Source organism: Oryx dammah, unplaced genomic scaffold (assembly GCF_014754425.2).
Source record: "Oryx dammah isolate SB20612 unplaced genomic scaffold, SCBI_Odam_1.1 HiC_scaffold_3, whole genome shotgun sequence".
Classification (NCBI taxonomy): Eukaryota; Metazoa; Chordata; class Mammalia; order Artiodactyla; family Bovidae; genus Oryx; species Oryx dammah.
Genome location: NW_024070187.1, coordinates 90478323 through 90622501, shown reverse-complemented (window position 1 = coordinate 90622501; position 144179 = coordinate 90478323). Strand labels below are relative to the sequence as shown.

General features: G+C 44.3%; 2 protein-coding genes across 2 annotated transcripts; one reads left to right on the top strand and one right to left on the bottom strand.

Annotated features, from left to right (window-relative positions):
• Positions 1-30564: 30564 nt before the first annotated feature.
• SHROOM3 (shroom family member 3) lies at positions 30565-107326 on the bottom strand. The gene is made up of 12 exons (XM_040237328.1): positions 107310-107326; positions 105567-105951; positions 88511-88563; positions 88043-88174; positions 71342-71473; positions 61739-64934; positions 54156-54229; positions 49710-50525; positions 48004-48510; positions 45858-46008; positions 35530-35802; positions 30565-31559 (listed from the first exon to the last, which is right to left on the bottom strand). Exons 1-12 carry the CDS (start codon positions 107324-107326, stop codon positions 31191-31193), a joined length of 6105 nt encoding a protein of 2034 aa, XP_040093262.1. The 3' UTR covers positions 30565-31190.
• A 24330-nt stretch (positions 107327-131656) lies between these two features.
• Positions 131657-131986, top strand: LOC120861470 (60S ribosomal protein L37-like). Its single transcript, XM_040237143.1, is given in 1 exon segment — positions 131657-131986. A coding segment is annotated over 1 exon segment (294 nt). The 3' UTR covers positions 131951-131986.
• The last annotated feature ends 12193 nt before the right edge of the window (positions 131987-144179 follow it).

Genomic DNA, 144179 nt, shown 5'->3' with positions numbered 1-144179 from the left:
AAACAAATCCCTGGGTGGGCAGGACTCCAGTCAGCAAGGCAGTGTGGTGAGCAAACATGTGGGTATTTAGGGATGGGAGGACAATAAAGGTACTGATCCTGATAGAAGGCAAAGTCTAAACCTTCAGTCTTCTCTGCAAGACTCTGGTCTCCAGAGGAGCCCAGCAGAGGGTAGAAGCTGGTGCGTAAGGGAAAGAACCATGGAAGGAGTTTGACGGAATGAATTTGGGGTGAGAAAAATCCTCTGGAGGATCTTAAAGTCATTCCAAGCTTGTTTAAAATTTAGAGAAAATTAGGTCATCCTGGAATCATCCTTGGTCTGTGCATGAGGTCAGGAGAAACTATTTTTGAAAATAGATTATGTCATGTCACTTCCCTGCTTGAAGCCACTGGAGCTTCCATCAGAATAAAAGTAAATCCCAAAGTTCCTGCTGTGGCCTGCAGACTTCATGACAGGTTCCTGCTGATCTTTAACACCTCATTTCCCACCCAACCGGCTCCAACCCTGCTGGCCTTCCTAGGTTCTGAGAACTCCAAACATAGGACCTTTGCATCGCTATTCCCTTTACCTAGAAGTGTTCCTGGCCTCTGCTTATGATAGTACTTTTTAAACTACAGGTCATGACCCATTAGTGGGCAGTGAAATTAATTTAGTAGGTCATAACCAACTTAAAAAATATTGTAGAAAATGGAAAATTCTTAAAGAGATGGGAATACCAGATCACCTTACCTACCTCCTGAGAAACCTGTATGCAGGTCAAGAAGCAAGAGTTAGAACTGGATATGGAACAACAGACTGGTTCCAAATTGGGAAAGGAGTACATTAAGGCTGTATATTGTCACCCTGCTTATTTAACTTATATACAGAGTACATCATGAGAAATGCCAGGCTGGAAGAAGCACAAGCTGAAATCAAGACTGCCGGGAGAAATATCAATAACCTCAGATATGCAGATGACACCACCCTTATGGTAGAAAGTGAAGAGGAACTAAAAAGCCTCTTGATGAAAGTGAAAGAGGAAAGAGAAAAAGTTGGCTTGAAACTCAACATTCAAAAATGAAGATCATGGCATCTGGTCCCATCACTTCATGGGAAATAGATGGGGAAACAATGGCAGCAGTGACAGACTTGATTTTCTTGGTCTCCAAAATCACTGCAGATGGTGACTGCTGCCATGAAATTAAAAGATGCTTGCTCCTTGGAATAAAAGCTATGACCAACCTAACAGTGAAAGTGAAAGTCACTCTTTGCAACCCCATGGACTATACAGTCCACGGAATTCTCTAGGCCAGAATACTGGAGTGGGAAGTCTTTCTCTTCTCCAGGGGATCTCCCCAACCCAGGAATCAAATCAAGGTCTCCTGCACTGTAGGCAGATTCTTTACCAACTGAGCTATCAGGGAAGCCCCATGACCAACCTAGACAGCATATTAAAAAGCAGAGACATTACTTTGTCAACAAAGATCCATCTAGTCAAAGCTATGGTTTTTCCAGTAGTCATATATGGATGTGAAAGTTGGACTATAAAGAAGGGTGAATCCTGATGAATTGATTCTTTTGAACTGTGGTGTTAGAGAAGACTCTTGAGAGTCCCTTGGACTGCACAAGGGATCAGACTAGTCCATCCTAAAGGAAATCAATCCTGAATATTCATTGGAAGAGTTGATGCTGAAGCTGAAGCTCCAATATTTTGGCCACCTGATTCGAAGAGCTGACTACTTAGAAAAGACCCTGATGCTGGGAGAGATTGAAGGCAAGAGGGGAAGGGGATGACAGAGGATGAGATGGTTGGATGGCATCACTGATTCAATGGACATGAGTTTGAGCAAATTCTGGGAGATGGTGAGGGACAGGGAGGCCTGGTGTGCTGCAGTCCATGGGGTCACAAAGAATCAGACACAACTGAGTGACTAAACAACAAGAAATATAATAGAAAATATATAATAAGGACTTGTCTTATGAAATCTATGTGGATATATATATTCTGGATTATGATATGAAGTAAAATTCATACTAATGAGTCTGAGTCCATAAACTTTGACAGTCACTAGCTCAGGAGTTGATTGTACATAACTCAGGCTTTTATTTTCCTAACAGGGGTAACTTTGATTTATAAGAACCTTTCTCATCTCTTTGGAGAGGCACTACTATGAATATTTGATAGAAATAAATTGATCCTGGCCTCAAAAATGAATAACCAACTTTAAAATTTTTCATGTATACTTGGAAATTGATTAGTGTCATGTCTCCATGTTGCATGTCTCCATAGTATTAATAGGAAAATAGGATCTATGATAAAGTTCTATAGCAGGCTTTGCTGTTTAGGCAACCCAGCAACCTCTCCCAGACTCCTGTCTGCTTGCCCTATGTTACTACAGAGCCTGGAAAAGCTAAGTATTTCACTCTCCAGACTCCCTTGCAGCTAAGGATGGCCACATGACGGAGACATGGTCAATAAGCTACAAATGAAAGCCTGCTCAGACGTTGTTGGAAAAGTTTTTTTTTTTCTTTTCTAATAAAAGAAGCTCTAGTTGACATTATCTATACCGCTCCTTCCTGCTTTGAATGAAGATGTGATTCCTATAGCTGTTATGGATCTGCAGCCATATTTTGATGATGAGGAAAAGTCCTAGGGACTTCCCTCATGATCGGGTGGCTAAGACTTCATGCTCCCAATGCATGGGGACCAGGTTCCAGCCCTAGTCAGGGAACTAAATCCCATGTGTCACAACCAAGAGTTTGAATATGGCAACTAAAGATCCTGTGTGCTACAATGAAGAGCGAAGATTGCACATGCTGCAATCAAATAAATACATAGATTTTTTTTTTTAATAGAGAAAGTCCTGGAAAATCAGAGATGTTGGCTGTAATAATTGGGAGTTCTGCAAGCTTTTTTCATGTCACATTTGTTGATATCCCAGTGGCTAAAGCCAAGCTCAGAGAAGTACACAAGACTGAGGATACTGGGAAACATGATTCATTGGAGCTGTTACTGTAACAAGCTACATTCAGTTTCTCAAGACACTTGATTTCCATCTGCTGGAAAATTGTTATAGCATATTCATTTTATTGGAACAAGACACTTCACTGTTATCTGCTTTTAAAAAAAAATCATGGTAGTAAATATGTAAATGTGTGATATCTAAAATGGACATAGTACCCTTTTAGATGTGGCATCATGGTGCAGGGCACAACCTGTACGACTATGCCTAGTGGCCCTGATAAATCTTATCAGCACACTTTGATTGCATGTGAGGGTTAGGTTCAAGTTTTATGTGTCATTGGTGCTTCACATTTAATAGCATGCCTGACATTTTAGGAATATTTGTCTTCTGTCACTTTCTCCAAATTCCTTTTGCCTACTACAGAGCTGCCAGGGTTAACTTTTTAAGCAAAATAACAATAGCAATCAAAATATTTTGAGCTAATATATTTTCTAATATTCCAGACATTGTGCTAAGTATCTCATTTAATACTCACAGCTACTTTAGGAAGCAAGCATCTTTATTATTCCCATTTTATAGGTGAGAAAGTTGACATTTAGACATATTATGTGGTGGTGATGGTTTAGCTGCTAAGTTGTGTCCAACTCTTGCGACTCCATGGATTGTAGCCTGCCAGGCTCCTCTGTCCATGGGATTCTCCAAACAAGAATACTGGAGTGGGTTGCCCTGTCCTCCTCCAGGGGTTCTTCCTGACCCAGGAATCAAACCTAGGTCTCCTGCGTTGCAGGCAGATTCCTGTAATCAGGTATATTATTAATATGTGCATGAAGATCAAGGACTTCACTGGGGATGTTAGGGAGTATATAAAACCCTGTGTTACTGTTTCTTGTTGTCCTTTAGTCTCTAAGTTGTGTCTGACTCTCTGCGACTGCCAAGCTCCTCTGTCCACGGGATTTCCCAGGCAAGAATATCGGAATGGGTTGCCATTTCCTTCTCCAGACATATTATGTAGCCTGCCACAAATTTTCCAGCTAGTACAAAGCAGAGTAAAACTGAAACTCAGGTATGTTTGTCTCCAAAGTACATTGGGCATCCTCTGAATAGTATTTCTTATAGTGAGCTCTCTGGACCACTGCCATCAAAATTACCTAAGGTTCTTGTTAAAATGCAGAATCTTGGACTTACTAAAGCTTGAATATTTTTTTTAACTAAAAAAATTCTCATTGAAAGATATTTGATTTACAACATTGTGTTTGTGTCAGGTGTACATACAGTAGAGTGATTCAGTTGAATATATATATTCTTTTGTATATGTATATATTTATATACTATAATATGCATATATTATAGTATATAATTCAATATATTACATATGTATAATATACATATAATATATAATATATATATAATATACACATATTCTTTTTTAGATTCTTTTCCATTATAGGTTATTACAAAATATTGACTAAAGTTTCCTGTGCTATACAAGAGGTCCTTGTTGATTATATTCTTCTCCAGCCACTAGGGAAGGCCCATTTTATATATAGTAGTGTGTACATATTAATCCCAAATTCCTAATTTATCCCTCCTCCCTTCCCCTTTAGTAATCATGTTTATTTTCTATGTCTGAGTCTATTTCTATTTTGTAAATAAATTTATTTGTACCATTTTTTTAGATTCATATGAGTGATATCATATGGTATTTATCTTTCTCAACTGATTTACTTCACCTGGTATGATAATCTCCAGGTTCATCCATGTTGCTGCAAATGTATTATTCATTTTTTATAGCTGAGTAATGAGTTTGAGTGAACTCCGGGAGCTGGTGATGGACAGAGAGGCCTGGCGTGCTGTGATTCATGGGGTGGCAAAGAGTCAGACACGACTGAGCGACTGAACTGAACTGAATATTCATATATATATATACACACACACATATATGTCTTCTTTATCCATTTAACTGTAGATGGACATTTAAGTTGCTTCCATGTCTTGGGTACTGTAAATAGAGATGGTATGAATATTGGGCTGCATATGTCTTTTCAAATTACAGTTTTCTCCAGATATATATCCAAGAGTGAGGTTGCTGGATCATATGGTAGTTCTATTTTCACTTTTTTAAGGAACTTCCATACTGTTCTCCATAGTAGCTGTACCAATGTACATTGCCACCAACAGAGTCTCCAGCATTTGTTTGTAGACTTCTTGATGATGGCCATTCTGACAAGTATCAGGTGGTACCTCATTGTAGTTTTGATTTGCATTTCTCTAATAATTAACGATGTTGAGCATCTTTTTGTGTGACTGTTGGCCATCTGTATGTCTTCTTTGGAGAAATGTGTATTTAAAGTTTCTGCCCAATTTTTTATTGGGTTGTTTGTTTTTTTAATATTGAGCTGTGTGAACTGTTTGTATATTTTGGAACTTAGTCTTTTTTTGGTGGCATTGTTTGAAAACATTTTCTCCCATTCCATAGGTTTTTGTTTTGTTTTTGTTTTGACTCAATGGTAAAAGAATCCGCCTGCAATGCAGATGTAGGAGAAGCAAACTTGATCCCTGGGTCTGGAAGATCCCACAGCGGAGGAAATGGCAACCCACTCCAGTATTCTTGCCAGGGAAACCCTAGGAACAGAGGAGCCTGGCAGGCCTGGGGTCACAGTAAGGCACAACTGAACACACATACACGTGCACCTAATAATTTGATACTTGTATTTATTGTGAAATGATCACAATAAGTCTAGGTAACGTCTGTCTCACCATAAGTCTAGGTAACGTCTGTCTCCACACAGTTACAAAATAATTTTTTTCTTGTGATGAGGACTTTTAAGATATACTCTCTTGAAGTGAAGTGATGTCGCTCAGTCGTGTCCGACTTTTGCGACCGCATGGGCTGTAGCCTACCAGGCTCCTCTGTCATGGGATTTTCCAGGCAATAGTCCTGGAGTGGATTGCCATTTCCTTCTCCAAGGGATCTTCCCAACCCAGGGATCGAACCCAGGTCTCCCGCATTGTAGACAGACGCTTTACTGTCTGAGCCACCAGGGAAGTCCATATATACTCTCTTAGCAACTTTCAAATATGCAATACGATATTATTAACTGTAGTCCCCACGCTATACATTGCTTCCCATCACTTGTTTTATAATCAAAAGTTTGTACCTTAATAAGTCTTAATAAAAGTTGTTCAATAAGGTCAAACGCTTTAAAACAAAAATAATTCTAATGTAAAATCACAAATTAATGATAAACTAGACCTTATATTTCAGATTATACCAAAGAAAACAAACAAAAACACACAGCCGCAAGACACTTAAATAAAAGACAGGAAATAGAATGGAGTAAAAAGTTGTTTCTCGAAAAAAAAAGTTGTTTCTCAACTTATAAAAAAGATTCAAAATAATTTGTTCTAAATGCTAATTTTGAGAGTAAATATATATTCAAGAAGAGTTACTTGTTTTTATTTTATTTTTGTTATAGAAAATCACATATACACAAAACTAGAAACTGGCACACTGACTGTCTATCATCCAATAATTACCAGCATTCTGCTGTTTTTTCAGATGATGCCTGTTTTAAAACACTTTTATTAATTCATAGACAAAGGGCTAAAAGCAACTAGGTTGATTAAAGAATACCCTAGTGTGTGATATTGGAAAACCAGCCTTGATTTGAAAAGAATGACCTTAGCAGCTATTATCTACTCATCAGTGGTGAACACCTAAAGGCAAGAATCAACAGTTTCCCACTCTAAGCATCCTTTGGGGAGGAGTGAAGTGTGTGTGTGTGTGTGTGTGTGTGTGTGTGGTGGGGTGGGCAGGGGGTGTCGGGAGAAATGTTTCAGACTGCCCTGGCCTAGGGGCTGGGCTGATAGCTGGAGGGAATCAAATACCCTTTGCTCTTCTGCTCCAACTCAGTGGCTGGTTGAAAGCTCGATAAGAAGAGTGATGATAATTGGGCCAGAAGTTTCTCTGAAGGGAAATGGATATCAAAGTATACTACTGGATTTTGACAAATTCACAATGATTCTTACATTTAGGCTTCTGAGGATGTCTTCTGAAAGCAACCCAATTATATTGTTTTGTGAATATGTAATTTAATGTAAACATTAAAAATATTCTACAATTTGTAGCTATTTGGCATTTATAAATTTTTAAAAAATATTTTGGAAGTTTCAACAAATAGAAGAGTCCTGGGGTGCTCTTGATACCTGCACGACTCTAGTGGTTCAGTTCAGTTCAGTCACTCAGTCATGTCCGACTCTTTGCGACCCCATGAATCGCAGCACGCCAGGCCTCCCTGTCCATCACCATCTCCCGGCGTTCACTCAGACTCATGTCCATCGAGTCAGTGATGCCATCCAGCCATCTCATCCTCGGTCATCCCCTTCTCCTCCTGCCCCCAATCCCTCCCAGCATCAGAGTCTTTTCCAATGAGTCAACTCTTCCCATGAGGTGGCCAAAGTACTGGAGTTTCCACTTTAGCATCATTCCTTCCAAAGAAATTGCAGGGCTGATCTCCTTCAGAATGGACTGGTTGGATCTCCTTGCAGTCCAAGGGACTCTCAAGAGTCTTCTCTAACACCACAGTTCAAAAGCATCAATTCTTCGGCACTCAGGTTTCTTCACAGTCCAACTCTCACATCCATACATGACCACTGGAAAAACCATAGCCTTGACTAGACAGACCTTAATCGGCAAAGTAATGTCTCTGCTTTTGAATATGCTATCTAGGTTGGTCATAATTTTTCTTCCAAGGAGGAAGCGTCTTTTAATTTCATGGCTGCAGTCACTATCTGTAGTGATTTTGGAGTCCCCCAAAATAAAGTCTGACACTGTTTCCACTGTTTCCCCATCTATTTCCCATGAAGTGATGGGACCAGATGCCATGATCTTCCTTTTCTGAATGTTGAACTTTAAGCCAACTTTTTCACTCTCCTCTTTCACTTTCATCAAGAGGCTTTTTAGTTCCTCTTCACTTTCTGCCATAAAGGTGGTGTCATCTGCATATCTGAAGTTATTGATATTTCTCCCGGCAATCTTGATTCCAGCTTGTGTTTTTTTCCAGTCCAGCATTTCTCATGATGTACTCTGCATATAAGTTAAATAAGCAGGGTGACAATATACAGCCTTGACGTACTCCTTTTCCTATTTGGAACCAGTCTGTTGTTCCATGTCCATTTCTAACTGTTGCTTCCTGACTTGCATACAGATTTCTCAAGAGGCAGGTCAGGTGGTTTGGTATTCCCATCTCTTTCAGAATTCTCCACAGTTTATTGTGATCCACACAGTCAAAGGCTTTGGCATAGTCAATAAAGCAGAAATAGATGTTTTTCTTGAACTCTCTTGCTTTTCCCATGATCCAGCGGATGTTGGAAAGTTGATCTCTGGTTCCTCTGCCTTTTCTAAAACCAGCTGGAACATCTGTAATTTCACGGTTCACGTATTGGTGAAGCCTGGCTTGGAGAATTTTGAGCATTACTTTACTAGCATGTGAGATGAGTGCAACTGTGTGGTAGTTTGAGCATTCTTTGGCATTGCCTTTCTTTGGGATTGGAATGAAAAGTGACCTTTTCCAGTCCTGTGGCCACTGCTGAGTTTTCCAAATTTACTGGCATATTGAGTGCAGCATTTTCACAGCATCATCTTTCAGGATTTGAAAGAGCTCCATTGGAATTCCATCACCTCCACTAGCTTTGTTCGTAGTGATGCTTTCTAAGGCCCACTTGACTTCACATTCCAGGATGTCTGGCTCTAGATTAGTGATCACATCATTGTGATTATCTTGGTCGTGAAGATCTTTTTTGTACAGTTCTTCTGTGTATTCTTGCCACCTCTTCTTAATACCTTCTGTTTCTGTTAGGTCCATACCATTTCTGTCCTTTATCGAGCCCATCTTTGCATGAAATGTTCCCTTAGTATCTCTAATTTTCTTGAAGAGATCTCTAGTCTTTCCCATTCTGTTGTTTTCCTCTATTTCTTTGCATTGATCGCTGAGGAAGGCTTTCTTATCTCTTCTGTTAGAAGAATTCAAAAAATGTTGCTCTATTTTATTCAGTGTTGACCCGGGGGATTTCTTCACAAGTGGCTGCTCTCTGAAGCTGTTGGAGATAGTGCCAAAGTTAGAGTTAGGTCCAGGAGTGGCAAAAAAAAAAAAAAAGGAAAAAAAGATCAAGAAGCCTTTGGGTAAGGAGGCAGAAGACATTTGGTTGGAGAAACAATATGGAAAAAAATAAACAGAGATGGGGTGGACATACTGGGGTGGACCAGGCCTAGGAGAAACAGTAGGAGTTCCATGGTCTCTGGGTCCACAACAGGAAATCTGGACTTTAATTCAAATTTGTGTGTGTGTGTGTGTGTGTGTGTGTTTCTTAGAAAGGAGAAACCAGGGAAGATAAAAAACCAGTGTCTTATTACTTTTTTTTTTTTTTAAATCTTGAAAGCACCTCCCAGGGTGCCTGCCCTAGAGGGAGAGCCTGAGTTCACTCATTTTAGGAGAAAAGCCCTGTCGCTTCCTTCTCCCCTCACGCCAGGCAGGTAGCTCTGGTAGCTCTCAGATCCCTGGAAGTGATACCCAGCTTCACGGTCAGGGGAACAAGGAGAGGAATTCAGGGTTTCCTGGTAGGTGCGCTGACCCGCGAGGGGAAGCAGCCCCTTGGCAAAGCAAGGAACAAGAATTGCTGGTAGTCTCGCCCTCCCTCCCCAGAACCGGGGAGGGTTCTGGGGAGCTGGTGGTGTTCGGGAGAAAGGGTGGCCTTTGTGAAAAGTGTAACGTCAGCAGGATGCTGGGAATGACTGCTCCCACCGCGCGCTCGAGTTCTCCTCCAGGAAGGGGGAGGACTCGCTCCGCAGGACACCGAGGGCCTGTTAATCTCGGCCGGTGAAGGCTGTTGGACGGAGGAAGAGGACTGGCGTCTGGGAGACCCGCCAATAGAAAAAGCCCCTGGGGCGGCCCGCTAACGAGCTCATCCATCCAGGCAGGTTAAATGACCGGCAACTGGGTCGCCCGGCGACACAGCTGAAGGTTAGAGAGCCAAACATGTGTGACCGTGACCGTAACCGTGACAGTTTCTTCTACACGTGATTCACAGTGGGGAGGGCGGGAGAATAGACTAGAAGGGAGAGAATGCCTCTTTTTCTTTCTTTTCTAGTAGCGGGTGTGGAGAGCCTGAGCAGTGGCAAGTCAGAAATGTATTTCTCAGAATTCTAAAAATAAAGTGTCACAGATTTAATTCTTAATATTTCAAAACAATTTTTGACTTGCACCATCTAACTAATTTCATTGATTATAAGCTGGCAAGGCTCTTGTTAGTGAATGAACATATGCTCTTGGGGGTGTTCCCCCATCCCCCCAATATAGACAGAAAACAGAATGCTGGGATTTGCTGTCTGACAAGTATATGCGATCTTCGTCATCCTTTTTTCTGTTTATGCATTAACAGAGGCCACATGGAAATGTGGATATGAGGCATGGCATTCCAATATGTCAATAAATACCAAACACGAAAAACTAAACTACTTGTTTGGGGTGAATGCTGTTCTTTGCCTTTTGGTTTCAACTCAGGAAGATGGGAAGGAAAGCGGGGAGAGAGAGGGGCAGGAAGGAAGCCTCTTCAGGGGGCACGCTGTAATTCGTTCCTGCTTTCCACCCCTACTCACTGGTGACTGTCTTCTTTAGAACTCTGTTTTTATCTTTGTTCTCTTTATACCCTCTTTCAACATCTTTCAGCTTACAGATGGGTGATGAGGCATGAAGAAGGTGAAGTATTCAGTCTGGGTCCCCATATGAACCTGGTTTCAAGGAGAGTTTCTTTAGCCCTTGGGTAAAGAATCCACCTGCCAGGGCAGGAGACACAGGAAACATGAGTTCCATCCCTGGGTCGGGAAAATCTCCTGGAGAAGGAAATGGCAGCTCACTTCACTATTCTCGCCTGGAGAATTCATGTCCAGAGGACCCTGGTGGGCTACAGTCCTTGGGGTCCCAGAGTGGAAAGCGACTGAGCATGCGCACTACACCCCTGGGGCAGGTTTAATCCCCCACCCACCCCACAGGCTACTTCTCATTCCTGGGCTTTTGCAGGCACAGAGCCCGTCTTGGGGTGGGCAAGGAGAAGAAACACCATTTGTTTCTGGCCTCGTGGACATCAAGGGCCTCACATACGGCCTTTGGGCATCATCTCCAGATGAGTACCCACATGGGGTCGTTGAATTTGTGCATGCATGTCAAGAGCATTGGTTTATTACAGGATCTTTAAAACACACCACCATTCGAATTCTTGTAACTGTTTTGGCATGTCTTCATTTCAAAACTAGGCTCAGAGCGCTCACTGAAGTAATTTAGGCCTCTTTCACCCTCTGTGAAAGTGCACCGAGGTGCACTATCATCCAAAGTCCCGAAGCAGAGAGTAATCGTTCCGCACACAGCACTATCCCTGATGAACTAGGGTGGGGGTAGAAAACCGCCGTCTTACATGGTCGTCTCCACTTAGAAGCTAAAGGAAAGATGACTGTCCGTCGTAGGCACACCTTTGGTCTCCAGGAAGATTTTCTGCCCTCTATTTTCACAGCCTTCTCCGGAGCCACCAGTGGAGTCTGTGGGTTCGGTGCCGAGGTGGCTGACTCCCGCCAGGCTCCATCCTCCCCGCGCCAAGCGACCCCTCATGCAGGCTGGCGCGGGGTTTCCTTTCTGTTCTCTCCTCCTCGGAGGACAGCCGCACCACCAACCACAGACGGCCCTTGTTAAAAGGAAACGTGACGAATCACGGCTGTTTCCCCTTTGAGATAATACCCACGCCCGGAGAGGTGCCCAGCCTGGGGTGGGTTATCACAGAGGGGGTTAGATGGAGCCGGCGCTGGCGGCCGCGTCCAAGCAGCCCAGAGGAAATGCGGGCTAGTTAAAAGAAGAAAATGAGGTTGGGGACCTTGATAGCGGCTTTTCATCTTCGGATGCCGGAGAGTAGCCGAGGAGATAGGGCAAGGGGCTCCCGGTGGGAGCAGACCACGGGCTACTGGAGAGGACCATTGGTTCCTGGAGGACACTGCGGCCTGCGGAGGGACGCGCAGGGTCGCCTCCCTCCCTGGTCAGTGCCGCCGCCCCAGTCTCGCTCCTGCGGTCACGGTCACGGAGACTATCCCCAGGGCCCAGGGGCTGCCCGCTGCCAGCGCCGCGCTAGGGCGGGAGGACCCGAAGGTAAGGAACGTGGGATCTCGCAGGCATCCCGGGGCCCGCGGGCCTGGGAGGAGATGGGCGGTGGGAAGAGAATTATGCCGGGAGTGGGGACGCTAGTGTAGACCTTCTAGACCTATTCACCGAGGGCGTCGGCGCACAGGAGTGTAAGTCAGTGTTGCCACGGTTATTTACTTAAAGATGATTATCTAGGAAGGCCAAGCACCTGGAGGAGGGCAGGGGGCCAACTGTGTTTTTCTCACTGCTGTCTTACTGCCATCTAGAATAACTGCTGGGAACTAGAATGGGAGCGTCCACTGACTTAAGTGCATATGAAATATATAATTACATATGTACAGTATATATGTATAGTGTGTATATATTAGTGTGTGTATATACCTTATATACATGTTCATATATATATATTCACATATATATGAAGTCCTCTGACCCTCAGCATAATTGCATATTAGTCCCATTTTACAGATGATCAAACTAAGGCATGGAGTGATGGAGTAGCTTGCACAAGGGCACATAGTGAACCTGGGTTTGAATATAGGCTGTCTGGCTACAAAACCTGTGCTTTAAGTCTAGATGAGAAATAAACTGTGAAATGAGAAATTGATTTACCAGGGAGAGTGGAAAGCCTTCAGAGATTGGGGAGTGCTTAAGTTTTTCTTAGGATGAAGGATCTTTGCTTTTATGCTCACGTTTCTGCTCTTCCAGCAGTTGAGAGTAGGACCCCTAAAAGTCTCCCTTATGTTTTGGATTCCTGGTTCCAGGAGAGTTGGGCCAATTGCCTGTCTTACTGAAATCTGGAGCAGGTGGCTCATGTACCTTTTAAAAATATGTATTTACTTATTTTATTTTTGGCTGCATCGGGTTTTGGTTTCCTGGTCTTCTCTCTAGTTGTAGTGCGTGGGCTTAGTTGCTCCAAGGCATATGGGATCTTTGTTTCCGCACAAGGGGATCGAATAGGCATCCCCTGCTTTGGAAGCTGGATCCTTAACCACTGGATCACCAGGAAAGTCCTGGCTCAGGGACTCTTGTTTATAGTAGAGAGAGGCAGCCAGTGAATAAAAAGGGGAAAACTAAGTTCTAGTATCTTTGTACAGAGTGATATTCTGGGTGAAAGAGGTGAGGCCAAATTCAGCTGGACAAATAAGAACTGAATGGAGTTTGTTTTTGCCCACAGTTGTTTACATTTCCCTAATAGACTTTTCTAATCTCTTAGATACAGAACTGCTTTCTTCCTCTTTGCCTAGATCTGTGTAGAAGAGGACGACAGAGGATGAAATGGTTGGGTGGCATCACTGACTCTATGGACATGAGTTTGAGAAAGCTAAGGGAGTTGGTAATGGACAGGAAGCCTGGTGTGCTGCAGTCCGTGGGGTTGCAAAGAGTTGGGCATGACTGAGCGGCTGAACTGAAGGTGCAAATAGCTAATAGCATTTAATTTTCAATAAGCATTTAATGAGTCTACCCTGCAAGATAGATAGGTGGATAGATGGAATAGGTAGATTAGTGATAAAACAAGAATAGTAAAATGTTAGTAGAATCCAGGTAGGGAGTGTATGTTTTTCACTGCAAAATTCTTTATTTTTTGTTGATTGTTCGAAAAATTTCAAGGCCTTGATAATATATGGGAAAGGGGAGGAAGAAATACTGGTAAGGAAAGAAATAAGACAGACCTATATCTCCAACGAGCTTTTAGTCATTAGAGAAGATAAAGTGTTAATCGCTCAGTTGTGTCAGACTCTTTGTGACCCCATGGACTGTAGCCTGCCAGACTCCTGTGTTCATGGGATTTCTCAAGCAAGAATACTGGAGTCGGTAGCCATTCCCTTCTCTAGGGGATATTTCCCAACCCAGGGATCGAATGCCAGTCTCCTGTATTACAGGCAGATTCTTTACCATCTGAGCCACCAGGGAAGCCCAGAGGAGATAAAGCACATATATACAAAAAACTGAGTTCTAACGCTAAGATATTTTAAGATCAGAAGTCAGGTTTTTTACCTTTCTCTATGTTCCCCCTTCCTGCCTGCTCTCATCCAAAGCAGTGGAGGCTGTAATTCTTTTTGGCTTGAATTTTTTTTTTTATTTATTTTTGGTTGTGCTGGGTTTTCATTGCTGCCTTCTCTAATTGTGGTGAGCGGGGGGCTACTCTCTAGTTGCAGTGTTTGGGTTTCTCATTGCAGGGGCTTCTCTCGTTGTGAACTGTGGAGCATGGGCTCAAGGCTCACAGGCTTCCGCAGCTGTGGCTTGGGCTTAGTTTCTCCATGGCATGTGGGATCTTAGTTCCCAGACCAGGGATTGAACCTGTGCCCCTCAGCATTGGCAAGCAGATTTTTAACCGCTGGACCACCAGGAAGTTCCTTGTTTTGGCTTTTATGTCAGAAAGTCCAAACTCTTAGGAGAAGGAAATGCCCTAGAACAGAAATTCACCCCTAAAAGAGCAGAGAAGGAGTATAACTTGCTAATCCCTCGGATTATTAACAGAAAGATTCAAGAAACAGAGTGGCTCTGCTGGCCTACTGGTTCATGCTAAGAAGTAGTTAAGTGCTCTGATTAGAAATGATTGGTTTAGGAGAAAGTAACCACCTGCTTCTAATTTATTGATCCAATTAGGACACATTTGACAGTGATGGGAGTACTATCAATAATTATACCAGGGCAGTAAGCATAAGGCCTCCCTGGTGGCTCAGACTGTAAAGAATCTGCCTGCAATGCAGAAGACCCAGGTTTGATCCTGGGGTTGGGAAGATCCCCTTGAGAAGGGAGAAGCCACCCATTCCAGTATTCTTGCCTGCAGAATCCCATGGACAGAGGAGCCTGGAGGGCTATAGTCCATGGGCTCGCAAAGATTCAGACACGACTGAGCAAACTTTCACTTTCATAATGAGTGTGAATCAAAACTGGCCTGGCCCAGGTAAACTGGGATGTATAAACTGGGAACAGAGGCTGCCTCAGGAAAGAACTGAATATCCTAAGCAGGGCATGGGCGCATCAAGCCACTGGGCCTGAAGAGGTCCTGCAAACAGGAATGATACACGGAGTCCCAGTGGTATCTTGGGTAACAATTAATTGATGGTGTTCTCCCCTCCCTCTGGGGCCTTTGCTTAAGTTCCCTGGAAACTTGGCATAGCTCAGGGTGATGTTGGGGGAGGGGAGTGGGCCTAGAAGTCATCAAGATAAAAATGAATATTACTCATCTATTCATTAAACTTGGAAGACGAGAGAAGGGATAATTAACTAGATGGTAATAAACTACAAGTCTCATAAGAGCAGGGATCATGTCTGTCTTGTTCAACACCTGGCAGAAGCTTTTCAAAGTCAACTTTAAAAACTATTTGCTGAATAAATGAATGAATGAGTGAATGAGGTAAATCTGTGCCCTGTGAAGAAAGGCAGTGTTAATAATAGAAACAGAGACAGAAAGTGAAATGGGTTTAGAAAGGAGGATAGTTTTGGTTTGAAAAGCCTTGCTTTGAGCGGCCAGTGGTATAAGCTCAGTATCTAGATGTGAACCAGCTGGGCAAGTGCAGGTGGAGCTTTAAGACTGAGGTCAGTGCTGGGTTTGGGAGCCAACTACATGTTGGTAGTGAGTGTCATGGAATAAGTTCAATCATTTAGGAAAAGACAGAATAACACTGAGCTTTAGGGGTAGGGGGGCTTCCCTGGTGGCTCAGATGGTAAGGAATCTGCCTGCAATGTGGGAGACCCGAGTTCAATCCCTGGCTCAGGAAGATCTCCTGGAGAAGGCAATGGCTACCCACGCCACTATTCTAGCCTAGAGAATTCCATGGACAGAGGAGTCTGGCGGGTACAGTCCATGGGGTTGCAAAGTGTTGGACACGACTTAGGGGTAGGAGGAGTGAAGGAAACAAAGCCAAAGGAGACAGAAGGGAACAATCAAGCTATTTGAATTTCAACAAGGGTCAAAGTTAAGTCAAAGGAGTGACTCTCTAAGAGTGAAATATGATTCCCAGGAAAGGTAGGATGGGAGGGACTAGGCCACCTCAGTTAGCAAGTAAACATTAACCACTCAGGAATGCTGTTAATTGTCTCCAGTATCCATTTTTAAATTAAGTTTTAGTAATACAGGACCTTTGCCCTCACTGAGATCCCCCACCGATGTCCCATGACAATTTATTTCAAAACACCTTAAACATAAAACAAAAAAGAATTTTACAATGAACAGACATAGACCCAGATTCTATCACTAACATTTTACTCTTCTTGTTTTATCACTAATCTATCCATGCTATCTCTCTCTCCACCCATCCATTTGTCTATTTTAGTTTTTGACTGTTTCAAAGAAAATTGCAGACATCCCCTATATCCTTCAACATACCTATTATCAACCAGAATTCAGTATTTATTTTTTTCTTTTGATGTAAAATTTGAATACAATAAAATGCACCAGTCTTAAGAGTATATTCTCTGAGTTTGCCCCAAACATTTATTATAGAGGTTTTCCAAATACACGGCAAAGTTGAAAGACTTTTACAATGATCCCTTACTCATCAACTAGATTTTACCATTAATATTAATATATACTTGCTTTATCATACTCTGTCCATTCATCTGTTTCTCTAAATCCATTAATCTACCTACCTCATTAAAAATTTTTGTTTGACATTCTACAGTTCTTATTTCATTCTGGTCACACAGAAGACTGTGTTTCCTAGACTCCACATTTTTAGAAATGACATATGGTTTCTTCTGATAAGCAGTATCACTATGATAGAAAAAAGGAAAAGAGAATGTGTAAGATCCCTATATCCTGTTTTTAATTAGAGGATTGCTTTACCATGTTGCATTAGTTTCTGCCATACAACAACGCAAATCAGTCATAATATGTATGTCTCCTCCCTCTTGAGCCTCCCTCCCACCCCGCTAGGACATCACAGAGTGTCAGGCTGGGCTCTCTGTGTTACACGGTAACTTCTCACCGGCTATCCATTTGACACGTGATCGTGTATATACGTCAATGCTACTTTCTCTGTTCGTCCCATCCTCTCCCTCCTCCACTGTGTCCATAAGTCCATTCTCTACATCTGTGTCTCCATTCCTTCCCTGCAAATAGGTTCATCAATACCATTTTTCTCGAGCCCGTATAAATGCCTTAATATACGATATTTGTTTTCCTCTTTCTGACTGACTTCACTGTGTAACAGGCTCTAGGTTCATTCACCTCACTAGAACTGATTCAAATTTGTTCTTTTTTATGAGTAAGGATTATTCCATTATATGTGTGTGTGTGTGTGTGTGTGTGTGTGTGTGTGTGAAAGTGAAGCTGCTCAATGTGTCCGACTCTTTTCAACCCCGTGGACTGTAGCCCACCAGGCTCCTCCATCCATGTGTTCTCCGGGCAAGAATACTGGAGTAGGTTGCCATTGCCTTCTCCAGGGTATCTTCTTGACCCGGGTCTCTCGCATTGCAGGCAGACACTTTAACCTCTGAGCCACCAGGGAAGGGGTGTGTGTGTGTGTGTGTGTGTGTGTGTGTACACATCATTTTTATCCATTCATCTGTAAATGGACATCTAGGTTGCTTCCATGTCCTGGCTGTTGTAAATAGTGCTGCAGTGAACATCAGGGTATGTGTGTCTTTTAGAATTTCTCAGAGTATATGCCCAATGGTAGGATGGCTGGGTCATATGGTAGATTTATTCCTCGTTTTTTAAGGGCTCTCCATACTGTTCTCCATAATGTCTGTATCAGTTTACATTCACATCAATAGTGTAGGAGGGTTTCCTTTTCTCCATACCTTCTCCAACATTTATTGCTTGTGGATTTTTTGATGATGGCCATTCTGACTGATGTGAGGTGATACCTCACTGTGGTTCTGATTTGCATTTCTCTAGTAATTAGTGATGTTGAGCATCTTTTTGTGTGTTTATTGGCCATCTGTGTGTCTTTGGAGAAACGTCTGTTTAGGTCTTCTGACTATTTTTTTGATTGGGCTGTTTGTTTTTCTGATCTTGCACTGTATGAGCTGCTTATATATTTTGGAGGTTAATCCTTTGTCAGTTTTTTTAGTTTGCAATTTTTTTCTCCCATTCTGAGGGTTGTCTTTTCCTCTTGTTTTAAGGTATGCAAAAGTCCCTCTTTCAGGGAAGACTAGGAGATGGACATTTCTGTCTCTTCCCTTTGTACTGAGCCCTATGGTGATAGCTGTGAAGAACTGTTTCTTGTTTACTACCATCCTGTTGAAACCCATGAACAGACACCCTGCTGGCGACCAGAGCCAGCGTGGGATGTGTCCTCTAGGCAGCTGCCATGAAAACCAGGATGCCAGGTGTGTGTACAACCTCCTTTTTATGGAGACACTGGCAGCCTGGGGCAGGGCAGAGAAGAGCATGGAATGGTTCCCACTGGTCGCTGGAGATGATTATGGTAGGCCCCCACATATGTTGGATTAGAAGCCTGACCCTCAAGCTACAGCTTTTAAGATCTGCAAACAGACCTCTTTCACAGAAAGATGGGGCTTTTCTGTCTGCTGTCTCTGTGCTGTGTCCTGGGTCAGATAGCGAGTGAGCCTGTACAAGCGCTTTAAACGCTCTTCTTCCTTCACTATAGTCTTATGAGTCTTAGGGACAGGAAGCCCTGTTGGCTTTCAGAGGTAGGTACTTTGAGGGGCCATTTCTTAAATGGAAGTCTTAAAAGTTGGAGCACAAGATGTGTAATACAAACCCTTTACTCTTCATGGAGAAGCTAGGAGTTAGGAGTCCCCCACCCCCAGTTTGGAGAAGGCAATGGCACCCCACTCCAGTACTCTTGCCTGGCAAATCCCATGGACAGAGGAGCCTGGTGGGCTGCAGTCCATGGGGTCGCGAAGAGTCAGACACGACTGAGCGACTTCACTTTCACTTTTCACTTTCATGCATTGGAGAAGGAAATGGCAACCCACTCCAGTGTTCTTGTCTGGAGAATCCCAGGGACGGGGGAGCCTGGCGGGCTGCCGTCTCTGGGATCTCACAGAGTCAGACACAACTGAAGTGCCTTAGCAGCAGCAGCACCCCCAGTTATTGTCAACTACACCCAGGGTGGAGTTTGGTGAGATGGTGTTTCAACCTCTTTAGCCTGTTTCAATGTGTGTGTGTATAAGAGTTGCTTGGCCAGTTTGGGAATTGTTCTATGCATAGCTGTAGATTCAGAGGGAGGAGGTAAATTAGGGAGACTCCTATGTTGCTGTTTTGAACTGGACTCTGTTTTTTTTTTAATCTGTTTGTTATAGCAGCTTGAGCTACACCCTATCCATAATAAAAAATAATCCCTGGAGTTTCTATAATTATGATCTCCAATAATTGTATGAAGGATAAAAACCAGTTACCTGTTTTGTTGTCATTCGCTGTCGCGTCAGACTCCTTGTGACCCCATGGACTGACTATAGCCTGCCATGTTCCTCTGTCCAAGGGATTTCCCAGGCAAGAATACTGGAGTGGGTTGCCATTTCCTCCTCCAGGGGATCTTCCCGGACCAGGGATCAAACCCACATCTGCTGCATTGGCCGGAGGATTCTTTACCACTGAGCCACGAAGGAAGCGCAGTTACCTATTTAATTAGTAGCAAATAACAAATTTGCCATAGTTTCTCACTTTTCCTCATCACTGTTTTTTAAACTGAGGTATACTTAAAGTCAGTATTATGCATAGATCTTTAATGTTTAGTTGGAAGAATTTTGACAATTCCGTATACCTATATAACCACAACTCAAAGCGGTATACAGAATATATCTGTCATCTTGAAGGTTCTCTTTTGTTCAGCTTGAATACATCAACTTCTCTTCATCCTCAGGCAATCATTTTATCATTTCTACCATTACAGATTAGTTGTGCCCGTTCTTGATAGTTTTGCCTGAATTTGATATGAATGGGATCATACAGTATATACTTTGTGTCTAATTCCTTTTGCTTCACATGATGTTTTCATCCACATGGTTATGTGTGTCAATATTCTTTTTTTTTTAAGAAATGGATTGGTAATATCCTATCATATTAATATACTGCAGTTTGGTTATGTGTACCTGTTGATGGAGGTTTGAATTGTTTTCAGTTTTTTGATATTGTGATTCAAGATGCTACAAACATCTTTTTTGTGGAGATATAATACCTAAAAGTAGAACTGCTAGATCATGGGGTAAATGCACATATATATATATATTTTGTAAAGAACTACCAAACAGTTCTCTAAAGTAGGAAAAGAGTGTGTAAGAACTCCATTTGCCCCACACGCTAACCTGATCCTAGTCATTTTAGTGAGTGGGCAATGGCGTCTCATGGTGTTTTAAATGTCTGTTTCTCTGAGAATTTGTAGATGTCCATCACCTTTCTGTGTGCTTATTGGTCATCCATATATCTTCTTTTGTGAAATGTCTCATCACTTTTTTTGCCAAGCTTCTTTTTTGAGATTTATTTTATGTAGTCATTTCTGCTGTTCTGGATCTTCACTGCTGTATGCAGGCTTTCTCTGGTTGCAGTGTGCGGGCTGCTCACTGAGGTGGCCCCTCTTACTGTGGAGGACAGGCTCTAGGGCAAGTGGGCTTCAGTAGTTGCAGTTCCTGGGCTCTCTAGAGTGCTGGCTCAACAGCTGTGCACGGGCTTCGTTGGCTCTGTGGCATATGGGATACTCCTGGACCAGGGCTCTAATCTGTGTCTCCTGCACTGGCAGGCGGATTCTTGCCCACCGAGCCACCAGGGAAACACTGCCAAACTTTTTATTTTATATTGGGGTATAGCCAATTAACAATGTTGTAATAGTTTCAGGTAGACAGCAAAGGGACTCAGCCGTATGTATACATGTATCCATTCTCCCCCAAACTCCCTTTTGCTAAGCTCTTTAAACTGGGGCATCTTTTTATTGCTGAGTTGTAGTCATGTGTTATGCATATTTGTATTTGTGCGTGATGGACAGAAGTCCTTTTGTTAGCTACCTCCCAGGGATTTTTAAAAAAAATATGTATTGATTTTGCCATGCCAAGTCTTAATTGTGGGGGATCTTGGATCTTTGCTGCAGCATGTAGGATCTTTAGTTGCGGCATGTGGGATCTAGTTCCCTGACCAAGGATCGAACCTGGGTCCTCTGCACTGGGAGCGGGGAGTCTTAGCCACTGGGCCACCAGGGAAGTTCCCCTCCCACTGATTTCTGATCAATTCGATCTGAAGAGCTGTGGTTCTGCCTTTGTTAGCAGGTACATTATATACCTTTTCAGCCATGTCAAAGCACGTATCCAGAATAATGGCACACATACACACTTCCTGCTGTACTTCTCAAAGATGCTTTTCTTTTAGCTATGTGTGGAGGCACATTATTTAACCACATCTTGAAATTATTTCCTTAGTTATTTATTCCTAAGCACATTATTCTTTAGTTAGCTTTTAACTGACATTTGCAAGAAGGCCTTACAATTTGTTGTTCAACCCTGTTAATATATCACCTTCAAGTTTTACTGTTCAAAAACCAAGAAGTCTTTGGTAAGATTTGTAGAAAAGGTCAGGGAAAAAATGGAAGGTGTAAAGGATCTGCATCCTTATGGTAAAGAATACTTTTCTATTCAGGGTTTCAAACATGGATTAAAGTCATTATTCCTTAATTTAAGGAAAGTTTCCTCAGAGTATTAAACAATAATATCAAAACATGTCCAGTGATATAGTATTATTATGTTGATGTAAATGTAATTGTGGTTTCAGACCGAATTTTAAATCATTACAATTAGGCTCAAACACATCTTTATTAAGCAAAATAGGAACCATTACAATCAACACATTTTTTGCCAATGAGAACTAAGTTGGTTTATTCTTGTAGCATAAAAATCTGTACTTCAGGATTTGATGAACTCTTGGAAAGCATTTTCTGCTTCCTGCTGGTTGTGGAAGTGTTTTCCCTGCAAAAAGTTGTCAAGATTCTTGAAGAAGTGATGGTTGGTTGGCAAGAGGTCAGGTGAATATGGCTGATGAGGCAAAACTTCATAGCCCAATTTGTTCAACTTTTGAAGCGTTGGTTGTGTGATGTGCGGTCAGGCGTTGTCGTGGAGGATAATCGGACCCTTTCTATTGACCGATGCTGGCTGCAGATGTAGTTTTTGGTGCATCTCATCAATTTGCTGAGCATACTTCTCAGATGTAATGGTTTCACTGGGATTCAGAAAGCTGTAGTGGGTCAGACCGGCAGCAGACCACCACGCAGTGATGATGACCTTTTTTTGGTGCAAGTTTGGCTTTGGGAAGGGCTTTAGAGCTTCTTCTCAGTGCAATCACTGAGCTGGTCATCACCGGCTGTGGTATAAAATCCACTTGTTGTTACACGTCACAATCTGATTGAGAAATGGTTCCTTGTTGTTGCATAGAATAAGAGAAGATGACACTTAAAAATACTGATTTGTTTGATTTGCAGTCAGCTCATGAGGCACCCACTTATCAAGCTTTTTCACCTTTCCCGTTTGCTTCAAATGCCGAACAACCATAGAATGGTTGACACTGAGTTCTTGGGCAACTTCTCTTATAATTGTAAGAGGATCAGCTTTGATGATGGCTCTCAGTTGATCGTTGTCAACTTCAGATGGCCAGCCACTGTGCTCCTCATTGTCAAGGCTCTCGTCTCCTCTGCAAAACTTCTTACTGCACTGTACCTTTGTTAGCAGTTCCTGGGCCAAATGCTTTGGTGATGTTGTAAGTGGTTTCCACTGCTTTAAGACCCGTTTTGAACTCGAATAAGAAAATGGCTGGAATTTGCTTTTTGTCTAACATTTCCATCATTGTTGTTCAGTCACTCAGTTGTGTCCGATTCTTTATGACCCCATGCACTGCAGCACGCCAGGCTTCCCTGTCTTTCACCATCTCCTGGAGTTTGCTCAAACTCATGTCCATTGAGTTGGTGATGCCATCCAACCATCTCATTCTCTGTCACTCACTTCTCCTGCCCTCACTCTTTCCCAGCATCGAGGTCTTTTCCAGTGACTCGGCTCTTTGCATCAGGTGGCCAGAGTAATGGAGCTTCAGCATCAGTGCTTCCAATGATTATTCAAGGTTTTTCCTTTAGGATTGACTGATTTGATCTCCTTGTAGTCCGAGGGTGTCTCAAGAGTCTTTTCCAACACCACAGTTCGAAAGCATCAGTTCTTCAGATCTCAACCTTCTTTATGGTCCAGCTCTCACATCTGTACATTTCCATAGTCTAAAATATATATAAAATAAACAGCAAATAATAAGTCATTAATAAAAAAATAAAGTGAGAAATGTACATTAAAATGATGTATAACATAATCACACTTATTTAAGAATGTATTCCAATATCAAATGGCAAATTTCAACAATCCAAAACCGCAGTTACTTTTGCACCAACCTAATAAACTGAGTTGATTATTGAAGTCATCATTAAGCTTTTTGAGTAAATTTGGGGAATGTCTGTTTACATCCTGAGCTGAAATTTACTTTTTGCCCACCTACCTGCACAGAATCCTAACTCTGGAAGGGATAGCAGACCATCTTCTTGCTTTTTAATAAACCTGCTTCCAAATTATATCATACCAGGTAGACCTATATTTGATTTTTTTAATTGTCAGGGAAGAAGATTAATGTTCTTAAGTTCTCAGTTCAGTGCCTATGAGTCCTCTTTGTTGGGCTGTTCCTTCCTATCCCCTCAGTGCCTGAAAAATAAAGCAAATTCCTATATTCTGTTCTCATTAGAGAAGGGAAAGAGCTCTCACTCACTCTTATACATATTACAGATTTGGAAAGTCATCCTGTACCTGTCTCTCTCTTTTTGTATGCGCTTGAATGCAGTGAAAATTTTTTCCTAAACTGGAAAAAAAGAAACTCATCCTTAACTTTACACTCAGATCATCTTCCCTTCTAGCTTTTTACTCATTCACAGTATCCTAAGTTACCCACTGCCCCTCCCCCACAAAAAAAGAAAATTGGAATCATTTGGGAAATGAAAGAGCCGAGAGATGACAACTGTAGAGTGAGGTAGACAGATACACACAGAGAAAGAAAGGTATCCATGTAGAGACACATCCGGAGATGGAGAGACTCACAGAGGTGTGCAGAGACAGACAGACAGGTACGGAAGTTCCTCGCATGCATATTCAGTCTTGTCTTGTCTGACTCTCTATGAACCCAGGGACTGTAGCCCGCCAGGCTCCTCCGTCCATGGGATTCTCCAGCCAAGAATACTGGAGTGGGTTGCCATTTCCTCCTCCGGGGGATCTTCCGACCCCGGGATCGAACCCACGTCTCGTGTCTTCTGCGTTGGTAGGTGGGTTCTTTACCAGCTGAGCCACTGGGAAGGTGCCCAAAACATAAACTAGTTCTCCAATAAACAATACGTGCACAGCGCAGTCTCCGTGCAATGTGAGGATTTTAGAGATCTTCTAAACTTGATCCACAGTGCGTTCTTCACTACAGAACTTCCACATGCTCTTAAACAGGCCTCATTCTATCACTTAAGGTGTTTTGAGGAATATGAATGTGTGTCACACATTTAAAGTAAATGAGAAACTGCTTTCCTTTTGATACCTTCTTCAAAAGATAGGGATTATCCATTGATGTGTTTTTATCATCAGAAGAATAGTTCTTACAGAAACAACAACTACAAAATTCTATATGATACCAGAAGATAATGTTAGGGCAATAATCTAGAAGAATAAATCTGTACCAGTTACCAGTTATCAGTTTATTGCCTCTTAGCTTCAGTCACCCTTTGCTCTGCGTCAGTGGGCGGTCACTTTAATCACCTTCACAGTGAGTGTGATGCTGGGCTTCCTCAGTAGAGGGCGCTAGAGGGCAGGAGAAGACTACCCTGCTGTCTGGGCTGCTGCCTGGGGCAGGCGTGGCGAGGGTGTGAAGATATTTGATGGAGTTCTGCTCCATCCATGGGTCGCCTCAGTCTCAGCTTTGTGGACTAGAAACTACACACCATGAAGGATTTCTGCCTGCATCCATGTCACAGAGGCATTCTGCCAGCACCCACCCCCAGACCCTGTGCAGATAACCTGACTCACAGGCCACTCCCCCTCTGTAGACCCCCACTCCTGTGCATAGCTATGCTGAGTTGCCTCCTGCCTGCCCAGGGACTGCAGACCGGCCTCTGTTCTGGAAAACCAGCAAACTTCTCTGCTATCAGCGGACTGAGTTCTCCAAGGAGCTCTGAATCCCAACCTTTGTGAGGGAGGTGGTGGGGCTTTCCAAGTTTATCTTTCCTTGGTTACTCCTCCTTAGCTCAAGGGTATTTTACAGAATTTTGTTATATTCAATAGACACTTGTTTATCAGAATTCAATAGTTTCTTAAACTTCCACGGGTAAAGCAATAGCAATACTGAGGTTTTAGAAAGAAATGCAGCTACTTTTCTACACGCAGAAGATTTGAGAATAATTTTTAGAATGACACAGGGATAAGGGAACTGGTTTCTTCATTCACAACTTTTTCTTACCTACTTTCAATTTTAGGCTTTTGAAGTTGGGTAATGGCATCTTTTACTTCTCAAAGGAAATGAACATAGTTTTGTTTCATTAGCTTGACTGTCAGATTCAAGTCAAGAGAAATTCTAACTCATAGATAGCTTGAAACTAGTGGTAAAGCAATAGAAATCTGAGTGTGGTCTCCAGTGAAATGGCAGTCATAATTTCAGGTTAGTATAGGTATCATGTATGTGCTTGGGACAACGGCTCAGATGGTAGAATTTGCTTGCAATGCAGGAGGCCTGGGTTCAATCCTTGGGTCAGGATGATCCCCTGGAGGAGGGCATGGCAACCCATTCTAGTATCCTTGACTGGAAAATCCCATAGACAGAGGAGCCTGGCAGGCTATAGTCCATTGTTGCAGAGAGACATGACTGAAGTGACTGAGCATGCACGCACAGGTATCGTGACAGCACTTCAGAGTAGTGACATTGTGTGATAAGCTGACTCCTTCAGGGGAGAAATAATGAGTGCACTTCAGCCTGAATAAGAACTTACATGTGTGTGTGTGCCTAGTTGTGTCCGACCCTTTGTGACCCCATGGACTGTAGCCCACCAGGCTCCTCTTTGCATGGGATTTCCCTGGCAAGAATACTGGAGTGGGTTGCCATTTCCGACTCCAGGGGACCTTCCTGACCCAGGGATCAAACCAGCATCTCCTGCATTGGCAGGCGGATTCTTTACCACTGAGCCTCTTGGGAGCTCTTGACTGTTTAAAACAAATGGAGGGCACAGTGACTGGGGGGAAAAAACCCTATGTCACAGTTCTGGGGATGATATAATCACGGGGACAATGTTAACTCATAATAATGTAATTCACGAGAGTAAATGTGGCGGGGCTTTGAACTTCTGGGATTTTTATGACATGCATTTATGCTAGTCTAATTGTGACCCTAAATGACAGGTGTAAGAGGCTCTTGGATATAAGAATACCTTAGAATAAACTGGGGAACTTGTTCAGGTGCCGGTTCCCAGCTATTTGGTTGTGTCCCAGTAACTGGCCTTAGTATCAAGTACCCCTTACTCTGATGAAGATGCTGACTGTACTTTGAGAAACCATGACTGAGTTAGTGCCTGAATGAGCTCCCTTAAGAAAAGTGGAGTTTAATTTAGAAATAAGAATAAACCGGAACACTGTTCATGTGTCCCTGATACTAAAATGGCCTTTATCATTTTATTCTATGCTTCGTCCCAGAGCTTAGGCAGTAATGAATACCCTGTCCCCAATAACCTGTTTCTGTGTAGAAAGGCCCCTTCATGTTTTATTCGCCTGGCCATGTCTTGCTGGAGATGGAAAAGTTATTTATGGCTGAAGTTCTTCCTTTTTCCTCCCAGCAGTAAGGTGAATAAAACTCATTTTGTTCCAAGAAATGAAACTAATTCCAATCCAACAGAATAAAGCCAATAACATCATGGAAAATTAAAGGGTAAAGTTTGGAATCATGTTAAGAATAAAAAGCTTCCCTGCTGGCTCAGATGGTAAAGAATCTGCCTGTAACTCAGGTGAGCCAGGTTTGATCCCTGGGTCAGGAAGAGCACCTGCAGAAGGGCATGGCAACCCACTCCAGTATTCTTGCCTGGAGAATTCCATGGATAGAGGAGCCTGGCGGGCTACAGTCCATGGGGTCACAAAGAGTTGGAGATGACTGAGTGTGGTGTTGAAGACTCTTGAGAGTCCCTTGGACTGCAAGGAGATCCAACCAGTCCATCCTAAAGGAGATCAGTCCTGGGTGTTCATTGGAAGGACTGATGTTGAAGCTGAAACTCCAATACTTTGACTACCTGATGCGAAGAGCTGACTCATTTGAAAAGACCCTGATGCTGGGAAAGATTGAGGGTGGGAGGAGAAGGGGACAACGGAGGATGAGATGGTAGGATGGCATCACCGACTCAATGGACATGAGTTTGGGGGAACTCCGGGAGTTGGTGATGGGCTGGGAGGCCTGGTGTCCTGCGGTTCATGGGGCTGCAAAGAGTTGGACACAACTGAGCAACTGAACTGAACTGAGTGACTAACACTTGCGTGAAGAATAAAAAGCCAGCATTTTTCAAGGTCTCCAGAAAAAAAAGCCCAATATCTTAATAAAACATGCCTGAATAAGCTGTATGTGTGCTAAGTCGCCTCAGTCGTGTCTGACTCTTTGAGACCTCATAGACTGTAGCCTGCCAGGTTCCTCTGTCCATGGGATTCTCCAGGCAGGAATACTCGAATGGGTTGTCATGCCCTCCTCCAGGGAATCTTCCCGACCCAAGGATCGAACCCGCATGTCCTGCAGTTCCTGCACTGCAGGCAGATTCCTCACCATTGAGCCACCAGGGAAGATCCCAAGTAAGGTAGAACTCATATGAGGAATGACTGTGATCTACCTTTTAAACTCAGAAATGACTCTAGATCAGATAGTTACAATAGAGTAATAGGAAAACTGGCATGTCCCAGGCTGGTTTCTGCTTTATATGCCCCAAAGAACTTCAGTTAAGCCCTCATTCCTCACCTGAAGACTCTTGGGAGCTGACCCAAACTGGCTAATGTTCAAGTCTGAAAACCAGTTGTGCAAAAACAAAACCTAAAATGATCCCCTGGAGCAAAGGAAAAAAAAAATATTTGGTTTCGACAGTGCCTCTGGGAGGAACTCCAGACACTTTCACTACAGACCCTCCCTGCATTCTTTGGGGTTAAGCAGCCACCACAAGAAGCAAAACAGCATGAGAAAAGGCTGAGTCAGATGACATGAAGCAACCAGCCCAGGCACTTCTCCAAGGGCCCAGGAAGTCGGAGGCCTCCCAGTGCTGTCCTTTCTTGGAACTTTGAAGCCTTCTTGAGTTACTAGCAGCAAGGCCACCCTTGCTCACTCTTGATTCTCATGAGATTTACTCTGTCTGAAAGGATCGCATCCACAGGGACAATTACTGACTGAACGAACATTCCTGATGATGTCATTTGTGTCCTGAGATCTTGACCAACTTGCTCATGGTTGCTGTGCTCATGATTTTGGCTGAGGATACTCTTTGGAGGGAAAAGGTGGCTTCTACTGTAGATGAGGAAAGAATGTGAAATAGGAAAGGGATAAAGAATAGGCTTATTTTCTAGTTAAAGTTAATAATGAAACCTATGTTAGAGATTCCTTCTCATCAGAGCACAGAGGTCAAGTCCTGATATAAATAGCACATCCACTTGCAAATTAATTTCACAGTCACACTTGGTTCCTCGCTCCTCTCACATCACAGAACATTTCAGTGGAGCAAAAGAAGGGATACCATCCTCAGAATGTCATCACTTTCTGGTTCTTGGGGTGCCTTGAAGCATCACCTGCTGCTCTTCTCTGGGGGTTACTTACTTTGACATGTATCAGTTAGAGAAGTGATGAAAAAGACTGAATGTGTACAATGTTCCCAAATGCTTAGGAATTTAGAAGAGTGCAGGGGACTCCCCTGGTGGCTCAATGATAGGGAGTCCACCTGCCAGTGGGGGAGGCACAGGTCTGACCATTGGTCCAGGAGGACCTTGCATGCCGCAGTGCAGCCGGGTCTGTGCACCTCAACTACTGAGCCTGTGCTCTAGAGTCCTAGAGCTACAACTATGGAGGCCCTCATGCCCTAGAACCCATGCTCCACAACAAGAGAAGGCCTCTCACTGCTGTGACAAGCCTGCACGCTGCAGCTGGGGAGTGGCCCCGGACTGCTGCAACTAGAGAAAAGCCTGCGGCAGCAGTGAAGACCTAGCACAACCAAAAATAATAATGAAACTGGGAACTTAAGTGATGGGAATTGGGACCCCTCTCCCACCCCCACCCGAATCCCCTGGGGAATTTCACTATAGCTGCTGGAGACACTTGCTGGTTACCTTTAACCTGCCTTGACCTCAAGACATCACCAAGTGTCAGTGAGGCACACTGATTGGTTAACTACCAGCTGGAGTTGCTCTCAGGCTCCTGTGTTGGCCTAAGTCTGATGAAAGGTCAGTAAGAGGCACTGTTTTTTACTTCAAAATGACCATACAGTATGGCTGCTGCATGCTGTCCCCGGTTCTACTAATTGCCTGGGAGTCTGGAGCCTCGAGATGCGAGAGACGCTTTCGAAAACATTCCTGGGAAACCAAGGTACAGTCTTGTAATGCAGTCTGACAGTGTAAAACCCCCAAAGAATGTAGCAGTGGTTTTGTGATGGTTCACAGGAAATCTGTGGGTGGCCTATTGATTCTAAGTTCATCAAAATACATCTGTGTCAGGAACCAAAACTACATTTTTGAAGTGCCTAACCAGAAATTTTTCATTATTAAGCTGTACCAAGATATTCGATGAATTTTTACTCTCCCAGTTCTCGAGGACTTGCGGCTATCGTACTTGTAGCCCAGATCAGCACAGGTGGCGCCCAGCTGAGGATTCAACATGAAAGCACAGCTGGGGGTGCACCACCTGCTCCGTGCATCAGGCTGTTGCCATCTCCAGCAGCCGATGACATAACCGGGTCACTGGCCCATCACCCCTGTCCATCATCCAGTCTATCTTAACAGACGTACAGCTTGGGCTCGCGAGTGTCCTCTCAGATGTTGCTATTGAAGCAGAATAGTGCAAAATCAGTCTCCAGAGTTTAAGGAGGGGATTTTTTTCATAAGTGTGGTTGATGAGTTTGACGTTTCAGGAGAAGAAACTTTTGTGAAAAGCAGGATTAAGACAGCCTGCTACTGTATCTCACTAAATCAGCTGGATTTAGCTCAAATCTCATAGCAGGACAGCATGAACTCAGTTTGGAAATGACTTGGGTTCCAGTCTCCTTGTCAACAGGTTGGAGAGTTGTCCTCATCAGTGGACTTTAGCTTTCTCTCTGCCCCAGTGCATAAAGCCTTCCTGGGAAGGAGTGGTGCTCTGCTTGTTGCAGGGGTAAAGTGGTGAGCTGCCAGCAGTGGCGCCTGGGACTTCCGCATACTCAATTTAAAGCAAGCGCTGAAGCTTAACTCACATGTCAGGAGTTTAAGAAAAAAAGTCTCCACACTCAAGGTGACTGTCTTTGGAATTCTTCGTTTCATTAAGGTTCTCACAAAATACAAAGCTCAAACATAACTGTCTACATCCACCACAGAACAGAATCAAGTAAGTGGTTAGCACACAATGATCTTTTTCATTTTAAAAAATATAAATAACAGTGTTCAAGGTTGTATAATTTTCTCCCGTGTGTTTCTCTATAAGGCGTTATGTTGCAGGCCCTTCACTGATAAGTACGCGTACTTGTCGTCAGGAAGCACTGCCCACAGGCAGGGAAGGCCACTGTGGATGCGGTCCTGAGGGTGATACCCACGGATCCGTGTTGCCTCGGCCTGTGAAAAACTAAACGATCAATCAGACACCCTCCGATCAGTTCTCACAGTTTCATTAATTTTCTTTCTACTACGAAATAACAATAGAAAGGGGGTCACCTCCCAGTGGCATTCAAGCTCTCGGGAGATCAATCATGAAGGGCAAGAAGGAGAAGGACAGGCTTTTTCCTGGATGGAATTTTTTCCTTTTATCCAGAAAAAAAACCCCAATAACCCACAGTGCTTAATGGGTGGCTTGTACTGAAACATTTTTCAGATTAAATAGCGTTGAGAGAAGGGGTAGTCTTTTGGGTGGGTACTGGAGAAGAGGTTAAAGTGGGGAGGTCACCGCGGGGAAAACACCACTGCCAGTCCAGCCCCCCACAGGAGTCACATCGCCGGCGAGGCCTGGGGGCAGAGCCAGGGCCCCCGCCTTGGGCACGAAGTCCGAGGGAAGGCTCTCCAGCAGGCACTTGACCTGCTCCTGGCCCAGCTTGATCTTGTCGTCCAGCTCTCGCTGCTCGATGAGGAGTGTTGACTTCATTTTCACAAAATGCCGGTAATCCTGGAGCTGCTCTTCGGAGAGGTAATTGGCCAGGATGTCCAGCACCACACGCTCCCTCCGATCCACGTTCTCCTTGAGCTCCCGGGCGTCCTCGTGCTGAGCAGACAGGACCTTCCTCTTCTCGTTGAGTGAGCTCTGCCAGGACGAGATGAGTGGGTCAGCAGAGGGCCGGTGTGGGGTGTGAGGGGTGGGGGCAGGGGTAAGAGCGCCACACTGCCTGCAGAGATTTTTTTTATAGGATGGGACAATATCTAAGATGCTATTTCAACCGTCACTCTAAAGTAGGGAGGCACAAGTGTTTTGAAAATCAGCTTATTACCCCTATGGTGCTTATGTATGGTCCAGCTTTAATTAGAGAGGCATTACATTCAACTGGTGGGGGTAATGGCTTTACTTTAGGCTTCTAGTGTTAAAAAGACAATCAGGATTCCACTTGTAGGGGGTCCTGAAGAGTAGTCAAAGTCCTAACGCATGAAGTAGGACGGTGATTGCCAGGGCCTGGCGGGAGGGGAGAGTGGAGGACTTGTTTCAATGGGTATAGTTTTGCGACATGAAAAAAGTTCTGGAGATCTGTTGCACAGCAATGTAAATATACTTAATACTACTGAACTGTACAGCTAAAAATGGTTAAGACAGCAAATTTTATATGTGGTGGTGATGGTTTAGTTGCCAAGTCGTGTCCAACTCTTGCAAGCCCATGGGGAGGTAGGAACCCAGGCTCCTCTGTCTATGGATTCTCCAGGCAGGAATACTGGAGTGGGTTGCCGTTTCCTCCTCCAGGATCTTCCCAACCCAGGGGCTGAACCCTCACCCCTGCATTGGCAGGCGGATTCTTCACCACCGAGCCACCAGGGAAGCCTAGGCACTGTGTGCTCAGTTGTCCTGACTCTCTGCGACCCCATGGACTGAAGCCCATTAGGGTCCCCTGCCCATGGAATCTTCCAGGCAAGAATACTGGAGTGGATTGCCATTTCCTTCTCCAGGAATCCAGGCTGGGATCATCCCAACCCAGGGATCGAACTCGTGTCTCTTGTGTCTCTTGCATTGAGGTGGATTTTTTTTTAGCACTGAGTCACCTGGGAAGTCCTTTATGTAGTTTACTATAATTAAATAATTGAAGGGAAAAAAAGTCCAATTATCAAGGAAGTCAAAGTTACGGTTTTTCCAGTAGTCATGTACGGATATGAGTGCTGGACCATAAAAAAGGTTGAGTGCTGAAGAATTGATGCTTTTGAACTGTGATGTTGGAGAATACTCTTGAGAGTCCCTTGGACAGCAAGGAGATCAAACCAGTCAATCCTAAAAGAAATCAGTCCTGAATATTCACTGGAAGGACTGATGCTGAAGCTCTAATACTTTGGCCACCTGATTCAAAGAGCTGACTCACTGGAAAAGACCCTGATGCTGGGAAGGATTGAAGGCAAAAGGAGAAGGAGGCAACAGAGGATGAGATGGTTAGATAGCATCAGCAACTCAATAGACATGAATTTGAGCAAACTCTGGGAGACAGTGGACAGAGGAGCCTAGCACGCTGCAGTCCGTGGGGTTGCGTAAAGTCAGACCTGACTTAGTGACCGAACAACAATAAAAACTAATCCTGATCTCTTCTGCAGGTGAGCAAGCACTTACGTGTACTTAAGAGTATAGATGGCATTTAAGTGTTAAGTTCAATTTAAGTTGAGCTCAATTCTGGAACAGCTCATCTTCCTCTAAGTACTGCTCCAGTGTTCCCTGTTTCACAGACCTGCGGCATCCATCCAGGTGACCAAACAGGAGACTTGGAATTACCGTCTGCTCTGTCCCTCCCCTCATCTAACATGCCCTGCTGATTCAAACTCATGCTCTAACTCACTCCCTGTTCTTTATCCCCAAGACAATGGTCTAAATTAACAGCCTAAACCCATCTTTCTATAAGTCTCCCTAGGGTAACATCCTTCTCCCCACTCCCTAGGCTGATCACGTAACGAAACGAGTTCAAGGCTCTCTAGGCTAAGGTACTGACCCATAGGTCTTGGTGACAATTTTCTGCACTGGATTCTACTATCCCTCCAGACCCACTCTCCTCAGCCTGTCTCAATGTCTGGTGAAGCTGAACCCTGCTGGGTGCTGGGTTTGGCCAGTAGCAGCCACGGCAGGTGACTGGGAGGTGGGAGAAAGAAGACACTGAGGCCTGTATTTCTGGCTCTCTCCTTGCCAAGTGGCAGTGGCTGAAACCTTTCCTCCAGAAAGGTTTGGCTACAGTTCTGATAAGGGCCCCTTCCTTCTGCTTCTCCGGGTCCAGAGGTGATAATGGCTTCCCCACTGATGCTAGCCCCATGGGGACAGAGCAGCTTCATTATCCCTTCTTGCCTGTGTGCTAAGTCATGTCCAACTCTTGCGACCCTAGGGCTGTGAGCCCACCAGGCTCCTCTGTCCATGGAATTCCCCAGGCAAGAATACTGGAGGGGGTTGCTGCCCTCCTCCAGGGGATCTTCCTGACCCAGGGATTGAACCCATGTATCTTATGTCTCCCGAGTTGGCAGGCAGATTCTTTACCACTAGTGCCACCTGGGAAGCCCTTCCTGGTCTCCCTTAAAAACAAGTCAGTCAAGGAATCACTCTATGCTCTAGACATACCAACCGCATGTAACTCAGTTCCTCAACACGCCATGGTCTGCCTGGGCTTTGTCCATAACATTCCTTCTAAATGGTGAAGCTTTTCCCATCAGTCCGCCTGGCATTCAGAAAGCCCTCTAGACGCCAGTTGAGCGGCACTCGTGTGAAGTCCCTCCTGACCCCAGCACCACACGAAGAGTGCTCCCGAGGCCGTGAGTTTATCACTGCGCAGCAGCGCACTAGACACAATTGCTGCTTCCACACTGGTCCTCCTCACCGTCTGGTGAGCGCCTTCAGGTGGGGCTGTTTTTAGCCAGGGTCAGCCCTAGCACGCGGAGCAGCTGGAATTTGGCAGGTTCTTGTTCACTGCTCGCTGGATGGAAGGAAGGCAGGAGGGACAACACTTTGGAGGCAAGGACAGTTAGTTTCTAGGGAAACTGTCTGGAGGAAACAAAGGCCTGGCATATATACACCGCAGGGCACTGATCCAGGGTGGGGGTTTGGTGTCCTGGGTGCTCAGAGTCCCGTTCCTAAATGCTTACCGTCTAGATCTCTTCTAATCTTTCAAAAATCTGTTTGCCAAGACATACCTTTCCTTTTAAGGCAGTGCATTTGGAGAAATGATTGGGAAATCCCTAATTTCCAGGAGCCAGGAAGCAAGAGAGCTGCCTCTTAGTGGCTGGAGTGCTGGTCAGTCGGCGTGTACGTGAAGTTACAGCTCTGTTTATTGTCTGACCTCCTTGGTAAGTCAGTCCCATGTGGGCGGGGATCTGACTGCTTTATTCAGAGTATCCCAAGTGCCTACACCAGAAGGTGGCCCACACAAGACACACAGAAAATATCTGCTGCACAGATGAGCAGGTGAAGAATGCTCTGCAGCTCCGCAATGAAGTTCAAGGAGGTGATAACACCTGGGACCACAGCAGGACTCCTGTCCTGGCTGCGTCGCTTACTTGCCTCTAGTGAGAACTCTTTGAGGCTGTGTCTACAGCGTCTAAGCCCACAGTGCCTGACCCTCAGGGCGCCCTGGATTCTGTGTCGTGTCACCATCCACTGTCATTCCATTCTTCTAGTGAGGGGTGCACTGACAACAATGGGTACGTCCTCCCTTGCTGTCCCTGGCCCCTCACCTGCAGCTTCCCTGGAGCCTGAGCTCATGTTCCTGGGCCCTCTCCTTGTCCCCAGTAGCTTCGTCATGCCTCTCTGTTTTTAACGTCCATCTTCATTATGCCTTTTGCCTTTTTCTGGGACGGACAGGAAGGAAAGGAACTCTGGCGCCCGTGTTTTTACTTTCCTGTAAGTATCCCTGAGGCTGAGCTGTCATGACATGACATCCTGGCGCGGCAGCTGCCTTCCCCTCTCTGCCCTGCTCACCTGTATGCCGGAGCCCCCCTCCCTGCCCCAGGGAGATGGTGGTCTTCTCTAGGACTCCTGTCTCACCATACTTCTGTGTACATGGGACTCGGGGGAGGCAGGGAGGAGAGCTGAAGGGAGCTGCTAAGCCACCTACCCTTTCCTCGTTACTGGCGTCTTCACCAAGGCCGCTGAGCACATTCTCCACGCGGGCCAGGCGGCCCGAGAGGGACAGGAGCAGATTTACCACCTTGTCCAAGTCCCCGATGAACATCTTGTACTTGTCGATCTCGTTGGGCTTGCAGAGCTCACTGATCCAGGCCTCCACCTCCTCCCCCAAGGCGTTGTTGAGCTTGATGTCCATCAGCAGGCTCCCCTTGGCTTCCTGGAGGGTCTCGAGCTTGTGGGTGAGGCTTCCGATCAGCTCTGCCTGTCGTGAGAGAGGAGACACACAGCCAAAGTTAGCCAGCTGAGCAGTCAGGGGTGACAAGAGCCTCTTCTACTGGCATCCTCCCTGTCTTTTTTTTTGACGCTCAGCTGAAGGCCCTCCTCTGATCTGTATGGACCGCCCCCAACCTTAGACCACAGTCTCCTCTCCTTTCTCAGAACCTATTCAGTCCTCACAGGCTACGCACGATCACACGTTGCCTTGGAATGTTGTCCAGTCACGTCGTGCTGTGCACAACGCTGCCTTCCCAGCTGGTTTGTTCACTGCTCACTTTTAAAAGTCTTTTCAAGACATGGTCTCATCATTTGATCCTCACAACAATACCACAGGCAGGCAGGGTATATATTCTTGTTTAACAAATAGAGCAGCTGAGAGTCAAAGGAACTAGGGATTTGCCTGCAATTACAGAGCTGAGTATAATCACGGATACCACTTGTGGAGCAATTACTATGAGCCAGACATGGTGAGGAAGTCTACAGATTATCTCACTGAGCCTTCCCAGCGGTCTTGTAGGAGATACTCCCTCATCTATGCAGCGCACTCGGTGAGGAAATTGGAGTGTGCTGAGTTTTAATCGGCAAATGAGCATTAACCAGTATTAAGTCTGTCCTCAGATGTGGGGGTGAGTGGTGAAGAGAAGGGAGAACTCTTCTGAGCTTCTACTGAACTTGGCTCCCTAATTTGCTCAGGCTCCTTCAGTTTAAGTAGGGTTCACAAATGTCCTTGAAATGTCCAAGTGCTGGCTTGAATTAAAGGTGACAGGTCAGTGGTACTAGAAGGGCAGTCACCAAGTGAGCAGGGCTCAGTGGGTAAGGGTGGGTCAAAGAAGGCTGAGCAGAAACCAGGGTCAGCATCCAGCCCAGTCAATCTTCCCTCTGCTACCCTGCCTTTTGTTTTTTCTTTCTTAGCTTTAATTTTATTGGAGTCTAGTTGATTTACAATGTTATGTTTCAGGTGTATGGCAAAGTGTTTCAGTTACACATAAACATATTCATTTTTTAGATTCTTTTCTCATATAGGTTTTCACAAAATACTCAGTAGTGTTCCCCATGCTATACAGTAAGTCCTTGTTAGTTACCTACTTTATAGTAGTGTGTATATGTTAATCCCAAGTTCCTAATTTATCCTTTCCCCCTACGTTTCCCCTTTGGTAACCATTAGTTTGTTTTCAATATCTGTCAGTTTCTGTTCTCATTTCTGTTTATCCTGTTTCATGGCAGCAATCTCTACCATTCTGTCTTCCAGCTCACTTATCCGTTCTTTTGCTTTAACAACAGAATAATTGATTCCTTAAAGCATATTTTTCATTCCAGTTGCTGTATTGTTCATCTCTGTTTATTTGTTCTTTAAATCTTCTACTCTTTGTTAAACATCTCCGGTATCCTCTTGATTTGCGCCTCCATTCTTTATCCGGAGATCTTGGATTATCTTTGGTATCAGTACTCTAAATTCGTTTCCAGACAGGTTGCCTCTCTCTACTTCACTTAGTTGTGGGTTTTTATCTTGTTCCTTCATCTGGAACATATTTCTCTATCGTCTCATTTTGTCTTTCTGTGTTTGTGGTCTCCACTTCTCAGGCTGCAGGATCATAACTCCTCTTGCTGTTAGTGTCTGCTCCCTGGGGGTGAGGCTGGTCTTGGGGCTTGTGCAGGCTTCTTGGTGGGAGGGACTGCTGGTGTCTGTCTGCTGGTAGATGGAGCTGGGTCCTGCCCCTCTGGTGGGCAGGGCTATATCAAGGGGTGTGTTTAGAGGTGGCTGTGAGTTCAGCCTGTCTGCTGATGGGTGGGGCTGTGTTCCTGCGGGTTGTTTGGCCTGAGTGTTCCAGCACTGGTCTGTAGGCTGTTGGGTGGAACCAGGTCGTGATACCATAATGGCAGACCTCCAGGAGAGCTCACACTGAGCAATAGTCTTTCGGGCCTCTGCCACCAGTATCCTTGCTCCCCAGTGAACCACAGCTGACCCTTGCTTCTCCAGGACACCTTCCAGGACTCATAGGTAGGTCCAGTTCAGCCTACTGTGGCGTTACTGTCCCAGTGTGCGTGAAACCTTGTGTGTGCCCTCCAAGAGTGGAGTCTGTTTCCCCGAGGCCTGTGGAACTCCTGAACTCAAGCCCCACTGGGGGTTCTTCCTCCCGATACCAGACCCTCAGGCTGGAGAGCCTGATGTAGGGCTCAGGACTCTCGCTCTTGCAGAATGTCTGTGACATAATTATTTTCCAGTTTGTGGGTCACCCACCTGGCAGGTATGGGGTTTGATGATGTCATAAAAGTGCCCTCTCCTTCTGTCTTACTGAGGCTTCTTCTTTGTCTTTGAATGTAAACTATCTTTTCTGGTAGATTCCAGTCTTTTTGGTCGTTGGTTGCTCAGCAGTTAGTTGTGATTTTGTTGTTTTTGTGAGAGGAGGCAAGCTCAGGTCCTTCTACTCTGCCATCTTGCCCAGAACGAGGGGCTGCTTTTAGTTTGGGTGCTGGCTGTCTCCTTCCGCAGCATGTGCTGGCCACTGTCCCCTTGATACGCGCTGTGCAGATGCAGAGGCCCGTGCACGCTCCTGGGGTGATGGGGGCAGTGCTTGGGGCCTACTTGCAGGTCTCAGGCAGGCAGCTGCTGTCTGCACACTCTTGGGACAGCAGAGGTAATGCTTGGCACCTGCTCTATTTTTCAACGTTAGCAGAAGAATCATAGGTCTGCCTGTACAGAAGCTGACATGAACTCTGGGCTTCATGAGACAAGGATGGACAGAATGAGAAGAAAATGCCTAGAAGTGATTCAGGGAGGCTTCTGCAGGAAGACCCATCTACATTTTGCATTTTGATTTCTGAAAGCTATTGGCAGGGCTGTAATGTGATCCGTCAGAGCCCAGCCAGATCGGCTAATACCAGCATCACTGAGCAGTCACACCATCACTCCTGACCCAAAGGTGGCACATTTGGATGGTATTTGAATTTTTCATTTTACCAAGCCCTTGGAGATTTGGATTTTAAAATGTAGTTAAAGAGGGATTTGAATAACTGAAGGTAGCAAGGGAAAGTTGGCTGTATTCAATAGCCATTTCTCTGCCAGGCAGATCTTTTTAAAAAAAAAAAAACCCACCAACTTATACCCATGGAATTCAATGGAGAGAGAGGGGAGAGGTGTTTTGATTTTTAAAAAATAACTTACTAGTCTCTCAGGAGCTAATTAATTTGCAAAATCTTCGACATTTAACCACTTCTCATCTGGCATAAACTGTTAACTCGCCCACCTGAGCTGCTATTTATAAGGCTTCTCACTGGTAACACAGTTTAACAGTCCCTCCCTCCCACCTTACCATCTGCAGGCTGAAATCCTGCTGGGCCCTGTCCACCTCCTCATGGTTCCAGCGCCAATGCAGACACTGGACCAGGAGTCAGGAGATCTGACTATGACAGAAATTCATTCTCAGGCCAGTCACTTGATTTTTTGTATCTGTTTTGCTCATCCACAGCACGGGCATCCTAATGTCTGCCTGAAAATAATCATTCTGTTTAGTTACAGGGCTCTTTCTCTATGCCAGGCACCGTTTAGGCATCTTCCTATTTTCAATTATTACTCACAACAACCCAGTGAGATGGGTGCTGTTATCCCCCTTTTACTGATGAGGAAAGTGAGGCGGATAGCAGTTATGTCACTTGCCCAAGCTCAGGCAGACAGAAAGGGGCAGCACTGGGCTTAGGCCCAGGTTACCCAGCTGCAGGATTCAGGCTTTTTGTTGTTACGTTAAAACAGCTCAGAGGAAAGTTGTGAGGCTCAGGTAAGATGAAGCAAGCACTTTGGAAAATATAAAAAGTGTTACACATTCAAGTTGTTCCTCTTTTGTGCTTTGGCTAAGATTAGGCAGCCCCTTGAAGAACATATACCAGTCAGTCACTTGGGTAGATGACCCTAGGGGAAGATAGCCAACCACTCCCCACCCCCAACACTATGCTGCCTTCTGCTCAGGGGACTTGTGCTGACAGGGTTGCCAATAATGTCACCACACACACAGTCAGCCTCGAAAATGGCCTGTCTTCATCTAAACAGAATAATTCGGGACCCTCAGGGCTTCCCAGGTGGTTCAGTGGTAAAGAATCCGTCTGCCCATGTGGGAGACCTGAGTTCAACCCCTCAGTTGAGAAGATCTGCTGGAGGAGGGCATGGCTACCCACTCCAGTATTCCTGCGAGGAATTCCATGGACAGAGGAGGCTGGCGCGCTACAGTTCGTGGGACAGCAAAGAGTCGGACATGACTGAGCAATTAACGCAGCCACATGACTAGGGTTTGAGGACAGAGGGAAATTTAGGCTCCTGCTGGTAAAAACTGGGACTAGTTAAAGACATTCAACTCGAGGATCCAAGCAGCAGCATGGGCTGTTCTCTTTAGCTGCGTTTCACTCAAAAGAGAAGTCGGGGGCAGTTTCTGTCCCGAGCAAGTCTCCATCCCATGTTGAGTGGCTGATGAAGCAGAAAGGTCGGGGGGCACCCACTGCCAAGGCAGATATTCTCCAGCACGCTCTCTGTGAACAGTGGTTCTCGTTTTCTCTCAGGAAGGCTTGTGACCAGAAAGCTGTCACATTTACCTAGTTTGATCTCTTGGTTTTGAGATCTCTTGGTTCCTGGTAACAGGACTCTCTGACATACAAGAAGAAACATGATGAAATTCCTCAAAATTCAACGCAGCTCATCTTCCTCCTTCCCTCTGCTTTCCTATTTCTGTTACAACAGTCCCCTCAGCCAGGAACTCCAGAGTCAGCCCTCTTTCCTCTCTTCCGTGCTCCATGTGTAATCTGCTACCAGGCTGTCCATTTTTACTTCCTCTTTTGAAAACTAAAATCCATCGGCTTCTCACTGCTCCTCCTGCACCTCCCTCTCTGACCCGTATCATCACGTTCCTGGGCAGCTCTAACCCTTCCAACTACCCTCTCTTCCTACTGTCTGAGTCCACACGTAGCTGCCAGAGAGCCTTTCCTAGATGTAAATCCGCCACATCTCTCTCCCTGATGATAAACCCCGGGAGGGGGGGGATGGTTAACTGCAAGGTTAATGGGCAGCTCGCTGGGGAGGGAGCAAGCCTGAAGGATGACCCAGATGGGGGTGAGTTTCCGGTTTCTCCCCCTTTTTATGTTCTAGCTCTGCTCTGGGAATAGCCTCAACACTGAACTGCAGAAATGGTATGGGAGCAAAAATGCTGAAAGAAGCCCCGCCTTCTGTGGGATAAAGCTTGTGGCGGAAATCCTGTTCTTCCCCTTCCTTCTCTTTTTTTCTCCTGTTCCCAGCCACATGGCATGTGCAATTAAAACTCCAAGAGAAAATCCTTCTTTCTGTCTAGAGGAACTGGGAAAATGACCCCAGGGACTGAAACTGTAAGGGGGTCTCCCCACTCTTTCTTTCTCTTATTGAGGGGAGTCCCGTGTAGACAGTATGGCCATGCAGGCTGCTGTGACATTGCGAGAACTTGTCTGTTTCCAGCCAGAGGTGCAGGAAAAGGGGCCTCTGGGAGCCAGAGGCTGGAGGGGGATGGGGGGGAAGCATGGGAATACTGGACAGCAGAGAGCAGGAAAGGGAGACCCCCTAACTCTGGGTCAAAACTGCCTAGGTCCTGGCTCACCCAGAAGCTGTACGTGTGGGACAGACCCAAAGTAGCACAGCTGAGGCTTTCAGGACTGAACTGTGACAGAACCACCCACCCGAGCCCCCAGCTCAGTCATGAAAGGTGCCCGTGAGAGACACACACACAGGAGACAGCAGAGGTTCTGAAAACCGAACTGACACCGTGACCAACACCCAGGGGTGGGACGGAACTTGCAGCCTGAACCTCACTAGGCTGACTGCTTGCTAAAACAAAACACTGAATCCACATTCTCTGGAGGATTTTCACAGAACCCAGTCTCACAACATAATACGCAAAATGTTCAAATACCATATTACCCCATATGAAAAGAACCAGTAAAATGTGAGCAGCTCTCAGGGGAAGACCACCAACAGGTGCTAACCCTGAGATAATCAAACACTGGGACTATCGAAGCCTTTAAAAAACTTTTGTAACTATGCTCCATGGTAGAAGTAAACACTCCTGAAATGAACAGCCAGACACTACAAAACAGTAACTGAATGGAAGTTTTACAACTGAAAACTGGAATATTTGAAATTTAAAAAAAAAAAATCACTGGCAGAATGCAGGGAAGTCAGTGAAACTGAAGACAGATCAATAAAAACAATCCAATTTGAACGAACGGACAGAAAACATTAAAAACAAGAACAAATAGTTTTAGACTTGCAGGGCCACATCAAAAGGTCTAATATTTGTGTCACTGGAGTCCCAAAAGAAGAAAAGGAAAAGATTAGCACGTTAAAAAAAAAAATTGACATACTGGCTAATAACATCCTGAATTTAGCGACAGACATAAGTACAGAATTAAGAAGCTTAGCAAACCCCAACAGGACAAATGAAAAAAATAAGGCCCATGCATATCGTAACCAAACTGCTGAAAAAACAAAGAAAGAAAAATTTGAAAGCAGTCAGATAAAAGCATTCCATATAGAAGGAACAAGTCTTCAACGGCTGTGCATTTCTCATCAGAAACGATGGAAACAAGAAGAAATGGGACAACATTTTTACGGTGCTGAAAGAAAAGAATAGTCAACCCAGAATTCCATATCCAGTAAAAATTCTTTAGAAATGACAGTAGAATATGGACATTTTTAAATGAAGGAAAATTAAAAGAATTTGTCACCAGCAGAAAAATGCTTAAAAACAGAAACACTAAAGGATGATTTTCAGGCTGAAAGGAAGACAGACCAGAGGGAAGCTTGGAACTTCAAGAATGAAGCAAGAGCAACAGAGACAGGCAGCTGAGAGTCATCTGGGTCACTAGTGGTCTCCTGGGGAAAGCCAGTTCTAAGGAACAACAGATTCTTTTTGAAATATTCCACCAAGTCTCTAAGCCAAAGTCTTCTGGCCCTCAGAACAGAGAATCATGGGATCTGGTTAAGCAGATCTTTGTCTAACAGATATGGTAGGGTTTAGCCAAACAGTTAGAAGTATTAAACTGTCTTTAGATTTTATGTCTGTCAGAAGTTCACACAGTGAGTGTTTTGGACTGTAGCCCTCCAGGCTCCTCCGTCCATGGGATTTCCCAAGCAAGAATACTGGAGTGGGTTGTGATTTCCTTCTCCAGGGGATCTTCTCGACCCAGGAATCGAACCCAGGTCTCCTGCACTGCAGGCAGATTCTTTACTGTCTGAGCAATATTATAATTCATCATCCAGGATATATAAATAAAAAATATGTTAAAGGAGAATGGATTCGAAATACTTTTAAGTTTTAAAAATATGTTAAAGGAGAATGGATTCGAAATACTTTTAAGTTTTAAAATATAAATAAGTCAGGACTGTAGTTTCCATTGACACTTAGTGAGTTCCATGCCAAGAAATATATGTTAGGTTATTACTAACTTTAAACATTAGGGAGCACATTATTGCTTTGCAGAATTTGGTGGAAGGCTATACTTGGCCTTAAAACAATCCTGACCAAGCATCATGTTTTAAAACCATCCTTAGAAAAGCCTGTTATATATCAGGAAAGTGACAAGTGAAAGTGAAGTTGCTCAGTCGTGTCCAACTCTTTGAGACCCCATGGACCGTAGCCTACCACGCTCCTCCGTCCATGGGATTTTCCAGGCAAGAGTACTGGAGTGGGGTGCCATTTCCTTCTCCAGAGGATCTTCCCGACCCGGGTTTCCCACATTGTAGGTAGATGCTTTACCGTCTGAGCCACCAGGGAGAGAACTGCATTTCAACTTCATGCTGAATCTATTAATAAATGCCTTCAACAACATCAGCTGAAGCCTACATATTTCCTGTTTCCTGACCAGATATATAAATGCAAGTCACACACACACATTTTATTACACATGAATAAACCTGCAGTTTATTAAAACAATCTCATAAGGTTCTCCCCTGCCGCATGATACAATCCAAACTTTAGCATTTCAGACAAAGCTCCATGTGACCTCCATGACCTCCTGCCCCCATGAATCCTCCCCATTTCACCTCCTTCCTGCCATACATGGCCTTTCTTTGTTAGTCTCTAAATTTGGTAAATTCTGATTTAATCATGAGACTATTTTACATCCCCAAATATCAAGCCTCCTGGAAGTATCTCTCTTCAATACACACTAGCTCCCAATGCTTTTTCACACCTCTGCCTCTTCTCCCAGGCTATACCCTTTGTCTTGAATGCCCCCACCTTCTCTTCCTCTCCTGACTCACTCTAACTAATTCAGCCTAAAATGTGACAATATGGCATCAAAGCAGTTTTGTGTAAATAAAGAAGGTAATAAAGCACTAAGTAAAAAAAAAACACAGCCCACCTCTGGGACTAAGACTTGCTTGACAAATCATACCTAATGTCATTTCCTGTGAGGATTAATCCCTTATTCCTTCAGTTCTCAGTCTAAAAATACTTCTTGTCACATAATCCTTAGAGTGAGAGGGTGATGATAAAGTGATGAAAAAGCAGTGAAAAAAATAAAATTAAGATGGGGAGGAAAAAGCAACAAATAATTTGCCACACTGCTACTGTAGGGCAGGGTATGTCTACACGCAAAAAAACAAAACAACTGTAAAATATTCAGTTAAAGATGTTATGGCAACTTAGTATTTATGAAAATGAAAGTGAAAGTGAAGTTGCTCAGTCGTGTCCGACTCTTTGAGACCCCATGGACTGTAGCCTATCAGGCTCCTCCTCCATCTATGGGATTTTCCAGGCAAGTGTGCTGGAGTGCGTTGCCATTTCCTTCTCCAGGGGACTGTCCCGACGGGGAATCGAACCTGGGTCTCCCGCATTGTAGGCAGACGCTTTACCATCTGAGCCACCAGGGAAGTATTTATAAGGGTGTTTATATAGCCCCCCCTCTTTGGGATAGATATAGACAGACTATAGCAAGGTGGTTTCTCCCTCCAATCCCACTGAATGGGGGCCAGGAGACATGCTATGGCGTGGACGTAGGGAGGCCTTGGGCTAGGAGAACCTGTGTTACCACAGCAGCTGCATCGTGTCAGCATGTTAGCCGTGCACTGTGAGTCAGTAGAAGAGAGAATGTCACGGACGGAGGTGTTTCTAAAACCCCTAAATCCTCCTGCCTCATTGCTCCTTGCTCCCACGGTCTATATCCTCTGGTCTCATTCCAACACATAAACAAGAGAGCTTAGGACAAATACTATGGAATAAATGAAACAGAAATCACATGAGAAGGTTTCCTGGAACTGGCACCACTGAGAAGCACTTACATTCCTGGCTCCGCACGAGGCGAGTGTTTTAACAAAGAGCCTTTTTCAGCAGACTGGCCTGAGACGTATGAAGAGCTATAAGCACAGAGGCAGGCAGCCCCTCTGGGGCTGTGGGGGAAGCAGCCGGGCACAGCTGGGCTGAGATCTCCAGGGCGTGTGGGAAGACACCAGCATCACGGTCATTCTGAAAGTGCTTTCTATTTTAAATTTCTGTAGGAGCAGCAAATGCTAACAACTCAATTCCAACACTGTGCTTTCAGGCTTTTCCCTGTGGTACAGGGGAGGGGATCTTAAGAGCAACACTTGCTTTTCTCAAACTATCTTTTGACAATCAGTCTCTTTTTCCTTAAAGTTTCTAGACTTCCTAGTTTTCCTTTTGACCATGAAACATGAAATGAAAATGATATAGACCACTGGCACTGGTTGGTCAACTGCTGAGAAGTGTCGGGATCCCCATGTTGAACCAGGAAGCAGGGGAGCTGGGTTCTAGTCCTAGCGGTGTGACTTGTAGGAAATCCACCTTAATCCCTCTACCCTTCACCTTTGCCATTTGTAAAAAGCACAATGACAGGACAGCTGTGAAGCAACTGCTCCAGCTGCCTTGCACGTGGAGAATCTCTTATGGCTCAGCAGGACTGGTGATGTCACAGGCCTCCCCCTGGCCCCCGCCCACCGCTGCTGTAAGGCACCAGTAAGCCTGCAAGAACTACCTTTCTGGGGGAGCAGAACAAAGCCCCCCATTCTTTCTTTACCTTCTTTTCGTTGATGTCTGCCTGCTCCTCTTCCTCGTTCACCTCTTCTGGCATAGCTTTGATTTTGTTGAGAAGCTCGGCCTTGGGAGCAGACACGCTGTAGTAGGCAGGACAGTTGACCAACAGGCCCACTGCTTCCTTGTCGTCACTCCTGGGTCAGAGAGAACAAAATACAGCCACATGCAGCTTCATTTCACCACACGTCGGTCCATTTGGAAATGTGTTAAAAAAAAAAAAATCTGTGTAATATCTTCCCAGGGATTAGGATGACCTAATAAATATTTATGATTGACTGATCACTATGTGTGGGGCTCATGAAGCCAGAGTACTTGGGATGGAAAACCACCGAGGGCAATATTACGATGGGGAGTGGCCTGTGGACATTTAACCTTTCTGCGTGGTTCTCTTGCGATAAACACCAGAATGACACTGACTTCCTGTTTCACAGAGAGACAACAGGGAGCCAAGACTTAGTCACCATAACAGTGTTTTCAAGGCGCTGCCCCAACCTCAGGTTTTAGGTTAATCATTTCCTACTCCTCCTCGGTTTCCATAATGTGTCTGATGCCTACTATAATTGTTGCTTGGATATTTACCAGTTTTCCTTTTCCAGGAACGCTTGAGAAACCTGGAGCTTGCTGGTCAACAATGAACACATACAAAGTGTAAAATCTACTCACTGGTTACACAGCAGGGGGGTTTTCGAGGATGGAGGACAGTCTAGAAGTTGTGGACGTGGTAACTACGGTCTTCGTTTTACTGCAATCAAGCTGTCTCTCACACTCTATAGGTAAGACTCTCAGTCCAGTTCAGTTGCTCAGTCGTGTCTGACTCTTTGCAACCCCATGGACTGCAGCATGCCGGGCTTTCCTGTCCATCACCAACTCCCAGAGCTTGCTGATTCATATGCCATCCAACCGTCTCATCATCTGTTGTCCCCTTCTCCTCCCACCTTCAATCTTTCCCAACATCAGGGTCTTTTCCAGTGAGTCAGTAGGTAAGACCCTACTCACTAAATAAAGGACTCTGTGGGCATAATTAGTTTTCTTGGACATAATCTTGTGACATCATTTAACATCTAGACCATCATTTTACTATGGAATCCAGAACCACCAGAAGGTTATTTTCACTAATCTCCCAATTGGTGAGGTTATTCCTCTAAAAAATATAGTTACATTAATCCAGTTAGTGGGGGTGGGGAAAAAAAAACATGGTAAAAAGTTCTTCTGATATGCTCTGCCTCCCCACATATTCATTGCCTTACAAATGGGCTTCTTGGGCATCTTATCTGATTACCTGAAGCCCACAGTGGCTATCTGCAGTCTCACATACGACAGGACAATGCTCACTTTTAACCAGAAGATGGCGCACGTCATCCTTCTGAAATCCCTCAGGAAGCTTTCCACGCTGCTAAAGCCAGGTGAGGATTTCACTTTTAAACTTTTGTTCTCAGGCATAATGCCAGGAAATGCTTTTCTAAGAATGTATATGTCAACTACTCTGGTCTTCCTATTACGAGTGGCTGAAAGACAACCACCCATGGTGAACTGACTGGCACATCCATAAAAATTCATCTGTGGGTCCACAGGGGACCCTTGTGGGTGCTTAAGATGTGTCTGCTAAACACATGGCCTTGGATAAGTCACTTCCTGTTAGTCTCTGTAAGATACTGAAAGAGGAGAGGCTGGACAAGGTTACTGTTGAAGGCTTGGATAAAGTGATCAGAGCCTCTGATAACAGATCGGACAGCCTGGAAACGCCACATAGTTCTTCCCTTTCTCCCCTCCCCCACAACTCCAAACACAGTGTTTCTGTAATTTAGTTAGGATCAGTTGGAAATTTCTAAAATGCAAGCCCAAATTTAGATGATTTTATTTGTTGGTGGTCTTGAAGTCCCCAGCCGTGGAGTTCCAGCCTGTTGATTCACATAGTTTTCATTGAAAACTTGTAAGAAAATATAAAAAACACTCTAAAACTCTTCCATAATAGCTTCAAGGAAATCAAACATGCAAGCAAATACTGTACTAACCCAGGAGAAATCAAAAGAAGGAAAAATACAGACTGCTCACGATCCTCCCACCGGATCATCACCCCAATGGAAGCACTTTAATTTGAAGTCTGTTTGGGGACATTGCCAGGGACTTACCTCTTGGTCTCACATCCTGGGAAGCTGATGGTTTTCTGCTCGGCCTTCTTCTTTATGATGTTTTCCTTCAGCAAATTAACATCTCGAGGAAACAAACCTTCCATCAGGTCCATAGTTGTCTTCATTCTGGAGTCTGGGTCCAAAATGTCTGCCAGAGATTTGTCTTGGTGGATAATTTCCTTGGCTAGCGTCTCTGTTCTGATGTCTTCTGAGGTCTTCTGAGGACCAGAACTGACATTCTTTTCTAAACCTGGAGTCCCACTGGCTGGCTCGTGGATGAGGCTGTGGGTCTGCATGGGAAGTGGCTGTCCTGGGCTTGGCTGCTTGCTTAGAGACCCAGCAGGCTGGGGCAGAGCACCCGTGGTGGAGGGTGGGTTGGTCTCCTTGGCCTCGAAACTCTTGCCTGAAGTTTGAGATCTGGAACCCGGCAGTTGATTACCAACCAGATGGGCTGCACCAGGCATGGACCTTTCCTTGGCAACTGTCACCTTGGCAAGTTTGCTGGAGCTGTCAGGGATATTATAAGAAAGAGAGGGGTGAGAGAAGAGTCAGCAGAGGGTGAAAGAAACAGAGATACACTGGCACAGGGGTGCAACTTCCAACACATCAGGAGACTCTGAGGTTGTTATCCACACAAACAGCAGGTTCAAAAGGGTCACCGAGAGGCTTTTAAGGGGGATGTGTGACTTTTTAAGGGGGATGGATTGAACAGGAGTTCAGGTTTGGTGAATGTTGCTCTCAGATTCCAGAGAGTAACAGTGTTTAGAGGAAGTTACCACAAAGGTGCTGATGTATCTTCAGTGTTGTCCTAGGGAGGTATGTGTTGGGAAATGCTCCTTCCCCATTCTTCTGGCTTCCAAGAAGAGGGTTTCCCTAAACATTACTGACCTTCAGCCTTCCTCTTCATTTCTTCCTATGGATACAGAGAAGCGGCCCACAGCCCATTCCTAGCCCAGCCTCTTTTTTTAGAGTAAGGCTGCCTCTAGACTCGCTCTGGCATGCTCACACGTGCTTGCTGTGTGCGTGTATGTGTCTAGCACAGCCTATGACTAGGTGGGCAACCCTTTTTAATTTGAGGTTCAGTGTCAGGAGACTCACTTATACTCAAGACAGAAGCCATATTCTCCAGGATCAGCTCTCTCAGAAATAAGAGTGATTATTTTTGTCTCCTATATGCCCTTTCATCTTATTTCTTCACTGATTCAGAACTCTTGGCAGGTAAGAGGGACGCTGTTTATTCCCTCTGAAACTGCCATGCCCACAGAAGTAAACCTGGCTTCCTGGGTCCTGGTTTCCATTTCCACTAGTCTCACTCCTTAGCGCCCAAGGGCTGCCAGCACAGTGACTTGTTGCTGTGCTTACTTGTGTCTGACTTTGTGACCCTGTGGACTGTAGCCCACCTGGCTCCTCTGCCCATGGAATTTTTCAGGCATGAATACTGGAGTGGGTTGCCGTTTCCTCCTCCAGGGAATCTTTCCCACCCGGGGATGGAACCCGCATCTCCTGCAGGTGGATTCTTCACTGCAGAGCCGTTGCGGAAGCCGTGCATAAGGACTACCAAGCTCAAGAGATGAAACAGGTCTATCATCTCGTGAAACTGACATGGCTCTCCAGGGGCCAGTAGAGGCAGCTCAGGGCACCCTGGAGTGTGGAAATCTTACCACGGTGGCAGACCCTTCTCCACTGGCAGAGGGCTGCGATCTCACCTGGCACGGGGCTCCAGGTAGCCCTCCTCCCACTGGGCCGGGCACACAGCTTCGGGGGGAGGCGGAGGGAAGTGGTCCAGGCCCTGGGCCAGGGATGCCTGGCTGGTTGTTGGTGGCGGGGGCGGTGGCGGCGGTGGCGGTGGGGGCAGCAGCAGCTCATCGCAGCGGGGGCTGGAAGTGGCGGTGGGGCGTGGGTCCCTCACAAACACCTCATCGTCCTCGCAGTCCTCGCGAGGTGGCGGGGAAGCCAGCAAGGCCGACTCGGAGATCCGGAGGGAAATCCTGCCCGGAATGCCTGGGGCCCCGAGAGGCGTATCCGGGTCGGAAGTGCTGCTCGAGCTGGGGGCATCCTGTGGCTTGGGGTAGTGCTTCGGGGGGTCCTCGGGGAGGCTCTCCTCTCTGGCCGTGTAGGCCCGCTTCATCCAGGGCGGGGAGGCCCGCATCCCTGCGCGCTCTTCTATCCCACGCTCAGGGCTGGGAGGCTGGGCCGGGCTGTGGCCGCCGCCGCTTCTGGGGGTCCCGGCTGGTGTGGAGGGCTGGGCTGCAACCTGTGAGCAATAGCTCGAAGGGCCAGGGGCAGGCAGGACCGAGCTCAGGGGTGCAGCCCTGGCGTCTGGAAGATGCCCGTGAGCTCCCGAGGACAGTGGCAGAGGGCAAGGCGTTCTGCTGGCCTGTCTTGGAGGGTCCAGCGGCCCCGGACCCCCGCTGGGCACAGAGGCACCACCGCTACCTGCTTTGCAGCCTGAATCCCCCCAGTGAGAGCTGGGGTGATGTCTGAGAGCTGGCATCTCTTCACGGCTGGGACAGCTAAATGGCCTGGAACGGGATACAGACATGCAGGTTAGCGCTGATGAAAAGGGGCAAATGCTGAGCCCAAGGTGCATTCCACAGACGGGAAAACCCTCTCATAGGAGAAGGACCCGGGAGAAACAGTACACTGCTTCCCCCTGGCTGCTCAGACAAAGAACCTGAAAGTTGAAATGCAACAGCGGGACAGGCATAAACTCCTACAGGAAAATGTCACAGGGCAAGCCTGGGGTCACAGGGCGTTTCTTTTCATTAATTCTCTCGCATCCCCCTTCCTCCGTGCAAGGCAGCATTTGAGGACAGGCTTCAGCACATTTCTTCTGCTCCTTTTAGACCAAGTTTGGGAACCAGGTCCTGACTTCTGGGGGAAAGAATGCTCCCTCATTCTCTTGCCAGTGAGCCCCCATGGGGGTGGTCTGTTTGGAAAGTATTTGTATGGGCTGCTGAATCCGCAGGTTTTATTTACAACTTTCTCTTGGATTCCCAGTGTTTTCATTTTTCCAAATGGAAAGAAAGAAAGAAAAGAAGTGTCTCACCTAAGGAGCTAATAAGCAGTTACCTCTGGAGAAAGAGACTGACAATAATGAGCAAACAGAGAGCACGGTGGTTTAAACAGCTGTCCTCTAGGCTCCAAGGGAAAACCCAACAATTTCCAGTACTTTTGTTATTGTGTTTGAAAGGAAAAAAAGAACAAAGCAAAGAAAACACGTCTGCAGCCCTGCCTGCCATGCAAGAGTTAATGTGAGGATTTAAAAAGTCTCCAGCAAACATCCATAGTTCGTAAATCCCACATTTGCAGCTCCCTGCCTAGTGTGCAAGTGAATCTGGAGAGCAGATGGCACTCTTCATTTCACAGACCCACGTCCTAAGGGGGCTGTGGCTCGGTCCCCAGTCAGCACAGTCCTGGCCACAAAATCGTCTAAGGCCAGATGAGAGTAAAGCAGCATAAAGAAGGCAAAGACCACAAAGAACCCAACTAGCTCTTCTGCCGTTATTTTCTCTTTAATATAAAATGTAGTAAGGTACCATCTTCCGCTCAGATGCAAACCCTCCCTCCCACCACAGATCTTTTCATTTATAGGCAGCTTCTTTATCAGAAACCTCTCAATATCGAAGAGTGGCTATTCTGTCCTTCTTGGCGGGTTCCCAAATGGGGCCACGAGAAACCCAGGGGTGGGAGATTTGCTGAGGGTGCTCTCTACTCCCATGTCTCATTCATTTTTGGGACCCCCAGATCCTGGCACAAAGTACCTTCTCAATAAATGTCTGTTGAACAAACAATGTCTCTTTTGCCCGCTGCTATTTAGATCATAGGCCATGAAATATTTTTGAACTTAGCATCCTCTAATAGGACATGAAATAACTGGAATCTGATGTTTTAAGGTCTAATTCATGTTGTAATTTCATATTGCTTTTTTAAAAAAGGAGAGACGTCACTAAAACATACAATAAAACAATGCGTATCTTTTAAAGATCCAGCCGAAGTAAACCTTGATATAATGTTTTTAGTTTATGCTTAATCTTCTTTGTTTACAGAAACTACACTTAAACTGTATATTTTTGAAGACAGTAGTTTAGTTAAATGCTTAGTCTGATTGAGAATACTTCTTCCTGGCGATTGTTTTCCAAGAATAAAGACTAATGTCATAAAGATTTTGTCTCAGTCTCTTTTATAATCGAGTGTGAGACAAGCATCTACTGATATGTATTCAGGAATCATAGTATTCATGAACGAAGTTTGATTAGTCTCATTTTCTTCCTCATAGCATTTTTTAAAATATGGTTAAAAAAATCCTATAACATAAAATTTACTACTTTAAATTCATTTTAAAATGTTTAGTTGAGCATATCCATATTGTTGCAAAACAGACCTCCAGAACATTTATTTATTTATTTTACTTTACAATTCTGTATTGGTTTTGCCATACATTGACATGAATCCACCACGGGTGTGTCCAGAACATTTTTATCTTGCAAATCTGAAGCTAGGAAACTAGTAAGCAACAACTCTTTTCCCCACTCCTCCAGCGCTTGTAACTGCCACTCTACCTATCTACAAATGTGACTACTTTAGATATCTCATACAAACAGAACCATCAAGTATTTCCGACTGGCTTATTTCACTTGGCATAATGTCCTCAAGGTTCATCCACGTTGCAGTCTGTGACACCATTTCCTTCCTTTTAAAGGTGGAACAATATCCCAGTGTGTGCACACACTTCATTTTGTTTATCCACTCAACCACTTGTGGACAACTGAATTGCTTCCACCTCTCTGCTATCATGAATAGTGTTGCTGCGAACATGGGTATAAAAATCTCCCTTCAAAACACTGCTTTCAGTACTTTGGGTTTATACTCGAGGTGGGTTGCTTGGTCATGACAGGTTTTTTGTTTCTATAGCAGTTAAACCACTTTGTAATCCTACCAACAGTGTGCAGGGGTTCCAGTTTCTCCACATCTTCACCAACACTTGTTCTTTTATGTTTCTTTTGATTGTAGCCATCCTAATGAGTGTGCTTTTGACTTGCATTGCTCTGTGGATTAGTGATATGTAGTATCTTTTCATGTGCCCGTTGGCTATTTGGAGGAGTGTCTATTCAAGTCCTTTGTGTAATCGAGCAATTTGATTTCTTGTGGTTGACTTTAGTTTCACCTTAGACTTTAGAACAGTGCTCTTTTGGCAGAGCTCTAGTTCTAGTTAACCTTCTCTTCTTTCTAGCTTTGAATTAATACACCCAAACTAACCAATGCCCTTAGCCTCACCTTGACTCCTTGCTTCACTTTGGGAAGAGCTACAGGAGCAAAACCAACTATACAAGGCTGTCCTTGGCAGTGAAGGAGGTAACTTAATACCCACTTCCTGACCATGCTGGCAGTTACTAGGCTGAATTATTGAGAAGATGAATATAGGAAAAGAGAGAAACAATGACTGAGTGAAACATAATAAATATTAAAGAACTGGCCTAAAAAAAACCAAGAGAGATTAACTATATTACCATTAGTAATAACCAGATTACAGTAGACAGTCCTACAATGCTGCATTAAAACTACATACAGACACGTGGTTCAGAGGAAATTCTCTTTGGAAATTCCTACTCATTAAGCTCCAAGTAAATAGTTCAAAGATTCTACTTCTAAAAATTATCCATTATATTTTTCTAAGGAGAAATTATTTTGAAGGCAATTAAAAAAAAAAAAAGACTTTCTTGCTGTCTTCTAAGTGCCTACAATGATTTGTCTTGTTATGTGAAGCTGTTCACGAATGCTCGTGCTTATTCAGAGACCTGATCCTGTGGGTCAGCCAAAAGAGATCAGCCACACCAGAGAGGACCCACTTGAGAAAGTCAGAGGATATGCTGGAGAAGAGCACAATCACCAACCATTCTGACGTAAACATGCGAGAAGTCAATCACTGCCTCAACAGCACATGTTCAAAACCTACTCTGAATAGTATCATTCTTAGACAAAGTCATCTGTGGATAAAAAGGTTTCCCATAGCCTAGACACACTGAAAAAGGTGGCACGAGATACCATGAAACATCATAACATCTTAATTCAATTTCCAGTAGAGATGAACAGAAGCATTTAACTCCGGCAGCATTCATGAGGCAAAGAGCATCATAACTATAGATACATACCTGGAACCTGGGCCAGTCAAATAACACGGATCCTTCATGAGACCAAAGCCATTGTTTTCCCCCAAAAGCACATCCTTAAAACAGAAGAGAGGCACAGCGTAATTACCAACAAACAGTGTTCAAATCTACCAAGGGGGTGGAGGTGTAAAGGAGATGAAACATTTATTGGTGATCCACTCTTTATTGTCAGGCTCATGGTGGCATTGTTACATACTAACCTATGGACATGAATCTGAGTGAACTCCTGGAGTTGGTGATGGACAGGGAGGCCTGGCGTGCTGCAATTCATGGGGTTGCAGAGTCAGACACAACTGAACAACTGAACTGAACTAAACTCGTTTTATCCTCAAAGCCTCAGGAAGTACTGTTAACCCCACTGCATTGATGAGGACACAGGCCCAAGAGGTTAACTTTTCCAAGGTCACAAGTGGTAGAACCTCAGTCTATCTCACTGGGTGCCTCTTTTAACCAAGGCATTTTCTAAACAAGAGAAGTCTGATAACAGTTACCTTCAGAGTTCAGAAACAATTGCTATACTTGAAGTATAAAGATGAAAATTAATTCAAAGGGCAAAACTTTCAAAATAGCAACAGGGAAATACAGGAGATGACAAGAAAAGGAGAGTTTATTAAATTTAGCAAAATCCCAAGAATCAGATAGGAATCTGGCTTGTAATCAGGTTGATATACATTCTTTCTGGGAAAAACATCTCATCCACATTTCTCTCCTGGGGACACTTCAAGGGTAGTCATTATTTGTTTCTGTTTTTAATACGGGTATATAATGGTTTCTGGTGGGTTACAGGTCAGTTTTTGAAAGTGTAAAATCAGTTCATACATACAGGTTCTTGATGAAGACAATGATGTTGCTCTTGATAAAACTCTCAATTATTTATGATAACAGGAGTCAGGTATAAAACAAGAAAATGAAATCCACAGGTAACCCATAAACTTAATTTCAGCATTTCCCCCTTTATTCTGTCCAAAGGGCTAATTGCTTTTCATCCCCTTTCTCTCTTTTTCTTTCCTGCTCCTTCCCCCCAATCAGTGGTAGAGGTACTAAAAAGCAAGAACAGCCAGAGGTGGGTGGGAGCAGGTCCAAAGAAGAAACAAACCTGAATATTATTAATAACCACAGCTTCCCCTTACTGGGCATTTACTACATGCTGGACACTCTGCCAAGTTCCTTATGATCCTCAAGTGACGTGCCTGGAGTCATGTCAGGCATCTGACATTTCTCCTGTAATTTAATCTATAACAGTGGGGAGTGGGGCGGAAACTGCAGCTCAGAGCGGGTGAGTATAGTGCCCACAATTACGCAAGGAGCTGGGATTCAAACCGTGATTTCCTCAAAGCCTAAGGGTGATCTTTAGAACCTTAAGTTGAGAGGTGGCTGAGCTGGATGCAATAAGACATCAGTGCTTTGAGAAAAAAGAATTTCATGCGTCTCTGATTTGTTCAAGTATCACTAGAGGGAATGGGAATTCCTACTCTTCACAAAACTTTACAGGACATTTATAACAAGCAAGGACCTACTGCACAGCACAGGAAATTCTGCTCAATATTCTGTAATAACCTAAATAGGAAGTGAAGTGAAAGTTGCTCAGTCGTGTCTGACTCTGCGACCTCACGGACTGAATACAGCCTGACAGACTTCTCTGTCCACAGAATTCTGCAGGCAAGAATACTGGAGTGGGTAGTTGTTCTCTTCTCCCGGGGATCTTCCCAACCCAGGGATCGAACCCAGTCTCCCGCATTGCAGGCAGATTCTTTACCAGATGAGCTATCAGGGAAATCCAGGGAAATAAATGGGAAGAGAACTTGAAAAAGAATAGGTCCAAGACAAATTGCCTTGTTACACACATGAAATAAACGCAACACTGTTAATCAACTATCCTCCAATATAGAAAAAAAATGTACACATTGTTCAGTGAAAAAAAAACAAAACAAAACCCTTATGGTCTCTTTAAAGTCTTTCTCCACTCCACTCCCTCACTGACAAGAATATTCAGCTTCACCAGTTGTTAACTGGAAAAGCCTCTAGGTTCCCTCAAAGCTAGTAATGTTCAAATACATACTTCCATTCTATTACTTCCTTTAAATTACAGTATGAGCTTGATATTTATGAGGATATGCATAAAATAAAGGAACTGAGAGCCAGTAATAAGACAACTGAGAGAAATTTCTACATCTCCTGTCAACAGAAAAACCATTTGGACTGAAGGGACATTCCTTCCCAACCTAGCAGAAAACCCAAGGAGGATTCATTCCTGCTGCACATATTTGCTGTGATTGGGTATGTATGCACTGCCAAAGACGACTTGATTTTCTATAAACTGGTAAGCAGTATAAACTTCTATGACAATTTAGGAAAAAACAGTGGCTATGGGGGAAATACAGAGTAATACCAACACTCATTAACTGTCTTTTTTTTTTGGTCTCTAACTTTGTTTGACTGACTTAGAAGTACACCAGTTCTTATTCTTTATTAGGCATACTACATTTAAAACTATAAACTTAAATCCTAGCAGATTCTGATTCTCACTCTTACTTTGAGTTCTGAATTAAGATATCCTAACATCTCTATGACCAATAAAACATGAAGACAATATTCATCTACTTTGGAATATCAACTTCAAGTATCTACTAAAATGAATTAGAAATTAAAAAAAAATATTATTTAAGTTTGCTGCTGCTGCTGCTAAGTTGCTTCAATCGTGTCCGACTGTGCGACCCCATAGACGGCAGCCCACCAGGCTCTGCCATCCCTGGGGTTCTCCAGGCAAGAACACTGGAGTGGGTTGCCATCTCCTTCTCCAAGTAGTAGTAACTGATAAATGTTAAAATGAAACCAATTCACTGGCTAGAGTTTTCAGATATAAGATGTTTAACTCTCATCTCTCAGTCTTTTTTTATAGCAGCATGGTATAGTGACTTAAAACCTCTGTTTTAAGTCACTATAGGGAGTACAGTAGGGAGTCAAACCTCACTTTCACCAGGTAGGGCAAATTTCTCAGTTTTTCTATGCCTTAGTTTCCTCATCTGTAATATGGGAATAACAATAGTATCTCCTCCTTTGCATAGATGTAGGATTAGTTTTATGCTTATAAAACACAGTGACTAGCACGTATTGAACATTTAGTTAATAGTAGCTATTTGCAACTTTACATTTTGTGGAAAGTGATTGTTATTTATCTCCAAGCTTGAATGGGTGCTTGTTGAGAAGCAAAAATGATTGGCAAGCTGTATCCTACAGAATTGAGACTATCATCCAACATTGTGGGGTCCCATGCAAATTTCCTCAGCAATGAGACGTTTGTCTCATCTTCACATGGTGAACGTGCCACATACAAGAAATGAAGATCTTTGAAAACACAGTGAGAACCAGAGAAGACTCTACCTCAACATCTGGGGGAAAAAAAAATACCAGAAATCTCATTTCTCCAAAAGATTTCTTTTTATAGCTTCTGCTATATTTTAGATCTATGCATTGAATGGGTATAAATTTCCATCTCCAAGGCAAAAATGTCTGAATTTTTTCCAGCTGCTTTGCAGGGCCTAATTTAAATCAGTTAAGTTTTCTAAAGTGTCTTAGAAAACAGAAAGCAGCCAAGAATTTGACGGGCACTTCGGCTCCATCACTAATATGCATTTGTTCTGCAATTACACTTTTCAAATTAAGAGGAATTAAAGGAGAGGGAACAAGAGGCGGTTTGTTCAGAGATGACCACAGCTGGCTACGGGGCTGGCCCGGGTCTGCTGAGTGTCTGAGCAGGTCTTAGGCTCCAAGTGGCAGCAGGCTTCTACAGCCATCATTTCAGACCCAAGAATGACCAAATTTTATAAACAGAGAAATCAATTTCTGCGCTGACCTTGTTTTGGAAGCAGAAACTATCCTCACTAATGGACCTTTGAAACGGAGCTGAATCCTGCTCCAAAGCTTGCAAAATCCTGTGCTATTAGCATCTGGCTGGCAGGAGCAAGCAGCAGTTGTTTGGGAGGCTATTGACTGAGCTGGCACCAGAAATAGACTCCATATTTTCAGTTTAACTCGGGCAGACGGTGTAGTCTCTACAGGGTCACTTAATTTCTCAGAGTTCTCCAAAGCTGAGATGAGAAAAATCCTTATTTTAACACCTTCACCAAAGCTTAATGATAAAAGTTCCTGGACTTTATTCAAATAAATAATAGTATCTTGAAATAATAACCACAATAATTACGTGGAGACTAGTTTTGTTTTTAACTAGCTCTACAACCAAGGAAGACAATGGATATATGAAGAAGATGTATGGGGTAGACCTTGCCGGGGAGCAGGTCTCAGGGCAGGCATGGTGAGACTGCTGAGCAAGGGAATGCAGAAGGAAGCCTGAGAACAAGGTCTTGGCGAAACTACCATCTGGGGGTGATAAACTATGTTCAGAATCTGTAGGAGCAAAGCAGCAGTATTTTACGTTGAAATATTCCATTCCCGCCATCACATCCCCCACCTAAATATGGCACTCGCTATATTAAAGAGAACATAATGCCGTGTATTTAGCTGTCTCTAGAAAGTTTTTCAAATAATACCCAAGAATTGGGATTTATTTGGGATCATTCTCCTATACTGCCTATGTTTGAGCTCAATTTCCCAGTTTTTCAGGTTTGAGAAATATTTGGAAGGGAAGACAAAATAACATTTGGAACCATCCAACCACTTCCCCAGCAGAGAATAATGACATGTAGTGGGGAATAAACAACAGAAGATGATTTGGTTTTCACCTAAACATTTCTATTTTCTTTAGAACATGGGGAGAGAAATGGAAATGCTTGCCCTGCTATGTCGTGAGCCTCTGAAGCCTACCAAACTAGCTGAAATGGCATGCTACATATACGGACCGTGTTTTTTCTTAGTTCCCGGACCAGGGATCAAAACCGTGCCCCCTGCAGTGGAAGCATGGAGTCTTAATCACTCACTGGACCACCAGAGAGGACCTACATCTATGGATTGTTAAAGTGTTTTTACAGGTAGGATAAGCACTGGAAATTAGCTCTGTTCATCATTCCAAGGGGAGAAAAACAGCTATTGGAGGCTTATGGAGGATTGCTACTATAGATTCTGTGTGTATGTGTGTGGGGGTGGTGGTGGTTTATATCGGGGAGAAAATATTTCTTAAGAGAAAGTGTCTGGACGGGAGTGGTATTTTCCCTCAGAAGGCTGTGTGTATGTGTGTTTCAGAAGCAGTGCAGCAAACAGATCTCTCAGGCAGTGATGGCTAACTGTGAAGCTGTTTCCTCCAACTTATAAAGCCTCCGCACACAACCTGCAACCCTTTGTCAACATCTTGCCCATCCTTTACCGCCTGGTTCAAATCCCTTCTCTTTCAAGAGATGCTCTCTCAGATCCCCTCAATTAGAACTAATCAGTGTCCCTCCCATAGCATGTTATTTATGATCACTCCCAAAGCACTCACCATTTGTGTTATCTGTATATAAGTACATATTCTTTGCTCAATTGTAACCCCCCGAAAGGCATGATCTTTATTTTCTTTTATGTTTCCTTCAAACCTATAATGCAGTCCTGTTCATAAAACATAGGTTCTACAAATGCTTGCTAAATCACTACTCTCTGCTGGAGAAAAGAGACTCTCTGAAGGGTCAATGGAAGGGTGTTCTCCCCTTGTGGTAACATATATGTGACTTCCTCGTATCTTCTGATCTGGGAAGGGAATCATGAGGTAGGCCACCGAGCTGCAGTGCAATAGAGCTTGAAGACAGGCTATGAACTAGGGAAACTAAGAGTCCTGGGAGTCAGAGTGCTTGGACTTTATTCCCAGCTCTCCTAAAATTTCCAGGGGAAAGTTCCTCATGTTCTATCCACCGTTTGGAGACTTTATGAGAAAAATCCTTTAATGTGAGAATTTGAAAGTCTGACATTCTCCTATCTCGCCAAGATAGTATAAAGAAAGAGACAGAGAGATATGAATCTGATATGGATAATATGGGCTTCCCTGGTTCAGACGGTAAAGACTCCTCTTACAATGGGTTCGATCCCTGGGCTGGGGAGATCCCCTGGAGGAGGGCATGGCAACCCACTGCAGTGTTCCTGCCTGGAGAATTCCCATGAACAGAGGAGCCTATTGGGCTACAATCCATAGGGTTGCAGAGAGGCGGACACAACTGAGCTACTAAGCACAGCACAGCACATGGATAATATACTCTACTACATAGGATTATTTTGAGGATTAATGAGATAATAAATGTAAAAGTGGGGCTTCCCAAGTGGTGCTGGTGCTAGTGGTAAACAATCTGCCTGCCAGTGCAGGAAATACCAGAGATGTGGGTTTGATCCCTGGGTCAGGAAGATACCCTGGAGAAAGAAATGGCAACTCACTCCAGCATTTTTGCCTGGAAAATCCCATGGACAGAGGACCCTGGTGGGCTACAGTCCATGGGATTGTAAAGAGTCAGACATGACTATGCATGTACCCACATCTAAATGTAAAAGCATTCTTAATTGAGGGTCTGGAACTCAATAATGAACAATGATCAAAGTCAATAACAATACCTATTGTGTTAATGCAAAAGTCCAACAGAAACAAAAGAGGGTACGAAGATAAAAATCTTTAAAATACGAAAGACACAGCTTCTATTGCACGCACTTGAAAAACAAAGCAAAACAAAAAACATGAAAGAGAAAGATAATCCCTAACTTTTCCTAATCTAATTCTTACACTGAGAGGTGGATGACACTAAAATATAATTTTTACACATACATACTGCAGTCCATGCGGTGACAAAGTCGGACACAACCGAGCAACTGAACAATAAATATAATATGCACATACTATATACATATGTGTGCATATATATTATATACAGTTGTCTTCGAGTGCTGTGCTCAGTCACCTTTGACTCTCTGCAGCTACAGGATCCCCTGGGATGGATAACAAAATCTGCCTGATGCTATGTAAAATGGCATAATATTTGCATATAACCTACTTATAATGCAAATGGTATATAAGTAGTTGCTGGTGTGCTGGCAAATTCAAGTTTGTTTTTTGGAACTCTGGAATTTTCCCGAATATTTTCCATTCCAGTGCAAAACCAGAAATGAGGCCTACTATGTGTGTGTATATATATCTATAGGTGTGTGTATATATATCTATAGATATACATATATATCTAAGATACACATATATAGATATCTATATTGATATATATCTATATGCATATAGATATATATACACACACCTATAGATATATATACACACACATAGTAGGCCTCATTTCTGGTTTTGCACTGGAATGGAAAATATTCGGGAAAATTCCAGAGTTCCAAAAAACAAACTTGAATTTGCCAGCACACCAGCAACTACTTATATATATGTTTCTACATAAGACACAACTTTATAGACACCTATGAATATCTCTGTTTCTGTAAGGATCTCATCAGATAGGGGCACTGAGAAAGACATCCCGTTATGAAAACAAAGGCTGCTCTCTTGCACGCTAAAGAAAAACAGAGGGGGAAGGAGGGGTTAGAGGAGTGGCACCAAGGCTTCGCGGACTGAAGCGGTAGTGCTAGGATCCACTGGCTGCACGTACCTGGCGCTTGTCTGCGGTGGGAGATGACCGTGACCTCATGTGGACAGGGGCAGCCTGGACATCCGAGCGCTCCAGCAGGTCCTCGGCTGACATGGACTTCGTGGTCCTCCCAGCCGTGGCCCCCCACGGGGAGGGCTCCCCTGGGGTCCCGTTCAGTCTCTGGGGGCCCTTTGATCCACTGTTAGCTCCACTGAGCAGTTCTCTCGGCGCTGGGTCCCCGCGGTGCCTTTCCCCAAGGTGGCGGCCGCTGGCAAAGGAGCTGCTGCGATCTCGCGGGGCTCGCTGGGTCTCCCCAACACTCCCCACCGCAGTGGCTGGCAGAAAGGCAGTCTCCCTGTGGGGCGGCAGGCTGGGCTCCCGAAGCGAGCAGAGACTGGAAGCCGAGGCGAGGCCTGGGCCCTCAGGCTGGAGGTAGGTGCTCTGGGTGCGCTCCAGCAGCCGTCCCGGCTCCTGCAGGCCACAGGCGGCGCCCGCGGGCCGCTTGCCGGTCTTGCGCTGGATGTAGTCGGCCAGTGCGCTCTGCTGGAACTGCTTTAGCTCGGGCCCCGACAGGGTGAGGGTAGAGCAGGCCCTGCCATCTCGCTCGAAGATGCGGCACCGGTCGGTCACTGAGCCCTCCACGAAATGCGGCCCCTTCCTCAGCGGCCCAGGGGGTGCGGGCTCGGCTTCCTCTGAGACCCCCACCTCGTGCATCTTCTCGGGCTCCGAGTACGAGCGCTTCTTCTGCTCGGGGGTCAGATGCCGGCGTGGGCCCCTCCGGGCAACGGGGGGCGCAAGCCGGGCAGGGTCCCCCTCGGCCGGGGTCACGCTGTGCCGCTCGCGCGGGGTGTGCGGGGAGGCAGAAATCGGCGCCTCCGGGCTGCGCAGCCCCACGTGGGCCGAGGCGGGTCGCAGGCGCCAGGGCCTGGAGGCCACGGGCGTCCCGGGCTCCAGGTCCCGGCGTCGGAAGGACGTGGCCCCCAGGACGCGGGACTGCGCGTCCTTGATGCTGTTCCGGTAGGCGCGGCTGAAGGGGATGTCCTGCACGGGCGACTCGGGCGTGCGGGGCCTGTCGTCCGACCACGTGGCCTCCTTCTCGGCCTCGCTGAAGAGCTGGAAGGTGCTCTGGCTGCGGAGCAGACGGGCATCCCGCCTCGGGGGCTCTCCACCCCGGAGTGGGGCACCCCGGCCACCCTCCACAGCCCGCCTCGGCTGTTGACCACACGGCTGCCAGGAAACCTCTTCTGATTTTGGCTCCCCGTTTTTGAAGTGCTGTTCTCCATTGCCTAGGGCTTCAGTGGGTTCGGAAAAATGTATACGGCCTTTAGTCTCCTCCGAGTCATTCCTCAAAGTATTGGAGACTGGGAGTGTTCTGTGGGCCCTGTAGTTATAGCCGTAAGTAGAGCCGCCAGCACTTGGGGGTCTCTGACCAGCCTGCTCTCGCTGCTCGATCTTGGAAACCTTCTCCAGCACGGAGCAGTGGGGCTTCCCGCACTGAAAGCCCTGCAGAGCCGAGGTGCTGCTGGAACTCAGCCTCCTCCGGCCCAGACTGGAGGTCTCCTGTGAGGATGGGGAGGGCGGCTCTTCATACCTTGGGTCTGAACTCTGGAAAGAGGCCAAGGTTCTCCCCTCAGGCTTTGGATAGGACACCGACCTGTCCAGCTGGCTCTTGTGATCAGCAACAGTAGTCCTTCCAGACTCTTCTCCCTTGGTATTGACTGCGCAGGTGGATGAGCATTCCAGGTAGACTTCCTGGGCTGCTCCTCCGAGATCCAAGCTGCTTTGCCTTCTTAGACTCTCAGGAATGTTCTGGAGGGAGGAGAAGGCAGCTGCAGTCTTGCCAAAGCTGCCTGGCACACTCTGGCCCAGGCTGCCTCTGTGGAGCTTCCCCTGGAGGTTGGCATTGTGGTCTTCATGGCAATCCCCTTCCCAAGGCTCTGAGGGCAGGAAGGATCTCTTGTCTTCACCCACTTGCCACGCCTGAGCCTGCGGGGATTGGAGGCTGCGGTAATTAGAATATCTGTTGCCCTGGGTGCCCTTTCTCTCACTGGGATGTGGGCTGTGGCCTTCTAGAGGTGTGAGGAGTCTCTTCAGGGAGGTCTCCTCCTCGTTCTCAGGCACTGAGGGAAAACGGACTTTATAGGGGACACATTTGGCTGAAGTTTCAGGTTTCCTCTCTACTAGCGACACTGAGTCCCGTTTTAGGGCCTGGCAGAAGGCGAAGCCAGGCCTGCTAGATTCGTTTTGGTTTCCATTCTCATCAAGGGCAGCCATTCTGTCGCACGCTCCCTGAGGAGGTGTGTACCCACCCTCCTTGGCCAGGGCAGGGTAGAGGGTACCATTTCCACTCACAGAAGGCCGGGGCACCTGGGCGAAGTGTGGCTCCAGGGAAGGTACCGGGTAGATGCCAGTCGGCAGCAGAGGTTGGCCGGGCTGGGCCTTCTGGGTGTAATTGTGCTTGGGCTTCACTGGAGGGCTGTTTTCTGGGCTCTTCTCTAGCACAGTATGCAGCTGTTCCTCTATGAAGGGAGATTTCAGGGTGCCTGCAGAGTTTGCCGGAGGCCGGCAGAACCGTTTCTGATCTAGGCTAGACCAGGAGCTGGGCCGCTCTCGCTGCCGGAAGGCTGCATAACTGTCACTCCGAGCTGGGGGCAGGGGCGCACCCACTTTAGGAGGCAAGTTGTCCACAGTGGTCTCTAAGGAACCGGGGCACTGCTGGCTCCAGGAAGGTGGCGCACCTTTGCCCCGAGGAACATTATGGAATTTTTCGTAGCCCTGACCGTCAGTTGAGGCTCGGGTCTCCCTACCTTGGAGAAGCAGGCCTGAAGAGTTCACCTCATACTCTGCTGAGACCCCCCTCCGGGGGTCATAGACCGTCTTAACATAGCGAATATCTGCCTGCTTCATCCCTTCTAGGAGGCCACCTCGAGCAGAAGTGGTGTCCATGGAGCCCGAACGCTCCCGGCCAGAGACGCCAGGGGGTGGATACTCGAGGATGCTGGAACTGGTGGAGAAGGAGCTGTAAGCCGAATCTCTCTTGCTGTGGAGGTGGCTGAGCTGGTCAATGCTGCTGGTGGACTTGGCCGGGGAGAGAAAGTGGCAGGGTGGGTATCCCCCGCCGGGCTCCAGACTCTCCATGCTCCCCTGGGAGCTGCACCGGTCAGGGCTCTGCCTCAGATATGCATGGTCATAGCCGGAGAGGTCACTGGTGGAGGAGCTGGAAGAAAGGGAGGCAGGGCTGTCAGCGGTGAGCCCTGACTGTTCAATAGGCTTCCAGGCACAGGACTAGCTTATAAATGGACTGTTGTGCAAGATGTTTCGTTTCTGGAGGGGTGGGTGAAAGGACCATATTTGGGCCTTGCTCAGCCTCCCTACGTGTCGTCACTAAGAGTAACTGCCCAACACCGTAACCTGTGTGTCTCTAATTAATCACCCAGGATCGCCAGGGGAGAAGTGGGGAGCAGGAGGATGCCACGTGGGCCTTTGGGCTCAGGCAACACGATGATGTGCTATGCTTTGTACCAGAAGTGACATTCTGCATGTGCCTAAAAAATGAGAGAGGTAGGCGAGGAAAGCGGAGGGTGAGATGAGTTAGAGGGACAGAGACTGACATTTGTGTCTCTTGGGGCGTCTGTGGGAAGAAGGGGAAAGCTTAGTAAGAGACCAGGCACGCGGATGGGTGAGGGAGACTGCACATGTCTCCGGTTTTAGTTAATATCTTTCCTTTTTAGGGAGTTGAAGGGCTACTCCCTGGCAATCTTCCTGGAACTTCCACTGTACAAGAGACAATTTGTTTGTGGTAAGAAAGCCAAACACAAAACTGAATGAGAGAATACTGAGAAAAATTGAGAGCTAGAAAAAGTGGATGAGAGAGGAGAGGCAGGATGGATAAGAAGTGTTAATCACGGGAGGCTCTGAGGTACTGGGAGACCATCAACATGGACAACTTCTCAGAGTCTGGGCAAAGCCTCATACGCTGGACTGTAAGACTTTCTCCTTTACTAGCTCCTCCAAAAAGTTGCCATAAAACAGAATTACTTATAGCTAACTTTAATTATAAACCCCAAATATACTTCATCCAGCATGGTGGGCAAGAGAGACTAGAGATATAGGAAGGAATAAGTAGCTCAAAAATCAAACAGCAGTCTCAATAGTTCAAACATCTGTGATTCACTGTTCTCTAAAGAGGGTTTCCCTGATGGCTCAGCGGTAAAGAATCTGCCTGCAATGCAGGAGACACAGGTTCGATCCTTGGGTCAGGAAGATTCCCTGGAGGAGGAAATGGCAACCCACTCCAGGATTCTTGCCTGGAGAATCCCATGGACAGAGAAGTGTGGTGGGCTACAGTCCACAGGGTCACAAAAAGAATAAAGAAAATGAAGAGTTCTTGCCTGAGGCTTTTCATTTTTAAATGAATAGGCATTTAAACACTATTAAAATCCATGGAGCTATTATTATATTTCTAGATCTCATGTAAGTAAATATGGTGTCTTCATGGCTGAGTAGGTGATAATGCTTTGCTGGACTGTCTCCAGAGTATACGGGAAGAGACTAGAAGGATCAGATTCTGAGTCAAAACTGGAGTAGAATTCAAGGAAAAGAAGATTATATTTTCAGCAATTCCCCCCGACCCCCCGCCCCAGAATAATATTTCTTTTTCAGGGCAAGTAAACTTACTGAATGGAACATCTTGCTTTGGCAGGGACAGGTATAAATTCAAAAGGAAGGAAGGGTTAATCCCAACCAGATTAGGGAAGCCAGTCCTGGCATTCCATGTCAAGGCATATGTCACTACCAGCATTTACCCCCCCGACCCCCAAATGAAGAGGATGTGCTGAAAATGCACATGACGTGACTGAGGATAATCCCCTATGTTTATCTCCTCTAACAGAAGACTCAGAGTTAATACTCCAAGGGGACACGGAAGCAGTAGATCCCACAAGGGCTGTTTTTGCTCACCAATTCCATGCAGGTGGTAGACACTACTTAATCCTCCTCCCCACTGCTAAGAATTTTAGCAGTCTTTCACTAAAAGGATAATCCAGATCTAATTTAGGAACATGTGAAAAAAAAATCAAAGTGAATAAACTGATGGGTTAACTGAAACTACTGAATGGGAGGAAATGCCATCACAAGATACAGATGGATCTAGAACTATGAACTCACTGGTAAACATATCTCGAGCCAAGCAGAGCAAGGGTAGAGTGGGTTCCGTCTTGCAGCCAAAGGACACTTAACCCACCAATCCTCAGATGGAATGCATCCCGTGAGGACCATTCTTACTCTTCACTGCTACTCAGGGAGGGCTCTATCTCCCCAAATCCTCATTTCCCAGCTGCCTGGGGACTAAGACCCAGTGACCTATGCCATGCCATGGAGTGCCCTGACATCACCCTCTAGGAACAAGTTCTTCTACCACATTCTGGAAGCAGTAATTCTGATTACCCCTGCCATTCCTGCTTCCAAGATGGCACTCTTACAGATGGCTGACAAGAACCTGACATGCAGGTCTTCAATCCCGCAGCAGCTCCAGCCCACACAGAGACATCCTTACTCTCAAGATGAGTGTGTCAAGCATGTCGGAGTTCTCACTGTGGTCTGATGACTTCTCTACCCTCGTTTCCCACTGCTCTCCCCCTTGCTCACTGCACTCTGGCATAATGGTCACTGATGGCCTCTCAAACCCATGATATACGTTCCCACGTGAGGGACTCAGGGCCTTTGTACTCACTGTTCCCACCATAAGGAATGCTCTTCACCTGGCTCACTCCCTTCCTTTATTCATGACTGTATCGGAGAAGACTTCCTGCCACTCACTATCTTAAAAGTACCTCCTCTTTCCTTATTTCTCACTACTCTGCTTTATTATCTTCACAGCACTTACTACTACTTGACATTACATCACCTCTGTTTAAAAGTATTTTCTAAATACTTAAAACACAACAAAGAGCAGAAAACAATTATATGAAAACATTTCCTAAAGTGTACTCCCAGAACATTAATTAATTCCTCAGATGATAAAGTATGTCTGGAAAATACTGGGCTAGATAAGGTAAATAACTGTAACTTAAGACGTCCGAGTCCTTAATAAATTTGTTCATGTGGTATTCTGCAAGGCAAATATACTTAAAGCAGTGCTTTAAGTTTTTTTAAATGTAGACCATTTTTAAAGTCTTTATTAAATTTGTTACAATATTGTTTCTGTTTTGTATTTTGATTTTTTGGCCACAAGGCATGTGGGTAATATCCCACATGTTCTCTGACCACCAGGGGTTAAACCCTCACTCCTGCACTGGCAGGCAAAGTCTTAACCACTGGATCACCAGGGAAGTCCCAAGCAATGATTTAGTTTTCCCCAAAGAGCATCTAATGGATTATTATTCCATGGAACATACCTGGAGAAACAATAAATACTACCTTTTGATGTCTTGCTCAATCTTGCACTCTCAATAACTAAAAATTATCTCAGACATAGTAGGTATTCCATACATATTTGTTAGAGGAAGAATCAATGAGCATGGGCTGGTTCTTTAGTATTCTGATGGTATTATTTCAGCCTCTCGGGAGGGGACTAGACTATAGGATTTTTTGGAGGTTTTTTTCTAAAGTGTACTTTAGAAGTCCTGATACTTTAGGACCACTGTGAGATTTCTGTAGGACAGCAGAAAGACAGTGACAAGGATCTGAGAGAAAGCAGCTGGAAAACAGTTTCAGTGAAATTCCAGATCTGAGCCAGTTTGCAGGCAGTGAAAATTACGTATCTTCTGTCTCTTTGAATGTCTCTCTCCCTCTCTCCTGCCCCTCCCCATCCCTTGAGCTCCCTCTCCTTTTCCTGCTTCTTAATGAGAAACAGATCCACATATTTAGGAATGAGGCTGTGTGAAGGCTGTCACAGAGATGCTGCCCACCAGACCACTAGATGCCACTGTGCCCCTCAGAAATGTACCAGGAGAGCTTCTCCAGCTACAGCTGCCAAAGGGCAGCCCCTATGAGCAGAACTCAGAGCTGAGAACCTGAGGCATGGAATGAACAGACCACAGGATGCTTTGAGCTGGGGTAGAAGAAAATCTGCATGTATGTGTCATTTTGGGGTAACCCAAGCTTTCCTTTCTCCTCCTGTACCCCACCCAGAGCTTTTGTGTTGACAGTCATTGTGTCAGGGAAGGCTGCTCTGAAGCTTGCATTAGAGGGCAGAGTGGTAGGTACAGTGCAGGTTCCACATGCCTAAACCCCTCTGGAGGTTGGGGTGAGGAAGAAACAGCAAGTGGAAAAGCAGAGCCTGAAGAATATTGCACTTCTGATGTCAACACTGCCACTCTCCTGGGGCCTCTGGGAGCTCACCGTAGTTACTGTGGGCAGTGATTCTAGGCACCAATTGCAGCTGTCTTATTTCTGCCTTCAGCCCAGTGTATATTTAGGTCACAGTATGACTTCAGATTTAAGGGCCTCCTAAGGTTAATGGGCTTCCCTGCTGGCTCAGTGGTAAATAATCTGCCTGCAATGCAGGAGACCTGGGTTTGATCCCTGGTTTGGGAAGATCCCTTGGAGAAGGGAATGGCCACCCACTCCAGAATTCTTGCCTGGAGAATTCCATGGACAGAGGAGCTTGGCAGGGGGTCTGACATGCAGTCGCAAAACAGTGGGACACAACTTAGCAACTGAACATCAACAAAGGTTAGTGGTTAGGAGGGGTACACCCTGTTAATACACTCCTGCATTTTATAAATGTGTACTGGTTCAATGCCATTAACCTCATTCGTTATTGTTTCACTGTGTGTCTGACAAGTTTTCAGTCTTAATTATTATAATTGCTTTTCATAATTACTGAATGCTCACTATGTTCCAGGAACTACACTGTCTTACATATGTTACTCTGTTTAATCCTCACTATGATCCAATGAGATATATATTATTAATTTCATTTTACAGACAAAGAAACCAAGATCAAAGAGGTTAAGTGCTTTGCTCAAGCTTATGCAGTAGGTAATGAAATTGAGATTGAAACTGAGGTCTGATTTATAAGCCCAAGTACCTCACCATCTGGTGTCCCTTCCACAGTTGGGCCTCTGCATCCAACCTTCTAAAAGCCTGTAACACGGCCATGCCCACAGAGCAAAAGCACTGTGCCTGCACGGCATGTGGGCCCTGCTGGGGCTGTGTTCCTGGAGCACACACAGGGCTCAGATGGTGAAATTTTTCAGGGTTATGGGGAGGGCTGTGGGCAAGGGAAAGGAGTGTCTGTAACAAGGAGAGTGACCAAAAAGTATCCTAACAGGCCATGCCCACCAGTCAGAGCTCTAGGATTTATTTGGCCCTTGATCTGAGCAGACGTGGGTCGTGGGGGTTCTGAGTCTTGGCCTCGCCAAATGCATAGCCACCATCTGTTTGTTAAGTAATCCTTCCAGCAACATCCTCCCCTCCCTGATACTGACCAGCACTTTGTGCCTGGCCACTCTGTGTCCGATTCTTTATGACCCCGTGGACTGTAGCCTACCAAATTCCCTGCCCATGGAATTATCCAGGCAAGAATACTGGAGTGGGTTGCCATTTCCTTCTGCAGGGGACCTTCCCAACCCAGGAACTGAATCTGCGTGTCCTGTCTCCTGCATTGGCAGGCGGATTCTTTACCACTGGCACCACGTGGGAAGCCCCCCTGCCTCCCTACTATAACCTATATCCAAGTACTTCCAAAAAGTAGTAAGCAACAGGGCCTGGCTCCCTGGCATCAGAAGATGGACTCCAATTTGCATGGCTCCAAGTCTGTAGTAAATGCAGGGCTGTCCTGACTTCATTCTTTAATAGGTCTGGCAGGGGGAGGTCAAGCTTGGCTCCCTTCTCAGTCCCCTTCAATTGTGTCAGGTCTGATTACTATAATAAATCCCTTCCCCTGCATCACTCGTGATGGCTCTGCTTTTTTCTGACTGGACCTTGACTGCTGGAGCAATAAGACAAGCAGAAGAAAGATGACTCATATAGCTAGTTTAGAGGAAGTATATGAGGTTATGGGCAATGGCTTTGAAACCTGGCTTGGATTTGATTCATGACTCAGGTACTGAGCAGATGTTTGAGCCTGGACAAACCCATCTCTCCAGCTTCAACATCCTGTCCTATGAAATGGAGTCAAGACGACTATATCTGTTTCAAGGGTGCATACAAAGGACTGTATGAGATGTTAACTGCTTTGATTGGAGCTAAGTTGGATAACTGGCTTTAATAGAGAGAGAAAAACCAAGTGGGAAGTTCAAATACCGAATAAAACCATTCAGATAAAAAAAAAATACATATTTGTCTAAAAGAAAGGATGTGAAGCATCAAGGGAGGGAGCCGTCAGTTTTTCTGCTATAGTGTGTAATTGAGAAATGTCTGATTGAGGATCAATAAACCCCATAAATATCTCAAATGGCTAGTCATTGTTCAAAATAACCCTGGCCTCTCTCCACGCTAGTCTAGCCCAGAAGGTGATGACTCATATACGCGTCAGGGCTTTTAAGAGGATGCGGATAGTGGGTAGAGAGACTTTATACTTGGGGTGAGTAAAAGAAAACAATCCTTTCTGGGAACAGGGCATTTGAAAGCAAACCTCACCCCCACCCCCACCTCCAGGTCGCAGCTGTGGTCACTTACCTGGAATGGTAGCTCTGGGGCCAAGGCGTGCCAATCGTGCCCTGAGATATCTGCATCATGCTGGCATCGGGTTGGTTCTCTCCAAGTTTGGTCGAGTGCCAAGAGTGAGGCCGGCCTGCAGGTTCAGTGCGTCTGGGGAGGCATAGCACAGGGACCCTGCATTAGGAGCAGTCTCCACTGACCTCTTCAGCAGTGAGATTTATGGACTTGGAAGCAGAGAATGCTGTATCTCAGAGATGGAACACAGTCAAGTAAATACTGGAAAACATCTTACTGTTCATTTCTCTTACCAACCAGTTTTTTTTTTTCTGCTTTATTATTATTTTTATTTTCCTTTTCATTTTGACATGATTTCAGTTACGTACAAATATTGCAAACTTAAAGAATTCCTGCATAAACCCTTGTGCACTGTTGAGAGTGCAAGCTGGTGCAGCCACTATGGAAAACAGTATGGCGTTTCCTTAAAAAAATGTAAAATAGAGCTACGATAGGATCCAGCAAATCCCACGACTGGGTATTTATCCAAACAAACTGAAATCAGGATCTTAAAGGGGTATCTGTACTCCCGTGTTCACTGCAGCATTACTCACAATAGCCAAGATATGCCCTAAGTACACACAGAACTGACAAAGCTGAAGGGGAAAAGTGGGTGTTCTTCAGACTGCAAGGCTGGAGGTTGAATTTGGTAGGGAGGATTACACTATTGTACAGGTTCAGAGTCACAGAGTGGTTGAACTTTATTTTCGGCAAAAAAAGTGAGATAATGTTCACCATTGACTTCAGGGATTTCCAGACTGAAATCTCAACAGTGAGAAGAGTGGAGGTGCCCTGAAGTAGCATGGAGCTACCTAGGCTTGATATCAGCTGGTACACCTCCTTCAGGAAGGAGGAGACACCTTGCAACAGACTCTGAAGCAGGAAAGGCGGCTGTGCAACAATGAAGATCAGTGGAACTCTCTCATCTAGATTAAGTGAAAAAAATACTCTCTTTGTGCTTTTAAAGACAACAGTAGGTTCTCTTTTAAATCAGGGGTCCCAAACCCCCGGGCCATGGACTGGTTACTGGTCCGTGACCTGTTAGGAGCCAGGCCATATGGCAGGTGGTGAGCGGCGTGTGAACAAGCAAAGCTTCACCTGTGTTTACAGCTGCTCCCCACTGCTTGCATTACAGTCTGATTCTGCATTACGGTGAGCTGTGTAATTATCTCACTATGTATCACAATGGAATAGTCATAGAAATAAAGTACACAATAAATGTAACATGCTGGAATCATCCTGAAACCATCCCCTACCCCCAATTATTTGGGAAAAAACTGTCTTCCACAAACCTGGTCCCTGGTGCCAAAAAGGTTGGGAACTGCTGTTTTCAATGTAAGCTGTCCAGACCTCTTCAATTTCCTTCCCTTTCATTCAAGGGGCATCCACAGACACTTTCTACATGGCAGCCATTATGCTGGCGCTCGGGTTACAAAGTATCATTAGACCCAGATAGTTCACAGGGTAGTAGAAGAGACAGCCAAGCAGAGCACTGTAACACACTGAGATGGGGTCCCTGATAGAGATCTGTACAAGGTGTTCGGTGAACTCAGGAGAGGGAGTCACTGGGGGTTTCACAGTTAACTAAGCCATGGAAGATTTCTCCAGATGGAAGGGGATGGGAAATGGAAGGGAAGCACATCCACGTAGAAGAGCCAGCATGGCAGATGCATGAAAATACGGAAGAATGTGGTACAAACAGCTTACATAAGTGGAGACTAGATGATGAGTGAAGGGAAGGCAGCAGATGAAGAGGATCCAGATCTCAACCGGCCTCACTGAAGGCAACAGACAGTACCCTATGGAACTGGAGGCCACTGAAGAACCTGAGCCAAGGAGGGCCGTATACAAATTTGAGTTTCAGAAAGATACTGCCAATAATGAAAATACATTTGAGAGAGAGAGAGGATTGGAGGCTGTTGGACTGGCCAAGGTAAGAGGTTAAATAAAGACCCAGCACTAAGGCAGGAGCAGTGAACTTAGACAACAGATCTAACGCCCAGCCTGGCGAGGACTCGGATGTGGCTGGCGCAGAAGAGTGCAGTGCAGGAGGAAGGGTGGCCTTTACGTTTGTGGCCTAAGCTAGGATGGTAATATTCCTCATCTACATAAAGAACTGTGAGATGAGGGGCGGGAACAGAGTGCGGAAGGAGGGGGACAGTGGGGTATGCAATGTGAGGTGCCTGCGGGGTTGCAGTGAGGGACAGGAGGCAGTGGCAGCTACAGGACTGGCGTCTGGGCTAAAGGTAGAAACTGAGGAGGCATGAAACACATGGCCTTTGAGAAAAGATAAGCTGCCTGGGCAGAGCACCTAGGAGACTGAAAGGAAGTCCCTTAAAGATAGGCCTCTGAGAACTATCCCAATTTGGGGGTGGAAGGGGGCTGGAGGGGGCTATCAAGAGGCTTCCAGAGGAGCAGGAGGAAAACCAGGAGGGCATGGGAGTTTCACAGAATCCCCCAGGGAGAGGGTGGGGAGAGCAAGGACAAGGAACTGCCATGCATTCCAATTGACTTGACTTGATGGCTGATAAGTCTCTGCAACGGAATGACAGGGAAGAGGCCTGAGTAGGATCAGGTAAGAGGGCAGTGAAGGAGTACGTCAAGGCTGCATGTTGTCACCCTGCTTATTTAACTTCTATGCAGAGTACATCATGAGAAACGCTGGGCTGGAAGAAGCACAAGCTGGAATCAAGATTGCCGGGAGAAATATCAATCACCTCAGATATGCAGATGACACCACCCTGATGGCAGAAAGTGAAGAGGAACTAAAATGCCTCTTGATGAAAGTGAAAGAGGACAGTGAAAAAGCTGGCTTAAAGCTCAACAGTCAGAAAACTAAGATCATGGCATCTGGTCCCATCACTTAATGGGAAATAGATGGGGCTCCAAAATCACTGCAGATGGTGACTGCAGCCATGAAATTAAAAGACGCTTACTCCTTGGAAGGAAAGTTATGACCAACCTACATAGCATATTCAAAAGCAAAGACATTACTTTGCCAACAAAGGTCTGTCTAGTCAAGGCTATGGTTTTCCCAGTGGTCATGTACGGATGTGAGAGTTGGACTGTGAAGAAAGCTGAGTGCCAAAGAATTGATGCTTTTGAACTGTGGTGTTGGAGAAGACTCTTGAGAGGCCCTTGGACTATAAGGAAATCCAACCAGTCCATTCTGAAGGAGATCAGTCCTGGGTGTTCATTGGAAGGAGTGATGCTAAAGCTGAAACTCCAGTACTTTGGCCACCTCATGCAAAGAGTTGACTCACTGGAAAAGACCCTGATGCTGAGAGGGATTGAGGACAGGAGAAGGGGACGACAGAGGATGAGATGGCTGGATGGCATCACCGACTTGATGGAAGTGAGTTTGGGAGAACTCCGGGAGTTGGTGATGGACAGGGAGGCCTGGCATGCTGTGACTCATGGGGTCGCAAAGAGTTGGACAAGACTGAGCGACTGAACTGAAATGAACCGAAGAGGTGAGTGAAAGAGAAAATGGAGATAGCAAGAGGAGGTAATTCTTTAAAGAACTTGGCTCTAAAGGAGATAAAGAGGGTGGTAGCTAGAAGGCTGGGGTTCCTTAGTGGCTCAGCGTCAATGCAAGAGACACGAGTTCGATCCCTGGGTGGGAAGATCCCCTAGAGAAGGGAATAGCTACTCACTCCAGGATTCTTGACTGGAGAATTCCATGGACAGAGGAGCCTGTCAGGCTATAGTCCATGAGTTACAAAGGGTCAGATGCGACTCAACAGAACAGCTAGAAGGCTAGAGGGGGCCAGGGAGTGTTCTTGCTGTATTATTTTAAATGATGAGAAGTACGAGCAAGTCTATATGAGACAGGGAATGGATGTATGTGCAGCTGAAGACAGGCTGCCGCTCCTCAAGACTCATGAGGAAATAGGAAAGGACAGCATTCCAGAGCACACGAAGGGCATGAAGGACACGAAAGGCGTGACTTTATGTGGGAGAGAAGCCAGATCCACTGGGATGAGAAAGGAGGAAGTCAGGTGGTGGTGCTCATATGAAAGAGGGTGAGAGGACAGCTGAACGGACTGAACTTCACACTCACTGTCCTCTCGAGGGCCGAGCAAGAGGCTCAATGCGGTGGGTGGGGATCAAGGTGCATGACAGGTGAGGACTGAAGTGCTGAAACTGAACTAATGATACTGAAAGGATTTAATAACTAAGATATGTTCTCTGCTCTTAAGCTTACACTCTGGTAGGGGGACCAAATGAAGTATTTCTCTAATAAATAATAAACTGTAAAGAAATAATTCTTACAGTGAAGATAAAGTGCCCCAGACTTGCAATGCCAAGACAGGACACTCAACTTGGGAAGACGCTTCTCCAGAGTAGATTGCAGAGGTTGACTGTTTGGCTTGGATTAAGGGTGGGAGTTTCCCTTGTGGCTCAGCTGGTAAAGAATCCACCTGCAGTGCGGGAGACCTGGACTTGATTCCTGGGTTGGGAAGATCCCCTGGAGAAGGGGAAGGCTACCCACTTCAGTATTCCGGCCTGGAGAATTCCATGGACTGTATAGTCCATGGGGTCACAAAGAGTTGGACAGGACTGACTTTCACTTTCAGGGGTGGAAGTGTGTGTGGGGAGGGTGCGTAGATTTCATCACAGTTGTAACACACTAAGAACAGGATGCTTCTGAAACAAACAAATCAATGGGTCCTGAAAAACACAGCCCTTTCATTTGGATGCAGAACATATGTTGGGAGGATTCAGAGATAAATCTTTGTTTTACAACAGTCTTCCAAAATATGCAATTTAGAGATGACATGAGGAAAAAGAACAATGAAAAAGATGATCAAAATACAGCCCAGCAACATTGGGAGTCTGAATAAAGAGCAATTTGGTAAGATTTAGCAAGATAATTTTTAAGTAACATATCTTCATCAAAAGATTGAAATACAACCTAAATGCTCATCAACAGCTGACCAGTTAAGTCAGTCTTCCATACAATGGAAGACGCATGCAGCCATTAAAAGAACTGAGTAGTTCTATACATGTTGACTTGGAAATAGTTCCAAAATATATGGTAAAAGGACAAAATTAAGACACAAAACTGTGCATACAGTATGCTGCTGAACATGGGGGAAAACATACTTCTCTTTATTCATGTAAAGAGTATTTCTGGAAGAATTCTTGAGAAACTAGAACCAATCAATGACTGCCTCTGGGGAGAAACATTTATTTTTCAGGTATTTCCTTTTGTAACTTTTGAATTGTGTGTCATGTACATGTGTTACCTATTAAAAAGCCAAGTATTAAAAACTCATTTTAAAAATAAAATTCAGTGTACCTGGAGATAACCAAAAAAGTCAAACAGCTATTTATTGACCTTTTCAATGATGCAAGTAATAAGCATTCCTAAAGAGCACAGCATGCTTTACGTTTTAGGATCATTTGGATCTTAAAGAAGATAAGGAAACATTTTCCTAAAGCACATTACATCATGAGCATATCAATAAGAGTCAGAGGACCATTTACTTTTAAAATTGAGCAAACTAAGTTTTGTGTGTGGGTGTAATTTAAACAAAGCCCTTGTGTTGCATTCCTAACCACAAACAAGGAAGCTTCATTGCGTGGGATGGGTAGGCTGATGAAACTGGAACTAGGCAAGTGACATAATGTCCTTCTTAGATGATTTTGTCCTAACACACAGAGAGATATGAATGCAAAGCATGTTTTGGAGAAATTTACAATAAATTAGTTCATGTCTTTCGAGCAGTATTCACTCAACTCCTTCCATGTGCCTTCTACCTTGCTGTGACTGTGGTTTTTGTTCAATTTAATTCAAACTTAACTTGAAGAAAGTAGGGGAAACCACTAGGCCATTCAGGTGTGACCTAAATCAAATCCCTTATGATTATACAGTAGAAGTGACAAATAGATTCAAAGGATTAGATATGATAGAGTGCCTGAAGAACTATGGACAGAAATTTGTAACACTGTACAGGAGGCAGTGACCAAAACTATCCCAAAGAAAAAGAAATGCAAGAAGGCAAAGATGTTGTCTGAGGAGGGCTTACAAATAGCTGAGAAAAGAAGAGAAGTGAAAGGCAAAGGAGAAAGGGAAAGAAATACCCAACTGAATGCAGAATTCCAGAGAACAGCAAGGAGAGATAAGAAAGCCTTCTTAAGTGAACAATGCAAAGAAATAGAAGAAAACAACAGAATGAGAAAGACTAAGGATTGCTTCAAGAAAATAAGAGATACCAAGGGAACATTTCATGCAAAGATGGGTACAATAAAGGACAGAAACAGCAGGGACCTAACAGAAGCAGAAGAGATTAAGAAGAGGTGGCAAGGATACATAGAAAAACTACTCAAAAAAGGGCTTAATGACCCAGATAACAACGATGGTGTGGTCATTCTGGAGTGTGAAGTCAAGTGGGCCTTAGGAAGCATTACTAGGAACAAAGCTAGTTGAGATTATGGAATTCAAGCTGAGCTATTCAAATCCAAAAAAGATGATGCTGTTAAAGTGCTGCACTCTATATGCCAGCAAATTTGAAAAACTCAGCAGTGGCCACAGGATTGGAAAAGGTCAGTTTTCATTAAAATCCTGAAGAAGGGCAATGCCAAAGAATGTTCAAACTATTGCACCGTTTCCCTCATTTCATACGCTAGCGAGGTAATGCTCAAAATCCTTCAAGCCAGGCTTCAACAGTATGTGAGCTGAGAACTTCTAGAAGTACAAGCTGGGTTTAGAAAAAGCAGAGGAACCAGAGATAAAATTGCCAATATCCACTGGACCATAGAAAAAGCAAGAGAATTCCAGAAAAGCATCTGCTAACTGACAATGCTAAAGTATTTGACTGTGTGGATCACAACAAACTGTGGAAAATTCTTAAAGAGATGGGGATACCAGGCCACCTAACCTGCCTTTTTTCCAGTAGTCATGTATGGATGCGAGAGCTGGATCATAAAGAAGGCTGAGCACCAAAGAATGATGCTTTCAAACTGTGGTGCTGGAGAAGACTCTCGAGAGTCCTTTGGACTGCAAGGAGATCCAACCAGTAAATCCTAAAGGAAATGAATCCTGAATATTCATTGCGAGGACTGATGCTGAAGCTGAAGCTCCAATACTTTGGCCACCTGATGTGAAGAGCCGACTCACTAGGAAAAAACCCTGATGCTGGGAAAGACTGAGGACAGGCAAAAAGGGCAACAGAAGGTAAGATGGTTGGATGGCATCGCTGACTCAATGGACAGGAATTTGAGCAAACTCTGGGAGACAGTGAAGGACAGGGAAGCCTGGAGTGCTGCAGACCCCTCTTTGTGCAAAGAGTTGGACACGACTGAGTGACTGAACACCACCACCACCACCTTGACCTCAGGGAGGTCACAGATGGCCGCAAGGAGTTTATAATCCTACTGGGGAGCCTTGAATGGGAGAAAAAGTATTAAACAGCATCAGAGTATTATTCATTCACTCAAAAAATACTTCAGTGCCTACTGAGTGCCAAGTATCATTTTGGGCACTTGACCTATTTTCTCACATAGCCTTCATACTCTATGATGTAGGGCACTTAGGTAGTCTTACTCTTCCTCCCAGCCCTCTCCACCCATTTCTCTTCTCCCTCCAGCTAATCTCTGTGGTGAATTTCTCATCTATCTTTTCTAGGGATTTGTTATGCAAATACAAACAAATAGGAACAGATCCCTTTCACTCCCTTCACAATAGGAAAGTTATGTGGTGCTCTGCTGCTGCTGCTTTCAGTTGCTCAGTCATGCTGACTCTTTGCGACCCCATAGACTGTAGCCCACCAGACGCCTCTGCCTATGGGATTCTCCAGGCAAGAATACTGGGGTGGGCGGCCGTTCCCTACGCCAGTGGATCTTTCCGCCCCAGGGACTGAACCTGTATCTTCTGCAGCTCCTGCCCTGGCAGGCGGATTCTTTACCACTGAGCCACTGCAATTTGGTAGTTACTGCTAAATTGCTCCTTTTATTCTTTAGAAAGTGAAAGTGAAGTCGCTCAGTCGCGTCCGACTCTGCGACCCGTGGACTCTAGCCCACCAAGCTCCTCTGTCCATGGGATTTTCCAGGCAAGAATACTGGAGTGGTTTGCCATTTCCTTCTCCAGGGGATCTTCCTGACCCAGGGATCGAACCCAGGTCTCCCACATTGCAGGCAGACGCTTTAACCTCTGCACCACCAGGGAAGCCCTTTTTTGGGGAGACAAATAACATGCATAATTAAATGTCACTGTGCAAGTGATTCTTAGAGGAGATCATATCTTCTTTAGTATAGAAGAATAGATTATTTGTATTTGAACAAAAATGCCTTTTCAGGCATTTCCAGTTTATGCGAAAATGATGTACCTCAAACACAAAACCCATCATCTTCCAAAATATTAAAAAAAAAAAAAAGGTGGTAATTGTTCTTTGGCAAAGGCACTGCTTTTGAGATATCCTTTAGCCCTTTTCAGCATCCCTCACCTCTAGATTCTGTGACTACTGGGCTCCTCAAAGCTATACTTCAGATTTTTTGGATTCATAGAAAAATCTAACAAGCAAACATTTCCAAGGCTTTCATAACTGCCTAACCTCTGTGTCTTTAAAAAGTGGCTCAGTGGGTAGAAAGGTATGCATTAGGTAATATAACCCCATAGCAACACACAGTCCTTTCTGGAAAGAGAAGTTCTTTTTAAATGTCACATCCTGATAATATGCCCTGGGGACTTTTGGCTTTGGCAACTGAATCACAAGTAAGAGTGAAGTCTAACATCTAAAATTTGCATAAAAAGTAAAAGCAAAATCTTTTCTTGTAAGAAGTTTTACCCCATTCTTCCACACCTGTTCCAACATCCTTTCACTACTAGTTTATCTCCTCCTCACCCTTCATTTTGAAACATTTTTAAGCTTAAATTTTATTGATGACCACACAAAACTATTATCATGAAAAAGAGGGACTAGCCAGGGGGTGGGTGGGTGTCTTTCACTTAGTCACCAATGGGTGATAATGCTGAAATGTCTTTTCTTACTATGCCCTCTTTCTTTCGTCCTCCCCTCAACTGACATCTACAGAGAAATCAGAAGTCAACTCTCCTTCCCACACTTCACAGTCTGCCTATAAGCGATGGCAGAGGTTGACACTAACAGGATCTTTGTTCTGTAACTGCATTCATCTTTGTTTTTCTTTGACTTTCAAATACAACTACAATAAATAGCATAGAATAGATAAGCATAAGCTCTAATTAACAACAATTTCTTCTTCTCAACTCTCAACTTGGAACTAGACTTTTTTTTGTTGGAGGAAGCAAGGAGGAACTGGTTTTTACTGATTTCTTCAGATATCAGACACTACCAGTTAAATTTTTTTCTTCCCTACTACCTCTTTGTGCCATAGAATATGTTTAAAGGGTACCCTTTACATCAAATCAGAGAAGGCAATGGCACCCCACTCCAGTACTCTTGCCTGGAAAATCCCATGGATGGAGGAGCCTGGTAGGCTGCAGTCCATGGGGCTGCTGAGGGTCGGACATGACTGAGCGACTTCACTTTCCCTTTTCATTTTCATGCATTGGAGAAGGAAATGGCAACCCACTCCAGTGTTCTTGCCTGGAGAATCCCAGGGACGGGGGAGCCTGGTGGGCTACCGTCTGTGGGGTCGCACAGAGTCGGACACGACTGACGCGACTTAGCAGTAGCAGCAGCAGCAGTTACATCAAATACCAACCAAGATTATTTCAAAAGCAAGCTAATTATTTTTTATACAGTGCTAAAGTATGAATTAAATTTCATTTGCCAAAACAAGGAAAGAGGGTTTTTGGTGTGTGTGAGGTAGAAGCCTTATCTTTTGGTAGTGATTTTTTTCTAAACACCATTCAACTAAAACAAATAAAAGAAATAAATGCTCTCCAAATCTCCAACACTGAAGACACGCTTCTCTTTTGGAGTAAGTGTTACGCGTGGTATTATGTTTTTCTCTTCTCTATACCAGTTTCTCTTTATTTAGAGGAAGGAGACACAAATGAACAATTAAAGGCAACAATAAAACAAATGAAAGAGTAGAGAGCATTAATTTTAAGGCAAAGAGGCTGAAAACTTTATGAACACTTGCTCCAGCCCCTCAGTTCCTACTTGCTAACATTTCCATGATAACTTTTACAACAAGGAGGAATTTAATTGTTACTACCATTCACACTTAACCTGACACTCTGGGGAGAAAATAATAAAACTTGGAAGAATGCTCTCTCTTATTCACCTTTAAGTGAAAGAATGCCAAATAAAACTTGAAAAACCAGTCCTAGATCCTTCTCTCTATATACATGCTTTATAATCTAAGCAGTTCATTTCCCTTTTTAGCTTCTACATGGTACAATAATAAAAAAAAAAAAAACAAATATTCAAGTCACATTGAGATCCAGGACAAGACTACAACCGGTGCAGCCACCTGTTCTTTGCCATATCATATTTTCTTTCAAGTAGAAGCATCCCTGCAGCAAAGCACTGGCACAGCTCTGAATAAAATTTTCAAATCAAAGATTCTATAAGGAGACAAGCTGAATTTGAATTATTGTGAATAAAGGAAAAGATAGTCAAATATTTAAGCCTTCCATTGTGATGGATGTCAATAAGGTACACTCAGCAATCTCAATAAACACTTCTTTCATGCAAACTCAAAGTTAAAGGAGAAGACTACGCCTTTCCTTTAAAACTGAGACTACAGTTGCAGGTTCCTTTTCTTTATACAAACGTTGGCAAAGAGAATAGAGAACTTGGTTACAAGTCCACAGATAAGTAGCCATTCCTTGTGAGAAACAGAAATTATGACTCTGAAATTCCCTGGGGAAATGGGGAAGCAAAACCACGAAGTTACACAACACAAAGCAATTGCTAACTTGAAAAAGATAAAAATCACTCTAAACGCACACATCATAAGAAATACAGTGACTGGACACGTCGGAGAGAGAATGACTGAAAATCCCCACACAGGACTATTGATAGTACACGGAATAATCAGAGGTGCTCAAACAATGAGAACTTACATGACAATTTAGAGAAACGGGCTTAAACTTAATACAATATAGCACAACATCAATAGACACCTGTGAAATTCTTGTCAGCTGAGAATCCTGCAATGCAAGATTCTAAATCTCACTCTAACATAACCGTGGGCTTACCTTGTGGCAAAGAGAAACATCCTAGATAACAACCCTCTGGCCACCTGCAAGTCATACTCAGGAGTGGGATAAAAAGCCATTGCACTCTGCTACTGCTCTTTCTGCTTCTTCTGGGGCTGGCAAGGCTCCTCAATGATGCCAGCATCTCCCATCAGACAGCTTGAACCACCAAGAACTCACTAAGCTTCATGCAAGTGGGAGGGACCCATTTCCAGCCACCTCTGTCAATTGTCAATTAAAACTCAATTCCTGCTCTCTAAGAGGGAAGAAGAGAAACTGACCCTTAGTAACTTCTGAGAAGAACCAGCATCTTAGACAGCAGCACGCAGCTCAGGAATGCCAGAATTCTATTCTGTGGGCAGGAGGAGGAGAGAAGGAAGGAAAACCATCTGCTGATAAAAGGCACCACACTGTACTCAGGAAGTTTCCTTTTTAATTGATCTTCTCTGCTGAACCCGAGCCCTCCTCCACATCCAAAAATGCCACTGTCTGCAAAAATGCGTGTTAATGGCGTTAAGCTTCCCACAGTTTGGGAGACTACTGAAGGAGGTCCTATACCAAACATCCACTGAGGTTCCTGAGACACACTGATGGGGACAGAACTCACTGCCAATGGAAGTGTAAAGTACCAGCTGAGTTCAACTTGCTGCCCAAATGAGAAGGAATAAAGAGTCAAAGCCTGAGTTTCTATGGCCCATTCATCTCAACAGAGCACATATCACCATGTATGGTAAGTGAAGTGAACCCGCTCAGTTGTGTCCGACTCTTGGCGACCTCGTGGACTGTAGCCTGCTAGGCTCCTCTGTCCATGGGATTCTCCAGGCGAAAATACTGGAGTGGGTTGCCATTTCCTTCTCCAAGGGATCTTCCCAACCCAGGAATTGAACCCGGGTCTCCCGCATTGCAGGCAGGTGCTTTATCCTCTGAGCCACCAGGGAACTTTCACTTTTATGTATGGTAAGCACTTACTAATTAGATGAGATGGTCATTACAATGATGATGGTGATCGGTGGTGGAGGATGAGGAGGGGACGAGATGTTTATGGAGAAAGCACTGGCTTGGAAAATCTTGGGTTTTAAGCTGGAACATTTTGTCTCTTGAACTCACTCACTGGACTACTCTAGCCTGAGGCTTGACAGAATTTAGGTAGAAGTTCTGCCAAGATAAGTTAGATCATAGGATTCCTATTGACAGGTTGGACAAGAGAATTAGGAATCTAACCAGGAAAAGAACAGGACTGGATCTATGAGAATATTAAGCCCTGGACCACTAAGAGCTTCATCTTCTCTTTAACTTGATGATTTAGCGGGTCCCTATATATACCTGGGAGGAGGGAGAAAATCCTTTCTATTTTCTCCATGAAAAAGGAGCTATATATATCCATGACCCCCTGGACTTGGAATTGGCTCATGACATGATCCCAGCCCTCTTCAATTTCCAAATTGGTGTAGGCTTCCATGGCCTGTCAAGAATTAGACTTGCTCACTGCCCACTACTAACCTTCCACCTCAAAACCTGTAGACTCCTAAGATGATAAGCACATCATTTCTGCTCTCTCTAAAGACATCAGCGTTTCACCCCTTCCCCTGTTTCAAAACAGGACTTAGCAAAGAGATCAAACCAGTCAATCCTAAAAGGAATCAACCCTGAATATTCACTGGAAGGACTAATGCTGAAGCTGAAGCTCCAATACTCTGGCCACTTGATGTGAAGAGCCAACTCACTGGAAAAGACCCTGATGCTGGCAAAGATTGAGGGCAGGAAGAGAAGCAGGTGGCAGAGGGTGAGATGGTTAGATAGCATCACTGACTCAATGGACATGAATTTGAGCTAACTCTGGAAGACAGTGAAGGACAGGGAAGCCAGGCGTGCTGCAGTCCCTGGGGTCACAAAGAGTCAGGCACAACGGAGCGACTGAACTAACAGACCACAGCCAACTTGAAAGAACTCTTAATGGCCAAAGCTGGAACAATTTGAGCAATAAAATAAATAACCCACAGAATAACATAAAATGAAGGCGTCCTTACTTATACACATAGTCGACTAAATAAATAAATGGAGCAAAAGAGAGCGCTCTTCCTTACAGAAGACATCTAAGAAAGAAGTTCATCTTTAGAACATTACAGTAATAACTGTCACAGGCAATATCCATTGACAGATGCTAAAAATCAGTGGGAGATAGTTTGAGGAGAAACAATCTTTGCAAAGCCTCAAAACTACCTCCCCCTTACCCAAGATATGTGTCAACTGCAAGAAGACCAACAATAACTTTACAGTGAAGAAACCTCACCTCCACCAGGTAACCAAGGTTAACATCACCAGTAATAACACGTATTGACACCACGTAATACTGGAAATGACCCCCTAAAAAGGACACATCGTTTCTGTGGTATTCTTGCCGAAAATGCTTAACCTCTATCCAACCATGAGATGATACCAGACAAACCGAAATAGAAAACACTCGACCAAACAACTGGTCCATACTCTTCATGAAGTGTCAACGGTCATAAAAGATGAGGAAAGGCTGAGGAAGTATCATGGATTCGAGAAGACTAAGGGGTCATGACAACTAAAGACAATGTGGGATCCTGGAATGGAAAAAGGACACTGGAGGGACGGGTGGCGGGGGGTGATATCTGACTAAAGTCTATCCGAGGTTATAGTCTGTAGTTAGAAGTACTACACCAACACTATTCCTTAGTTTTTTGATATTTACACTGTGGTGTCAAAAGATATTAACATTACAGAAAGCTGGGTGATGGGTGGGTAGAAAACCTCTGTACTATTTTCACAGCTTTTCTGTGAGTCTAAAATTATTTCAAAATAAAAAGTAAAAAGCAAAACAGGCAGGATTTGAGATCTGAATAAACTGGATGAGAACCAGACCAATTTCCAAATTCGGTCCTGTATCAGTAAAATGTGGGTTGCAGAGATCTAAGAGCACAGGAAAGAGTATGGGTGGACTGTTGTAGGGGCTTACGATATACCTGTGGAGATAAGATACATACACATGTGAAATCCTTAGAGGATAAGTAGAGTAAAAATTCCGGCCAATAGGACATGAGCAGGCGTGACGTTTTCAAAAGGAAAAAGTCTATCTGCTCCCTTACAGTCTCCCTTCATACAGACCCACCATCAATGAGCCAGTTTTGACCATGAAGATGAGGGCAACCCCAGCTTATTTCAAAGATAATCTCTTCATGGTTATAAGCACAGTCTCTGCATGGTTAGGATACCACCTAGATATACATTTAGGTTTGTCTGTTGTATCCAGCTGTTAAGGGTTGTTTTATGAAACACTTCAATTGTTTCAAACTCAAACCCAGGTCTGTGTAATTCCACTGTTCACATTCTCAGCCCCCATTTAGTCTCAGTTCTACCTGCCATCATCTACCTCTTGAAAGGCCCCACAATTACCCGCAAGTGTCCGGTGGCAGAAACTTAGGAGTCACACTCTTTAATCTCTTCTCCCACCCTCACCTGTTCTTGATATGTCTCCTAAATTCATTTCAAATCTGTCTCATCTCTTGTCCCATCACCTCTTGCTAAGTTCGAGTCTTGATCATTGTCTGCTCAGGACAGTAGAGTAACTTCCTAACTACGACTTTCTGGCCTGAAATCCTTCGGCACTGATGCTACATTAACCTACGCAGCTCATGGAGTCTCGTGAAATAAAAGGCTCTGATCCTTTACATTCTGAAGATCCTAGGAGGCTGAAGGGAAGAGAGATAACTTTGGGGCTTCTGTTTCTTTGGGCTGTCCCTGGGGTAACCTTAAACCAGCAGCTTCTCTCATAGATGGAGGCCTCTGCACATCTCAGCCTGTCCTCATTTGGTATGTTCAAACTGCTTTTGAATCTTTTTTTTCAAACGAAACCTTACAAAGAATCCTCATATAGATATCAGATACAAATATTGTTTGATTATATAAAATATATTTTATGTATAGTTGCATATTCATAAAATGGGTCACTGAATAAACCTAAATTTATGTTTATTATAATCCAAGCTCACACGTCTACATGAAAGAACCACCCCCAAACTGAAATCAGGATAACTGACAACAGTGATAACTGATACACTGAGTGCTTATGATGGGCTGGGTACCACTCTGTTTTATGTGCATCAGGATTTTCAATCCTCTCAGCAACTGAACAGCGAAGATTAGTTATTAAACATATTTTACACATTGGAAACAGAACTTAAATAACTTGCCTGCAGTTATATATTTTTTTATTGCTTATGGTTGCTTTACAATGTTGTGTTAGTTTCTGCTGTACAGCAAAGTGAATCAGCTATACACATACGTATATCCCCTCTTTTTTGGATTTCCTTCCCATTTATGTCACCAGAGAGCACTGAGTATAGTTCCTCATGTAAATTCTCAATAGTTATCTATTTCATATGTGCGTGCACACATGCAAAGTCACTTCAGTTGTGTCTGATTCTTTGTGACGCTATGGACTGTAGCCTACCAGGCTCCTCTGTCAATGGGGATTCTCCAGGCAAGAATACTGGCGTGGGTTGCCAAGCCCTCCTCCAGGAGATCTTCCCGACCCAGGGATTGAACCCACATCTCTTATGTCTCCTTCGTTGACAGGCAGGTTCTTTACCCCTAGGCACCACCTGAGAAGCCTAATCTCCCAATCTACCAATCTATCCCACCCCATCCTCTTTGCCCCTGCATCATATATTAAATGGTAGAATTAAGATGTGAATTCTAGGTAGACTGATTCCATGGACCCCATCTTACTATATTATACTGCCTTTCATGCTGGCGCACAGACTTACATGACAGTGATGAAAAGGATGATAAGAATGAGAACATCATCAATATACCAGCACCTAACATTTACTTCACCGACAATGAGCAGGCTCTGTGCTAAGTGCTTTGAATATCTCATCTCCTTGAATCCCCACAACTGTCCTATGAAGTAGGCTGTTATGCTAATTGCTGAGTGGAGTGGCTGTGAGCTCAAACTGTCTGAATTTGAACCCACCACCTAACTAGATGCCTTTACACTAGTGCAAACCTCACAGCACTGGGGTGAGAATCTGATGAGGTACGCAAAGCCCTAGCACACAGGAAGCCCAGATAAGTAGTTACAAATTTTCATGAGGCCAACTTTGTAATCTCAGGACATTTCTCAATTAGAGAAATTTTCAATTAGTATCAGCTCAAAGATGAATCCATCTTGTTGTACGAGTCATTTCCAAAGTGTAGGACATTGGTATATCTCTTTGAGTATTTTTAATTACAGTTTTAAAAATGGCTGTGAATGTAGTTTTTTAAAAGACATTTGCATCAAATGATTCGAGGGACTCCTCAGATTACCTGCCAGGAACCTGATGCTTCTTCAGAACCTAGTTTGGAAACTGTCATCAGGATGGTTATCCTTCTGAATTCCAAGCTTCTGCCTGACCTCCTCACCTCTCTCATTTATCTGTATTTGTGTACTTGGCCTTCCTTCCCTCTTCACGCAGCCAAGTCCTTCCGGACCACTCAACAAGGTCCTCTGTGCCTCTTACCTGTGCTTCAGCCGAGGTTTAACCCTTCCTGACCATGCTACTTTTCTGTGCTGGGGGTCAGAGGTGAGGTGCTCTGGGCCGAACGAGTCAGAGGTGCCAGTGTCTGCAGGGCCCGGTTCTGCACACGCATCTCTAGAGAAAGGAGGAAAACAAGAAGTTGAGCGTGGTGGTGTTCACGGGCAGGGTGGATAAACGAGTCCAACATGGACAAGGTCTGAGAATTCACTGTGGAGCTGGCGCAGCGCAGCGCAGAGGTCTAAGCCTGCACCCACCCAGGCACTCTGTACTGGTGGGGGTTGTCACCCTCCCCTATCTGTGTTTCTACAATAAGCAATAAGGTATACTTCCCAATCTCAGAATTATAGATTTTTCCAACCAACCAGGGAGAAAGACCCATTGACCATTATGAAGAAAAACCCACCTATAATTCAGGATCTGTTAGTGAATAAGTGAAAAACTTGAACTCACTGAAGGAGGTGGTTTCCTGAGACAAGTTTCTGCTGCCTCCCGACCCAGGGTAGCTGGAAGGAGAGCAACACCCAGAGCACCAGCCCTGGCTCCGTTTGCACAAGCCAACGCTTGAGTCCAAGCTATTTCAGATTGTTTAGATTCCACTGCGCTGGAGGCAAGCCTTTTGTGTGTCCATTTAAATCCATCCTCCCGCCCCCAGTCCCTAACACCATTTCCCTAGCGCTTTTCCTCCATACACCCAGGGAGCCAGAGAAAAATGTTAAGCCTCGAGTGGCCAGTGCGTTCCCCATGGGAACAGATGCATTTCTTCTCCTGTGGAGTCTTGGCTTCTTAATTTCCACACACTGTGTCTTCACCTCCAAGGTCTGCTCTTGTTCAGTGAGTCTGTCCCCTGCATCAGACTCTGAGGCAGGTTCGCCACACTGGGTACCAGTAATATGCTTTCATGTCTCTTTGAGAGCTGACCACTAGCCCCTGTACCACATCCTATAAGCAGAAATCTGAAGAAGGTGCAAATGCCTGCAGTTTCTCTTCTGCACAGGCCTTGGGTGAGAAGTGGTGGGATTAGGCATGTTATTGATTTCTTTGTATTTCAGGATAGGGAGGGAGATGATCAGGCAGTCAGCAGGGAGTTTCCACTTCTAAGCTTTTGTCTAGTTTTATCTAAGTGTAATCGCCTCCTTTGTTACCTTACTTTTCTCAACAGTTTGAGGATGCCTGACTTGGAATATATTCAGTATTCGCCTAGACCGGAAGTCTGAAAGACTGGTTGAGGTTCTGTCACTTGTGAGCCGAATGACTTCGGACAAGTAAATGGTGAGCCCCGGGCTCCTCATGGGGAACCTGAGAATATGGCAGAACCCACAGTGTAGGAGCCTGGCCCCAGCCACTGAGCAAAACTCTGTGACCTTGTCCTCTCTGTGCCTCTGTTCTTGGATCTCTGAAATAGGTGCAAAGGAACAGTGGCTTTCATGGCATTGTTGAGAAGTGTTGTGTTAGTTGCTCAGTCATGTCAGACTCTTTGCAAGCCTATGGACTGTAGCCTCCATCCACGAAATTCTCCAGGTAAGAACACTGGAGTGGGTTGCCATGCCCTCCTCCATGGAATCTTCCCAACCCAGGATTGAACCTGGGTCTCCCACATTGCAGGTAGATGCTTTACCATCTGAGCCACCAGAGAAGCCCAATTCAGGTAAAGCACGTAGAATAATAATGATGTCTGTACCTATTCAGCACTCAGCAAATCAGCTCCTATAATTAGATGTATCCTGCGGAGTTGCTATCAAGCTTCTAGATAACATCTGTTAACTGTCCCGCATACTGCCTATACATGGGGTATCTGCTTAATTAATGAATCATTTTCATTATTGTCTTCAACCTTCATTTTAGAACTCCTTTCAGTCAAGATTGTTATGTAAAAAAGACACAACTAAAAGACCTAATTTATGCTGGAAGTAACAGCAAAAAGAGCCTTGTCCGGAGTTAGCACGTCAGAGCCTTTTGCAGAATTCATCAATGTGGTCTCTAATTAGGGTTTCTCCTACAGCCCTAAGCCACAAGAAAAAGCTCTGACGTGCTAACTCTGGACAAGGCTCTTTTTGCCCCAGTGGCCATCTGGTTTAAGCTGAGGTGGAAAGTAGACTCAAAGGCATCTTATCAAATCCATGAACGTAAAGATGACACAGCACATCCACAGCCACCCATTGGTAGAATCCATTTCGACAGCAAGCTTGTCTTTCTGGCTCTCCTCTAGACCCTGCTGCTGTCCATGGGAGAAAACAAGAAAGACCAGGCCTAAGCTTTCACAAAACCTTTGTGGCATTTAATAACTTCCTCATTTTGCACCTAAACCACAGTTGTTGGCTCTGCCCTCTCTGCACAATGGCGGAGTCCTTTTCTCTCTCCTTAGCCCCTACCCCTCTCTGGGAGGCACCGAAAGACAGAAGGTCCAAGGTGCAGGCTGTCTGGGGTGAAGGGCTAGAAGGAAGAGCAGGCAAATAGGAAAGAGATGGAAGCAAGAAGAACAGGAGGCTGTTTCATCTTTTTAAGGATTTTTCACGCAGGATTCTTCTCACCCCTAGCAGAGATCAGCACCCCAGCAATGACCTCTGGGGGACCAGGCTGAGGTTAACAACCAGGCTAAGTCACAGCACAGCCTCCCTGCCAATCTTCACCTCCCCTGACCCTGGGTAGGCTGCCTGGATGCTCGACACCAAGGAGGAAGCAAGGCTGAAAGGAAGGCAGGAAGGATGACCAGTACCCAGAACACACCTTCTCTGCCTTAAACTCTTTCTGGAATAATCAGGACAACAAATAAACACTTTTAAACTCACATGCTCTAGTGAAAAAAAAATTCCATAGTGAATCTTGCTGGTCAAACTGGTGAGATGTTTTTGAGGGTTGTTTTTAATATTGTTTCTTACTACTGTCCAGTCTCAGTACCACAAACTGTGAACAAGGAAACAAAAATCACAGCTGGCTTGAAAGATTTACCAGGGGCTAAAACAAAATGATTGTGATGCACTAGCCCAGTGTCATCTGTCTTCACCAGATAAGAAACAAGAAACCCAGGCCAACCACCTACATATTTCTACTTCCTATGATAAGTACATTCATATTCCCAGCCCCCACTGTTCATACATGAATGTGAGAATTGGACCATAAAGAAGGCTGAGTGCCAAAGAATTGACGGTTTCAAACTGTGGGGCTGGAGACGACTCTTGAGAGTTCCCTGGACAGCAAGGAGACCAAACTAGTCAATCCTAAAGGAAATCAACCCTGAATAAGGACTGAAGCTAAAGGTCCAATACTTTGGCCACCTGATGAGAAGAGCCTACTCATGAGAAAAGACCCTCATGCTGGGAAAGACTGAGGGTATGACAAGGGGACGACAGAGGATGAGATGGTTGGATGGCATCACCGACTCAATGGACTCAAAGAGTTTGAGTGAACTCTGAGAGATGATTAAGGACAAGGAAGCCTGCTGTGGTGCAGTCCATGGGGTCACAAAGAGTCAGATACGACTTAGCCACTGAATAACAGCACAGTTCACAATTTATGAATATATACTAACTACTTTACTATTTGGTATTTTAATAGAGTCCTTAACTGCTTTCTGAACTGAGCTTCAGCCAATACTGAAGAAGCAGTTCCAGATCGCCCTGTTCCTGTAGCTCTCTTGAACACCAGGGGAGGTGTCTGGGGAGGGTCTCTCCAGATCCCTTTAACTCCTGATTTCTACTACATTTCCATGAGGATGGGCAGAGGGGGCTCCAATCTCCTTAGTGTGGGCTGTTGCAGCCTTAGGAAGAGCTCAGTTCTGCCAATCAGCAGTTCTCTTCTTTTGGTTGTGTTTTGCCTGGGGAAGCTTCCTCGCCAGCCACATCCACTCCAGTCCCCCTCCAACCCAGGGGCCAGTGGCACCTTTAAAAAGAAAACTAAATGGATTATGTCAACTCTAATAATAAAACTTGTGTAGCTTCCGCATGCACTCTGGAGAAAATTCAAGTTCCTTAGCTTGACTGTGAGGCCTGAGTGACCTGGTTCCTGCCCGCCCTTTAACATCACCCCTCTCACTTGTGGTCTTTGCTGGCCTGCCCTGAGCACCCCAAGCCTGCCAAGCTCTCCACTTCACACATGCAGTTCCCTCTGCCTGGAACAGTCTTCCTCTTGATTCTCCGCTTGACCGGCTTGTCCTCAGCCTTTCGGTCCAGGGAGCACACCACCTCCTCAGAGACCATTTCATCTGCCTCATACAGTCTCTGCCCAGCACCTGGTCTTTCCTGTCATTGCACCTGGGGCCGCAGGTAAATGTTTATTTGCACACGGACTGCACTGGACGGAAAGTGCAGCCAACTCAGGGTCCACGGCTGGCTTTTCTTCAGTTTTGCGCTTTTAAACCACTACATACCCAGGGCCTCAGTGAGTGGCTCACGATAGGCACATAATACAGATTTACAGAAACAATCACAGTTGACTGTAAAGGGAAAAACTGTGTGATGCATCCAAAATGGAGCTCTATGCCCTTCAACTTTTAAAGGCATTAAATTGTTTACGCGTTTTGGGAAAGCTGGGGACCTCTTTTAGTCACTTTCTGTATAAAGTTATGAGGGCTTCCCTGGTGGCTCAGTAGTAAAAAAATTCACCTGCCAATGCAGGAAATGTGGGTTCGATCCCTGGGTCGGGAAGGTTCCCCCAGAGAAGGGCATGTAACCCACTCCAGTATTCTTGCCTGGAGACTCCCATGGACAGAGAAGCATGGCAGGCTACAGCCCATGGGGTCACAAACAGTCAGACTCAACTGAGCTGCTAAACAACAACAACATGTAAGATTGTGAGTTGATTCCTTTATAAAGTAGAATTCGGCTCTAACTATTGGTCCCTGTTACAACAGCTGGCTTTTGTGGAGTAGACAGGGGCAGTGCTGGGGAACCACTGACCACACCCTTCGCCCAACAGTTGGCACAGCTCAGCACCATCTTGCTGCCTTATGTTTTGAAGCCACCAGAATGCTTTTTGAGATTAAACAGACAGAAGTGCATTTATACAGGGCTAAGTTGTCCTCAGAGTCCCCTGGAGAAATTCTGTGGATTTAGGTGGGGTGCTTGCATTATTTATTTTCATAATTTGCTCTGTGAAGTTGCGTTTGTGAGTGCCTGGGTCTCTATGTTCTCTTTCTGCTGCTCCGGGTCCATCACACAGGAAGCTGCATGTCATCATCTCTGCATCCTGTTTCCAGGCCTCTCCTCGTATCGGAACCTCAGGTTCCCCAGCCCCTCTCTTCCCTTCAGTCTCTGGGAGGCAGAGGGGGTCTGGATTCTCTGCCCCTTCAGTGTGTGGCGGAAGATATTAAGAATCCATGCCCTCTGGCTCAGATTTCTGCTCTTAGCCTGACGCAGCTGTTCTTCATTTGCTGATGACTGGGCATCTATCAAAGGTGTCACAGATGTCCTCAATGAACTGCCCTCTCTTGCAAAGCCCCTTGTTTCTATTACTGGTCTTTTGGTTCCTATGCATTTAGACGGAACCTTTTGGGTCACTGTCCCTTCATTCTTCCCCTCTCTTGGGGCTTCCCTTGTGGCTCAGCTGGTAAAGAATCTGCCTGCAATGCCGGAAACCTGGATTTGATCCCTGGGTTGGGAAGATCTCCTGGAGAAGGGATAGCCTGCCCACTCCAGTATTCTTGGACTTCCTTGGTGGCTCAGATGGCAGAGAATCTGCCTACAACACAGGAGACCCAGGCTCAGTCCCTGGATGAGGAAGATGCCCTGGAAGAGAGCATGGCAACCCACTCCAGTATTCTGGCCTGGAGAAACCCATGGACAGAGGAGCTTGGTGGGCTACAGTCCATGGGGTCACTAAGAGTCAGACACGACTGAGCGACTAAGCACAGTACAGCAAAGGGCATGCTTACAGTGGAATGCACTGAACAGGATACAGGCCTGAGGCAACACAGAGTGGACTTCTTAGACGGTAAGTAATAATTTAAAAAGCAAGTGAAGTGAAAGTCTCTCAGTTGTGTCCGACTCTTTGTGACCCCATGAACTATACAGCCCATGGAATTCTCCAGGCCAGAATACTGGAGTGGGTAGCCTATTACTTCTCCAGGGCATCTTCCTGACCCAGGAATTGAACTGGGCTCTCCTGCACTGCCGGTGGATTCTTTACCAGCTGAGCTACCCAGGCATCCCTTTACTTGTCCTCAAAAAACCTCTTCCTTCTGTTCACCCACCTTGGTTTGGCAGTATGGTTATTACAGGAGGCCACGCATAACCCTTCAGCCATGCATAGAAGTGCTTTGTAGGTCTCAGCCCTGTGTCTACCTGTACCTCCTGTGCCTCTTGTTGACGCTTTTTCTCACTTGATTTCCCCTGAAACCTCCCAAATGGAACAAGTGTACAACTTACAACACCAACATTCAGCATATTTCTGACTCTTTCCGAAACCATAAGCCTAACTATCTCCAGATCTTAAGCCAGTGACCTCGATGCCAACCTTGCATCTGGAAAAGGGTGGGTAGAGGAAAAAGCCAAATGATTAGCCAGATCTTTTAACCTACCTATTAAATATTTAATCTGCTCCATATTTACTTTTGACTGCAATGCTACCACCTCCAGGGCCCTAAGACTAGTCCAGGGCAAGTGCATAAGAAAACCAAGGGCCCTCATGCAAGGACTTATATTAAACTGGTGACATCTTTACCAATGGAGCGTATTGTCCTAGCCACAAACACTCAAGAGTGTGACCTTAAATCAATACAGTAAGTGGCAGGCTGCATAACTTGTATGAACAATGTGGATTCCGCAGCCAGCTGCTTGGGTTCCTATTCTGGCTCTGTCACCTAGCAGGTGTCTGACTTTAGGCAGGTCACAGACTCTTGTGCCTCAGTTTCCTCCCCTATAAATATTATAATACCCATATCGAAGGGTAGTTGTGAGGTTTGAATGAATATGTGTAACACACTTAGAACGGTGCCTGGCAGTATTTCCTTCTTACCAATGGCAAGGAAATGTACATTTCTTGGACACACGGTGTGTACCAGATACTGTGCTTTAATAGGTTATTAATCTTATCATTTGAGACAGCAATGATCCTCATATAGGTAAAGCAAAAAGAAATAAGTAGAAAGTAGTCTGGCCGGAGACCACACCACCCCTCACACAATGCCTGAGGGTCCCAAGCCTGTGCATGCTTTTTTCTTAGGCATCAGCCACATGCCAATCCACATGACCCTTTCGCCATTCATATATGACAGAAAGCAATGAATGAAGACAAAAGACCAGAAAAAGTACCAAAATGTTACTACTGGGTGATAGGATTAAGGGTGGTATTTTTCTTCCCTTTTTCTGTATCTTGCAAATTGTTTACAATTAACATTTATGATTGTAGTTATCAGAAAAAGTAAAATCAGCCTTAATTTTTTTTTCTCACTAGAATGAATCTCAGTCTAATTTCTCCATATTTTTAAAGGAAAATCTTTGTCGGGAATTGGCAGTGAATGTACTACCCTGGGAGTAAGTTTGGGCAATGCAAAGACTTCATGCCACTATTCCATCTGAGCCCTAGGACCTCATCTGTAAAAAGGGGACAGAGTATTATCTGCCTGGTGACACGGCTGTGGGATTTGGTAAGCCTGGCACGTGATAACCACCACAAGAAGGGAGCTATTATCATTTGATCCAAGTGGCCTACATGAGAGAGATGAGTACGGGAAGGCACCCAAGGGGTGTGATAGGATGCGGGTATAACGATTGGCTCTTTCATTCCTTAAAGAGGGCAACTGCAAATGTCCAAAGCATTTGGTGAGAGATATAAATGTCACAGTTCTCGCATATAAGAACAGGAAATAAAAGGTGTTACCTGGGCCCCTTAGGAACAGACTGGGGCAGAAGGCCCAGCAACCAGCGTGAAAGAAGGTTTCTGGAGTATCAGGGCTGACAGCATCAGCCTGAGGATTCTTCTACAAGCCTCATTTCAGCAGAGGGAGCTTCAGGCACTGAGCAGGGATGGGACTCAGCGAATGTGTCTGCATGGCTGTTTTCAAAACACGATGAGGCTGGGCCCAGGTCTTTTTAGCCCCTGGAGTCCTCTCACCTCAGGCTCTAGGGTGTGAGACCCCCTATCCTCCTGCAAGTGGGAGCGGATGACAGACCTTGGCTCTGGAAGGGAGGAGACTGCAGTCTGTGGGAGGTGGGGTTTCTTTCTCCCATGCATGCTCAGTCATGTCCAATTCTGTGACCCCATAGACTGTAGCCTACCAGGCTCCTCTATCCACGGGATTCTCCAGGCAAGAATTCTGGAGCGGGTTGCCATTTCTTCCTCCAGAGGATCTCCCTGACCCAGTGATCGAACCCGGGTCTCCTGCATTGGCAGGCAGATTCTTTACCACTGAGCCATCAAGGAAGCCCTTCTCTCTTCCATCTACATGCAAATAAGTTGCTCCTGTTCTAGACCTGCCTGGAGAAGAGGGATGGTGGACGTGCAAAATGTAAATGGAGGTGGTCATTCATCGCAAGAAAATAGGTCCCTGGCTAAATTTGGCAACAGCTGAGGGATCTTAGCAAAATGGAACTCACCCCCTTGTTTGTGGGGGAGGCCTAATCCTTACTTTGCCCAAGAGGATTATTGGGTCTTAGAATGAAGCTCACATGCACTTTTTTTAAGCTCGTGCCAACTGCATTTGTGTCCACAATATCCAAGATTCATTCTGCTTTTTGGGGTAGATAATAGACATTCCATGCTATTTACATCCCTCCAAATCTCAAACCGAAATGTTTCCAACCTCTGCTATCACCCAAAGTGGGACTCTGTCTCCCAAGCTTTGCCACAGCTGTTGCTTTATACTCTTTGGAAGTATATTTTAAATGGAAGGCAAGGTACCCAAATTGCAGTCAACTTGTGGAAAAGTAATCGTCTGTGGTTTATAATATATCTTTTCAAGGTGTTTGTAACTATGGTTCCACTGGCTAAGTTTCTACTTATCCCCATCATTTTTCCTTTCCTTCCGTTACTATGTGCTGTGTTGTGCTAAGTCGCTTCAGTCATGTCCGACTCTGCAGTCCTATAGCCTGTAGCCCGCTAGGCTCCTCTATCCGTGGAATTCTCCAGGCAAGAATACTGGAGTGGGTTGCCATGGCCCTTCTTCAGGGGATCTTCCTGACCCAGGGATTGAACCTGTGTCTCTTATGTCTCCTATACTAGCAGGCAGGTTCTTTACCACTAGCGCCACCTGGGAAGCCCAGCACCTGAGTAGGGCTTTACAAAGTATTATTACATAACAAGTTCAATCCTCATAATAACCCTATGAAATGTTCTCCCTCTTTCACAGAAAAAGGAAACCAAGGAATGCGTAATTAAAGATCACAAAGACAGCGGTGAAGCTAAGACCCCACACACTATAAGGCTCGAAAGCATGCCCTTAACCTTGATCTGCACATCACCTAGGGGCTCAGATACTTGCAGGTGGAGTGGACTGTAGAATAAATAGAGCTGCCTGATTCCAGGAAAAGCATGACAATTCTTCCAGTCCTGGCATCCTCAGGAGCCACGATCTGTGGTGGCTTCCATAGGTAACTTCTCACCTTCACCAACAGAGCTGCTTAATTCCCACCTGCAGTTAGAGTTCCAGTTTCTGGGGCCAATGGAACTCTCACTGAGTAGGAATCTGGGCCTCAAACAGCATCTGATTTGAAGCTTCAAGACAAACTCTGAGCTGGCTGTGCTCTCCTCTTGAACTCTGGGGCTGCCCATGATCCCCAGGTTTCCTGAGCCTGCCTGGTCCTCCAAGCTGAAAGAAAACCTGCCAATTCCTTCCAGACCAGAGCCTGGTCTTGTTAACATCCACCAGGCATAAACAGATGGTACTGGGCACCAGCACACAGAAGGAGGCGGCAGCAGGTAGGGGCTTGGCAGGTCCACCCCGGGCCAGCTGAGAGCAGGAAATACCCTGTGAGCTGCACATCACCCCCTCGTCTCCCCTCCCACTAGAATGCCAGCACGCCAAGCCTGGGAAAAGTACAGAACCCACGACAAAGAAAAGGTACTGGACTGTGACCCCATGCCACGAACCAGGGGCGGATCAGTGGCCTCCGCCCCAGCCAGACCTGGCTCAGTGGGGAGGCGGCCTTCTCTCACTACTGAATTCCAGCTGCTGGTGGTGAAGAGGTAACCATGGGAACCAACACAAAAGGCTTAAGTTGAGTGAAAGAGACTGGAGGCGATGGGGAAGAAGCAGAGGGACCTTTAAGTGTCAGTCCTGCGATTCTCCTAGCTTTAGCCCAGCACAGTTACTATAGATCAGACCAAGAGGCTAGTGGAAGCTGAACAGAGCCAAGCAGCCTCCAGGGGTCGGAGACAACCAGAGAGCTGTAGGGTTTCCCTCCAGATTTCTTTCCTCCCCTTTAGAGTGATGCCCTCCAAGTTTCATCCACCGGGACTTTTGTCCCGAGATAACATGGCTCACTTGGGTGGACAAAACTGGTACACGGTGACGTTCCTTTAAATACAAGCAGCACTTTGCAAAGAGGCTCCTCTCGTGCCCCCTGGCTTCAGCCTGTTGCAGCACCCATTCTGCTTGCTGAGGAGCTTCCCTGGTGGGTTTTACACAGACCTGGGGGGTTGAGGAACTGGTCTGGAGGTTGGCTGACAAGCTACACTACAGAAGACAGCCATGGATGCTGAGAACGTTAAGAGAGCGTCTTGCATAAAAACTTGTACTCTGGTGGGGTGGGCTGGGAATTCCGTGAAAAGGCTCATATCTATGTAGGGAATCATGTCTGTATACTTGTTTAACTACCTTCCTCTCAAGGCACCCATATATTATTTTAATTGGCCAATGTGACATCATGTGTCTTCATTAAGTCAGTAGGGTTCTCAATCTACCACTTGGGATTTTTTTCTTTTTTAAAGTTCTAACTCAGGGTTCTCCAGAATCTGGCAGTTGAGGAAACGCCATGAAAATGGGGAATAAAAAATATCCCGGAGGCAACAGTTTAATGTTCCTCTTAATTTTAAAAAAATATAGCTGATTTATAACGTTGTTTTGGATTTAAGTGTACATCAAAGAGATCCAGTCATATACATATTCTAACATATATAATGGAGCTGAAGCTCCAATGCTTTAGCCACCTGATGCAAAGAGCCAACTCACTGGAAAAGACCCTGATGCTGGGAAAGACTGAGGGCAGGAGGAGACACGGGCAACAGAAGATGAGATGGTTGGATGGCATCACTGACTCAAATGGACATGAGTTTGAGCAAACTCTGGGAGATAGTGAAGGACAGGGAAGCCTGGCATGCTGCAGTTCATGGAATCCAATAACAATATTCTAACAGGTACACACTAGTATATAGATAAAATAGATAACAACAAGGATCTACATTTCTCTCCCTTTCTGGGCTTGTGGTAAACTTCTCACCTTGCCTTGCTGGTAGAGACCAAGATAATGCTGCATCTATGTCAAGCCCTACTAGGGCTTTACAAAATCTCAACCAAATCCACACTCTTTGTTCACAAGTCACAGAGGGCCGCTGACAGGAAGACTTTTGAGGGGCTGAGGAAAGACCCTGACCATATTCACAAGCGTGTCTCCTGGAGTCCCCCTCCACAAGGTAGAAAGTCGACCCATCAACTATTTAAGATATACACACTCTCCATCACTGGTGCTCACCTGCACACCACCCCACGTTGTAGCCTCTGTGCCACTTACTGGTGTTACTTTCTACCTGCAGTAATTAAATCTTAAAAATAATTTCACCTAAAAGGGAAAGGCAAATTCCAGGAGATAGTGAAGGACAGGGAAGCCTGGCGTGCTATAGCCCATGAGGTTGCAAAGAGATGGACATGACTTAGCAACTGTACAACAGCAACAACAAGAAGGGAAAAGTAACTGATATCTATTAATGACCTCCTCAGTTGCGAGGCAGGATCTGTGGGGTTCCAACCCTGGCACCTCCATGCCCTCAGCAAGCTAGTTCATCTCTTCTGTGGTTTTGGAGTTTTCTCACCTTTAAAGGGCTCAGTAAGAGTGCCTACCTCATACAAGTATGAGGAAGACACAGGAAGAGTTTCAGACAGCACCTGACTCTTAGCAAGGACTTGATACATATTAGATATTAATACCCACTAGATGCCAAGATAGTTATTTTTGTATTTTAATCCTTAAAACAGCCTAATCTGATAATATATATTAACACTTCTTTTATCACCATTTTACAGATATGGAAACTCAGGCTTAAAGAATTTAATGACCTACCCTAAATTACTTGGAGAAGGAAATGGCAACCCACTCCAGTGTTCTTGCCTGGAGAATCCCGGGGACGGGGGAGCCTGGTGGGCTTCTGTCTATGGGGTCGCACAGAGTCGGACACGACTGAAGCGACTTAGCAGCACCCTAAATTACTAGGCAGTAAAGCTCAGATTTGGGCTTCCAGGTGACACTAGTGGTTAAGAATCCGACTGCCAACGCAGGTAGACATAAGAGATTCAGATTTGATCCCTGGGTTGGGAAGATCCCCTCAAAGAGGGCACAGCCACCCACTCCACTCCAGTTAATCTCGCCTGGAGAATCCCATGGACAGAGGAGCCTGGCGGGCTGCAGTCCACAGTGTCACAAAGATACCGACACGACTGAAGCGAGTGAGCACACATGCACCCAGAGCTCAGATTCAAACCCAGGCTGCTCTGTTTTCATAGCCTAAGACCCTTCCACAATTCTATACTGCCTTTCTAGAAGACCATTTTGCTGTAATTTTTAGTAAGGATAAGAAGAAATTCTAGTGTCTAAGAAAACAGTATCAAAACAAAACAGGATTTTAAATCTCCACCTTAAGCAAGAGGCTTTTTTAAACTAGTTTAAAAAAAAATTTTTTTTTTAATCATTTATTTGGCTATACTGGGTCTTAACTGCATGTGTGATCTAGTTCCCTGATCAAGGACCGAACCTGGGCCCCCTGCATTGGGAGTGCAGAGTCTGAGCCACTGGACCACCAGGGAAGTCCCTAAACTTTTTTTTTAAACTAACAAAACCAGCCTAAGAGAGTGCCTCTGCTGTGAAAAAAAAAAAGTCCATGAGAAATGGGCACACATTCACACAATCAGGGCAGCTGTGAACCTTTGGGTGTAAAATGTTTTATTATTCATCACTGAATTCCCAGGGGTTAATATGTTCTCAGTAAACGTTTGGTAAACGCTTAGTGAATGAGTTAAATCATTCTAACAACAAAATGCTTCTCTTGGACTTGGCAAAGTTTACATTGTCTTTCCCAAACACTTTGCTGAACCTAAATAATTGAAGATTAATAGATTAAGTAAACTAGTATTATATTTACCACTCTGTACAAGGTATTTTACTGAAAAATCCAGTTATATAATGTGCCCTTAAAAAAAAAAGCACAATATTAATTATTAGAGATCATTTTTCTTTCCCCCTACTTCTTTGGAAAGAGTTTATAATATGTAAGCCTTTCACCTGGATTCTGTGAATGCTGTGAGCCTCGTCTGGTGGTTCAGTTTCAACTACTCTCATGAAATCCTCAAAAACAGAGGGCTTTGCCTAGTGGGTATTTCCTCTCTTTGAGGTTTACATTTGATAGCAAAGCAAAGCCCTAGTGGTACTTTGATCAGGTAGGCAAGAACTAAATTTAAATTCCCTACAACCTGGGAAAAGAACCCATTAAAATGAAGATACATATAATGCTAAGGATATTTGTTACTATAAGATCCTTGATAATCTTAAATAAATGAGGTGGCTTTTACAAAAAATGGAAATCACTTTCTCATTAACAACAAAACCACATATTTATCACAATACATGGAATTATGAGGGGACACTTACCGAGTTCTTAACTAAGCTAAATACTTTGATTATCCAGCAATTCTTAAAACAGCCCTATGAAGGAGGTATTTCATTACTGTTCAATGGTTCCGGGTTCAGATGTATTTAATAACTTGGCCAAAGTAACATACACCTAGAGGCAGAGATGAGATATATAGTCTTGTCTATCTCTAGGAACTATGCTCTGCTTTGAATTGAGCTAATGCTTCGAATACAATAAAATACATGCCTCAAATGCTCAGTTCAATGGAGTTTGATAACTGTGTAACAATCATTCAAATCAAGACATACAACATTTCCATGGTTCTGAAAGTCACCTCTTTTCAGTCAAACTCTCTCGATCCCCACCCCCAAGCAACCACTAACATCCACGGTCATAGATTAGCTTTGCCTGTTCTGCCGCTGCTAAGTCGCTTCAGTCGTGCCCGACTCTGTGTGACCCCATAGACGGCAGCCCACCAGGCTCCCCCATCCCTGGGATTCTCTAGGCAAGAATACTGGAATGGGTTGCCATTTCCTTCTAGAACTTCAAAAACAGAACTGATTATATATTCTTTTGTGTCAACCTCCTTTCAGTTTAACATAATGGTTGAGATTCATCCTGGTTCTTGTGTTTATCACAAGTTCACCCCTTTTGATTGCTGAGTGGTATTCCCTTGGTGTGGCTGTACCACAGTTTATCTGTTTTCTTATTGGTGGACACAGGATTGTTCAGTTGTTGGCAATTATGAGTAACATTGCCATGGCCACTCCATACAAGCCTCTTTGTGGGCATCTGTTTTCGTTTGGGTAAATAGCTGGGTGTGGATATGTTGAGTCATAAGGTTGATGTATGTTTAACTTTATAACAAACAAGTTCTTAACCCCTGCACTCTATTCTCTCAGAATGGCACTAGCTTATTGACATGTTTGATTTCTTCTCTTATATGACAAATTCCTTGAGGACAGAGGACCAATCTGTAGTTGCTGGGCCTCCCACATAGCAAATGTTTGTCGAACAAATGAACGATCATCGTTCATACTCTTATTCCTTCTCTGGGTGTTACTAAAACATAAGAAAACATGCTTGGCATGCATGGAGAAATAGGACAAGCTGAAGGGTTGTGAGGTGGGGGTAAAAAAACCAGCCAGTCAGGAGACTCCTGACTTGCCCTTTTTTTCTTTTTGACATGACCTTTCCTAGAAAGTAAATCCCTCCCAGTGATCCTGTAGGGAGGGTGAGGGGTGGCTATTCCTGATCAAGTGACCACGGCAAGGGAGGAAGGTGTCACTGCAATTGAGGTCACATGGTGGTTAGGATTACAGGATACTTCTGTCAAACAGGAGGGCAGAGGAAGCAGCAACCCATGAAATTCTAGTGGCAGAGCAGGAGCTCAGGAGGATGGCCTCCAACACAAGTTACAGGAATTCTTGGTTTTGGTGAAAGTACCACACCGTTTCTACACTGGAAAAGGAAAGTCAAGAATACATTTGGAGGAGAAAGTAAAATGTTGATGTAAAAATGTAACCAGACTTAACACATAAGATGTGAAAGGGTTAGTTGCTCAGTTGTGTCCAACTCTTTGTGACCCCATGTACTAAATATAGCTCGCCAGGCTCCTCTGTCCGTGGGATTCTCCAGGCAAGAGTACTGGAGTGAGTAGCCATTCCCTTCTCCAGAGGATCTTCCCAACCCAGGTCTTCTGCATTGCAGGCAGATTATCTACCTTCTAAGTCTTGGGAAGGAGAACTGTTAATTTCCATAAGTCTGTTCATTTACTTGAAATCACGGAACTTGTGCTATAGTCAACCTAGAACTTCTTAGAAAATAAATAAATCATTGATTTTCTTTCCATCAACAGAAAAGGATTGGCAAGTCCTGGGGGAAAATTTAAACTCTTTTTAGCCAAAGGAAAAGCTTTTTTTTTTTTTTTTAACATAAATCAAAACAGGGCTTTGCCACATCCTGCGCTCAGGTGCTTCTGAGGCAATCTTTATTTCCCTTGATTCCTGGTTGCTGAGAACTGAAATTTGTTTAGAATTCCTCATTTTGGGGGTTCTGAGAAATGACCTTGCCTGCGTTTATCCAAACAGTATTGCACCGAAGCCATCCTAGGCAGATGGATGTTTATCCTATTCTTAAAATCTCCAGGGAAGTAAATTCTCTACAACATCCCTTGGTAACCTTCTCCAGGGTTTTATCAAGTGTACAGCAAGGAAGTTCTGAGGCAGAAACCAATAAAAATATTAACTCTATGAACCTAGTTACCAGCACTGAAAAGGCATATGTGTTTGGGCACTTTGCCTTCATGGTAGAGATGTATTTACAAAACAGGCTATACAAACAGAAACCATTTGTCTGGAGCAGATGTGGGAAGTTGATTCAAGAGAAACTGCCACAATAAATTCCGTCCCATGAACCATGTGAAAAAGTTCCTGTTGGTTATAACATTTTTTAAAGTATAAATTTATTTCCTTGTCAAATCCTAAACCAGGTTTGTTAGCAATTTTAAAAACTCCAATACAGCTGCAAAGTTTTCAAATAACTAGGCTTCCATGAAAAACTAGGCCTTGACCAATAGAACGTAAACGTTATTGTTAAGGACAGTTTACTTCTGTATATGCCACTTTTCTGCCATGATCATGAAACACTTTTGTAATTAAAACAAAAATTTTTTAAGACAAAAACTAACCATCAAAATTAATTAAAATGTAAACCAACTTCCGGTGAGATTATTTGAGGTAAGATTAAGTATATGTCTGACCAATGTACTTTTAGCTGGAAATGATAATTTAACTAGCCTTAAAATATTAACTAGTTAGAAATAGGAGACGGCACAGAACTATCATTAGAAGCCCCTGTGCTAAAATTTCCGGCCTCACCTTGACATCTCAGAGCAATCTCTCCATGGAGATTATATATGTGGGCTTCTATTCCCTTCCTCTCAAAAGCCTCCACGCACAAAAGTGCTCCACAACAATAACACGATTAAAAAAAAAAAAGTAATGCCAAAATACGTCAGAGAGAAGAAAAAGCCGGTCACACCTCCCCCACCGGATGCTGGATGTATTGAAATTTCATTACCTCTCCTCCAACCCTCAGCAAAGCACTTTTCTCTCTCTGGCAGCTCACAGTAAAGCGTGTGTCAGGTATCATTTCATTTTCATGATTTAATTCCTGCAACATGACAGCGGAACACACCTTTAAAAAGAAACTACCTTAAGAGGTGGAACAAGTGGAAGGGGGGAGGGGCAGGCATGCGCCTCAAAAGCACTCTTGGGATCTTTCCTACAGAAACAAATCCAGTAAAACCAAGAAAGGCCAATCGTTCTAAACTCAGTAGGAGCCCTCGTGAGAAGCAATTTATCAAAATTAAAATATTTCACAGATCATTTCTCCTGAAAAGTTTTCATGCTGTCAATAATCTGCAATTCTTTTCCTCTTGGAGTTCAACTGAACTGAACTGGAGTAGCAGTTTCTGCCTCCCTAATAAAATTATTAAGGAAAAAAAAAAAAGGCCAAGGTCCAGGAGTGTCAGGAGGACCCTCGGAGGGCGCCACCTACCCCCCATCAGGCCGGCCGCCGGCAGAGAAAGCCCGCCCGAGGACCTATCCTTGCAGAGAGGGTTCTCCAGAGTCGCCGCGGCGACCGAAATAGACACCCTTTAGAGAGCAGACGGCTGGGTACCCGCCCTCCCTCCGCCCCGCCCGGGGAAAGCGGACCCGAGCCCCACACTCACCATCGCCGCTCGACGGGCCGCGGTCGCCCCCCGGGGCCGCGCGGGGCTCGGGGCCGACGCCAAGTTCAAACCTCGCCGCCGCTCGGAGGAGGCGGCGCGGGGCATCGCCGGCGGGGCCGGGCCGCGCTTAACAATGAGAGGCTCGGCCGCGCCCTGCGCCCCGGCTACAGCAGCGAGCCCGGGGCGCGGGGCTGCTGGGGGTGAAGCGGGGCGCCGGGCCCGGAGGGTACGGGGGCGCCCGACCACCGCGCCTACCGGGCCGCCGGGGCCGAGCCGGAGGGGCCGCGCTCGCTCCGCGCTCGCCACCAGGTAATCGCACAGGAAGCCTCGCCGATTGGCCCGGCCGTCAGGACGGGATTTGCATTTCAATGGCAGCGCTGGCTCCCTAAGGTTTGAAAAAGGATTCCCGGCTGCAGGAGCTGGGCTCCGCTCGCCGCCCCTCCGCAGTCCACGTCCTCGGGTCCTCGTGGTATTCAGGGGGCCGACTCACACACTCGGGCGCTGCTTGATCGGTTCACAGTCAGAAAGGTGTCTTAACTCCACCTCCCCGCCCATTTTGAAATGAAGAGGGGAATCCCAGAACAAAATACCCACTTCAAAAAGCCCGCGCTCGCTTTTCAGGGGCTATATAGTTAGTAATTGATCAAATGAAGCATGAATGAACAAGGTAAAAAGTTCACATCTTAAAAAAAAAAAAAAAAAGCTCGTATTACATGGAAAATAGCCATCCTTTTTCTCCGTGTGTCCTTTTAAAGTATAAATCAACTGGAGGGAGATATTCAGGTTGTTTCTGGTCGCTAATGCTGTTGAAACCTCCCTTCTCAGTTCTTTTGTTTCCTGAGCATCATCTCTAGATGAGGAACAGGTGATTATTAACAGGTTATGACTGTAATCTTACAGGAAATTCTGGATTCAGATTTGCAAACTTTGGGGTCTTAGGCAGTATACACACCTGAATTTATTTTGCATTGAGATAGAGGTACTCCTTTAATATTCTTAAGGAAGGTATGGTGCTATTTTCAGTTTCATCTTTCTTTAAAGGCTCTTCCAGCCTCTTTCAATAGAGGTGGAAAAAAAATTCTTTTTTCTGTGAAAAGTACGTTTCTTAATGACTTTCACATGCATCTCCAGAGATTAACAGTAAGGTTTGAAATTGGCTTTATTTCTTCTCCCTCAAGCAGAATGCCTGTTAAAATTTTATATGTAGTAGTTTTTATTTATATATAAGTAGTTTTTATATATTATTTTATATATATTAGGTTCTATATTTAGGGTGATAAGCACATATTTAGACACAGAAAAGAGAATGTCTAATTAGGTAGGAACTAGAAACCTCGGTTCCCATAGAGTTAATATTATTTGCCTTTACTTGGCTGTGCTTTTTATAATATCCTGGCACAATGCAGAAGAATTAGGGGCTACAAAAACTACTAAATAAACCTCTTTATTGATATCTTCAAGAACAGGCTTCCCCCTTCCCCCAAGGTATTACCCCCACCCCCACCCTTGAAGTTGTATTTGGTTTGCATCATGGTATCACAGGCATGTACAAATATATATACACCTGCCACACTGCCAGAGGGGCACCCACCCACATTGTTGCTAGGTGTTAGAAGCAGGGAGGCTAATGTTGCCTGTCCTGTGTCCTAATGTCCTGTGGGGATCTAGTTTAAGGTGGAAGCAGATGATGCTCAGAACTTAAGCTTTAAACAAGGCGGTCAGTCCTTACTACTTAGAAAGCACATTGCGGCTGCCGCCATGTCGAGGAAGTAAGGCGTATTAGCTGAGGACACAGCCAGGAGCTCTGCAGGCAGGAGAGATAAGACCTCCTTCCCTGCTGCCACACTACCTCATTTTCTCAGTGCTCAGGGTCAGGTGAAACCTTGTAAGGCTGGACCAGATTCCTCCACTCCCGCGCGAAACATCACTTTAAATTGGTGATTCAAAACACACTTTGGCCACTGAAAATAAACGCATGGTTACCAAAGGGGAAAGGGATACCTTAGGAGTTCGGGATTAGCAGATACAAACTACTATATATAAAATAAACAAGGTCCTGCTGAAAAGCATAGGGAACTATATTCAATATCTTATAATAACCTATAATGGAAAAGAATATATATATATTTGAATCACTTTGTCGTACACTGGAAACTAACACAACATTGTAAATCAACTATACTGCAATTAAGAAAAAATGTTTTAGAAACACTTTAGATCCAACTTTTACCTCCCACATAGACTGCTTGACACCAGTGAAATCCATCACTATGATAGGAAGTCCTGGGCTTCCGCTGTACCACAGATTCTGGAAAAACACTTTTTACTTCTACCTATAATTTAGATGTATCGCCAGATACTTGTAGATAAAAGGAAAACAAATTGTCTCCTGGGATCAAAGGTGAGATTGGAAATGAAAAAATGTACACAGCAATAGAAAATTTGGCAAACTGTTCTCTGTATGAGCTAGGAGTAAGTTCCCTTACCTGGTCCTTCAGTTCCCCTTCAAAATGGCCCATCCCTTCCTCCCAAAGCATAAATGATAAATGACTGTGAAATAGTTAATGCATATCAGGTGTATATATGGATAAATGCCAAGACTGTTTCTGTCGAGTCATGCTGCCTTTTAGTTCCTACATCAAGATCACTTCCAGAAATAGTGCATTACACTAGAATTCAGAGTGTTTTATTTTTTCTAGTGAAAACAGATATACTGATCAAGAAATAAAGCTTTAAAAATGCTAAAATATTTTATGAAGGGGGTAACAAATATGAAAAATACACAGCCTAATCTTAGAGAAAGGGTTTGCTTGGCCAGTCAGCAACCTGCTGTTTGCATACTTTTTCTTTTGTTTAAAGTTATGATTCTTTTAAACATCTTTATTATGATATAAGGCTTCCCAGGTGGTGCTAGTGGTAAAGAATCCGCCTGCCAATGCAGGAGACGAGACGCAAGAGATGAGGGTTCAATCCCTGGGTCAGGAAGATCCCCTGGAGTAGGAAATTCTACTCCAGTATTCTTGCCTGGAAAATTCCATGGGCAGAGGAGCCTGGGAGGCTACAGTCCATGGGGCTGCAAAGAGTCGGACATGACTGAGCAACTAAGCATGCATGCACACACGCGCGCACACACACACACACACACACACACACACACATGCATTGTGACATAATTTACGTACCATATGATTTACACTTGGTCAGAGGCACATTTTTGCCCTTTCCTCCCCAACCTTTGCCAATTCCTTTTCTTCCCATCTCTCTCTCTTAAAAAAAAAAAAAATATATATATATAAATATATATATATATAAATATAAAAATATATATATATTTGATGTGGACCATTTTTAAAGTCTTTATTGAATTTGTCCCACTATTTCTTCTGTCTTATGTTTTGGTTTTTTGGCCAGAAGTATGTGGGATCTTAGCTCCCCAACCAGGGATTGAACCCACACCTCCTGCATTAGAAAGCGAAATCTTAACCAATGGATCACCAGGGAAGTCCCTTCCCACTTTTCTTAATTAGTTTAACCTGCAAACCCAAATTTCAATTTGAGTTAAATATGATAACCTAAAAATATTTAAAATCACACTATATTAATCTATACTGATTAAGGACCTGACATAATTCGAATGGTCTGATTCATTCTGTATACACATTTAAAAGTCTGTTTTTTCACTATGATTATCAGGTCTTATTACTAAGGAGAAACCTGTGAGAATGAGTGTCTTTTTCAAACAAAAAGTTTAAAGACATTTAGGATTACTGCCATATGTCTCTAAATTCCAATCTCAGCAGTTATTCTTTGAATTTTTAAATTTTAATTAGTCTAATACATTTAGTTGTATCTTTAAAGAAACTACATATAGAAATCATATATGTGATTTGGATTTGAGTTTATTTCACAAATTTAGCTTCTCTTCTATGTTACGGTATTAAGTTTTTAATATATATTGTACTTTATTAAATGTCACTTAGGAATAGTCAGCTATTCAGGTGGAGGTGGGGTTAGTCGCTCAGTCATGTCCAACTCTTTGTGATCCCACAGACTATAGCCCACTAGGCTCCTCTGTCCATGGGATTTCCCAGGCAAAGATACTGGAGTGGGTTGCCATGTCCTTCTTTAGGGGATTTTCCCAACCCAGGAATCAAATCTAGGTGTCCCACATTGTTGGCAGATTCTTTACCACCTGAGCCACCAGGGAAGTCCAGTCACCATTACTTCTAACCAATTCAGTTTGGCCTTTTTCTGTTATTCCAAGTAAATAAAGTTTTCATATGAAGAATATAAGTATTTGAAACATGACTCTTTGCTAAATAATAATAATAACAGCAACTATAAGCTCTTGCCATAGCTATACAATAAATTCCCTGTTTCATCTGTGCTCTTTTTGGGGATGTTGACACCTTAGAAAAACAGTGTCAAATCTGTTGAATATTGAAAATCAGTTCTAAGGATCATTTAATGGTCAGGTTAAACACAATCAAGAAAGAATACTCTTGATTGATTCAGAGAGAAAATATTAGGAAGAACATATGGGGTCCTCCCTTCTCAAATGGCTATTTATTTGGGTTTAATGTGAACTTTTCATAACTTCTAATGTAATATTCACTTTGGCAAATATTTTTATTTTTTTTGAACCACTCACAGAAAAATGTGAAAAACAAGTGAACAACCATCCTATTGAATAAAATGTTAAAATAGATATTGAAAGTAAGGAAATACATTTAAGACTGCTTTAAACCTGGGAAAGACTTTATTTCATGAAGTGATGATTGTAACAGGAAAGGGGGAAACCCTATATGCTTTCAGCGTCTCAGAGTTAGTTACCCTCTATCACAGAGACCTTTCTCATAAATAGCCCAGTAAGCCTGCAGGTCCTCGGAGCTGACACTTTCCTCACTCTCTCTCTTTGTTGAAGGCATCTTCTGCTGCTAGCAGCTGATTCATACTGACAAGGGCACCTCTGTGTTTCCTGCTGTTCTTTGTAGCCTCAGGACCAGGGCCCCAAGTAAAGACCTTTATGCAACCTAGTTATTACCAAGAAAGCTATTTAGAATCTTGCAAAGGTCAGAACCCGAAGAAAATAAGGAAGGACTAGGCAGGCCAAAGTTCAGTTACTATCTGCGACACTACAAATGCATGTCCGTACAGCATCCCTGGTGGCTGAGATGGTAAAGAATCCACCTGCAATGCAGGAGACGCAGGTTAAATCTCTGGGTAGGGAAGATCCCCTGGAGAAGGAAATGGCAACCCACTCCAGTACTCTTGCCTGGGAAATCCCATGGACAGAGGAACCCGGCAGGCTGCAGTCCATGGGGTTGCAAAGAGTTGGACTCGACTGAGCAACTAAGCACACACACAGCACTCAACAGTAGCATGCATGGTTTTGTGGGTCAGATGTGGGATCCAGTATCAAATCTGTATAGGTCTAAACAGAAGCGAAATGAAGAACAAAACTAGCAGAAGGACAGTTTTTGTTAGTGAAGGAAGACAGCAAGTTTTTGGATCATGGAAATATAAGAGATAAAGGCCATTTTCAATGTTACTAGGGAAGGGTGGTTCACTAATTAAGCAACAGGTCAGCAGCCTCAAGTGATACTGGAGACAAGGATTGACAGCATTCTTTCTGGAAAGTCTAGGTTGAAAGACTAGAAACACATCCTGGAGACTAGAAACAACCTAAATGTACATATAGAAAATGGTTAAATTAATTGTGAAGCATATCGTGCAGCATTTGAAAGGCAAGAGCTAGACCTATACGTAGTGACACAGAAAAGGCGCCGTGATTAAGGAACTTGCCCGGGGTTATATGGGTACTAAGACAGAGAGCCAGGATTCACACCAGGATGGAAGACAACACGGCTCAAAGTGTTAACCACAAATACCTACTTAACAGGCTCATGGGGCGATTCATGGTATGATGCAAGATGTGTGTTGTCATTTTGAAAGAATAGAGAAGCATTTCCTGTACTTGTTTATTTCATTATAATTACCTGCTCCAGTGTAAGGTGATCAGTATACAGTACAATGTAAAATCTGTAATAGGATAACATGCTTTTTCTTTTAAACATTGATATTCCTAATTTAAAAATGGATAATATTCTTTATAAACATTCAAGTATTACAGAAATAACAGATATAGAGTGAATGTGCCATGTAATCCTAAATTGCTGCCCAAATCATTATCCATTTTTGGGTGGAAATTCCTCCAGCTCTTCTCTTTTATGGATGATGTATGTTAATATTAACATATTTTTTCCAATAGATGATCACACTGTTTTCTAACATGCATTTTCACTTAATAATTTCAGACACCTTTCATGATGAAGGTGAAAGAGGAGAATGAAAATGTTGACTTAAAACTCAACATTCAAAAAACTAAGATCATGGCATCCAGTCCCATCACTTCATGGTAAATAGATGGGGAAACAATGGGAACAGTGACAGACTTTATTTTCTTGGGCTCCAAAATCACTGCAGATGGTGACTGCAGCCATGAAATTAAAAGACATGTGCTCCTTGGAAGAAAAGCTATGACCAACCTAAACAGCATATTAAAAAGCAGAGACATTACTTTGCCAACAAAGGTCCATCTAGTCAAAGCTATGGTTTTTCCAGGGGTCATGTAGGGATGTGAGAGTTGGACTATAAAGAAAGCTGAGCACGGAGGAATTGATGCTTTTGAACTGTGGTGTTGGAGAAGACTCTTGAGAGTCCCTTGGACTGCAAGGAGATCAAACCAGTCAGTCCTAAAGGATATCAACCCTGAATATTCACTGGAAGGACTGATGCTGAAGCTGAAACTCCAATACTTTGGCCACCTGATGCAAAGAGCTGACTTGTTAGAAAAGACCCTGATGCTGGGAAAGACTGAGGGCAGGAGGATAAGGGGATGACAGAGGATGAGATGGTTGGATGGCATCACCAACTCAATGCACATGAGTTTGAGGAAACTCTGGGAGATGGTGAAGGACAGGGAGGACTGGCGTGCTGCAGTCCATGGGTTGGACACAACTGAGCAACTGAACAATGACAACTTCATGTCAGAAAATACAGTTTCATTTTATTTCCTTTAAAAGTTGTGAAGGATTCTCAGAACTTTCTAAGCTCACAGAAGAGCTTAGATAAGAGAATTTTCCCATTTACCTTTTCTTCTCCTCCTCTGCCTTTTCCTTTTCTCTCCCTTCATCCATTTCAGTTCAAATACCACTTACTAAGTGCACCTGCTAACTGCAGGGTATGGAGCATACAGGATGGATGAGGTCGTAGCCTTGACTTCAAGGAGCTCAATTTACTGGGAAACTCAGATATCTAAAGAAATTATTTCAGTAGAACATGATAAGGATAGTTAGTTCTTATGGTCAAGAGCATGAATTGGATTCAAGAACTTGCTAGCAGTATGCAAGGTTAATTGATCTCACTAAGCCTTGGTTTTTCCTCTATAAAATAAGAATAATTACACCTCCCATTGGTTTTTGCAAAGATTATATGAACCAATCGTTCAGTGTGTGTCTCTGGGAGGCCGGAGTAACCGTGAGATATTAATTGTTCTTATTCCCTCCAATGGATTTCCTCATAGTCCTGTCTTTCCTCCCAGTTAGTGTCACTCACTGACCAAGGAAGGGATGACTCAGCAGAATTTTTATATCATAAAAGAATCCAGACTTAAGATATGAAAGAATACTCAGAGCCAGTTTTTCTCCAAAAGACATTACAGCTTTCTAGAATGAATAAAGAAGGGCGAGGAGAGTCAGAAGGGAAGTGAAGGGGAGCTAGAAGCTAGATGCTAAATGCTACCTGACGCAAGATGGAAGCTCCAGGTAGGCTAAATGATTTGAGAGCAGAAACTATGGGGGTTCCGATCCCAAGCAACAGCCTGGAGGATTGGCTCAATCCAAGAGTTGCTGGGAACTCAGCACAGAGGAGGAATCAAAGAAATGTCTGTGCAGTACAGCTGGGCAAAAGAGAGGCTCAGGCTTTCATCAATCCTCCTAACCCAGAGTGGTCCAAGAGAGGCAGAAGGTTTCTGGTAAACCCAAGGAGGGCACAGGTGCCTGATAGATCTGAGGAGGCTGCAGACACCACTACCCCAACTTCAATGTGATCAGACATGTCAGATACCAGCATGGGGAGATGGTGACATGGAGACCAAAGGGACAACTTTATCCAACTTCCTACAACATACACACACACACACACACACACACACACACCTGGACATTGTCTAAGCACCTCACAACTCAGCTGCAACCTTAGGAGCTGGAAGAGATGGATTGGCTGACATTGCTTGTGTCTCCTTGCTGAATGAGGTCTCAAAACAGAAATTATAGTCTAATTTTTTTTAAAGAAACAGATACATTTCTCCCTTAATTGTGTTTTTGGCTCAAGATTTGTAACCACTAACCATGCAAAATGCTCAGCCCTATCCCCGTGCCTAGCACACAAGAGCTCAAATGTAGTATCTCTTTTTATCTCACTAAATAGACGTATGTGCTGGTAGCAAATAGAGGAGAGGAGGTTTATGTCTGGGAAGGATGTAGAAAAGCTGTTTGAGACAGGTTCTGTAGGATATACACGAGCTCACTTGGGTAGGAAGAGAGGAGGAAAAGGTCAGGATGGAACATGTTTGAAGGTCCCAAAGTATCAAATAGCACAGACCAATTGGGGAATCGGAAGAAACATGGCAGGAATGGGCAGGTGGCAAGGCAAACAGCGTAGCTACAGAGGCAGATGGTAGCAGGGGAGGCTTTTGGATCACTTTCAGGATTTAGACTTTACCTTGTAGGCAGTGAGAAACACTTTCTGCTGGTGTCATGACTGGACATGCACCTTCAAGAAGTCATGCTGGTGGCACGTGAAGGATGAACTGAATGGGAGGTGATGGGCTCACTGAGTTTTACCACTAGGGTGGACGCCCACTCCTGTGGGTCCAGCGTTGCCTCATGGTTGATAGTGCAGTCTCTGGGAGGAGAACACTCAGATCTGAATCCTGGCCAACAGCACCTACTATGCAACCTCAGGCTGGTCATTACCAGCTCCACTGAAGCAATGTTCTCTTCTATAAAATGAGAGCTAAAAACTGAACCTGAGTCATAGGCTTGCTGGACTTTTAGATGTAAAGCTTTATATGATACACTTAGAACAGTGCCTAGCATAATGCCTGCCTATTCAATGTTCAGTCAGTTCAGTCGCTAAGTCATGTCCAACTCTTTGTGACCCCATGGACTCCAGCACACCAGGATTCCCTGGAATTTGGCTTCACCATCTCCTGGAATTTGCTCAAACTCAGGTCCATTGAGTGGGTGATGCCATCGAACCATCTCATCTTCTATCGTCCCCTTCTCCTCCTGCCTTCAATCTTTCCCAGTATCAGGGTCTTTTCCACTGAGTTGGCTCTTCGCATCAGGTGGCCAAAGTGTTAAAGCTTCAGCTTCAGCATCAATCTTCTCAATGAATATTCAATGTTAGGCTGTACTTATAATCACAGATAACTTTGCATAGAGGAGAATGATGACCATGTCAGAGAATGATGGTAAAATCTTCAGCTCTGGATATTCATTTCAATTTTGGTCCAGATTTCATGGGAGAAAAGCCACTTTGTAAATTCACTTGTAAAAAGTGCTCAGGTCAAGCACAATTCAAACAATGAAATCTCACTAGCTTAAAAGTGTCTATAGTTGTGCTGGCAAAAGGGTTTTCCCTTTTAAGTCCTAAACCTCCAAACAGGATTGACGTGAACTGTGAACAGCTGCCACCTCCCATCAGCGGCAGCAACATTCCGGAAGAAGGTGAAGTGTGCTTGGTATGTGAAGGAGAAAAAAAAAAAAGACATGTGATCTAGGTGACAATGAGAACTGTCAGCCCAGAACCCTGAAAGTTAAAATGCCAGAAATGACGGGTCCTTAAGAGCATGGATTCAGCTGGAGTGCTTTCAAATACCAGTACGTCCTTGTCACCAGGAGACTGGGGAGGTGGAGTGGCCAAAGGCAATCAGGGCTGAGCCAGCCAGCATTCTGAGCCTAACCTGGGCCTGCGCACAAGCATGAACATTGTTTTCTATCAAGAGAGCTGAGTGTCTGCATTGATGATGCCCAAGAAGCCTATGAACTGAGGACTGAAATCTTTTCTGGGACATAACCCAAAATGTTTTGATGAAAGGTGTAAATCTTTTTTTTTTTTTCTTTCTAGAAAAATATTGATAAGTTAATGAAGATATAGATGAAGATAAATAAGGACTGGGGAAAAGTGTGAGGAAAGGGAGACATAATCAATTTAGGGATGGAGTGCAGTGTAATTTCTGCCATTGGTTTGCAGCTTGTATTTTAACAAGAACTGTTTCCTTGTCTGAGTGCCTGCATGGTGGCCAGATGGGGAGAAATCACCACTGAGACAGTGCAGGAGATGAGAGAGGAAAAGGAAGAAAGACTGGGCAGAGTAGACTTGGGATGAAAACAGCTGCATGCCTAGGGGGCCATAGGAAGGGCATTTTATGGTCTAGTTGAGTATCTGAATCTAATCATATGTAATATGTACAAAGCACAAGTGGAAACAAAGACAGGTGACACTGGGATAAACTGGCATACATATTGAACAAATGGTTTCTAGAAATGTGACTTGGCGCTTTCCTGGTGGTCCAGTGGTCAAGAATCCGCCTTGCAATGGCAGAAGCTGGTTCAATCCCTAGCCCAGGAAGATTCCACATGCCTCAGAGCAACTAAGCCCATGAGCTACAACTACTGGGCCAGCACTTTAGAGACCTCAAGTCACAACTACTGAGCCCATGCACTGCAATTGCTGAAGCCTGTGCTCCTAGAGCCTCTGCTCGGCAACAAGAGAATTCACTGCAATGAGAAGCCAGAGCATGCAACAAACAGTAGCCCCTGCTCACCACAACTAGAGAAAGCCTGCCTGTAGCAATGAAGACCCAGCACAGCCTCCCCCATCAAATAAAATAAATATATTTTTTTAAAGAAATGTGTCTTAATGTCTAAAGTCACCATGATATTGCACTGCTTACAAACCCTGACTTATTTATTATAAAAAGGTCCTCCCCTGACCAAGAGAATTCATCAAAGACACCAACAATTATTTCTTCATAATAATACAAAACATCAACAAAACCAAATTGCTTATTCTTCTAATTGATTTGGTCTTTCTATCATATCCAGAATTTTAGGCCTTTCAAAAAGGACATCTTACTCATAGCATCAAGACATCTATTCTGCTGAGTAGGTTTTCTTCCTAAGTTTGTATTATAGGAAGTCTTGACAGTGAAAAGTGAAAGTGGAGGTTGCTCCATGGACTACACAGTGACCCCATGGACTACACAGTCCATGGAATTCTCCAGGCCAGAATACTAGAGTGGGTAGCCTTTCCCTTCTCCAGGGGATCTTCCCACCCAGCGGTCGAACCCAGGTCTCTCACATTGCAAATGGATTCTTTACCAGCTGAGCCAGAAGGGAACCCTAAATATACATAAGTATTTTAAATATTTAAATGACATCAACATTGCCAGATGCTGCTTTGAGAACAATCCAAGGTGCTACAAAAGTATAACTTCAAGAGATAAAAACAAGAAAGGCTGTTAGGGTAAAACCAACTGGAATTTTTAAAATGTAAATGACTTGCTTTGATGATTTACTGTTAATGAAATTTAGGCAGCATGGCATTTAATGTCTACATATTTTTTTAAGAGAGTTAAATCCCTTACGTTTTTGTTTTTTTTTTTAATTACCTAATCTTCATTTGTAAACTTACTTTTGAAAATAAAAGTTTTCCACTAGCTAGTTGGCAGCTTCATTGTTCTTGAAGTATTGGGGTCTCTAGCTCTCCAAATAGAAACAAAGAAATACCGCTTCTGTTTACTTTTTTGGCAGTCTCATTTTAACTACTGACTTAAGCCAATTTGTCTCCCCTTATTTTTTAAAAAAGCTACAAACAATGTGCTTTAAAAAAAGATTCTAGTCACTAAGCACTAAGATTAATAGTTCATTTTCTAGGCTCTTTTTCATTTCCCTCAAGTCACACAGTTTTATTTTATACTTTCACATGTAGATTCCACCAAGAGGAAAAATTTTCTCTGCTTTCTAGCTTATTTGCTTTTAAGCACAACTTTCTCCCAGCAGGTGTTCAGGAAACTGTTTTACTCCAAGCCGGATGTCAGCATTATTCAGCATACTTTAGTGCTCCTGCCTAGGAACCAGAAGATAAGATGGGGGAGAAAATTTATTTTTAAAGTTCTTGTAATCAGCACCTGTGGGAGGTGTCCAGAGGGTGGTTGATTGACCAAAGGCAATAAGATAGCAGAGTCCTGGGCAGGTCCTTGCAGGCTGCCGGCTGCCATTTCCTAGTGGTAGACCAGAAAGAGCTGAGAGTAGCCTATGAGTAATAGTACCAGTCACCATCTATTTTGTGCCCAGTATTAGTTTTACTCCTGCCTCAGGATTTATATACCTTATTTCTAATTTTTACAACAATACCTCAGGGTAGCCATTTCTAGTCCTGTTTTACAGAAAAGAAAAGGAAGCTCAGATTTTATGTAACTTGCTAAGGTCAAAGTGTAGAAGGGTCAGAAATGAAGAGTTGAAACAGTTGCCTGACTCTGAAGCCTAGGCCTTGTTCTCACACCATCCTGCTTGACCAAGAGAATGCAGGCTAAGCTACTTTCATCAGAGAATGAGGTCTTGCTGTTTCCTAAACAGGGGTCACCAACTTCTGGGATCTAATGCCTGATGATCTGAGGTGGAGCTGATGTCATAATGATTGAAATAAAGTACATAATAAATGTAATGCACTTGAATCATCTTGAAACCATTCCCTCCACTCCCATCCCATCTATGGAAAAACTGTCTTCCACAAAACCAGTCCCTGGTGCCAAAAACATTGGGGACTACTATCGTAGAGGATGAAGGAAAATGGGCATATTTATCCTCTGTAGGTAGAGGCTTTAGTGCCATTCAGAGCACTAAGATAAAGAAAGCTACTTAAAAATACTTTTTGCCTCTATGTCTGGTGGAATATGAGGAAAGCCTCAGATCACTCCAAAATGTTCTTCTTTTCCTTGGATAAATGGAAAGTTACTATATGTTCCCCTTAAAAATTGTGATTTTTCCAAATGAAGGACATTTCACTTTGCTTGACTCCATCCATACTGACTCACTGACTTTTTTGCCAATGAGTCCAGTAATTACCATTTTGCAAGCATGCCTTGGTTTCCCTGCTTAGCACTTGACTCACATTTTCCATTGTCTGGGTGGAGATTCCTTCTTCAACTCCAATTTCTACTAAGGATATTCTTGCCAACCTCTCAGGACCTGCTCAATATATTCTTTACTCAATGAAACTTCTCTTATTCTTCAGTTCAGTTCAGTTCAGTTGCTCAGTTGTGTCTGACTCTTCGTGACCCCATGAATCGCAGCACACAGGCCTCCCTGTCCATCACCAACTCCCAGAGTTCACTCAGACTCATGTCCATCAAGTTGGTGATGCCATCCAGCCATCTCATCCTCTGTCGTCCCCTTCTCCTCCTGCCCTCAATCCCTCCCAGCATCAAAGTCTTTTCCAATGAGTCAGCTCTTCCCATGAGGTGGCCAAAGTACTGGAGTTTCAGCTTTAGCATCATTCCTTCCAAAGAAATCCCAGGGCTGATCCCCTTTAGGATGGGCTAGTTGGATCTCCTTGCAGTCCAAGGGACTCTCAAGATTCTTCTCCAACACTACAGTTAAAAAGCATCAATTCTTCAGTGCTCAGCCTTCTTCACAGTCCAACTCTCACATCCATACACGGCCACAGGAAAAACCATAGCCTTGACTAGACGCACCTTAGTCGGCAAAGTAATGTCTCTGCTTTTCAATATGCTGTCTAGGTTAGTCATAACTTTTCTTCCAAGGAGCAAGCATCTTTTAATTTCATGGCTGCAATCACCATCTGCAGTGATTTTGGAGCCCGAAAAAACAAAGTCTGACACTGTTTCCACTGTTTCCCCATCTATTTCCCATGAAGTGATGGGACCAGATGCCATGATCTTAGTTTTCTGAATGTTGAGCTTTAAGCCAACTTTTTCACTCTCCTCTTTCACTTTCATCAAGAGGCTTTTTAGTTCCTCTTCACTTTCTGCCATAAGGGTGGTATTATCTGCATATCTGAGGTTATTGATATTTTTCCCGGCAATCTTGATTCCAGCTTGTGCTTTATCCAGCCCAGTGTTTCTCATGATGCACTCTGCATATAAGTTAAATAAGCAGGGTAACAATATACAGCCTTGACATACTCCCTTTCCTATTTGGAACCAGTCTGTTGTTCCATGTCCAGTTCTAACTGTTGCTTCCTGACCTGCATACAGGTTTCTCGAGAGGCAGGTCAGGTGGTCTGGTATTCCCATCTCTTTCAGAATTTTCCAGTTTATTGTGATCCACACAGTGAAAGGCTTTGGCATAGTCAATAAAGCAGAAATAGATGTTTTTCTGGAACTCTCTTGCTTTTTCCATGATCCAGCGGATGTTGGCAATTTGATCTCTTTTTCTTAACCAAAAGCAATTTCTCCATCCTCTGAATGTTCAAAAATACAGCATTGACTCATCTTCTATAGCTCTTATCACATTTTACCTTGAACAGAGCCACTGGTGTCATTAAACAAAAATCTCCCCTCCCAGATTAGGTGTGTTAGGAAAAGGGATTACAACTCCTTCATCTCAGATGCTCAAGGTGCATGGCACATGCTGGTACTGGGTGAATTAATGCTTCCAGGTCATTACACCCATGCCCATCACCTTGTTTTTATGAGTCCATGTTGTTTTTGTTCTCTTTGTTTATGTTAAGCCCTAGTCTCTTAAAACCTTTCCCCAACCTGTCTAGCCTTCCTCCCAACTCTTGGAATTTATAGACTAAATTTTTGGTACTTATACACAGCTTGGAATCATTATTTGTTTTAATACAGAGTGTACGCTCTGTATTATATCTACTCCTAGAGCTAGTATCTATCTGGATGATGCCATTACTGATATTAATAACCTTTTTCACTTAACAAACACTACATCTCTCTGCTGAGTGCTTCACATACCTTATCACATCCCCTACAGAACTCAAGGGTTGCCTGACTCTGCTTCTTAGCCTGTAACAGCCTTCTCTAGTGTAATATACTCCAGGGTTCTGACAACTAGACGGACAGTAAGATTCTAAAAGGCAGGGACCACATCCTTCTTATTCATGTCTGTTGCAGGGCATGGTAGAGAATGCATGCGTGTATGCTCAATCGCTTCAGTCCAGTCTCGTGTGACTCTTTGCAATTCTATGACTGTAGCCCACCAGGCTCCTCTGTCCATGGGATTCTTCAGGCAAAATTAGTGGAGTGGGTTGCCATTGCTCACCTCCAGGGATCTTCCCAATCCAGGGCTCAAACTGGAGTTTCCTGCATCTGCTGCATTACAGATAGATTCTTTACACTGAGCAATCAGGGAAGCCTCATGGTAGAGAATAAATCCTCAATAAATGTTCCATCAGAGTTTTGGAACTATAGTGAGTTAACAAAACAAAGAGTGCTTTAAAATTTGTTTTTTAAAAAATACCAGTAGAAATTTCACATTACTAATTATCAAGTGAGAACACTTCCTCTATCAGTTCATTAAATGGATGAGTTTTAGGCAAAAGAATGAAAGCCAATACTAAGCATCTTGTCTTTAAGCTTCCCTCCAGCTCCCTGCCGGCACCCGGCCTTGTTTATCTCTGGTCTATATTCACATTTGTGTCTGAAGGGAGCATTGGTCTCCTCTTCATGAGCTGGAATGAATGAAAAGATCTGATGGGAACTTAAAAGCTCCCCCACAGGAAACTGTCCGAGCTGTGATTTACATCCTGGTTTTCTTATTAACTAACTGCCAGGCTTCAGAAAACTGGAACCAACCCAAATGGGGACCCTGGCAGCTGGCAGGAAGCGTGAGACCAGAAACCAGCAAGTCATAGTTGCTAGAGAGTGGAGGGAAAGGGGAGGATGGGAAGGGCAGAAGGACATGGCTTCTGGAAAGTTACGGGTGCTCCTGGTAAAGAGGAAGTTTCTTCATGATTAGAGGACAACTCGCGCCTCTGATCCTCATGTTAGGGGAAGAGTCAGAACGGCCAGCCTGCTAAGTGTTTAAGAACTGGATTTGCTTTCTTCCTCACCAGGGCTTCCCTGGTGGCCCAGGGGATAAAGAATCTGCTGCCGGTGCAGGAGATGTAAGAGACACAGGTTCGATCCCTGGGTCAGGAAGATCTCCTGAGAAAGGAAACGGCAACCCGACCGAGAGACTAACAATCAATCACCTATCTTAGAATGTGTAGGAGAGAAGAAAAGATGAACGACCTAGAGAAATGTAAACAAGGGATGACTGTTCATGGAAAACAGCTATCTTTCACATTACCTAAGAAACACTTGAAAACTTTGACTTCCTGACATACCAGGTAATGCAGACATCGTACAGAACCAGAAGACTCCATCTTTTCAATTCCAGTTTAACAATAACAATAGTGGTGGTGGTTTAGTCACTAACTTGTGTCCGACTCTTGCGACCACATGCACTGTCCTGCCAGGCTCCTCTGTCCATGGAATTCTCCAGGCAAGAATACTGGAGTGCTTCGCCATTTCCTTCTCCAGGGGATCTTCCTGACCCGAGGATCAAACTCACATCTCCTACATTACAGGGGGATTCTTTACCACTGAGGAACCAGGGAAGCCAGAAAAACAATAGTAAAAGGGAGAGATGGGAACTGTCCCTTCACGGGTACAGAGTTCCAGTTTTGCAAGATGATATTCTGGAGAATTGCTGCACAATAAAATGAATATACTTAACTACTGAACTGTACATAATGGATGAAGTGGTACATTTTAAAATATATATTTATTTTTATTTATTTTATTTATTTCACTTATTTGGCTCTACCAGGTCTTAGTTGCAGCATGCAAACTCTTAGTTGTGGCATGTGGGATCTAGTTCCCCAACCAGGGATCAAACCCAGGCCCCCTGCACTAGGAGCAAAGAGTCAGCCACGGGACCACCAGGGAAGTCCCAAGATGGTAAATTTGATGTCATGTTTTTTTTAACCACAATTAAAAATCTTTGAAAACTTAAAAAAAAAAAAAAAACTAAAAGGAAAAAGAACACAAGCAAATATATTGCAAAGAGGAAAAATAAATCACAGCTCCTTTGGCCGTCTTATCCCCCTTTTTTTCTCTTAGCAAGTTGCCTGATGAGTGAAGGTCGCTCAGTCATGTCTGACTCTTTGTGACCCCATGGACCCCATGGAATTCTCCAGGCCAGAATACTGGAGTGGGTAGTCATTCCCTTCTCCAGGGGATCTTCCCAACCCAGGGATCAAACCCAGGTGTCTTGCATTGTAGGTGGATTCTTTACCATCTGAGCTATCAGGGAAGCCTTGTAGTTATACACAAATATTCTTTCTCTTTATGTGGACAAAAGTGGGAGGGGAAAGAGAAATACATAGGCATTTGCAGAAACAGAGGTCCTCCTCTGCCTTTGGAGAATATCTCTTTTTGAACCACTGGCCAATAGGATAGTTTAAAAATTACATTATGTATAATAGGGGGTGGCAAAGAAGCTTTTAAAGTCCAAAGAACAGATGACATTAAGTCTTTACTCAACATGCTAAGTTGCTTCAGTCATGTCTCTTTGCTACTCCACGGACTGTAGCCCACCAGGTTCCTCTGTCCATGGGATTTTCCAGGCAAGAATACTGGAGTTGGTTGCCATTTCCCACTCCAGGGGATCTTCCTAACCCAGGAATCGAACCTACATCTCTTATGTCTCTTGCATTGGCAGAGGGGTTCTTTATCACTAGCACCACCTGGGAAGCCCAGTCTCCATCAGACTTTGTTTTAGAATCAAGTCCTTACTACTCAGTTCCTGGACAAAAGTCTGATGGAACTCATAGAGCTAACAATTAAGGACAGACAGGCCAACAGGAAAAGTATGGAATCGAAATTTCTTCCTTTCTCGATTCTTACTCCTACCCCCCAACACCACCCCCCCTCCCCCATTTTTTTCCCCTCTTTCTTATCCAGTTGGGAGGCTAAGCTGTTTATATTGACTGCTTTGACTTTGGGAACGGACTGTTTTTGAATCTGGCTTGGTTTGCAGTTTTTTTTCTTTTGGAGATGGGTGTTTGTTGATCAAAGCGACAAACAACAACGTTGTTTTAATTTATGCTTCCTTTAGTTCTGCAAATTTGGGGAGGAGGGCTTTTTTATAAGAGGTAATGAGGCAGAATCTTCTTAATGGCAAGGATATTTTCTCACCAAATTAAAACCCATGTATGCTTAAAAAAATAATGAAATAAAAGTAGCTTTTCTTTAGAGAGTAAATAAATCTTAAGGCAGGAAATTTCCCACACAGTTTGAGCTTGCTGTTCCTATCAATACAGGCTGGGGAAGGGGGTAAACAGGACATTTTCTTTTCCTTTTTTTGTTCCCAACTTGAAGTAACAGAATGATTTACAGTAAGACGAGTCTGATCAAAACATTTAAGATGTAATGCCAGAGAGGATTAAAGAGAAGGGTCAGTGGGGAGAACAGTTAGGAAGTGGAGTGGATGGGCCTTGTTAATTTTGTGTGGACCCCTCTTTAAAATCTCTTTCCTGACATAAGCAGCCATGTTTCTTTGCATCCTGCCCATAATAAATCTATTTGACTCAATACAAAATATCTAAGTTACTTCCCAAATTGTTCAGTCGCTAAGACATGTCCAGCTCTTTGTGATCCCATGGACTATAGCCAGCCAGGCTTTCCTGGCTAACTTTTTGAAAGTGTATAAATCAGGGATTTTCAGAGAATCCACAGAGTCTTGCAACCACTGCCACAATCCAGTTTTAAGATATCTTCATCACCTCAGAAAGTTCTCTTATGCCTAATCCCTGCTCTCACCCCCAACGTCAGGCATCTGTTGTTTGTCTCTATAGATTTGCCTTTTCTAAATATTTCAAATAAATGGAATCATACAGTATGTAATTTTTTATGCCTGGTTTCTTTCTCTTATCATAATGTGTCTGAAGTTCTGCTAAAGAATCTGTATATGAGTCTTTGAGTGGACAGACAGAGGCTCTGTTAGTTTGGATTAAATGTAGGAGATGGTAAGAAAAATCAAGAGCTCAAGGAAGACACCCAGATTTCAAGCTTAAGCAACTGGTTGGATGATGACATAATTCACTGAAATGGGGAAGGTGCCTCGGTACCTCATATAAGTGGAAAGTGAAAAGTAAAGTGTTAGTCGTTCAGTTGTGTCCAGCTCTTTGCAGTCCCATGGAAGTGGAATCATACAGTATTCGTTCTATTTGTGCCTGGCTTACTTCACCAAGCATAATGTTAAGTTATGCATACATACTACGTTTTACTTATCCATTCATCTGTTGATAGACACTTGCTTGAGTGGCTTCTACCTTTGGCTACTGTAAATAACACCCCTACGAATGTGGGTGTACACATATCTCTTCCAGTCCCTGCTTGCTTGGCATTTACTTTCAAAAAATTTTAAGATATAAGAGTTGGAAGATCTTTGCCATACTGAATCGGGGGGGAAGTGGGCAGGACACAGCCTTCAAAAGAATAACATAGCCCTGGCTTCCACAGTGGCTTAGTGGTAAGGAATCTGTCTACCATTGCAGGAGACATGGGTTCGATCCCCACTCTGGAAAGATCCCACATGCCGAGGAGCAACTGAGCCCACAATTACTGAGACTGTGCTCTAGGGCCCAAGATCGAAAACTACTGAAGCCCGAGTGCTCTAGAGCCCACGCTCTGAAATGAGAGAAGTCACTGCAATGAGAAGCCTGCAACCCACAACTAGAGCGTACACGCTGCTCACCACAACTAGAGAAAGCCTGTGTGCATCAATGAAGACTCACCACAGCCAAACAAACAAAAAAGAAGGACACAGCCTGAGGAAAAACAACATAAATTGGTGAGAATCAGCCAGGTCCAAGATGGCAGACGAGTTGACTTCCAGTAAAACTTAAGCCTCAGTACAAGCTCATTGTAACACGCCAGCAGAGCTAAATGACACACCCCCAGGCTCCATGACAATTCCAAGGCCAACAGTAAAGGTGAAAAAGTGAAAAGTGGCCCAATTCCTGGAAATCTCCACCCCTTTTCCCAAAGAGCCGCTCATTAGCCTGTGAAATTACTCACGCCTATAAAAACTGACAACCCCATATCCTGGTGCCACTCGTACTTTCTAAGATGACCCACACTCTGGATTATTTCTTTCTTTCTTTTTTTTTTTTTATCTTTTATTGCTTTATCAGATTCTCAGTCCATCAACTGGTGCGGATTATTTCTAAATTAATCCACATTTTATCCATCCCTTTGTCTCTCACTGAATTCTTTCTTCGATGAGACATCAAGAGCCTGAGCTTTACTCAGCCCTGAGACCAGGTCTGCGATCTCAGTTAAAAGACAGTGGGTTCAAGCCCCATTCTGGGTTATACCTTTTCAATACTTTAACTCAGGAAAACTGTAATAATGCATCATCACTTGAATCATAGGTGTTCATGTGATCAGGTTAAGATCGTAATTACAAATACCACCTGCACTAAGTGAGGCCAAAACTTTCTCCAGCTTTAAGAGATACTGAGTTTCACTGGACTTTTCTTAAACTCTAGACCTACAATTCAGCAAACTGTTCTTTTTTCCTTTGGGGGGATTTTGATGATACCACCTTGAATCAATCAAAAATTGAGGCTCAAGTTCCTTACAAAAATTTTCCGATAATCTATGGGGTCCTGTGCTCAGCTGTGTCCGACTCTTCATGACCCCATGAACTGTATCCCACCAGGCTCCTCTGTCCATGGGATTTCTCAGGCAAGAATACTGGAGTAGGTTGCCATTTCCTTCTCCAGGGGATCCTCCCAACCCAGGGATGGAACCCATGTCCTCCTGAATCTCCTGCCCTGGCAGGTGGATTCTTTACCACTGAGTCACTTGGGAAAGGTGGGGTCCTGAAAGTGACCCAGTTCTCTTTGCTTCTGTGATAAAAGTATTCATTGGGTACTTCATAAAGTGCTTAAAGTTTTCTGTGGTTCATCAGGTCAGACCGGTCTGCAATGAGACTCTTGAATTTACCAAGATAGCACTTATCAGGGAATGAAGTTATGACATGGGGTCAGGATGTCACACCTGATGGCAGAGAGAGAGAGATTAGACACACACCAGCAAACTGCAGGGAGAGGTTTTGAAGGAAGGGGTAAACACAGTCCTAGCTGCACTAACTTGCATTTTACTCTAAAAAACACCATTGTTCTCTGCATACAAACAGAGCATGCAGCTCTTGGAAAATAACAGAATGGGGCAATGTTTTCATTCTACCTAGCTCATGAGAGTGCTGAGAATTGCCAGGAAGTTTCACTTTCATGCATTGGAGAAGGAAATGGCAACCCACTCCAGTATTCTTGCCTGGAGAATCCCAGAGACAGAGGATCCTAGTGGGCTGCTGTCTATGGGGTCGCACAGAGTCGGACACGACTGAAGCGACTTAGCAGCAGAAGCAAGTTGATAAAATCATCAAGCTTGGATAGCCACGAACATCAGAAAACACCATTCTAATTGTGAGAGATGTGGCAAAAAGCAGCGAAATCCACAGAACAGTCCAGCATGCCAGGAAAGGAGTCGATCTCACCATTGCTGGAGGGAAAACATCTGGGCCTGCGCCTTGGGAACATGCTCCCTGCAATGGCTGTTCCTTCTGTTTGATTCCAAGCTCTATGCCCAGGGTGCAGAGGGAAAGCCACAACTTCCTGGAACACCTTCCAGAATGCCCCACCCTCCACTGGAATGGAAGGTGGGACAAGAAATTAAACACAGGGTATCAGTGGCAGGGAGATAAGAGATTAAAAAAGAAAACAACACTAAAACCTGTACCATAGCCAGGCCACACACATCAATTAAGTGCCTCATAGGCAGAGCTGTGGCCACTTGCAGATTTGGCGGTTCTAATGTGAAGAGCCAGCTCACTGAAAAAGACCCTGATCCTGGAAAGGACTGAAGGCAAAAGGGGGGCGGCAGAGGATGAGATGGTTGGATGGCATCACCAACTTAATGGACATGAGTTTAAGCAAGCTCCAGGAGATGATGAAGGTCAGAGCAGCAGTCAGTAGGGTCTCAAAGAGTCAGACACGACTGAGTGACTGAACAACAACACCAATATAAGGCCAGTGGACAGACGTTCATTTTCATGCAAAGCCCTCAGAGGTCTTATTATACAGGCAGTAAATCTATCCCGCCTACCTTTGGATGGCATGGTCAGCTGTGGACTCCCAGGGGAGAACTGCAGAAACCCAGGCCCTTTTTTAGGAGGTGGGGGTCATTCCCTTTGAATCAGTTAATTCTCACTCTAGGCTGTACCTGCAAACCTCTTGGGAGGCTTATAAAACCAGAGGGCCAGGACCAACCCCAAACCAACGAGTCAGAATTTGGAGCGATGCAATTCCAGAAAAATAAACGACCCAATCAAAAAAGAAGACATACGGATGGCTAACAAACACATGAAAAGATGTTCAACATCACTCATTATTAGAGAAATGCAAATCAAAACCACAATGAGGTACCACTTCACACCAGTCAGAATGGCTGCGATCCAAAAGTCTGCAAGCAATAAATGCTGGAGAGGGTGTGGAGAAAAGGGAACCCTCCTACACTGTTGGTGGGAATGCAAACTAGTACAGCCACTATGGAGAATAGTGTGGAGATTCCTTAAAAAATTGCAAATAGAACTGCCTTATGACCTAGCAATCCCGCTGCTGGGCATACACACTGAGGAAACCAGAATTGAAAGAGACACATGTACCCCAGTGTTCATCGCAGCACTGTTTATAATAGCCAGGACATGGAAACAACCTAGATGTCCATCAGCAGATGAATGGATAAGAAAGCTGTGGTACATATACACAATGGATTATTACTCAGCCATTAAAAAGAATACATTTGAATCAGTTCTAATGAGATGGATGAAACTGGAGCCAATTATACAGAGTGAAGTAAGCCAGAAGAAAAAACACCAATACAGTATACTAACACATATTTATGGAATTTAGAAAGATGGCAATGATGACCCTGTATGCGAGACAGCAAAAGAGACACAGATGTGTAGAGCAGACTTTTGGATTCTGAGGGAGAGGGAGAGGGTGGGATAATTTGGGAGAATGGCATTGAAACATGTATACTATCATGTAAGAAACGAATCGCCAGTCTATGTCCGATGCAGGATACAGGATGCTTGGGGCTGGTGCATGGGGAGGACCCAGAGAGATGTTATGGGGAGGGAGGTGGGAGGGGGGTTCATGTTTGGGAACGCATGTACACCTGTGGTGGATTCATGTTAATGTATGGCAAAACGAATACAGTATTGTAAAGTAAAATAAAGTAAAAATTAAAAATTAAAAAAAAAAATTTGGAGCGATGATCCCATAGTTAGTTTTAAAGGATCCACAGATGATTCTTATGTGCAGCTAAGAAATCACAGCCATCAGTCAACTTGGGCTTCTAGCTGCATAAACTCAAGAGGAATTTTCAATCAACAATGTATTGCATACATTTCATAAGGTGAAACAGAGGTTTCTCTCAAGAAATACAACTTAGGAAGCTCTATTTGTTAGCTAGGGTTGCTGTAACAAAATACTTGTCTTAAGTAACAGAAATGAATATTCTCAGTTCTGGGCGCTAGAGGTTCAAGAATAAGATGTCAACATGTTTGTTTTCTCCTGGGGCCTCTCTCCTTAGCTTGCAGGAGGCCACCTTTTCATTGCGTCTCGTGTGGTCTTTCCTCTGTGTGTATCCCTTAGTGCTTCTTTGCATGTCCAAATTTCTTCTTATAAGGACAGGAGTCAGGTTGGATTGGGGCTCACCTTAACAGTCTCATTTTAACTTAACATATATTTAAAGGCCCTATTGCCAAATATAGTCACATTCTGAGATATTGGGGGTTAGGACTTCAATATATGAATTTGGGGGGTAGGGGGGGTGGAGCCACAATTCAGCCCATAACATAAGTTCTTCAGATGACAAGGTGGCTATCCTAAATAAATTCTTTGACTTCACAAATACCAAATGTTTCATTTACTTAAGAAGTCAAAATCTCCTGATGACTAAGCAAACGCATTAAGAAAAGAGTAATTTTTGAAATTATGTGTATGCTGAGCATCCCACATGGTAACTAGGGGCTTACAGAGAAAACACTCTTTTAAATGGCCAGAATTAATGCCAGGAAGTAGCTCACCTATTTTAAAATCTGGCCCATTATTTTCAACTGCTAGGAAACAAGTGCCAGACATATTTGGTATGTGTAACCCAGGTAAGAAATTGTTTGAACAGTCTGACAAGGTGTCTCAAAATGCCAGCTTGGGTGAAACAGGTGTCATGACTCTGGTTCCTGTAGAACCAAGAAGGCAAATGGACTAAACTGAACCTGGGGGATTGGAGTGCCTAGAAGGCTCATGCCCTGTCTCAAGGGCCTTGGAGAAAGTGGGCTCACTGTTCCTTGAGCTCCAACTTCTAAAAAAAATAAAGGACATCTGGATTTTTCACATGAAAATGTCCAGTTTTCAATGTTGAAAATGAATTCAAGTAAAAAAGAACCACCATTCTGTGGGCCAAATAAAACATAGCTTAGGAGAGTCTGGACTGCTTTGCTTTTGGTGTAAAGCCATAGGGTGACCAGGTTCTAGTCTTGCCTTGGAAGCTGTGTGACTCTGCCATCAGTTCATCTGGAATTCATCTTGAAAAATATGAGATGCCTTATGAGAGTTTCATGAAAGTCAGGTACACAATTCTTTCATTCTCTGTTGGAGGAAATAGAGAGTCCCCAAGTCCAAAAAAGATTTCAGGCACGGACTCAAGAACTCCTAAGACCCTAGCATCTAAATAGAAGCAGGTCAATTTCACTGGCTCCTTCCCTCCTTCAATTAGTTTCAAGCCGATTGAAGATAACCTTTCCTGGAATGGATTTAGTTAGTTGAAAAGTTTTGATTTGGAACTAATACTATATACTAATATACTAATGCAAATTTAGGGTTTCCCCAGTGGCTTAGACAATAAAGAATCTGCCTGCAATGCTGGAGTCCTGGGTTCAATCCCTGGGTCGGGAAGATCCCCTGGAGAAGGGAATAGCAACCCACTCCAGTATTCTTGCCTGGAGAATCCCATGGACAGAGAAGCCTCGAGGGCCACAGTCCATGAAGTTGCAAAGAGTCAGACACAACTGAGCATACATGTATGCATTGCAAATTTATTGAAATGACGCATTATTTCGAGAAATACTTTTTAGAATTCCAGAGATTGATGCGTGTGTGCATGTTAAGTTGCTTCAGTCATGTCTGATTCTCTGCAACCCTATACTGGAGAATACTGAAGTGAGTTGCCATTCCCTCCTCCAGGGATCTTCCCCACCCAGGGATCAAACCTGAATCTTTTATGTCTCCTGCATTGGCAGGCGGGTTCTTTACCACTAGCGCCACCTGCGAAGCCCGTCAGAGATTTATACAGTGACTTAAATCAACAAACCTCAAAGTCCCCTTTCAGGAGAAGATACCCCTCGAGAAGCAAGGGGTAACTATCCACTACGGGATAGTTAACAGAGCTCTATCCAGGAACCTAGAGACATAGCTCTGGGCTCATCTCTGAATAAGCAACACTCTGAATCAATTTCTCTGATCTTCAGTTTGACTATAAAGTTCTTGGGACTTTTCATCCCTAAGATCCATTATTCTAGTTACCAAAATTAAACTATTAGTTCTCAATTCTGCAACCAGCTATGAGGCCCTAGGAAATGACAAAAATCGACTTGGTTAAATCACTTTAACCTGTGTCTAAGTATTCCAGTCTTATCGTTGCCAGCTAGAGAACTTGATCATGTTGGATGGGTGTCAAAACTCAGTGTAGAAGCACTTAGATGTTTTCAAATGCGGGGAGTTTTATAAATGCACAGAACACAAGTGGCCAGGGATAATTCTTGAAGCCACAGTAAATACAATTCTTTAGCAGGAAAATATTTTTGAAATCTCTGGCTTTAAAAGCAACTGGATAGCTCTTTGGTCTCAGTGGCAGAAGCAAGATGACAAATGGAACGTCATTGCTTGGAAAGCGTCCAAATAAGAGGCACACGCTGTGCCGCCACTGCGGCTCTAAAGCCTACCACTTTCAGAAGTTGACCTGTGGCAAGTGTGGCTACCTTACCAAGCAAAACAGAAAGTATAAGTGGAGTGCTAAAGCTGAAGGATGAAATACCACAGAGACTGGTTGAATGAGGCACCTAAAAATTGTATACCGCAGATTCAGGCATGGATTCCATGAAGGAACAACACGTAAACCCAAGCGAGCGGCTGCTGCAGCATTCAGTTCATCTTAAGGATTTCCACATTTAGTTGGGCAATAAATTTTTTTTTTATTTAAAGCAACTGGATAATTAAAAGTCATGCTGGTTTTGAAATTTCATCATGGACTGCTGTGATAGGCAGAACTCTAAAGATGGTCCCAAGACCTCTGCTCCCTGGTTACTCGATCAAGCATTAATTTATGTACTACTGGGAAGAGAGTGCGCAGATGCAATTATGTTTCCAAGTTGAATGACCTTAAGATACAGAGATTATTCAGGTGAGTCTGACCCAATCAGATGAGTCTTTTTAAAAGCAGTAAGGAAGACAGAGAGATTTAAACCAAGGGGCATGGAAGTCTAGGGAAGTGGGTGAGAAATCAATGTATTTTGCAAGCTTGAAGATAGAAGGGGCCATGTGAGAAAAAGATACAGGCTGCCCCTAGGTGCAGATGAGCTACCCAGGTGGCTCAGTGGTGAAGAATCTGCCTGCCAATGTAGGAGATGAAAGAGATACGGGCTGGATCTCCTGGAGTAGGAAATGGCAACCTACTCCAGTATTCTTGCCTGGAAAATTCCTTGGACAGAGGAGACTGGAAGGCTATAGTCCATGGAGTTGTAAAGAGTCAGACACAGCTGAGCAACTGAGCATGCACACACTAGGAGCAGAGAACTACTCTAAATGACAGCCAGTGAGGAAACCACAGGAACTGAACTGGACCAACAATCTGAATGAGTTCCAAAGTGCATTTTTCCAAGAGCCTCCAGATAAGAACCCAGCCCGGGTGATACTTCATTTCAACCTTAAGACCATAAGCATAGAACTCAACTGAGTCATACAGGACTCCTGACCTGTAGAACTATGAGCTAATATATTTGTGCTGCTCTAAGATGCCATGTTTGCAGTAAATTTATTCCACAGCAATAGAAAACTAACACATCTGTTGCCAGCAACAAATGTCAAGAAGGTTGTGAAGCAACTGGTACTGTATTGTAGGATGGTGCCACGACTTTGGAGAATAGTATGAAAGTTTCTTATTAGGCAAACATACATCTACCCTATGATCCAGCATCTCATCTAAGAGAATGAGAACATATGTCTACAAAAGGGCTTGAACACTAACATCCACAGCAGCTTTATCCATAATAACCCCACACTGGATACAGCCCAAATGTCCATCAGCTGGAGGATGGATAAACAGTGAACATAGACAACACCATAGATGAAGTTTAAGAACATTATGTTGAGTAAAAAAATACCATACAAAAGAGTACGTACTATGTTATTTAATGTGTAAGCTTTAGAAGAGGCAAATCTAATCTCTGGTGAAATAAATCAGAATACTGGATGCTTGGGGCGTGGGGGGTGGACTGGGATAGGGGCATGGAGTTTATGGGGGTGATGAAAATGGTCTGTCTTAACAGAGGTATGATGACACAGGTATATACATTTATCAGGATTCTGAAAATGGAACTGTAATACTGAAGCATACCTTTCAGCTTGTAAATGATATCTCAATAAAAATATATTGAAAAATAAATTAAAAAAAGTTTAAGCCTGTAATGTTATAGACTGGTTATTATTAAGGTGTTAATTGGTAGATCAGATGGTAAAGAATCTGCCCGCAATGCATGAGACCCAGGTTCCATCCCTGGGTTGGGAAGATCCGCTGGAGAAGGGAATGGCTACCCACTCCAGCATTCTTGCCTGGAGAAGCCCATGAACAGAGGAGCCTGGAGGGCTACAGTCCACGAAGTAGCAGAGTCGGACATGACTGAGCGACTAACGCTAGGAGTATCCATTTAAAAGCACAGGGGGGAGGAATTAATCCAGAGGTGAGGGCATATGGCCCTCTGAGCAGCTGGATGAAAAGCTGTTGGGCAGTGAGGATTATCTTCAGTTCAGTTCAGTTCAGTTGCTCAGTCATGTCCGACTCTTTGCAACCCCACAGACTGCAGCATACCAGGCCTCCTGAGGACCTCAAACCACTCCAGAGACTCAAATTGTCCTGTAAAAACCTACTATAAGTTTATTTTATGCCCAGGTCCAAAATGCTAAAATGAGCTTCCCTGGTGGCTCAGATGGTAAAGAATCCGCCTACAATGCAGGAGACCTGGGTTCAGTCCCTGGGTTGGGAAGATCCCCTGGAGGAGGGCATGGCAACACACTCCAGCATTCTTGCCTGGAGAACCCCCATGGACCAGAGGAGCCTGGTGGGCTGCAGTCTGTGGGCGTCGCCAAAGAGTTGGACACGACTGAGCGACTAAACACACACAAACAGCGTAGATGCCAATGGGGCTGCAGCGACCCAAACAGGAAGGTCTCTGAAGGGAGCTGAGAGCGCAGGGACAAGTGGGAAGTGCCCTGAGACTCCCGTATGAGGGAGGTGGAGCTTCCAGCTCTCAGATCTGATGGCCAAGGGTCAGCAACCCACAGGGGTGGCCTCCATGTGACAGCCAGCACTCTGACCTCGAAGGCCTCCGGGCATATTGCTGCACACCTGCATTCCTGGTCTCTTTAGTATTAACACACTGGGGAATACACAATATGTTGTGATGGGCTACTACAGGTCTTCTTTTTATTGAATTACAGATGATGATCAATATAATATTGTATAAGTAACAAGTGAACAATGTAGTGATTCAAAATTTTAAAAGGTTATACTCCTACAGTTATTATAAAATATTGGCTATATTCCCCATGTTGTACAATATATCTATGCAGCTTATTTTATACTTAATTGTTTCTACTTCTTAATCCCCTACTTCTATACTGCCCTTTCTCCCTTCCCTCTTCTCACCAGTAACTGCTAATTTGTTCTCTGTATCCGTGTAAACTCATCTTTTTTAGTTGGTGGAGAGGCTTCTCAAAGCTCATAGAAATGTCACTGGATTCTTCAGACTTACACTTTGGTACTTGGGAAGGGACTTTAAACAGAGCCAACAATTGTAGGTTAAAATTTTCTCAGTTTGACTGACATGGGTTTAAACTAAAATGCCCAACATGAGAAACTGTGTTTTAAAATGTGGGCTGCACTTTTTCTAAGGGGCTCTAATGGTTATACAGTGGTGTGTGTGTGTGTGTGTGTGTGTGTGTCTGTGTGTGTGTCTGTGTGTGTGGAGGGGGGAGTGTAAAGTAGTAGAGCCACTTGAGTGGCAAGGTGTCTTCGATCTGTAGGACTCTGTCCTTAAAAAGTTCCATGGGTATGTGGGAAGTGATTGGTACTCAGCCCTCTCCAGAGGGGAAATCAGTAAGGTCACATGGGGAAGCTGTGCTAGGGAGAGGAGAGGTGAGCTAAAGGATGGGCCTTGAGAATTTACAAGAGAGTTAAAATGAGACCAGTTAGTAGGAGTGGGCACTGGAATCAAACTTTCAGGTAGTCAGTTGGAGAAGGAAGCATGGAATCTCGATGATATTCTTTCTTAGGTGAGTCTTTCGTTTGTTTGTTTAATCATAACAATGATTTGGAAAAACTTTACTAGTGAGTCAGTGATGGTTTTGGCTACATATACCATAAACCAGGACTTCCCAGGTGGCGCTACTTGTAAAGAATCTGCCTGCCAATGCAGGAGACCCGAGAGATATGGGTTCAATCCTGGGGTCAGGAAAATCCCCTGGAGGAAGGCATGGCAACCCACTCCAGTATTCTTGCCTGGAGAATCCCGTCCGTGGACAGAGGAGCCTGGTGGGCTACAGCCCACAGGGTCACAAAGAGTCACAAATGACTAAAGCGACTGAGCATGCACACACTATAAACTGGTTACAATGCCCTAATAATTTCTAAAAAAAGGTTTACCAGGAAATGACACAGAGTGACCCGGAATCCACAGGTTTTGTTCTTTTATGTTAGTGTTAGGTATCTGACTTGTCAGTTTTGCAACCTGATTGATTTTGATACTAAGCAGTATTTGATATTTTGGCTTTGAGTGGAGCTGAGACTATTCATTTTTCCATCCAAAGGTGCCAACATTGGCCATTACTTGGATCCTACCAGTTATGTGTGCATGCGTGTGCACGCACACACACACACACACACACACACACACGGGTTAGAAGGGGTTCCTGCAGGAACACTTACTAAACTCTTACCACACAGTTAGAATTCATTGTTCCTAGCTTGTGTCTCACACTTGAAAATGAGGTCTTTTGGTGAATGCAATGGTTTGTCTTCTTTATCCTTTATTCTTAATACCTAACAGAGTATCTGACACATAGTTGATGGAAATATTTTTAGTCTTGCTATTTCCTGTTATGTTCTCTATGGAGATGAAAAAACAGCCCTGGTTTTTCTTTTTCTACATGAAGACACACTCATGGCTCAATCTCAAATCCAGCCACATAACCTTTCCTTGGCTTTTCTGTCTTTAGACCCTGCCCCTTCCCTGCCCACCCCCAGCAAGGTTCTTTCAGAAATGAAGTAAGAGTTTCTGAACAACCTGGTGAATTCCAATTAGGGCAGGGAACACAAGTCACCAACGCTTGGGGTTTGAACAGCTGACATTTCGGTGGCCAGCTCCCCTCCTTCACAGTCTGGTGGGTGCCAAGCCCATGTGATGTGAACTTTCCTAATTTTCACAACTGTTGTGTGACTGTAGGGACATATTATCAAGTATGAGGAAAAGCCCTTGGTCACTACAAAACAGGTTATCAGCTTCACTTCATGTAGAAAAGGTTCAGAGGTGAAGGGAGATATCTGAATCGCAAACCAATGGTTTCCCAACAACCCCACGAATGTACTAAAGTCTACAAAAATAGGGCCGATTCCAGGACTGCCCCATGTGACCACAAGAAAAGACCCAGGTGGCCACAATCTGAGAACGCGAGTCCTTGGAAAGGGTCCTGAAACCAGTACAGTCTGCAGGGGACCAGGTGTGACTTGGTCTTGACTTACTTGTCAGGCTTGGCGACAGTCTGTTCTCTGTGTTTTGTGTGTATCAGGAAACCCAGTAGTTACAGAGCTGAGAAACAGGCTTCCTCTATAATTAGTGCAACAGGCCAATGGATGTCACTGTTGCACCATGGAAACAGAATCTCAACCCTGATGGGACTTGGAACAGCCATGCACTCACTGCTTGGTTACTTTAACAGAGCAGAGAGCACCTTGAACCAAAGGGAAAGGACTTCAAGTGGATGGTCAGATGTTGTGATTTACACATATATTCGATCATTCAGATCTTCACTTGAGTTCCTGGCTCACAGCTCCCAAACTCTTGGAATTTCCTAAGTGATAGGAGCTTACAGGTGTCTCTTATTAGGTTAACAAGGTCTGGTTGCCAATGCAGACAACCTTGTGATGAGAGGGTTGGAACTTTCAGTCCCAGGTCTAGACCCAGAGGGCCTGGAGGTTGACTTCAATCACCAACGGCCAGTGGTTTAGTCAATTGGGCCTATGCAATAAAGCCTCCATAAAAAAGGTTGTGTGTGCATGTGTGTGTGGTTGGGGGGCGGGGAGGTTTCAGAGAGCTTCAGGCTGGGGAGCACGTGGGCCTTGGGGAGGGTGGAGCGCCTGGAGAGGGGATGGAAGCACATACCCACTCCCTGCAGCTTGCCCTGCGCCTCTCTTCCATCCAGTTGTCCTGAGTTACAGTCTTTCACAATAAACCAGTGACCTAACAAGTGAAATGTTTTTCTGAGTTCTGTGAGCCACTCGAGCAAATTCACTGAGCCCAAAGGGGGGTCTGGGGGCAATGCAGGAGACCCCGGTTGAACCCTTGGGTTGGGAAGATCCCCTGGGGAAGGGAATGGCAACCCTTTCCAGTATTCTTGCCAGAAAATCCCATGGACAGAGGAGCCTGGCAGACTGCAGTCCTTGGGGTTGCAAAGAGTCGAACATGTCTGAGAGACTAACACACAGGTAACAACCTGGACTTGTGATTGTCATTCTTGAGTGGGAAGGGATCACTACTACCTCCAATTTGTGGTGTATAGGTCAGAAGCACAGGTAACCACCTGGGCCACATCTAGTTCTGAAGTGTGTGTGTTTGTGTAGAAATGAACCCTTAACCTATGGAATTTGATGCCATCTCTGTGTAGTGTCAGAATTGAGTTGAATTCTCAGACTTCCTGCTGGTGACAAGGAATTGCTTCTTGGGGTGGAGAAATCCCCACCACACACACACGCACATACTGGAATTGGATTCACAATTCCCAAAAAGATGGTAACTAATATTCCACTTTTAATTTTTAGAGCTAGTAATGAGCAGGTACGTTTGGGTTAAGGCAAAACATTCAAATTAAGGCAAATAGCTTTGAACAGAGTAGGGACCTATGGATGAATGTGTCTGTCACCTACCTATCAGGGGAAAAGCTGAAAAAATGAATCAAACCAAGTCCTTGGAGTTCAAATATTGGATTTCTTCCACTCCACATGACTGCATTTCACAATTAAACAATGTGCAAAATTATTTTTAAAATACATATGCTGATACTTAGAGTGAGACCTCTCATCATATCAATGGCCTGGCATAAACATTTTGGAAGGAATTTCTAATCCTCAACCTGAATAATGAAAGCCTCCTTGTTTTCCAATGACCCGAGAGAGAGAAATCCCAGTGGCATTTCCTGGCAGTTCTTAATGTCTTTAGAGCTGTCACAGGTCATAGGCTATAATCATTCTGGGGTTTTCTGATGATGAGACCTGTCACTGCTGTCAGGCAGGCTTAACTGGCCTTTGGGGACACTTTCTTAAAATATAAGTAAATTGGGCAACTAATCCTATACGTCTGTGTCTTGGTTCTTCTAGGAGCCTTGAAGTCTAGATTTGGAGAAAGAAAGGTTAAGGGAGCAATCCTGGAGAGAAGTGACACAGGAATTTCTTTGTGTTTATCTTAAAGACATCTATACCACTCAATATTTAGCCCAGTAACCATCACCCCCATTACCTGGCTCATAGTCATTCTTGGTCTTGGGCACATTTAATATTTTCAGATAGAAATGATGGGAGATCTTATTGACCCAGAATTTATACATATATATATATATTCACATACTATATTATATTATTATATACTTAGTGATTTAATTTATATAATGATTACACATTTATAATTATAAATGTATTATATATATAAATTACCAAATCATTTAACAAGCATGAGTTATACTCATGTCCCTGGCCATGAATCTGAAGAGACTGACAATGGACTATGGGCCCAAGACTTCACTTGTAGGTGCCAGGAATCTGAGATGAAAGCTGCCACTTAGGTGGGTGCCACTTGCATGTAATACTTGGTAGGCTGTTTCTTTTTCCCTTAAACAATTTGGAATGCCCGAAAATGATACACAGACATTGGTTTAATTTTCAATGACATCAGTCACTCCTCTATTTAGTAAGTACTTTGGCTACCTCATGTGAAGAGTTGACTCATTGGAAAAGACTCTGATGCTGGGAGGGATTGGGGAGAGGAGGAGAAGGGGATGACCGAGGATGAGATGGCTGGATGGCATCATGGACTCAATGGACGTGAGTCTGAATGAACTCTGGGAGATGGTGATGGACAGGGAGGCCTGGCGTGCTGCGATTCATGGGGTCGCAAAGAGTCGGACACAACTGAGCGACTGAACTGAACTGAACTGAACCATCCACTAAGCATAAAAGCCAATGGTAATAAAGTTCACTTCTTTCTGACTGAAGTCATTTTTACCAGTTTAATCCACACTTAGCCAAAGCCACACAGCAGGACAAAGCAGAAGTTAAGACAGCCAAACAGAGCTCAGGTCACTAGCTGTGTGACTTTGGGTTAACAACTTTCATCCTCTGGGTTTCGATTTTCTCATTTGCAAAATGGAGATAAGAAGTTGTTGATATGATAGCTTATTATAATGGTTACCTTCACTCAGTTATTTTCTACATGCTAGACCCTGAGAGTGGCACCTTAGAACAAATGTGACTCGCAGTCATCCTGACTTGCTCCCTCTTCCTCTACTCTCACACCCAAAGAGTCACCAAGTCATGCAATCTTATCTCTGAAAGATTTCTCAAATCTATCCCCTCCTTCCATGGCCCTAGTTCCAGCCCTCATTATCCCTTGGCCTCCTAAGTTGGTCTCCCTGCTTTCCACTCTTGCACCCCTTAAATCCATTTTCTGCATACTGACCACAGCAATAGGTTTAAACAAAAGCATGGTACTGCCTCACTAACAGCCAGTCAGTGGCTCTCCATCTTCCTGACCATGAATTTCTCCAGGCAAGAATACTGGAGTAGGTTGCCATTCCCTTCCCCAAGGGATCTTCCTGACCCAGGGATCAAACCTGGGTTTCCTGCATTGCAAGCAGACTCTACCATCTGAGCCACAAGGGAGGCCCAGCATAAAGCATAAGCTCTCAGATTGGCAAACAAGGTCATCCTGTCTGTCTATCCCGGATTTAGCATCCCCTGCCCAATACACACACACACTCTCTAGGCTGCTTTTCATCTCTGCTTCTTGTTTATGCTTCAGTGTTGCAACACTGAATTACACCTCTGTTCATCTTTTAAGACTCAGCTCAGTTTAGGCAACTCAGGAAAGCCTTCTCTGATGCTTCTGCTTTCTTGGGATACCTCCCAAGCTAGGTCAGGCACTTTCCCCTCTGACCATTATCACGTGCTTGCAGCTCCTGTACGTGTCAATTTCACTGCATCTGTTTGGCAATTTATTCATTTATTAGTATTTCTCCCGTACTAGACTCTTCTCCATAAGGACAGAAAGCATGTCTTCTTCATCCTTCTATCCCCATCACCTGGCACTGTGCCTGGCACACAGCCAGGGCTCAGGAAATAAAGTGAATGCAGCAGTGAAAACAACAGTGTGAGGCCCAGGCCATGCTTTTTGTGCATACCATGCCCCATCTCAAATACACCCTATGTCTGAAACACTGGTTCTCAACCAGGGGTAATTTTGCTCCCAGGGGGACACTTTTCAGCGCCTGGAAACCTTCAGGCTATCACGATGACGGGGGTGAGGGGGGGGGGGGTGGCAGCGGGGAGAGGGATGTGCTTCTAGCATCCAGTGGATAGAGGCCACGGATGCCGCCTAACAGTGCCTAGGACAGCCCTACCACACAGCCCACAGTGGAGAATTATCCAGCCCCAAGTGCTAATATTGATAGGAGCCCAAATTGAAAAATCCTGCTCTAGAACAGCATCTGGAACATGGAAGATCTCAATACAGGATTCCTGATGCTGGCACCATTGCCAGGAATGATAATCATGATATATATACATCATATAATTGGACAGTATACTGTTTTCAGTTTATTGAGCAATTCTGCGTGATATTCACTCACTTCACAGCATCAGACCTGAGGGAGTTCCATTCTACTTTGCTTCCCTGGTGGTGGCTCAGTGGGTAAAGCGTCTGCTTACAATGCGGAAGACCCGGGTTCAATCCCTGGGTCAGGAAGATCCCCTGGAGAAGGAAATGGCAACCCACTCCAGTACTCTTGCCTGGAAAATCCCATGGACAGAGAAGCCTGGTAGGCTACAGTCCATGGGGTCGCAAAGAGTCGGACACGACTGAGCGACTTTCCCTTCCTTCCCTTTACAAACACACTTTACATAAGGCAAAGTCCAGTGGAGTATGACACATGGCCCTCTCTCTCCTAACACACACATACACAACCCACCTGCCCCAGGCCTGCAACCCTAAACAATCAGCTAGAACGCCTGGACCGTGTGGGTAAATCTGTTAGTTCACCAGCTGTGGTGTTGTTGAAACACACACACACACACACACACTCAAAAGTATTTCACATCTTACGTGAACTCATAACTTGAACACCCTCTCCAATAAGGCCTGGCCTCTCTGGGATCACAAGGGAAGCGTAACAATGAAAACTTTCAAGCCGTCAGGTGAGTTTTGTTTATTAGCCATCTGACACAGCACAGGTGAGGCAGTAGCCTGTGTCATGGGGCACAGGCTGACCTACTTCTCAGGGAATGTCGTCCCATCAATGACATATATACTAGAATTACTTATTCATATTGGGCGATTCTTTTCATCCATGCGTATTTCATTATTGAGGGTTTGGAGATGAGGTGCATGGTGAAGGAGGCTGCCTAGAGGTAGCAAAACCAGGATGTAAGTTCTAAATTCACCAGTGACCCCTGCTTATAATTCAGCTGCATGACCCCCTGTCTGAACCCTGAGGCAAATTTATGATCAGTTTCTCATGGTTATCTTCAGCTCCTCTTTCAGCTGTCCTCTTATCAGTCCAGATGTCTTTTTGCTTTTGAGACGAGCCATTTTTCTTGTCTTACCAACTCCCTTTTTTCTTTATCTATTCAAATTATTAAACTGCTAAAACTGATTGCCAACGTTGGTTATGTTTGCCCTTGCTTAACACACACTGGCATAGAAGTGGTGGGATCCATCTTTTTGGTAATTAAATTTAACACTCAACTCAGCCTAGAATTTCCAAGCTGAGATGAGGCACCCCCTTCTGCCAATACAAAGCATATGGTGAAACCCTGACTTTCAATAAAGTAGCTTTGAGTCTTAATATAAGCAGGAATGACTTGCTTTATTCTTGAAAACCCTTTAAATTCTGAAATAATGGCTTTGTCCACCATTAAAACCATACCCAGGTAGAAGTTCAGGGGAGGTGAAGCTGGACTCTGTAATGTTTCCCTTGCCAAGGACCTGATTTGCTGGATAGATAACCAACATCCTAAAATGATGTGTTATGGTGGAAAATTTCCCCTTGGCTACAGTGCCATTAAACGTTACCTTAAGGGAGTTCAAGTAAATGTGCAATGAAGAGGCTTCTGTTGGTTAAGCCAAGGATGTGGTATTCCTTAGCTTGGGCAATTAGCTCATTTAGATTTTAAACAAACAGAACATGCAGCATTAGCCTGCTGATAGGTTTCTGGATGGCTTGTGAGCTACCCATCCAACTATCCTCAAAGTGGCAAAGGCACTACCCACTGATTTTCAAGTATGGTGGGAAGCCTCTTCCAGCTCAACAGTTCCCTAACTTCTTACTTATCAGTTTCGTCACTGTCACGTCTGACTCTTACGACCCCACAGACTGTAGCCTGCCAGGCTCCTCTGTCCATGGGATTCTCCAGGCAAGAATACTGCAGTGGGTTGCCATTTCCTTACTTATTATGTGGTGTCAAAGACTGAATGTTTGTGTCCCTTGCCAAATTCATATGTTGAATCCCTAACCCCAATATGGTTGTACTTGGAGATAATGGCCTCTGAGAAAGTAAGGTTAAACAAGGTCATAAGGCAGAGGCCCTAATTTAAAAGGATTAGTGTTCTTGCCAGGAGAATCCCAGGGACGGGGGAGCCTGGTGGGCTGCCGTCTCTGGGGTCGCACAGAGTCGGACACGACCGATGCGACTTAGCAGCAGCAGCAGCAGCAGCAGCAGCGTCCTTATAAAAGACACCAAGGGAAGACACAGGGAAGTCTGTCACATTGCAGTCCATGGGGTCACAGAGTCAGATATGACTTAGCCACTGAATAACAACAACAAAAACAAGAGAACTGAAGAGCTCCTTTCTCCTTTCTCCTTCTGCTACACTTTTTCATGTACCCAGGAAAGGCCACATGGAGATACAGAAGGTGGCCATCTACAAACCAGGAAAAAGCTCTCATAAGAAGCCAAGACTTGCTGAAACCTTGATGTTGATCTTGGACTTTTCAGCTTCCAAAACTGTGAGAAAATAAGATTCTATTGTTCAAGCCATGCACACTATGGTGTTCTGTTATGGCAGACTGAGCAGACTAATACAGATGGTTATTATGAACTGTATTAAGAAGTGAACAACCTACCAAGGTTGCAATAATTACTATCCACAGCAATCACCTAATGACTGTTATTGTGTACATCACAGGTCATCAAAATACTAGATTTTAGAAATTAAGAAAATAATCCCACTTACAGTTACATCAAGAAGAATAAAGTATCTAGCAATAAATTTAACCAAGGAGGTGAAAGACACATACACTGAAAATTGTACAGTCACTGATGAAAGAAATTGTAGAAGATATAAATAAATTGTAAGATATTCTGTACTCACGTACTGGAAAAATTAATAAAATTAATATTGTAAAATTTCCATATTACCTAAAGCCACTGATAGATTCAATGCAATCCCTATCAAAATTCAATTGGTATTTTTCATAGAAATAGAACAAATAATCCTAAAATTGTATGGAACCACAAAAGACCCCAAATAGACAAAGCAATCTTGAGAAGGACAAGTTGGAGGCATCACACTTGATGATTTTAAACTATATTACAAAGCTATTACCATAGCATATAATATACTATAATCA

Excerpts from the sequence above, each read along its gene's own strand:
- SHROOM3 (XM_040237328.1), bottom strand. Across the intron at positions 64,935-71,341 it reads CCCCAGAGCTACCATTCCAG|CTCCTCCACCAGTGACCTCT; the intron begins GTAAGTGACCAC and ends CCTTTCTTCCAG. Across the intron at positions 31,560-35,529 it reads ACGCCAGTAACGAGGAAAGG|AGCTCACTCAACGAGAAGAG; the intron begins GTAGGTGGCTTA and ends TCGTCCTGGCAG.